The sequence below is a fragment of the Tauraco erythrolophus genome, chromosome 5 (genome assembly GCF_009769465.1).
Source record: "Tauraco erythrolophus isolate bTauEry1 chromosome 5, bTauEry1.pri, whole genome shotgun sequence".
NCBI classification, from domain to species: domain Eukaryota; kingdom Metazoa; phylum Chordata; class Aves; order Musophagiformes; family Musophagidae; genus Tauraco; species Tauraco erythrolophus.
Genome location: NC_141469.1, coordinates 3,304,252 through 3,444,654, shown reverse-complemented (window position 1 = coordinate 3,444,654; position 140,403 = coordinate 3,304,252). Strand labels below are relative to the sequence as shown.

Here is a 140,403-nt window from a genome sequence, read left to right as displayed (position 1 = left end):
AAAAACCCAGAAAATACTTAAACGAAACCAGAATTATAAGAGAGCTTGGGTTGGGGGTAGAGGTAGAGAACTTGATCTAAGTATTTTAGTCAACTGTTACCTTGGAGCAATGCCACTTTTAGAAAGCCCAGAATAGTACCAGTGAATATTTTTTATCTAGACTATCCTGGAAATAATTTTATTCACCCTAAGTGCTTTTTAGATGGTAGTTGTAGAAGACAGCAGATCTTACTAGGCAACCAAATGCTTTTATTACAAAATTAATCTGGGTTTTTACGTACTATAATCACTGGTACTGCAGGTTTGTTTACATTGACAAGCAAAAGTAGATAACTTGCAAAAAATAGATATTTCATTTTAAAAATAGAAACTCTCACTGCAGAGTTAATAAAAACATTACCTTCAAAGGACGATGCTGACAAAGTGTTTCTGAGCTGCAAAATGTGTTGAGTCACAACCCAGGCTTGAAAATACTGTTTGGAACATGACGTCAGAAGCAAAGCACAGGGTGTAACTCATACACCGAGACGTTACATCCCTACTTAGCTCACCAATGATGGGGCTAAAACCCTGTTCTGCGTGCTCTGTGTTAATGCCTGTTAAATATACCTTCAAGGCACGTGGTCCCAGTTCTTGCATTCAATCTGCTGTGATGGATTTGAGTGGCCCTCTCTGTCTCCCACAAGTTTATGTGGCAAACAGTGGTGAACAGAGAGCACGTTCGCCCTGGTGAAGACAGTGGCAGGAATCAGTTCTTGTGGGACAAAGTATGTTCTAGTTTGCCTGTGCTGAAAACAACCAGTAAGGTGACTGATGTGCAGCGGTGAGAACTATCAAGAACAGGGCGGTGAGATGACAGCCTTGGATTTCGGAAGTTGTGCAGGTTTCAGATGATCCGTAGCTGATCCAGCCTCCTTCTCCCCGCTAGCATGACTCATTTTCATCGATTTCTATGGGGCTTTTGCCCATAGAAGGAAACAAGGCAGAAGAAATGCCGTTTTCTGGTACAGGTTGCAGTGATGGCAGGCATCTTTCTTGTAAGATTGGCACTTCAGCCAAGTGTAAGTGAGTCTCAAAATAATCCATGGACTCGCCTTCTTGAACCTCTGCTAAAATCTGGTATTCCCCAAAGCAAATGATGCACTTAGAAGGCAGGTCGATTTTGTTTAAGTAACCCAGTTCTGTTTGGTCCACAAAGAGTTTTGTTTTCTTGCTCATGTTCTTTATCTCAAAACAAAGTTCTGAGCTGTTCAGTTTTCTGTAAAACTGCAATGAAAACTGAATCCGAGAAACACGAGTATCCATTAAGTTATAACGGCAGACGTTAGAATCGCGGCCAAACTTGGCCATTTCATCTGCCTTGACCTGTTCACGCTTACGGAAATTCAGGCAACGAAACACCATCTTGTCTTCTTGGCAAGGATGGTAAAAGGTCATGTGGAGACACGTTACCGTTTCTTCAGTTTCAGCTTCTTCAAAAGAGATCATGATGAAAGGAGTCCTCAGAACTACAGGAAAGAAGTAAAATGACAGCATGAAATCACAGTAGTACCAAAAAAACTGGCTTCAGCGTGGCCTCCTCCCAGCAGTCAATCTCGCATGTGTTGCGAAGGTGGCGTAGCACTTGGGAGCTCTGAGAAAAAACTCACAACTGTAAATTGCTGCCAACCAGTTCTTCACGAAGCTCTCACAGGTAGATTTTTTTGGAAGAAGCATGTCACTTAGCAGGGGCAGTAAGGTTTACTTTGTGGACTTAAAATGGAGCAATATGTAGTAGCGTCTGGGCCTGTGTGCTCTGTTCTACAGTGTAGTCCTTTGACTAGAAGGTATCAGACAAACAAGTTTTACAACTTGTACAGCCTCTTGCGTGAAACAGAATACAGTGTTGAGAAACGACTGATGTGACAGGATGGCAAATGAACGCAAAAGCTGGAATACCAGCGAGACCTAAAGGAGAAACGGTCACCAGCTCTAGGTGTTTTTCTAGGGTTTTTTTAGGGGGCCTACAGGAAAGCTGGAGAGGGACTTCTTACAAGGGCATGTAGTGATAGGACAAGGGGCAATGGCTTTAAACTGAAAGAGGGCAGATTGAGACTGCATATAAGGAAGAAATTTTTCATTCAGAGGGTGGTGAGGCACTGGAACAGGTTGCCCAGAGAAGCTGTGGCTGCCCCATCCCTGGAAGTGTTCAAGGCCAGGTTGGATGAGGCTTTGGATCCTGGTGTAGTGGAGGATTTTGCTGCCCATAGCAGGGAGTTGGAACTAGATCATCTTTGAGGTCCCTTCCGACACTAACCATTCTATGATTCTGTTGCCCATTGGAAAATCCCACCTATGTGCTGCAGAATTACTTAACCTAGGCACTAAAAAGAACAAATAACTTTGGGGTTGGTGTTTTTTTTTAATTTTCTCACATGTGGGACAGAGACGCTTCCTTGTGCACTAAATTCTGTTCCAAAGTCAGAGCGACCGCAGTGAATCCAAATAAAATCTGACACATATCTGAAGAAACAGTGATCTGGTCCTCTATACAGGCAAGGCCACTATTTTTCTGCACTGGAACTTAGTCTGAAGAAAGTAAAGGCTAGGTACTTGAAGTGGGAACCAAGAAGGAGTTCTCAGTTAAAGCAGAGAAAGATGTGACCAGCCATTAATTGGAATCATATAGCACAAATGTTTGGCGTGTTTCTCCTTCTAGATTGCAGTAAGTTCCTGACATGGCACCCATGGATCCTGAGCTTTCTCCCCAGCTCTAGTCAGCGAATGACGCTGAAAAGCAGCTTACGATTTAATCTGGTTTTGTTTTGTGGGTAGGTGAATCATCACTGTAGTTAAGTCTTCTGACTTGTGGTGGTTTTTTTAAGGCTAAATTATAGCACTGTACATAAACACCAAGGACAGTGAATGGTGGTATATCGGTGTGTCACTCACTGTGTGAAACCTCAAAATTCTTTCCTTCGTGCGCCTTGAATGCAAGAGCAGCAACAGTTGTGACACAGTAGTTCTGCAACCTCAGCTTGCTTACTGAGTAGGCTACAAGGGTGCTTCTACTAAGCTTAGATTATTAGAGAAACAAAAAATGTCAAGTAGCTCTCAGAGCTCGCTTTGAAACCAACTATGAAATACCATCTGTGCTTTTAACAGAAGCACAGAGACGCTCGGGTGGCAGGTTATTCCTTTGCCATCTGTAAGACCAGCTGTGGTGGCATCCGTATCCATCCCTCCTCTGATAAGTGTACCTCATCTTCAGGGAGCTGGAAGGGGCTCTGGGCAGGAGCATGGGCTCTCTTTCTGTGCTTAGTTTTGCCTTTCACTGTTTGGCAGTAGTTAAGAGGATGTGAGATGGTATATGAGGTCAGCTTTGGTTAAAGGGGAAAAACCAAGTCCTCTTAGTTGGCAGAGATGGTTTTTCTGTTTGGAGAGTTGGATTGCTTTCAGTACCAACTTAAAAGCATGTTCTGCTTCTGTTAGTATCTTGCTTAATTGGTTTCTGAAATGCATCAGGACTGGGCAAAATACAGTAATATGATGCAATATGTTTTGAGAAATGTGCAATCTAGATAACTACCTGTTGGATGTACAGGATCAATTCAAAATGTTGGCTTTGTGAATTTTTTTTATGAATAATGCATGAATTATTTTGTGAGTTTTTCAATGAATTTAATGAAGGTTTGAGTTTTACAAAGGGCTGCATGTATTAATGAGGAAAGGGGAAGAAGGGCCACTGGTTGCACCCACTGGACCTGGATCTCCCACAGACCCTGCTATTTTTCCTGATCTGGTGGTGTGTAGCCTCCACAGTCCACAGCTCAGTGGCACAGTCCTGCATTCAGGGTTTAGCGAGGTTGGACTAAACGTATTTTCACGTAAATACCCAAAGAGTTTCTCTTTACTAGATAGTACTGGATAGCAGAAAGAGCTGAGAGAACTCCCACCTGGAGATGGAAACTTCCTAGAGTTAAATCCAAACTTCTCCTGTGACTGTGTGGCAGCCCATTGTGCTGCTGCTGCCTGTGCTGCAGTTGGAGTCAAACATTTTGCCTCTTTTTTTTCTCTTAACATGGTCTGTTCCAGTGCGCATGGTTCCCCTGCTGTTTAGAGACAGGAGACGGACACAGCGCGTTCCGAACCAGCATCCCTAACTTGGGAACCACACGTTCAAGATCAGTAACTCAATACCTGCAATTTACGGTGCCAAGAGCTCTGTCAATTTGCTCTTGCAAGTCAAAACATGAGCGTTCAACCCGTGTCTCAAGAACAGCATCTGTTTTGTTGCTTAACTGTCACTTGAAATGATGGCGAACGCTGAGGAGCGTTTCCAAGCCCGTACCCGAGGCCCCGGCCCGTCCCCTTCACCGGCGCGGCCTTCCCCCCACCCCCCCTCACCTGTCGGCAGATCCGGCCGCCTTCCGCCCCGCGGGAAGCGGGGACTCGGCCGCCTGCCGGAGGGTCTGCGGCGGGCGGGCTGCGGCCTCCGACGGCTCCTCAGCACCCGGTGCCGCCGGGCCGGGAGGCGCCGACGATCGCGGCGCTGCCGGCAGAGACTTCCCGCCGTGAGGGGCGGCGCGCGCCGGCCGTGAGGGGAGGCGGGCGCCCGCCGTGAGGGGAGGCGCTAAGGGCGCCTTGGGAGCGATGGATTCAAGTTGTTATTGGAAAAACACCGAGTTCTCCTTGGATTATAGTGAAGGGGGGGGGGGGGAAAATACCCTCAGGTCTCTCTGGGGTTTTGTGTGGGTGTCTGAAAGTCTCGTGCTCGTGAGTAACTTACTGGAACCGGTAGTCACAGCCGTGTCGAGGGTGTGATCCGGCGTTTGCAGGCGCAGGATTCAGACAAAACCATTTCGGTTTCACCCCAGATTAACACTTGGAAGAGTAAAACACTTCAGTAAGTATCATACTACAATTACATATTGACTGATAATGTTCTGAAATCAAGTCTTCTAAAGTATCTGTTTATTTTTTGCAAAATATTGCAAACTGCTGATGGCGGTTCAGCTTCATTGCACTGGCTTGGGGAAAAAATATCTAATCTTTCCTTGGCTGCTGATCTAAGCTGAGCTCAAAACTTCACATTTTACGCTAAATCTTGAAGCAGCTCTGCCATCTGGTAGAAAAAAATGAGCAATTCTCTCATTTAGCTGCTTTGTTTTTCTTATTAGTGAGATTATTTATAAGTAAGATGACTCCCAAGCGCCGAACGAGAGGCAGACTGCAAAAGAAACGTATTTCATCACCATCTGATCCGAAATACTCGGTGTCCTCCCTTACCTGTGCTTGTACAGTGTTGTGACTGCCGAGGTGTTGTGCCTCTAGGTACTGTAGGTTTGATTGCTTTGGCACGGGCAGTGAAATAATGTGTTAGTTTGTATAAACTATTTTTTGTTTGAGGGTTCCTTTTATTTAGTCAATGAACAGGTAAATTGCTCATGGGAAGATGAGTTCCCTTGTAGTTCTTGGAGAATAGCTTTTATTTGTACATAGGCTAATATGTCTGCTGTGTATGTCCTTCTCCGCTTAGATCAGGGAAAAAAAAAAGGGTTAGACAGTGTTTTCCAAGAACTCACGTTGAAAAGCAGAGAAGGAAAGCAAATTGATCCAAGTTTCTCCCTTAGCAGAATGCCTTTGCTGTAGCAGACAGGGCTGGGCTTGTGTGCTCACACAAAAAGCACTTTGCTGCTTTCTGGAAAAGCCAGAGTTGTGCAACCCTGCTATTTATTGCATCTGTTGATGGTGTTGATTACTGTCAGCCCTTCGGTTCCGGAAACAGCCTGCTTCCTGGGCCGCAAGAGAGCTTTTCTGGTAGGATTATTTCCATACTTGTACCTATTCAGGTAAGTAAATATCCTTCCTTTTTTTCCTGAGATTAGGTAACCTCATGTGAACTATTATATGCCTTATTAGTTTATGGTTTAAATACAGCTCTGTGTGATTTGGCACAGGAGAGGACAGGAACTGGATTTACTGCTCCTCGCTTCTGTAAGTTTCTAGCTGGTTCCAAGGCTGCCAGTTTCAGGAAAACTCCAGGTTTGCCCTGTATGAGGAAAAAAACATTCAAGTGCTCTGTGCTTGTGGGTTTTTTGGGATGATCTTCCTGCTGAAATGGTTCCGTGGTTTACTAGAGTTCATTGCTCTGTTAAAATAACTTCTTTTTATTGAAATTTTTTTGGTCAAAAGCGAAACTGCAAATGAAGCTGTCAAGTTTTGCAGGGCTGAGCTGCACTGCATGGTGAACAAACTGCTGGGACATGGGCCAGGGGAGCCGATGTAAAGGTTGACCTCGTAGCTCTTGCTGCTGTCCTGTTTTGTGTTGTGGGGTTGTGATTTTCCCTGGAGTTAGCGACAGATGATCGAGGTGATGAAAACTTGAGCCTTCCCATGCTGGACTGCAAAGCTGGCGGCACACGGCGTTCTTCTGGATTACAAAGATAGTGTGGGATATGAAAATAAAGGTAGAGCAGAACCCTGCTCTCCTTTTAAATTGCCTTCCAGCTGGCTGGTTTTTGGACACCTGTATTCGTTGCCTTTCCTATCTAATCCCTAAAGAGGAGGAAGGCCCAGGATAAGTCATGTTGGTTACTTGAAATGGATGTTTCCTGCTTACGTATGCCCGGTGTGGCTTCTTTGTGTAATTAACGGTGGCACATTATAGATGCTCACTGTTTGGGCTAATTAACTATTTATAATGAGTAGGCTGAAAGGCTGAGGTGGTTTTGGCTTGGCTGTGGTGGTGTGTTGTTTTTCTAACAACTGATTTGTAAGTCTAGGGGTAACTCTAGAGCCTAAATAGGCGAATCTGGAAAATGGAAAAAGACTAGGAACTCTTGCTTTGCTTTCAGTCATGATCTGCTTGGAAAATCAGAGTCAGCGAGGGCAAATATGTTTATTTCTCTTTGTGGGAAGTTCATGGTAGGTCAGAAGAGTTATACAAAGTATATTGTAGGCTAGTGAGTGGAAGGACTGGTTTTGGATATCTGTGTTCCAGCTAATTCTTTCTGAGTTGATTCAGTGTGAAACTTTTCTTCCTGATCTTCCTCCTTATGCTTTAACAAATGATAAGAAACCTTATCAGAACATCCATGGGCGCTTTTTGAGTGCTCTGGTATGTGGTGCAGTTGGCATGGCTGTTAACCGTCTGCCTGGCCAGTCACGAATGGGGAACGCTGGGACAACATTTCTTGGACACTCGGGAATCGTCTCCTTTGTAGTTCTGTCTCTCTTACTGTGTGAAAGCCTTTCTGTGGATGTTTGAGGCAAGATATGAGACCAGCAGTAGTCTGGACCAGTCAGAAACTATTTCTGCTATTTGAATTAACATGATGAAAATATTATTCTTATCCTGTTGGATCAGCAGCATGTCCCGATTTCAGTGGTGCCAAGATTTCACCACGGTTCTGTCTTGATGTCCTAAGGCCAGGTTTTACCTTTGGTTATCGAAAGTGCAGATGTAGTGCCAGCTGTGGACAGGACGGATGCATGTGTAAAGGGTGACTGCACTTGTACATTTCTGTGGTTCTCTGGTGGTCCTTTTTTCGGTTATCGGCTTTCCCACCCACTGCTACAGCTTGTCAGTGGTGTCACGTGGGTACCAATGACCTAGTCAGACCTCTTAAGTCAAACTTAGCACGCAGAAGAGTGGGAGTGGGTATGAATGTGCTGGGGTTTGCATTTTAGGCAAATAGCTAGCGATGCTGTTTTTCTGCAGGGTTGGCCTCTCGCCACAAGAGGACATAAGCAGCATGCTTGTGTTTCGATGTCACACGTGTGAGACATGCTGTGCCGCCGCTGTAGCGAGGTTAGCAGAAAGCTTGCGAAGAGCGCAATAGGTGAGTGAGTTCCCCCTCAGCAGCACTCTCTGTATTCCCCTGATTTGTGCCGCCCCGTGGACACAACTCCCAAGGGACGTGCGCTCTGTTTGCCGGCTTTCCCCGGTGTTAATTAAACGTCTCGCTCTTGTCTTGCTGTGGCGTGGGCCTGGTTGTGCTGGGTGGCAGGGGACACGCTGCCGTTGTACCTCCCCTGTCCCTGGGTGACACAGGTGCGACCTGAAATGGTCCTTCGCTCCTTCAGGGATGTACGGAGACACAGAGGAAGAGGTTGGTGAGAGTGGATTGCTGCTTCAGAACCATAAAATCCAGGCTGGTGGATGTGTTTGCTTGTGCATAGGTGATGCTGTGATATAATAATATTTACTGTCTACACCTGTAACTTGGGGTTTGGGTTCGGGTTCAAATACTAACCCGTGCCTTCCTGCTGCACTTCCTCTCTGCTTCACGGGCCATCTCCGGATCCAAACCACCTTAGTGTTGTTGAGGGTACAAGGACAGGAGCCGGTAGGTGGCGATGTGTGACCAGGCATGGGGAGCCGCCGTTTGTTTTGGCGTTTTTGGTGCTATACGAAGGCATTTTCATGTTTTGGTTTTGTGTTTTAAATGAAAAACTTCATTTTGATACTACTGGAGCTGTTGTGGTACTTGTAAGTTAATGATGATAATGACAGTGGTACCTTCCAAGAATTCCTTTGGGAAAGGCTAACAGAGTATGCAATGACTTAAAGCTAGGTTCTGTAGTAAGTTATTGTTACTTTACAGCAACCAAATGCGTAATGTTCAAACAGAAAAGAACTAGGCTCTTCTCAAAGACACATGACTTCAAAAGATAAAGTGAGATGTTCAACTGGATCTCAGTGTGAGAGGGAGGAGAGATGCGTGGGAAGAAGGTGAGTTCGCTGAACTTTGAGATCCCAGTGCCAAGAACAGCTCCATTCCATGAAGCGGAGAGGAGGTCTTCCAAAGGAAAAAGAGAACACAGTTCCCTCTATGTTTATTTACCTCTTTGCTCCTTGTTTACTCAGGAGAATAAATTCTTCCATTTCCCATCTCATCTGACCTGAAGAAACTGATGAGGAAGCTTACTTTGATTACTGAAGAGAAATGTTTCTTACAAGATGGACTTCGTTTATGCCACTGTCCAAATTTGCATTTTCTTTCTCTTTCTACATCACGGTCTGCCCTTGGTCCGCCTTTGGAACCCCTCTGGCTTCTCCTCTTTGCTTCTTTCTTGCTCGTCTGCTGTCTCAGGTTCTCTTCCATCTCCCTGCTTCTGTACCTGTCAGTTGTTCTTCCCTCTTGCCATTCTCCAGACTGTTTTGCCTATCCCCTCTGTGCTCCCTCGACTCTGTTTTTTTTCTCTGGGGCCTTTCTCCCTCTGTCTGTTTTTTTTTTCGCTTTCATCGATCCCACTGCACTTATTTCCGCCTTCTCCCCAGTCTGCTTTTGCTGCTTAGGACTAGACAACTGGGGAATGACTTGCAGGACCAGTGACACCACGGAGTCATGGGGCAGGGAGGAAATAAACACCAGAAAGAGACTGGGAGGTGGAACGGACTGATCTGTCTGTTGGCATCGCGCAGCAAGACCCAGTAGCGGGTCCTCAGCATCTCCCTCTTACTCTGTTGGAAGGGTGGCTGCCGTCTCCTGTAAATAACTGGTGGAGAACCAGGGCTAGAAAAAGAAAGCACAGCAGGGACACTATGGGAAGAGGTGGAGGTGTTCCATGTGACTTGGAGCCCCTTCTTATTGACAGCTATGTCTTTCGAGAAAGGTTCCTGCGGCTTGGTGGGAGAGAAGCTCCTATAATACCAGCTTTCATGGGGCAAGAAGCGGAAAAAGAAGATTAAGGGAGGTTCATAGCCATAGAGCAGGTGCTTGCTTCTCACTCAAAATTAGAAGTAAAACCTCTTTAAGCCCTGATACAGCAGAAGAATTGTCAGCTTTTCCCTGTTGTCTTTTTTTGAAATTGGAACAAGGCCTGCAGTCCTAAGCGTGTTGGAGCATCACGTTTCTCAGAGGAGTGTCTTAGTGAATCTTGGTAGACTTGAAAATGAAAAAATAGTTTGTGCAACTTAGAAACATACTGGAGATGAGTAGTCTGTGTACAGCTGCTGATAGTAACCATGCTTGCAGGATTCCCCTTTGTCTTCTAATAGTAGGTAGAAAACTGTGGGGGTTTTGTTGGTGAGCTCTGCTGGAGTTTCTTTGTTCACCAATAACTGTGACTCCAGCTTTGAGTCGTTTGGTGGTCATCTCCTGTCTTTGTGTGTGGAGGAGATGAACTGGTTGAAGTTTCACACCCCTAGTTGAACCTTCTGGCTGACACATACATCTCCTACATTAGTTATTTTGTGGAACTTCTCTCAAACTAGAAAGAGAAAATACTTGCTGTAATTGCTTCCAAGAAGTCTGCAATGCCTTGGGGATTTCTTTTTTTCCACTTAAGAATACCATGTGAACTTCCTACATGTGACCTGTGATATCTTCATAATAGCTCAGTTTTTGACCTTGTCGTGTTCCTGAGCCATATGAGACCGGACTTCATCACGGCTCACTTCACAGAAGTCTGTGTTGCTGAGGGCAGCCCAGCACACGGCGCGACACCTTGGCTTGAGTTCTGTGGGAAAGAGGGCATGCCAAGAAGTGGAAACTCGGTCTTTCACATCAAATTTCACCTTGAAATGTGAAGAAGATGAGGCTTCAACTTGTGTGTTACAACGATGGAGTGAGAATTTATCAACCTTTACAATCTCACTGATCAACTGTGACTGTTAGAGATGGACAGCATTCTTTGCAAGAACTGGAACAACAGTCCAGATTCCCCACCAAGATGACAGTAGAGGTAAATATGTTCTTCCTAGGTGTAAACTCGTGTGTTCCAGTTGGTATTCCCTGCTCTTTGCTGTTTCTTTTTTCTAGAGAGCTAAACTGAGGAAGCTGCAGTTGCTCAAAGTGGCCAGATACCAGTAGTAATCAAAGGCGTCGCACTGCGTAGTTTGGCTAGGGCCAAGTATTTTAAATACTGTTTTAGCAATTAATAAGGTTCTAACAATGATAAAATCTCTTTGCTGTGAGGAAAAAAAAAAATCTTTCCTCTTGCTTTGAGGCAAATCTTTTGGCATGTAAAAACTGTGACAATTGATACTGACTCCAGTGAAACGGTTTGGCTGAAAGCAGAAGCTTGGTGACTTCAGCGTACTTGGGAACAGCCTCTGAAACACCATCTCTGTACTTCTTGACATTCACCACGTCAGGGACGATGTCATCTTGTCTCCTAGGTGTAAAGCAGCAATTCTAGATGTGTAGCATCATCAACATTTTGGTTGAGGTACTGTTTTGATGGGAAGGAGCCTAAATATTGCCTTCACCGCGACGGAGGTTTTACCGTAGAGACTGAATTGGTGCGCACTGTCTGGTTTGACACCATTTAGATGAAGACGGTTTTATGTGTACGATGCAGACTGAACAGAACCAACCTTTCCAGCTGCCTTCAAAAGCAGTGGTTGAACAAATTGATTTATTTAGGAAGAGTTAAGGATAAGCACTAAAATAAACTGTTTTCTGTTAATACGTAGCAGGACCAGCTAATATAGTGTTTCCTTTTTTTTTCCCATTTGAACTTGTAAAGTTTTTAAGGTGTTAAAAGATCCCGCGTTCTGTGCTGTGTGGCAATAAAAACCGTATTCCATTATCTCAGTTTATAGCATTAAAGGGTACCCAGCTGTGAGAGATGCAGCCTGCCTCGGAGGTACATGACCCTTTTTTTTCTTCAAAAATATTTATGATGGTGTCCCAAACTACTCTATCTGTGATGTTTGACGTTGTGGAGCTTCCTGGCACAATACAACACTACTGTCTTTCCTCGGATGTAGGCTTTAGTTGCATATTTTCTAGTGAATTAGTTTGATATGGCTCTTGCTTTCTAGCTGGCCTCCTAAAACTAAGTGACCAAAAAATAGACTTGGAATTAATGTGAGCCTTGCTGGAATAAACATGAGCTTTTCCACAGAAAGGCATCTAAGGGGGAATAGAGGCACAAAAGAGAAGGCAGGAGTGAACCACGTTTCAAAAAATCCTCTCACTTGGGCATCTTCTGTCTCAGTCTGGGTTGTCGCCCTTGGCTGTTGCCCTTTCCGATTGAGCCATTGTAACCTGCTGGATTTCAGAAGCCCTGCTGGACTGTGAGAGAGGATTTTTTGCCCAAGGAAGCAGGTGCTTGGTTCATCTTTACCTTTTATTGTTGTGATGACCCCCTCTTGGAGCAGTTGCCATCTGATGTTCAGAAACAAGGCGTTGGTGTTACTGTAGGCGTATAGGCTCCGGTTGTAAACTGGTGTTGAGAGGTGGCGAAGGGGGCCGTTTATCTCCTGCCTTTTGTGCAGCCACTTGCTTGGGACTAGGGAGGGTCTGTCCCTGACAGAAGCTCTTGGTGATGAAAACAGCAGGATTTCACAGCACAGGGAGCATCGGTTTATGGCTCTGTGTGTAGGCTCACAAGGGAACACTGTTCAATAGGCTTCAAAGTGATTCAGCCCTGGCACTGCCATGGCTGTGGCCACATGTAGTATAGCCTGTAGCTCTTTAAAGAGGATTAGCCTTAGATCAGGGACAGCATTCATTGCTGGATTTCATATAAAGTAGAATATGCTAATGAATGGAAATGTCTACAGCAAACATTGCATAATATCATCAACTTCAAAATTGAGCATTGTGCCTTGATGTCTCTGCTGGAAGTCAAACTTAGGTATTCTGTTTGTTGCTTGGAGAAAAAGTGGTTTGTAATAATCACCGCAAGCTCTGTAGTAAAATAAGATCCCGTTTACGTTTTTACAAGCAAAGCTAAAAAGATCACAACAAATACTTGAAGGTAACTTTTAAAATGCTGTTGAATGCTTTAATGATGTCATACCTCTCCCAACAGAGACAAAATTCACCACATCCTAAAACATCTTCATTTGGGTTTTCTCAAACAGGCGTAGGCTTGATGGGATCCTGCGTTCTCTCCCCATCTGCCCTTCTGTTGCTTTAAACATTAAGTTCAGGCTTAAAAGTTTTCGTGTCAGTCTCGCAGACATGGTATTTCTGACACACGTTTCTGAGCCGGTTCATTTTAAGGCACTTTATGCTTTTACACTAGTGTCAATGGGCAGTCCAGTAGGCTTGATTTGGCTCTCCTATTTCAGTTCTATGCCAGTCTTGTGGATATTTGAGGTTTAATATTGTAAGTGCTTAAAAAAGCCCTTAAACTTAAAGGGGACCTGTGATTCAGAGTGTCTGACTTGAGATGTTGTGAAGGATTTTGTTTGCAGAAGGTCACAAACATCTCAGAAATTTGAGTGTGAGCACTGGGCAATCACTGGTCGCTTCTGGTTGTGTTTGCACACGGAGGAACCCGTTCTTACTGCATCAATGCACTGTATGTAATTCATAAAACCTATAATCATCTTGATTTTTCATGTCGTGTATTTGTAAGCCTCGCAGGAAATTCGTTACCCTGACACGAAGCTGGCCGAGTGCCTGGACTCGAAACCTTTGCCCGTGGAAATGTGTAGACTTGCAGTGGGTGCTGTCCTCCTGGCCCGAGGACACAGACGTTCACGTGAGGTCCCGTCTCACCAGCCCAGCGGTCTGTATTGGTGGCCTGGGGTTTGATACACCTTTGGGTACTTGAAATGCCTCATCCCAGTCTGCTGGGGAATATAAGTCCAAAGAAAGCCTTAGGGAAGAAGATCCTCCTGACTCTGTTTCCAAAACATGCGCTTTCATTAATTAGTAGGTTTTTTCTCCACACAGCTCCTTATTTTAGGATTTTGTTGTTCTGGTGGTGGATAGGGTGTTGTGGCTTGTAGGTGTTTTTTTATTTTGCCATTTGGAAGTTTTTTTTCTGTAGATGTGGAGGGATGGTGATACATATTCATGAAAGAGAAGTCTTTCCAGCCCCTGCTCGCATTGACAAAGACTTAGCTGTTTCACACAGCAAGCTGACTGGAATTGTGTGGGGCCTGCCTGACCAGATTAGAGCAAACAGCAAGCTTATTCCTCCAGTCGTCAGGCCTCCCCTTCCTAACAATTTCCCCAATTGTCATTTTGACAAGGCTGTCATTAGGTGATGGCTTCTTTTGGCCATTTTCAGATAAAGATAATTTCCTTAACTTCCATTTTATTTGACAACAAGTAGTTTGGGAGAAAAAGGAAGTGCTTCAGTAGTTTATGGATTAGGGGTTTGTCACATCAAAGGCATCTTTGATCTAAAAATATGTGCTGTACCAAATTCATTATGTCTTTGTCTCTTTTTTTTTTTTAGAACTTTTTAATTTATTGATCTGCCCCTCCATTATTGCCTCTTTTTAACTTGCCTTGGGAGTACACGAGATAGCAATGGTGAGGGGAAAGCACCCAAACGGCCTTTCTGAGAAGTCGTGACCAGGGCAAAACAACAGGTGCTTTTGTTTGGCACGTAGTGCTGGCTCTGTCGCTGATCTGGCTTTAGCCAGAGGTTCTGCCTGCTCTGGCATGGGAGGCATGTGCGGCTGGGCTGTGTAGTGTCTGTGCTAAGAAATCCCAAACATGGTTTTAACAAACAAAGGCAGAAAAACTCTTTTCCAGTTCTGTTGGCAACTTAAGCGCCCCTCCACAAAGCACTGAGCTCAGCTTTGCAGTGAGCCGGCGCCATGGAGGTGGAGCGTGTCGCTTACCTGTCCCTGTCCACCTGAGGAGGCATGCTCCGAATCGGACTTCATGATCCCTATGGGTCCCTTCCAACTCAAGATATTCCATGATTTTGAAGGGCGGGCCTGCACCGGCAGAGTTTCTGTTGGGATACTTGTTTTGCACTGCTGCAGGGAGAGCAGGATGTGGTGGAGATTGGGATCCGGATCAAGAGCCAGGCTTTTGGGACGCGTGCCTTAGCTGTGTCAGGCACCAGCTTCGCTTTGACCCCTCCTCTGCTTTTTGGTACTGCCAAAACTTCGTTCGTAGCTATATCGGTGTAAATCCATGGCAGCAGCCGGTTACATTGGCCCTCTGCAGGCTTATCTGCGGCTGGGATTTGTTCTGGATTAATACTAATATTAATTTCTGTTTTACCTAATGACTCCGGCTTTTTCTGTAACGTTACCTCCGTGTTATACCCAGCCGGCTGACCACCTCCTTGCTGCCGGAGGCTGTTCTTGATCCCATTTCTAAACAGAAGCACTTCTGCTTCAGCTCTGGCTGGGGTAGCTGTGCAGAGGCTGGCTTTTTTGTGTGTGGTGTGGGCTTTTTTTTTCCTCCCTTTTGCCTGCTAATTGGCTGAGACCACCAGAATTTGGAGGACACAGATGTCACTGATAGTTTGCCTAGGGAGCACATTCATGCCCATCTGTTGCAGTCTAGAAGGCTGTTCATATATCCACAAGGCCTTCATTTAATTCTTGTCAGAAAGTAATGTAAATCCAGTTTACCTCAGAGGTCACAGCCAAGATTTATGCCAATGAGCCCCCTGCAATTTACACACACTGTAGTTGTATAGGATGAAAAGAAAGCCTTTCATGTTGGTGCATATTAACAAGAAAGCTTGCCTTAGGAGAGGCTTTTTGATTGAGCTTCTTCCTTATTTTAATACAGCCAATGCCAGTTGGTATATCCAGCTTTACCGAAAGAAAACATCTAATCTCTAAGCCAGAGAAGTAAACTAACTAAATAAATAAAGACCCTAGCAAATCGATTTTTTTTTTTTTTTTTTAAAACCATCTTTTCTCTTTCATGTGGCAAAGCCTTTGCTTGCTGAAAAGAAAGGTAAGTGCTCTAGGAAAACACAAGCATGTGTGCATTGAAGTAGTCAGGAAACTGAATGTGCTTTCTGTTCAAGATGATATTATCTCAATCACAGAAAACTTTGCTAAATTATCGTAAGCATGTTTTCTTTTTCTGTTTTTATTTCCCTCAAGCTGCCAAATCTGAATATAAAGTCGAGCCTGTTACTTTTAACATGTGTGATGGGAAGGACTCCAGAAGGCTGATGCTGGAGGGAGAGCAGCCGAGTGTGCTGTGCGATGTGCGTGCTCCCTGTTACCTGCTGAAGGGAAAAACACAGCCTTAGTGTTCCGTCGCTCTTCTCGGGACAATCTTTTGCAGTTTTTTCAGTCTCATTATAGAAAGCATTGGAGACAATATATTATCATATGGAGCAAAGATGAACCTGTAACTTGATGAGCTGCAGGAGGGGATGCAGGTAGAACAGATCCAGCACTGCCTCTCTGTCATGATTCCACCTTCTCCTTTTTTAGGAGAAGGCTATACCAGCTTAAAAAGCTTCCTCAAAAATTAGCATAGCTTCATTGACCGTAGCTAAGGTAGGTGTAGGCAGGCCACGGTGCACCCCGAGCTGCTGTCTGCAGTCGTGTTGGGCAGTTAATTAGTTGATTAGAACAAGGGAACTAGGTTTTGCGGAGTTGGAGGCAAAGGTTCCTGCCCCAGCACACGAAAAACGCTGTCCCTCTGCGTGGTGGTGGCTCAGCTAAAGTGTACGGGACAGTCTGTTGAACTAGACCAGAGGGAAAATCTGGGAGTGCAAGTGGTGCAGATGGCTTGAAAAAGAAACACTCTTAAGTACTTGGGTTAGAAAAATTGCTCGTGAGAGCAAGCAGAGGGCAAAGACGGATCAGGGTATGCCAACAAGGTTACATAGGGATTTCAGAGTTGGGCATCTCTGTTTCTTTGGGCCTTGTGTAGTTGGAGAGTGCTCGTTTCATTTATACTGGTTCTGCTCGGAGGGATTCTCCTCCCTTTTCCTCCTTCCTTTTCCTTAGCTTGTCTGGCCAGTGGATGATTTTTACCTTGGCAAACGCTTTCAAATGTTATAGGCATGAAAATCAGTATCATTTGCACGGTATCATAATGACCAGAGTGGTTTGGGATTAGGAGGGAGGAGAGCAAGGCATCGAAATGAAAACAGAGCTCAGATTCGAAGTTCCAGTGTAGCACTTAAAATAATTAAAATGTTTATTTGAAAGTCAAAACAGTCTTGGTCATAAATAACTATCCATTTCTCGATTGATTGTGTCGAGTCCCAGCTGAGAGCTCTGGGAATAAGGTTGATTTGCTCCCTGTTGGGATTAATCCATAAATGTAGTCTGCACGTGGAACTCATCAGGTCTTTGCTTCCTCTTCATTAGTCTCCCCGGAACTGGAGGGTAGCATGAATAAGGTGAAAATTAGGATAATATATTTTCAGAGAGAAAAGGTCTGGTGATCTCTAATTTGTGTCTCAGGACCTTAATGCTGTGGAAAATTTCCCAAATGATGTTGTCTGAGAAACCAGTGCTTGTTATGCTTGCTGTATTTGAAGTTTGAATACAGCAATTACATCTTCTTTTTCCTAAAGCCTCCAAAGCTAATTGCGGTCTTAAACTAGCTAGATTGACTCCCAGGCTCCCTTCTATCCTCAGCAGAACTTAAAATTCCTTTCTCTTGACAGATCTTTTGGTCTTCTAGCCCAAGGGCTCTGAAATGGCACAGTGCGGCCCATTTCTTATTAAAGAGATGATTTCACTGTAGCCCACCCAATTCCTCTCTCCCTCCCTCCCCCTTGTTCTGAACCCCCAGCTCCTGTTAGAGGGCAACCACGGAAACATACTTTGTCATCCTCTGAAACTTTACTAATTTGATTTTCATCATATTTGATGCAAGAAGTTATTTGAATCCAGGCTCCAACCAGAAATGGCAGGGTTTTTTTCATCATTTCTGTTTTCAAGTGTCTAACAATTACATCAACTGTTTGAAAACACTCCGTGCCCAAAGCTGGTGTGACGAAGCTTTGCTGTCACCAGAAAATACTCAAGTCCTCAGTCTGATGCAAAATTGTTTTTATTATGGGTTTGGAAAGTGGTAGCTACTGCATTTGTTAGTGCATCCTTGGAAAGCATTTTTGTCCAGGCAGTTTTGCAGCATATTAAGCTGCAACTTTCATCACTTCCAAACTGCACTCTCCTTAAAGTACTGTTGGTTAGGATTTAACAATACTTTTAGAAAGCTAGTGTGTAAGTGTGGAGAGGGTTCTGAAGGCCTCTAGAAGTTTGGGCTGGTTCTGCTGTTGGGCTTTGGTCTCAGGTCCCATGTGTGCCCCAGGTCCGTAAGCTGCGTGCCTGGTTATTTTCACGTCCCAGCTGTCATTCAACGCTACAGCTGTCACAAAACCAGTGGTACCAAGTGGCATCTGTGCAGAGGATGCTGCTGTAGTTGAAAGCTTTTCGGTGCATTTTAAACTGATTTTTATGATGCAAGTCATTGCCCCTAGTGATGGGTCTCAAAAGGCTGTCTTCCTTCGGAGTCCTAATGTACAGTTTATTGCACTTTTCTGTATGCTTCCAGCACTTTGTTGTCACTGCTGTTGTAAATCATTATTTATTGCTCTAAAAGTCCTTGCTGTTTATTCTGTTCTTGGGAAAAATGTACATGAAGAAAACTTTCTTACGTGCTAGCATGCGTATATCCCTGTTACAGATCTAACAGTTTCCCAGTGAGTTAAATCTTGACAATCCTAGGAAGCCAAGTGCTGTACTTGAACACTAATTTAAGCTTCCCTGCTAAGCCCCATCAGGTCTTTGTGAGACTGGCAGCCCGTGTGGCTCACAAAGCCACGGAGCCCTCCTGCTTGACAGTGAAGACCCAACGCCACCTTCCAGGCTGCAGCCCTCCAGCCTTTCCACGAGCTGGGTGTGAAAGACTAATTTGGAGCTCCGGACTGCGGTGTAGATGAGTTGGAACATGTCCGTAAGCTTCCTTGGATGCTTTTAATGCTGTGTTGGTTTTGGTAAAGGCAAACTTCTCAGCACTTGTGTGCTTCGGTGCGTCTTCATGGGAAATTGTGGTTAGGAGCAGGTATTTAGTGGGGCTGCGAGGCGGCAGTCGAACGCAGGCTTTCTCCGACGTGCTTCCGGAGCAGTCTCCTCGGCTCACTCGGAGTAGTGTTCGTACAGGATCTGAGATACGTGCGCTCGGCCGTTGCTAGAGAGGACTCCCTTGAAAATGAGTTTTTTGAGAAATCAATTAGACAAAGGAACGGAGTCAGGGCCAGATGGCATGGATGCTTCATCCCAACCTGGGAGGGACTCACGGGACAGCGCACACTCCTTCCCACAGGGCTGAACAATCAGATAAATCAATTAGCAGATGTTAGTGCAGTTAGCAGAGCAAGCAATGCTGGCATAGGTGTGTGACTGGGATTATAGCAGAGGGGGCTGCTTTTCTTTTCTGTGATGGATCCTCTGCCACTGGATCAGCTTTTTGAGACCTGGCAGGGCAGGAGGAAAGGACTCTGCTTTTCCCAAGAGGCTGCTTTCTGGGTATTGTCACCAGGTTCAGATGTCTGTCCTTGCCAACCTGGAGGGGCTTAAGGAGAGAGGACCTTGGTGAACTAAAATGCAGACTAGGACCTTGTGCGGTGAGGACATCCCGTCAGTGTTGTGGTCTTTTTTTAGCATCGTCTTTGTAGGTGACAGGTAGTTCAGTCCCATCTCCTGGGTGGACTTTGAACCACACCATAGCTGTGACTCCTGCCTCGTCTTCGTCCCTGTCTCCTGTTGCTTCTAATGGGAGCCCTTAAATGGGCCTTGTGCCTGGTCCATCCCTTTGCCATGTGGGAGGTGATCCCAGCACCCCGTTACCAGCACCCAGCTATGCTCACCTGGCTCTACCCCCGCGGGATGGTGCTCTGCGTGGGGTGACCCTGCTCGTTCTTACTTGGAGCTTAAAAAGATGGAGAATCCTTTCTGGGTTTGCCTTTTGTTTTCTTTATTCGTGTCCAGTACCAGGATGGGGAGAGAAGAACTAGGAGAAATCTTCAGCTATAAATTCTGCCGTTGTGGCTTTAACTTTGCCACACCTAAGCGTTGTATTCTTGGACTGTGTTGATAACCTGCATGTGCACCATTTTTCTGGAAACACCTCTAAATCCTCTTCCAGGAAAACATTTATGATACAAAAGCGACTGGAGAAATGGAACGTAGAAATATCAGCTTAGGCAGAGTTCTGAAGAGGAGGGAAAACAGCAGAAATCCCACCTTGGTGTTTTGTCAGAGGGATCGGAATTGAACCCGAGTGCAGACTTCTGCCTGGTCTTGTTTTAAGAACTCTGACATATATTGCATAGTTTATTTGATGGTTTTTCCTGGCGGGTTAATTTTTTAACAGCTTTCTGAGCACAGAGTTGATTGGCTGAGACTTTTCACCACAGCAATGAAGCCTGTGCTGTTCCTCAGAGCACTTTTTCACTATATGGGCTTTTTTTCCTGTGTACAATGGACATCCCAGACTGTGACAAACTTGACGTCACAGCACCCGAGGTTCCTCGCTGTCGGTTGAGAGGCCCAGCAAACAGCCTCCACCTCAGTTCCTCTCTAGTGTGAGCGACAAGGCAAAACGAGGCACAGCGTGTGTGACTTGGCATCACCAGGACATGGACAGCAGACCTGAGAACTGAAGCTAGCTCCTCTGCATCTCGGTCCGACACTGTGCTCTTGACACTGCCTACATGTGGAGCTGCAGTCGGTGATCCTTAGGGGTCCCTTCCAGCTCGAGATACTCCCTGATTCTGTTCGGTGATTCTAATTCTTACCAGAGGGCGGTTCGTACCCCTCAGAACGGGAAGACCGCAGTCCGCCTTCCGCAGTTGGTTGAATACTGTGCCAGGACCTTCTCGTGCTGTGCTCTGGAGTGCAGCTGGAGTAAAAGGAGGTCCTGCCGAGGTGTTCCGCAGTATGGGTTGCACAGAAAGAATGGACACCAGCAAAACACCACTGCGATCGCAAAGCCAAGCCTCAGATGCCAGGAAATGCTGAGTGTTTAACAGTGGTAGTCTTGCTTCTCCGTGGCTCCACATCTGTTGTCCATCCTGCCCTCCAGTTGCTATTACACGTCTGTGCTCCTTCCCTCAGTCTCCCTTTTACGGCTACTTTTTTATTTTTTTAGTTTTTTCTTTCTCTGACATGTCTGCAGAGTCCGTCACAGCTCTGCTGACTAGCTCCTGCCTCCAGGCTCTTTGCTGATGAATCCCATCTTTTGCCCTGCTCCACCTGCCCTTCCACGGCAGGCTTTCTGATCCTCTCTGCTTTCGCATGAGTGCATCTCTTTTGCCCTCTGCTTTTCAATCTGGCAGCCTGCTCTTACTGGGTGCCGTTGAGAACACAGGCTGTATGCCACCGGCTCCAGGATCCAACGATCCCAGAGCTGTAGCGGAAAGGAAAAAAACTGTCTGGAAATTTAGCTGCTAAAATGTAAATTGTTTCTAGTCAGCCAGAGCAAACTGTGTGCGTGCTGCTTTGCTCTCCCTTTTCTCCTTCGTGGCCTTAATGTTTCCCCAGTTTTAGAAGCAAAAAGACTTTTCATTCCGGTGGTCTCTTTGAAAGATGGTTTTTGCTCCGTTACCTTAACGGAACCGTGGTAGGCTGCTGTGTTAACGCGGCAGGAGCGGGGCTAGCGTGCGAGGGGCTGCGACAGCAGCGTGCTTCTGTGCCCCAGGGTAAAGGAGAGCGAGCCCCGTGGTCTGGTGAACTCACGCAGGGTCCTCGGCGAGTTCAGAGCACGCACGGCTCTGCCACTCAGTCCGGGCTAACAGTGTGCGACAGCCGGAGCCTCCCCGGTGCAAAGGGCTTGGGCACAGTCTGGCTAGTCACTTCTCTGCTCGGGGTTCCACAGCTCTGCTGAAGAGCCCGTCCTTTCTCCCTGACACATGGGAGATGTTCGCCTCGTACAGTGTCACTGAGACCCCGCAGTAATTTCACATACCCCTCTAATCAAGTCCTCCGAGCCTGTCATGTTTTTTCATGTATTTCCCCTATTATTTCTCTCTGCTTCAGCTTTTCAGATAATTGATGACACTTTAGTTAATCGTTTTCTCCCTTCTTTGTTCGCCAGGTACCTCAGCCTTGAAGGGATCCTTTTCATGTAGAATCCGTGTCTTCTCTTAAGTAATTGATCACTGTGCACCCGGGGACCCCCAATTCACAGCCGAGCAGAATCAGCCCTCATGAATAATCAAAACGCCGCGGCCGTGCTGCTGCAGGAGTGCAAGCAAGCTCTGGACGCTCTCCTGTCGGCCAAGGCTGACACGGGCGAGGAAGATGAGCGAGAATTCCGGCGGTGCCAAGGTGAGGTGCCCAGGAGAGGTGGTGGGACCATGGTGGCAGCCGCTGGTCCTCAGCCCTGCCCTATTTTTCTTCTCCTGGCAGATGAGTGTCAAGAGATGCCTGGATTTTGAGGCCATGAATGGGATGCGGGCTACAGGCAGGCAGGGAAAGAAGTCCACTTTGTTGCAGTGAATTGCTGTCAGTTCTAATTTTAGGCTTCAGTAAACATGAGGCTGTAAGGAACAGTTTAGTTTGGGAAGAACAATGCCCAAAAGTTTGCTGATGCACATAAATTTCAGTTATTAAAAAAAAAAAGAAAGAAGGGAAAAAAAAAAGGATGCAACTTCTGAATAAGGGCACATATTTCCTCTCTTTTCATAGGAACCAGGGGAGGGCCTTTTCTGTTTGTCAGCTTTTCTTTATATATTTAAGAGCGCATTGCCTGAATCTTTATCTTGTAAAATGTGTGTGACCTCTATAAGTGGTGTCCAAAGAAAAAAAACCAAACTTGCAATATCCATCTTGAAAGGAAAATCCATGCCAGTTAATGGCTGGAATAAATAAATGGGGGAAGGAAGCATTTGTTTTAATGCTGGTATTACATGCTGGAAACCAGCATTTATTTTGGTGTTGCTGTGGTGCTTTGAGAGTGGTTTGTGAAAAGAAAAATACTATTTCAGAATTTCAGTGGCTATCTAGTTCATGTCAATCATGAAAGGATGTCATAGATATGGTTCAGTTTTCTCTAGGTTCAGATTTGGAGGGCTACGTAACTTCATTGCCACAACTTTTTTTTATTCATGAAATAAAAGCCGCATTTGAACTGCTGAACTTGTTTTTATTACACCTTTTTGGTACAGGGTAGGGAGGTTAGGTATTCCTTTCTGCCACGCAGCAAAACAACTTCAGCAAGTACGGAAGAAGATAGTAAAGGATGAAGGTGAAATTTTTTTTTGGGGAAAAAAAGGCACTAGCAATAAACTACAACAAAATCTATTAATGTGCAGATTTCCTTTGCATGACACATCTGCAGTACTGGCCGTTTTCCAGTTCCGTGTTCATAATGTTTAGTTTTGCTTTGCATGAATGATTCGGCCATAACATTAATTTGATCTTTAAAATCCTTTGTTGGTCTCGGAGCATGGAGCCGTTGGGAATGTTTTTCTGACCATCCTTGTTCTTGCTGGGAGGTCAGCTGCCTCTTTCTGAAGCACCTAAGTCTGTCTGCAGCGGAGGGTGGCATGAGTTTATGTTCTGGATACTGGAAGATTTTCCTCTTCTTTTTTTTTGTTTTCAACAAAGGGTACTTTGTTTCCTCATCACGAATTCTTTTAAGTTTCATTGTGAGTATTTAGAATAGGGCTCTTGAACTCCTAATCAGGTAGCGCTTTTTTCCCTCTCATCCTCCTCCCTCCTTTTCTCCTATTAAATACCCCAAAGCCCAAAGTATGAGAAATAATCAGTTTAGTTCCAGATAAGGTAAATCAGTGCCCTTATAATCACTCCATTAGACATGGTCCTTCAGGTAAACCGCTTCAGGAAATGGAGGATCAGAGCCTGAAGTGATGCTCGGGCTGTTCCGAGGACCGTGTTCCCCATCAGCTGAAAGAAAAATACCCAGCAGCGAGGCGGTGACAGTGACATTCATAACTGCTGGGGCGCTCTCCCCGGGAAAGGCTCTCAGCTTCGGGGGGACCCTTCCAGCGTGGGAGCGGAGGGGGTTTCTTGGCCCCCCTCTCCTCCCGGGGCTGCCTTTGTTTGCCTCGGCTTTCGCAGACGGGGCGCAGGAGGAACTGAAAGCCAAACATGTATAAAGGGCTGGGAGAGCGGAGAGGGGGAGCGTGTCTTTCTCTCACTTTAGCTGATGGGGCAGAATAGGTGCTCGATGGGTCTAGATTACTTTTTTTATTGCTTTTTAGGCTAGAAATCATTCCAGTCCAGAAGTCCAAAGTTATGTGCCAGTTCAGCCTTCGTTAATTAATGAATTTATATTGCCTGTGGTGAGAACACCTATTTGTTACAAGAGTAAACTCTTGTTCTGGGAGTTGAATTTTAGCCGAAAGCTGCAGGGCTGTTTGCACCAGCTCCCAACTCGTTGGTGGATGTTCTTGTGATGCAACATCATTTTATTATCACTAACAGACTAATTGTCTCTATTTCCATGTGGTGACAACTAAAAGTCACAGCAAGGCTCGAAGTGGTGTCCTGTTAGGCATACACGAATGTCCAACCTCAAAGATGGCTGAAGGCTCCTAAATTGCCAAATCTTTCTGAAAATGTTACCCTGGTTTCCTTTCCTAACCAGATGGGCAGCAGTAACTGCTGAGGATGCCTCTTGAAAAAAATCCAAGTTCAATATTAGAGAATCGGGCCGTTTTCTTTGTTCTTCAGTACATCGAGTAGGAGAGGGTTTAAGGTTTAGTTAAGGATAACATGGAAAACGGGAACAAGAGGACAGCGATAATACTTCTATGCTTTAGAGAGAAAATACCAATATCCACTGGTTATTTCCATAGTTGCTGCCACTATTATTTTTTCATAATTTAGTGTTATTTAAGTAGGCATGAGTTCATGTGGGAAAGATGGAAGAAGGTGGTAGAGCAGGAGACACAAAGGCTGGCTGTGTAAGCGTCCTATTTCTCTAGATCCCTCCCCAAAATGTCAGTCCTGTGGGATCATATGGGAAAACGTGCTTGTTGTGAGTGCTTTCAGGCTCCCCTCATCTTCATTTGGAAAAAATTTTGGGAAGCTCGCTCTTCCCCCTACTACACAGGGGAATAAAAGCCCTCTGTCCACCATTTCATGTTCCTTGTGATGAGATGGTTATCCCTGCTCCCGCACTGTTTTTGCGGTGAGGAGTGTGAGAGTAGGAGCGGGACCTCCTCTCTTCTCCAGCTCTGCTGCTTGGCCACCTTGCAACGGCGTGGAGGGCTGAGCCCTCCAGATGCTGCTTCAGAAGGACAAGGAAACACGGCTGCGCGTGAAGCTGGGTGTGTAACAGGAAGCACGTCCACAGCTGCAGCAACAAGTGAGAAAACGTGGGTTGGAATAAGTGAGATATTTTTAAAGGTGACTTTTTGGAAAAAGGGCCTTAAATACCCGACTTCCTACTTTTTCCTGGGAAAAACGTCCTGGTGAATTTGAGCACTGTGATGTGAGCATGAAACAGACTTTTCATATAGTGTATTATCTACAGTCATCCGTAAAGGATTGATAAAAAACTATGTAATAATATATTTATTGCATTGCCTCGTTAAAGCAATGATGGTCTCTGAGCAGAGTTTCTTCTGGGGATTAATGTCCAGAAGGGGCTCGATCTGCAGCTGATGATCACCATTATCCCCATCTGGTCAATAATCCTTGTTAATCCACTTTTATTGGCCAGAGAGTCTGCCCGGCCGTGTGGTTTGCACAGCACACTTAGGCTCCAGCTTCACCTCTGTTTCCAGGAAAACCAAAACATGGGCTGCAGCTGAAGGGACAAATCCAAGCCTGGATCTCTAAGTGTGAGCTCCTACTAGATGTGGCATCTTTAGTCGGGTCAGGTTGGAGATCCCACTGAAGCCCATGGTTATATGGGAGGCAAAGGGCCAGCCCGGGGAGGGAGCAGGGCATGGGCCTAGGCTGAATTGCGCTCTTGCCTTGAGAGCTCTGTCACACCACTGGAGGATCAGGGGCCAGATGTGGGAGCTGGGAGTAGTTTGCCCTCATCCAAAAAAAACCGCAAAAATAAATTAGGAAAATCTGTCTTTTTGACTCTTTTGTGCTTGGCCTTGGGAAGAAAGTTGGTAGAGAAGCTGTGCTTTGGGTAGGGTTTGGAAACTCTCCAGTGACAAGTGTGAAGACTGGGATTTCCGTGTGGCTCTGTGCTGGCCGTGCTTGGGTGGAAGCATGCCTGGACCAAGGTCACCTTCTTCTCTAAACTTCTTTTTAACTTCTGTTGCAATTTGCAAGAGAAATGCAGAAGCTCAGGCCACCTCCACAGCTGGTGTGAATTACTTGGCTAAGCAGGCTGGGGAGAAGAGTAGCTCTTCATGCTCAGGCAGCCACCAGCCAGTGTGACTTCCTGCTAAAAGCCTTTTTCATGGCTGATGGCTCCCATTTACCTGGAGGGCAGAGCAGCTAAGAGTAATGGATGACAGGGCAGCTCACCTTCCCTCTTGATGAGGCCACCAGCCTCTTAGCAAGAGCTAATAGCTGGTAGCAACTGGGAGAAGGTCCGAGAGGGAGGAGAGATCTGCTTTTTGTGGGGTAGGTGCTCTGTCGTAACTGTTGAGACTGAACCTGCTGCAATGTCTTTACCTGCTCTTTGACCTTTTCAGCTTTGCTTCCTGAGGACTTGAGGACCCTTCTGGAGGAGGCAAAGGAAATGAAGTGGCCCTTTGTGCCGGAGAAGTGGCAATACAAACAAGACCTCAGCCCGGAAGACAAAACAAACCTACAAGATAAGATCAGCGCCAGGCTCCTTGATTTGCTGGTATGAACTTGAACACACCCGTTGCGTTAAACTTCTCACTGAGGTGCTAGAGGGTACACAGAGCCCTGGGTAGGTGCTATCACCTGTGGGTTCAGGGGCTTGCTTTTTTGCGCTGTGGCAGCAGCAGTGGAGGAACTGCCTTGTCAAACAGGTGAGTGAGTTGGTGTTGGGATGGGACTTTTCACAAAGGCCAAAGGGCTGAAGCAGGGATGTGACTTTGGTTTGTTTTGGTCCTCAGACGAGAGAGTGACCCAGAAGCTACATGCAGTTTCTGGTTATTCTTTTGTTAAAGTTGCTATAAAGCAACACATGTGAATCACTGTGTCCTCCTGGGGACACAGCTCACCTTCATGTCACCACTGCATCATCTTCCAAGGGAAGGCAAGTCCTGTGCTCTGCTGCTGCGACCAAGCCAAGGTTGGGAGCTGTGCCTCAGGGTTAGGCTTCTGGTCTGTTAGCTACGTAGCTCGCGGTGGATCGGTGTGCAACACCACGCGAGGCTGTTGGTTTGAGGTCTCGCTGGAACTTGACGTTTTATGTGCTGGGAAGACAAAATGGGTTCAAGTGATCAAGTTTTGAGTGCGTTCAGGCATGTGGCTGCCGCTGTGCCAGGAAAAAATTGTCTAGGTAGTCTTGACAAAGACGTTGCAGAGCGAGGGCTCCGGCTGTGCCTTGTCTGGAAGCGATCTCAGAGGTACGTAGGGGTTGTCCATGCATTGAGCACCTTGCAGAACCACCACCTCGTTCCCTGAAATGCACAGTGATGACTTTGATTGCATTTCTGCTGTTTCTACTCAATTTCATGCTCAGCCCAGACTAGTTCGGGCACTTGCTATGTCCGTTCCTCTCTTTTCACTGGGGGATTCTGTTTCTGTTTCCACTACAGTAATGTGCACCTCTTCCCTCAAGAACAGGCAGTAAACCAAAACTAAAATGCTGAATTTTTATGTAAAGTTTTTTAAAAATCCTATGAATTTGAGAAGAACACTGTGCCTTGTTTAACTCAGCGCTGCTAGGAGGCAGTGAGGATTACTTGCTTTAGCTTGCGCAATTGATCACCTGCTTTTCTTTTTTCAAGGAAATTACTTGACAGGATCCCTTTAGAGGACCAAAACTGGCCAAAATCTAGGCAGGAAAGGCGAGAATTTAAATGTGACTTTTTCTGTGAGTAAAAGATACTTGCCTGTGTTAGGAGTTGCAGGATCCAAATGGCGCTTGGGGATCCCGTCCTGTAAGGTGAGGAGTTGGAGCTTAAGGACTAGAAAGTGACAGGAAATATGGATTGCTTTTTGTTTTCCTGATTTTTCTCGAGGACGTGTCAGGTGTGACTTGTAGCAGATAGAGGACTCTTTGTTCCAATGGTAAATGTACTGTCTAGACTAATGAGTATCCCTTTGGCAGGACAGATACGAAGTAAAGATGAGGTTTGTGTGATTTTGGGGGTGGTTTGTTTGGGTTTTTTTTGCTTACTGTGGTGCACGTATGAAGCCAACACTGTCCCATTCCTCATGGGAAGGGGCAGTTCAGCCTGAATACCTGGGGTTTGGGGCAGGGAGGTCTGGCCCTGCTGAAATCCCAGCTGCAAAACTGTTGTGAACTCCAAGGTGGCCAGGAGATTTCACCTGCTTCGGAGTAAGCCCTGCTGGAGTAAGGCCAGCACATTTGGCTTGAGGGCCATGATGACTCTGAACAGCCATGAGAAGCTGAGAAAAGCCAACTGTGAGGCTGGAAGGTGTCAGCCACAGCATCCCGCGTTGTAGGGATCTTGAATTTATTCAGGGGGAGCGGGGAGTGGTTGCTTCTTGGGTTTTTATTTCCTTTTTCTCTTTGTTGTGTGTGGCCTCGGACAGAAATTTATGGCAGAGGTTGACCTCCTTTACAATCGCCGCGCAGCGCTCCAACCTCACAGCGTTTGTCTGCTTTCTCCCGGGATCAACACCTGCAGTAAACTCCCGGAGAGACCTGGCTAGATGGGAGATTAATGTGGCTGTAATAGTGGAGCAGTGTTGGCGGCGTTCTGCCCTCTCCCCAGGTAGACGGATCGTTGCTGAGATGATACCAATTATTTATTGCTGAAACATCTGTTGATAACTGCAGCTGCCCTTGTTAAACAAAGCATGTCATGGGGTCAGAGACTATAGGGACCTCAAATCTAACCGCGTGCGACTTTCAGACCATTCACCGTCACCCCCTGAAGTCCGTTGGTTACCGTTGTCTTCAGTGCTTCATCCTGAGGTTGGAGATACTTTGGAAACGTTGCGCTGCCTTTGCCCATGTGCTTTGAAGTATTATTTCATCTTAGTCGGTAATTTATATTCCAGTGCCATTGTACCACGGGAAAAAGGGAAAACCTTTTTTGTTTCCCATTTAATGGTAGATAGACTGACATTTTGACCTGTATTATTAGTATTAGTCAGGAAAAGGGATTTTTTTTTTCCGCCCTTTATCCATTCCTTCCCCTCCCCTTTTTTTTTAAATAAAATTTCAAGGCAGAGTGAAGGCTGCTTCACTTGGAATAAAAAGCTGGGGAGGAAAGTGAGGCTGAAGAGAAGTGATTGCAGTGTGATGAGGAAAAATAAAAGTCTTGAGCAACTTTTTTCTTCTTTTTTTTTTTTTTCATGAGGGACAGAAGGATAATTTAATTCTCCGGAGGAGAAAAAAAAAAATAAGTCTTTGTCGATTTATTGTTCAGAAAAACCTTTACATTTTCTTCAACTCTGTTTATTTTAATTTGCCATGCTTCAAACAAGCTCATAAACCGTAATTGATGACATTTAGAAAGTGCTTTGAGATCCAGGAGTGAAAGGCACTCGATTACCATAACACACTGGCAGAGCTGCCTACCAGGGCTCACGGTGAGGGTGTTTTACTCTGCGAGTAGGCTCAAAAGCTCCCTGAGACCAGCACAGTGAGTAAGCGGATTAGGCTTGGGCTTCAAGGGTTTGCCTTACTGTTGGGCTTGAAAAAGTGGGATACCCGTTGCCGGCGGCTGCGTGCTAGCTGGACGCATCAAGAAGGCAAAGCCACCTGCAGCCTTTTGAAGTGCTGCTCTTGTTGCCGTGGGCTGCTGGTTACCTCTGGCCAGAGCAGCAGGAAGGCATGGCAAAACCAGTTCCAGGGGAGCAGTGGTGAGCCGGGCTCGTTGTGGTGCTCTCGTGCCGCAGCCTCGGTTCAATGGGAGACATGCTGCTGCCGGCGCAGGGCTCGGGCAGGTTTTGGCAACGTGCACCAACTTTTCGTCCCTCCTCCCACCCTGTCTCCACTATATGATATTTTTGGACCTCCCTAGGGATTGTAAGGCAACAGATTTACTGTGATCCTTGAGGCAAACCAGCACTTCTGGTTTTACACAATCTTTGTGTCTTATCGAAGGGGTGGTTGTTTTTTGTTTGTTTTTTTTTTTTTTGTTTGGGGTTGATTTGATGTTTTTCTCATTTTCTCTGCTGGTGATTGACCAACCAATTCAAAGGCTACCCCGGTTCAACAAACTCGACATGAGGTTTTCCACGTTTTTCATGGCAGGCTTTGAGAGACTCCCTGTCAGCTGCTATAGGCTGGCAAACCAAGCCCATCCTGCAGCCCCCGTCTCAGCCAGAACACTCTCTTTGATGGGAATCTGTGCTGGGGTTTGAAGGGCGATAACCACTACCTGTATCCAAAGCAAAAACTGAGAAGCACTGTGATTTTTATTTTGAACAAATGGAAACAAAATCAGATTGTAACAGCATCCTTGCTGACAAGTATAAATGAAGAAATATAGGTTTTGCTCTCTAAACGCCACGTGTGGTGTCAGGTTTGGATTGGGGCTGTGGATCCAAACGGGAGGCTGCTGGGGGTTAGGTACCCTTCCTGGAGACCTTCGCTATCCCAAGTGATGGAGATAACCTTACAGTGGATGACCAGCCAATAGAGGGCAACATGCCCATGTAGATGTAGAGTTTGATCGCACAAACCTGGTTGTGGATTGCGTTGAAGGACAACTCTAGCCACACGGGTGGTTCTCTTATGAGATGAGTCATGCCAGAATAAGATTTTAATTATTTTTTTAAAGATTGGAGCTCGTTTGTCAAGTCGTTGTAACGATGTGGAGCTTTACTTAATTTTTATCGTACGTATCACTAGTTCCTGCATCCAGGCTTAGGCATTCAGCCATGGACCAGGATCTGCTGAGACAGTGTGAATACAAAAGGAAAAGCCCCCAAGAGTAGGGGTCCTGCAGGTCCCTTTGCACCCACTGCAGGGAGCTGTCTGTGCAGGCTGACCGAGTGCTCCTTGCCATGGGTGAGGGAGGGTGGATCCTGGCCCTGCTGGCACAGAATCTCATAGGAGCTAATGGCAATATTGAAATAGAGTAGAAAATAAGGCCCTGCAGCCTTTGCCTGGGCCTTGGCTAATTAGGTGATGGATTGCCATTAGGGAAACTGTTCTGAGAGACGTGCCCTAACTACCCTTTGGGGGGTGTGTGGCACTTAAGGGCTGGGAGCCTTTGAAAAAGAGCTGAAGAGGGGGCTGAGGATTTAGTTTTCTTCTCCTTCTAGCTGTTGGTGTGGTAACAGGAAAACTCAAGTCTTAAATTGTAGCCCTGGGATCTTGGTTGTTCAGGCTGACCTTTTGCTACCTGCCTTATAAGAGCTGCTCTTGGGTGATCCCAGTGAAACAGAGAGTGATGTAGGGGAGAGCTGTGGCTTTGGGCTGAATTCATCTCAAAACGGAATCCGTGGCACCCCAGCCTCCCTTACGCCACACAACCCCTAACGCTTTCTAGGTGAAAACATGTTGGAGATGAGGTGTAGGCAGGAGAGCTTCAGCTGTCCACGGTGACAGCCCTGATACTGCCAGCGTGTGTGATGCCATGAAGTGTTCAGTGGAAAAAATGCGAAGTGTGATCCTGAGTACCGGCAGGGCTGTCAGTTCACTTGGTTCATGGGGTAGGATATTTTCCTTTTCAAATGTGGTCTCATGGAGTGTTTCCTCCTTGGAAAAGACTTTACATGTTGTATTACTGAGATAGCAAAGTCGTGTTTTCCTTCCGACTTAAACTACTTCTCAGATGGGTTGATGTTGTGAGGACACAGGTTTGGTAAAGAGACTCTTGGATTTTTAGCTGGTTATAATGGTCTTGATGCCACACTCTCAGCGCAGAGAGGCTGTCACTGGCACTTAAGCTGTTTTTACGTATTAAAATATCTCCTTTAACGTACTGTTTTAATGTACCACAGGGAATGGCCACAGTAGTTGATAAATAGCCTAGAGCTTCAGCTCAGCAGCACAAATCAGGGCCACAAAATGATTGTTGCGCCTGTCCTTGGTAATAATGAAGAACAGGTACTCCTGCAGAGGACGGCAGTCCCCCAAATCCCTGCTTCCTTGTCATGAGACCCCCAGAAACTCTCCCTCGATGAGCTTCCTCGGCACTTTAAAGGGTTCTGCTTCTGTTCTCGCCCCAAAATGCTGCCGTTAAGCAGCCTGACCTATCTGCTGAGCAACCTGGTCTAGTGGAAGGAGTCCCTGCCCATGGCAGGGGGATTAGAACAAGATGATCTTTGAGGTCCCTTCCAACCCAAACCATTCCATGATCCTGTGCTGCTTTTCTCCCTCCTGAGACCCCTCAAGTTCATCATGCTGATGGTCCTCCCACTTGCCCCCACGGACAGGTGCTCTCACTTCGTCACTGCTACCCAACACTGAGAGCTACATGCCAACAGCACCTTGAACAGGATGGGTGCCTCTTGGGCTTTGTGTTGATGGGCTGTGGGAGGCCCTTGCTATCCTGCAAGGGACGGAGCTGGTCCTGCCAGCAGGACTTTATGGGCACTGCTTTGCTGCAGCTTTGCTTCCTGCAGACAACAACAGCTCTTGACTAGAGAGTGGATGCTGAGAGCAGCACATGCAATGTCCCAGTAGCAGTAAAATTAAATTGGTGGCAAGGTGAATTGCAAAAAAAAAAATAAAGGAGGACTCTTGAGAAAAGCGAGAGTTACTCTCACTCTAGTACTTCGTCAGTTGGTGAAGCAAGATGTGGTCGGTTGTAAAAACCTGACCCGTTCCGTGGTGTTTTGAGCTGCTAATAATGGACCTAATGCTGCTCCCATTGAATAAAAGCCCAACTCTCCATTGCCTTCAGGATGAATAACTTGAGCTAATTAACAGCTTCAGAAGCTCATGCTGGTAAATGGGGCTCTGGGCTGCTCTGAGCAGAGAGGAAGGTCTCCAGGAGCTTCTCACTCCTCAGCCTGCAGCTATTTACTGTGTGACCTGACTGTCCTGCGTTGCAAGCGTATCCGTTTGCACCTCGCAGACAGGCTTTCTTCTGCCCATCACGGAGGTGGTAGGAGGCTTAATTCCTTGTTATTTGTCGAGTGGGCTCTGATTGCCAGCTGAAAGGCGGAGATTGATAGAGAAGTCCTGTGTGGTGACAGCAGCTTTGGTCTCTTGGAAAGACAGGCTTTGCTAACAGCGCGTGGGGTAAAAGGGTGAAAGACTTGAGCCGAATGCATTGGTGTTGTGACTCTGTGTTTAATCTGACAGGGGACGAACGTGGGGGGAAAGAAAACGGGGCAATTTGTTAGGGTTCAGTGAAGTGCTAACTAGGAACAGCTCTTGGGAGAGGAACTGAAGCACCTGGAAGTACGTGGTCCTGACACTCCTGCCTTGTGCACCGAGTTAAAAATTCTTTGTTGACTGCTCTTGGGTTTTGTGTTTGTGGGTTTTTTTTAAGATTTTAAGCACTAAAACAACCTGAGACGAATGGATGTAAGCAAACGTAGAAATCCAGAGTGTCTGTTAAACTGTGGGGAAACAAATCGAAATGATTCCTACCCCTGCTTGCTAACCTCACCGCTTGCGGAGGTGTTTTTCCAAAGGGGACCTTTCTGAGCACACGGACTCGGGGGGTGGGTCACCTCCAGGATTGTTGCTTTATAAAGAGGGCAGAGAGAGTGGATTAAATCAATATTTCATTTATTTGGGCTTGTAATTCCTCTTCCATCAGCTGCCACATTAAGATTTTCCCCTATTTTCTTCCCCTCCTCCTCGTCCTTATTTACTATGCACCAATAATTTCCCTTTGACGCTTTCCTGCCAGTCCTAGTGCCAGATGGCCCCGGTTCTGAGCTTTCTCCCCTCTCTTGGGAGCGGCCCCCATTGTCAATGCAAAGGAGGCGTCGTGGCTTTGAACCCGAAGCTGGGACCCAAACTTCAGCCCCGGCGCGAGGAGGAGCTAACCCACTAATGCAGGAAACCATGCAAACAGCACACCCTCCCACTCATTGCCGTTAAGGGGAAAAAAAAACACCCCACCCCACACCAAACCCTCCACTAAAGGCTGTTTTGCATTTTCCCCGATGGTCCGTGTATAGAAATCCGGCGCAAATTTAATTCTCTCACCACCTGATTCCACTTCCCAGCCGCGAGGTTCCCTTTGTGTCACAAACTCAATTAGACGTGTGCCTTTCGCGGCGCGGACACAGATGCAGAAACAAAGTGGGAGCTTCTCCCCCTCTCTCGGCTTTAAAGCCATAAAGGAAGGGAGTAAATCCATTTAGGGTGCTAACTCGCTACGCGGAACGACGTGTCCGGCTGTGGCGAGCGGCGCCGGGTTCCTGATGGCCGAGTTGGGGTGGGCTGTGGCATCCTGGGAGACAAACGGGTTTGGCTCGGGCTGGGCTGGGTGACAGGGAGCCGCTGCCCTGTTTCATTCTGGACTGGCACGGGGAGGGTCTTAGGGTGCGTGCCTGGCACGCCGGTGCATTAGCTGTAGGTGCTGAGGAATTTTTCCAGCCGCACGAGCTGGCAGGGAATGAAAGGAGCGGGTATTAATATCTTGGTGTCCTGCTCGGAACAGGGGGGACAGCATTGCCAAGATTGACACGAAACCGTGTTGGTGTGTGCCACACAGCGTGCGGCCCTGCCTTTTTTTAAAAAAAAAAAAAATAGCCAAGTTTCTCTCCCTGGCTTGACTTTTCTCCATTTTGTGTCCGTTTGGGTTTGGAGAGGGACACAAGAGGTTTCGGCATTGAGCGCGGAGTTAAATTATGCAGCTGCAAGACTGCCAGGCCCTTCAGAATAGGATGCTTCGTTTAGATTTTCCACAATGCTATTGAAGTGCTTATTTTCCTCCTGAAGAGACACAAACAGATGCAAACTTCTGTAAACACTTTAGAAATGAATTCAGTGAGTTTGGCCTCTCAGCAGTGCTCAATAGCTGACAGAAAAATGTCTAATTAGTGCAAGTGGAAATAATAGGGCCACTTGGATTCCTTCCATCCTCCTCCAAGTCTACTTTTCCTAGGAACTCAAAGGCTCTTTTGTTTGGTAGGTCACCCTCTCTCAGGCTTTTGTGCTCCGATCTATTAAAGGAAGAAGGGGAGGAAGAAAAAAAATAGATTAGGCGATGCTCTGTGCTTAAATATATGGCCTGTTGATGAGCATTTCGAATGGCTGGTTCGCAGTGTCAGTTTACAGGTGCTTGGAGAAGGGGATTCCTCCATTGTTGGCCGGCACAAGCGGAGTTGTGCGTGCCCGGCTCCAGGAATCCTTTTCAAGTGCCATCCTCTTAGAAAATCCAGCTTGGGCTCAGGGAAAAAAAAAAAAAAAAAAGGAAATTTGTACAAATCCGCCTTGCTGAAGTGCAAACAAGTTGGCAAATACTTGCCACGGATGGGTGCTGCGAGCCGGCGTCCGTGGCGTATGCCGTAGTCTCTTCTCTGAACGGTTTGACGTGGGCTTTGTCTTTTTGATGCTCAAAATGAAGAAGGAGTCTCGCTGTCAGATTGTGGGGCTCTGAGCTAAAAGCCAAGAGAAGAGCAACGAGACTGGGGAGGGGTCCAAGAAGCCGGAGTGGTGTCCGAAGCAGTTGGTGGACGTTGCTGTCTCTGGCTCGGCCCACGTGCTCACACAAGGAAGGCAAGGGAAGGAGACATGCTAAGACAAAAACGGGAGACAGCTGCCAAACTTGATGTTTTAGTGTGGACTGTGACAAAGTTTTCTTGGCCATATCATATCTTCTAATGGTGCTGTGGGGCTTGATCCTCCCTGCCCTGTGTTGCCTTTACTCTGTCATGAGTAGAGTTGCTCACTGACATGAGTGAGATGAGAAACACATCCTTTTACTGAATAGGCTCCGTATGGTTTAAGGTGTATTCTGTGTTTTTCTTTCCTCTTGTGAATGACTGCACTGAAAAGCAGTACTTGACCGTTGCCACCTCCCAGGTGTTGGAGCCAGACCGGGCAGCAGGAAGCCGGACTGTCCAGAGGCAGCGTGAGGCTGCTGCGTGGCTGGTGGTCAGGTCAAGGCACCCATGAGGCTCTGTAGCTGCAGAGGTGGTTACTTCCTCACAGCTGACGGCTGTAGGTGTTCCAGCAGATGTTCCAGTGAATCAATGACTGGGTGCCATCTTCCCTGTCCTGTGTGACAAACCTGTAGAAAGGGAATCACATGGATGTCAGCATGTGGAGCACCAAACCCTACCCACCACGAGAAGGGGTTGATTTTCAGTAGAGGTCCCCAGGCCCTTGTGGACTTCGGCAACCGCGATGAGGCCGCATGCCTCCTCATGACTGTCCGCTTAACAGCATGCTCTCTTAGGAGCTCTGACTGATTCCTTGTGCTGGTGTGATGGCTCCACTGCTGTGTGAATCCAAGGGAGTTCATACCGACTTAGCAGTCATGAAAGATGACTTGCAGGGAAAAAACATCAGGCTCTTGGCCTGTTTCGTTGTTTGTGGTGTACAAAAGAGTGGATGCCTTGAGCTACGTTTAGGATGATGGCTACACTGACCATTTCCAGTCTTTCCAGACTCATGTTTCCCTTTAAAACTAATTGTTGTTACTGCCAATAATCTGTTGGACATGATTTAAATTCCTTAACAGACCACCAAAAATCCTAAACAACAATGAGAAAGACCCCTGCCCCCCCCCCCCCCCCCCCCCCCCCCGAAAATCAGCCGTGATATCTACAGCTCAAACCAAATAAACAGGTGGAACTTTCCTATCTTAAAAACGAAAATATGATCAATGGCTTTAAACTGAAAAGGGGAGATTTAGATGAGATGTAAGGAAGAAATTTTTTACAGTGAGGGTGGTGAGGCACTGGGACAGGTTGCCCAGAGAAGTTGTGGCTGCCCCATCCTGTTCAAGGCCAGGTTGGATGAGGCTTTGGGCAACCTGGTGTACTAGAAGGTGTCCCTACCCATGGCAGGGTGGTTGGAACGAGATCATCTTTGAGGTCCCTTCCAACCCAAGCCGTTCTATGATCAGGAATAGTCATAATTGTAGGTTATGATAAATCCTATCTGATCACTGCCACAAAGACTTTCTCTGTTATGCAAACACCTTAGAATGTAGAGATGATTAGGCGAGTAGAAATTGCGAGACAGCCTTTTGATTGCTAGTGAATATTTTCTTCTCGTAGTGTTCAGTACTTCACTCGCTGTAAAACTGCGTAGCAAATAACTACGGATATCCCATCTGTTCTAAACTGGTCCGTAGGCGGCACCGTTAGGCAGAGGGTTATTAAAACTGGGTCCTTTCTGTCGACGGTGCGAGGTGGGTTTCTCCAAGGCTGCCTCACAGCGCTGGTTTTCTTTTCAGGTTTATTTGAAAGCCTCCATCATGGTCAAGGACTGCGTAACGGCAGCTGCTATTGTATTCCTGATTGACCGGTTCCTGTACTGGATCGACGCCTCCAGCCAACTTCTCCGGATTGCCAAGGGTTTGCACAGGCTGCAGCCCGCCACGCCGATCGGTCCGCAGGTGCTCATCCGCCAGGCTCGCCTCTCCGCCAACACAGGTACTGCTCCCTTCTCTCGACTCCAGCCCGACTAGGAGCTGCTTGACTTGGAAGAAGACACTTTGTCCTTTGCTGGGGATGACATGCTCACGGCCCCGGTGCCATCTTTTCAAACGGACAGCCCACTCTCAGCCCCCTTGAGCCCTCCCAGCTCTTCTCACTAGCACAAAGGGGCTGGTATAAAGGGTTTCAGAGCCAAAAGCAGGAGAGAAAATTGTGAAAGGGTGTGGAAAATACTAATTGGAGCTTTTGTTCCTTAACAAATCTTCCCTGCTGGTTTCAAACAGGGATATCTGAATTGCTATACTTCTGACCAAGGGCCTTGAAAAAGTAAATTAGAACCTTGGCATTTTCTCTGCACTGTCCCAGCTGCTTTTTTATTTTTTTTTTTCAGTGGGACCACTTGACTATGCAAACAATGACACTTACAACTCCTTGAGGATAAACTGATTGGTAAAAAAAAAAAGCAATTCCATCATTCCTATAACGTAGGCAACACCTGAAGGATTTTTAATGTATCTTCCTACTGTCCTACTGGGGAGAAGAAAAAAAAGCCAGACAAACCTGCTATGAAAAACCCAACTGAGGAATCTTTTATTTGCAGAAGAGAGAGCTATAAATTCTTTACACAGCTATTTTTCTTTGTGGCTGTGGACTTTTCGTGCTCCCATGGCCATGCTGTCTGCGTCCTGGCACACTCCAGTTGATGGGCTAGAGATTCCCCTCCTGGTGAACTCCCCAGAGAGACCAAAACGGGTTTACAAAACCCCGTGTTTCCTTGGGACAGAACCTGGCAGCTCTGTTGCTGAAGGAAGCAGGCTAGACTGCTTCCTTCTGCAAAAGCAACAAGAGCAGGGAATGCCAGCCAGTGGGGTGGCCAGCAGCTCGGTGCCTGCCCCAGTCCTGTTGCCCCCTCCCCTGCTCTGAGCCTTGTTTGGAAAGTTCAGTCCCAGTGTGGACCTGCTGACGGTGCTGGGAGGAAGAGTACGTTTTGCTGGGGCTTTCACTGATGAATATTTTGGTTCACTTCACGCCACACGATAATGTTTTTATATTCATTTTCTATCTTTTGTTTTATTTTTAATCAGGTAAACTTTTAAAAGCTGAATATATCCTAAGCAACCTTATTAATGACAACGGAGCAACAGGTATTTTTATATATTTTTTTTTCCAATTTGGTAGTTGCTGTCCTGGTGGGGTTTTTTAAACTAATTTGAACGGTCACACAAGTTTCCGATAGATCTGACCTCAGTAATGATTCCTTACCATCACGTGTCTCTTTTCTTCACCATTCTTTGTCACAATGTGGAAACTGCAACTTTGCTTTCAAATTTCCGTAATTTGTCCTTGTATATCTTCACTTGAGTGGGAAAATGTTCTGGATTGACAGCCTTCCTACTGATTTCTCTGGCCAGAGAACTTGAGAACGTGGACCAATTTCAAGCAACTGACTGCCTAGACCACTAAGACAACTTCCTTCCTCCCGAAAAATCCAGTTAGAGTAATGCTGATCTTCTGAACTAAATGAATACTTTATTCTAGACCTGTAGCAGACTGCAGTGTGATTATTTGATATCTTTTGGGGTTAAGAAAAAAAGAGAGCAAGTCCTGATTCTTAGAGCACTTTATTCTATTGCTGGATAGACATGCAAAACTGTACAAAAGGGATGATTCCTTCATGCATGATGCTGTCTGTAGAAATTTTCTTTTCTTAACCTTTGTTCAACGACTCTACTGCTGGTTGTGTGGCTCGTTTCAGATCTGGAGGGATGTGTAGTATTTCTGATGGTAAGAATTTATTAATTTGAACAGACATCTGTAATTATTATTTAGTTATGGTTTTGAGACAATTTATTTTAGGGATTTATTTGTTCTCCGTTTTCTTAGCCTTCAGGTTTTATTTAGTCGATACATTCAGATGTCTCTACAACCGTGAAACTTAAAACATTCAAGAAGCCTATTCTGGGTTTTGTTGGTTTGTTTTTCATGTGAAACTGAGATTATTGTCCAAGAAGGCCTTCAGGCAAAAGAGCTTTAAACAAAATACCAGCTATGGCTATTAAAGGAGAACTGGCTATGTGATCACGCTGTTCTTTTAAGACTATGTTAATAATATTCAGCGATAATAGGTGTTTATTTGACATGGAAGATGTGTTGCTCAACAGGTAATGTCATGCTGAGAACTGCAGTGAAATGTTTGCAATACTTAAGAAAGCTTAGTGATTTTTATTTCATATTCTATTTGGAAATCTGATACAGATTTGATAACAAAAGACTCTGTGTGACTAACCATACTGCATTAACATGAAAACTTTTGTTTCAATCTTCATAAGATGGTGATACCCGAAAAGAAAACACGTTTTGTCGATGGTTAAATGTATTGTGCTCTGCTCTGTATGCTGGTGACAGCGAAGATATCTCATGTTAATCCTTGTGACTGGTTTTCAGTGGAATTTTGTACAATATTTATGTGCCATGACTCTGTTACTGCGCAGAAGAGAGGCACCTTCCACTTATTAGATTGTTTTTATGCACCAAATAGCTGTCACTCAAGCTGCGTGCCCCTAACTCACTGTCACTTTGTGGTCTATCTGCCTGTAAGCCCTGGCTCAAACCAGCTGAATTTAATGGGGAGGATCCTGGCAATTTACTGGGATTTAGGTTACCCTGAGAGGCTTAAAATGACAGCAGCATTTTTCATCCTTCACTGACTTTTCACTCTTTCTGCAGGTACCTGGCGATACGCGAAGGAAAGCGATCGGATTCTTGTTCAGTCAGTCTGCTTACAAATCAGAGGACAGATCCTCCAAAAGCTTGGTAAGGGTTTTTTGTATAAAAGTCTGCTCAAGGTTTTTCCCTGGTTTTTTTCCCTTTGCAGTCAAGCTTTAAAATGGTGCCTTTGGCCTGCGTCAGGGTTTTAGCTTGTGTAGAACACCTACCTGGTGCCCCTAACACAGCCACAGAAGATGAGTTGTACGCCCATCTCTCTGCAGCGAGGACCTAGAGCCATGTACCAAGCCAATGCATTTTAGAAATTAGCATTTTCTGATAAGATTAATAGTAAGTCTCTGCTCTTGTGAGACCCCACCTCGAATACTGCATCCAGTTCTGGTGTCCCCACCATAAGAGAGACATAGATCTGTTGGAGTGTGTTCACAGGAGGGCCACAAAGATTATCTAGGGGCTGAAGCACCTCTGCTATGAGGACAGGTTGCGGGAGCTGGGATTGTTCAGCCTTGAAAAGAGAAGACTTTGGAGGGACCTAATAGCTGCCTTCCAATACCTGAAGGGAACCTACAGGAAGGCTGGGGAGGGACATTTTACAAGAGTGTCCACTGATAGGACAAGGGGAAATGGGTTTAAGTTGAAGAAGAACAGATTTAGATTATATCTTACGAAGAAATCCTTCAGTACAAGGGTGGTAAGACTATGGAATAGATTGCCCAGAGAAGTTGTGGATGCCCCCTCCCTGGACGTGTTCAAGGCCAGGGTGGACGGAGCCTTGAGTAGTCTGATCTAGTTGAGAGGCGTCCCTGCCCATGACAGGGAGGTTGGATTAGATGATCTCTGAGGTCCCTTCCAGCCTATGCCATTGTATGATTCTAAGTCGAAAAGGCTTCTGAAGTGTCGTTCCCTTTTTCTCTGTGCTACTCTGCTGAAACTTTTCCCAAATTCGCTGTTCCCGAAGGCACGCAGTAGTTTGTCACAGGTACGTCACAGCAATTTTCTCTCTCGAGACAAAAAAATCCCTTGTTTTCAGCATGATGGGCTTCTGCATTCAGAGCTTGGTACTTGAGGCCACCCACCTTAATTTTATGCTTTTGCTGTGACCTTTCATCTTCCATGACTGTTGAGCTGAAGTCTTTTATGATCATAAAATGTGTGTTTATGCACAGGCGAAAGCTAAAGGAAACTAATAAATGCTCGATGTTGCCAAAGCAAAAAAATGCCACGGTGTGGTTTTCTACTGTTTTGCGGCTCCTGACTCAAGCAGGTGTAACACAAACTATTGAAGGACATCTGTAGCTGTGATCTGCTCAGCGACTGTGGTTCTGATTTATTTCAGGGATGTGGTATGAGGCGGCAGAGTTGATTTGGGCTTCAATTGCGGGATATTTCAAACTTCCTCAACCAGATAAAAAGGTAGTATTTCCTTTTCCCTCTGGGTATTCTTGCTAATCTAATGATAGTTCCAGAATAGCTTTTGTGGACTTGAGTAAAGTCTCTTAGCAGTAACGTTTCAATTACACACCTCAGACAGGGTTAACATGCAGGACGAATGCTCTGGCCGAGGTCTGCATTGCACATTGTTTCCGCATGCTTGCACAGGCTTACGGACACCTTTTTTCCTGCAGGGGAATCAAAGTAATAGTTTTCATTAAGCAGAATCAGCTGAAGTGAACCATCACTGAAGGCAGAATGCAGCCACAGATTTTACTTATTTATCTATTTATTAGGACTAAGGCTCAATTTTGTCCTAGTAACAAGCATGTCTATTTGCTGGAGTGTTGACAAGCTGCACTAGGCTGTCTGTTGGGAGTGTTGGATGTTTCCTGGCACTGCAGTATCTGAACACCTTGCAACAGGTCCCCTACCAGTTTTAACACCTTCGTGAGGCTTGGCTGTGCTCATCTTCCCACTGTAGATGAAGCAACAGTCACGCCATGTGTCCGTAGCTAAACAGGAATGTGAACCGAAGTCTTGCAAGTCCTAGGGTGATGCTTTAAGAAGTTTAGTAATTGTACCTCAGTGTAGGATATCCCACAAAACCAGACCTCATCCTCTCTCCTCTGCTGTACCTTAAAGCTTGGCCTCAATCTCAGAATGTTTCTCTAAAAGCAAAGATCTAGGGAATTTTGTTGAAAGGGTACGGATACTTCTTGATGTTCTTAACTATTTAGTTGGGCAGACCCTTAGGTAGCACATGTAAATCAAATCTTCCAGAGAGAGACCGTTAGCAGGTTCACAGATTTATATTTTAAATGTTCGTGTCTTATTTTTCAATTGGTTCTGCAGAACCAATTACAACTCACCAAGAAAACTCAATTAGAAACTGAAGATGACATTATCAACACCGAGAACTCTTGACTTTTGTCCAACTCTGTGCATTTGATTTTTAAATGGTGCGATAAACTAGGGAAGTGTGTTAACACACATGCTTGTTTTCTTAGGCTATGTGTGATAAGTGTTTATTACTTCTGTCGTCTCTCTAGACATCTTCAACCTGGATTTTTTAGAAAGACTGGGATCAACTGGTGGGTTCCTAAACGTAATTTTTGGCTTTCTATAGTCTATTCTGGAAAACAGCGGTAAACCAGATTGAGTCTTTTTTTCAGATATGGTTAGCCAAGGGCTTAATGCAGCTTTTGGTGACAGCATAAGACTTGACTTTCAATGTCACCAACAGCACCTTGGGAAAAGGCAGTACTAAGGAAAACGCAACGTTGTTTAAGTTGAAACCTAGAGCTAGCGGTAGTTGGGATAGCTGCCACTCATGGAAACTCAAACGTATCCACCAGGCTGCACTTTATGGAAGTGGAAATGAATAAAACCCTACCAAGGCCATGTCGGTGAATTTCTTAGCAGTGCTTCTCTTTGGATCTTATTATTTGTTTGTTTTGGGTTCTTTACTAGTGTGTTCTGCACAGAATGTACTTTATTGTGAGCAGTAAAATTCAGAATACAAGGGGAAAAACACTATCATAATTTTCCGTTTCTCTTTCAGGGAATTGCTACTTCCTTGGGTATTCTGGCAGACATCTTAGCTTCCATGAATGAAAAGGATTATGTACGCTTTAAAACCAATGCTGAGATTGACCTGGTAAGACTTGGCTTGGTATTTGTGTGTATAGATTCTTCAGATGACTATACGTTTTTGTCCCAAATTGCTCCACGCTTTGTTCTTTCTCCAGTTCCTCTCCTGTGCTGAGAGCTGAAAAACTTCCATTGCTCCAGTTGTAAGAGTTCATTAGCACCTGGGTGGGAGGGTGCCTTGCTTCAGGAGAAAGAAAACATGAAGAGTATTTACAGAGCGTGTGTGTCTGTCTGCGTAACATAGAGAATGTTTATAGGGTCAAAAAGTGACATGTGAATGCTAAACCCGAGCAAAAAGGCTCCTGCAGCAACAGACCTGGCTGTTGTTGTTTAAGCTATGATGTCATGCTCTGCCAAGACTCAAAGGTCTCGAAGAGCTCAGGAGACCTGCAACATAGAAGAAAGAAATCCCAAGCTGCCTTGCTTCAGTCTAACAGGGTTGCTTACCAGGTAGATCCATCTCTTGGAAAAGAAAGCCTTTGAGGTGAGGTTTTCTCTCTTGTTTTTTTCTGTTTTGCTAGAGCCTTCTCCGAGAGTTCAGTCATCGCTTGTTGTCAGCTGCCGAGGCCTGCAAGCTAGCGGCAGCCTACAGCCAGTACACGCCGCTGTTTGTCCTCACAGCTGTGGTAAGTATTAGTCTTCATTCTGAAGGTGGTGTTTGTGAAAGAGAAGAGCCCGGGCTGTTAAATTTGGCTCTAATCCGGCTTGCAAACATTGCGTCATACTGGGTCTTCTGTCTGTGTTGTGGGTATGACGCTGTGCGTTGCTCTGAACTCCAGTCAGAAGCTAAGCAGATGGGCAGAAAGCAGTATCTGTTCACAGACTGAGGCTTTCAAGCTCGTCTGGGAATGCTGCTTCTCCCGTAACTGCAGCTATATTTCAAAGGAAAAAGAGCAAGATCGTTTCCTCCAGGAAACACAGCAGCAGGCAGTTAGAGCTGACGTTTGCTTCAAATGGTGTAAGGCAAAGAAACGTATTTTTTCCTCCCTTTATTGATCTCTGAGAGATGTTCTGGTTTTTAACTCCTTCATTCCTCTTTCATCCCCTCCCAGAACATCCGTGGGGTGTGTTTGCTGTCCTATAGTCACTCCAAGGACTGTCCCCCAGAAAAGAGAAAGTTCTACTTGTCCGAAGCCAAAGAATCCTTTGAGATGGGCCTCCTCACCAAGAACGGTCACAGTCCCGTCACCAGCAAGCAGGAGCTCCATAGTTTTATTAAAGCAGCTTTCTGCCTTGCAACCGTGCATCGATGGCTCTATGGAGAGAGCGAGAACCTCCGTGAGGTGAGTCGGCTATGTAGAGAAGCCATGGGAAAACTGGATTCGTACAGCACTTCATTTACAGAAGAGGAAGACAAAGAAGTGCTTTCCAAAGAGATCATGTCTCTGATAGCATCCGTGAAGAAGCGCCTGCAAGTGGAAAGCTTCCCTAATTCTGATGTCAGGTCTTATGTTCCAGACAGTTATAAAGGCACAGTGGGAAAACCTATCCTGCAACGGGAAGTCGACTTTGAGAAAATCCTTGCCATGCATTCTCAGCATCATCTGTCGGTGTGTGAAGTGTTTAAAAATACTTGCAGGATTCATAAAGCCACATCAGGAGAAACCCAAGTGGGAGCTTGTGTCACGACCTTGAGAACAGAAACCAAAACTGTAGACACTGTGTGTACTGCTGAAGAAACAACGTACCAGAGGAAAGGTGCTGCCGAAATGCCGAATTCACCAAGAGCAGGAAGTAGCTCAGAGAGACTCAGTGGCCAAAGAAACAAATACATTGGTTCTGATGCGATGAAAACTTCCTTCAGTGAAGAGACTGAGCCATTAGAAATAGGAATAAATGATGGAAAGAGTGTTTTTGACAGGCAGCAAAACATGAGTCAGACCAGCGCTTCGGAGAGCTCTTGGTGCAAGCTGTCCAAATCAAGTTACTCTTCCAGCTGGGAGGATCTCAACTGTCATAGCAGTAAAGAGGCTCCCGGGGAAGGGCAAAAGCAGGAAAAGGGCTCAGCAGTGGAACGGTGTTGCACAACGAAATGCGATGAAAATGTTCACGCTGCATACATGCAGTCATTACTTCCCAGAGCTTGGCCTCCATCTCCTCAAGAGCCTCTGCCTGGTTGTTGGGGATCTCCTCAGCCTTCCTTAGAGGCAGATATACCCCTAGTTGGGAGGCTAGTAGAGAAGATGTCTCTTTGTGGGGAAGAGCTGCGGGCCGGAAGAAACCATGTAAAGAGCCTTTTAGAAAAGAAAGCAGGGGAGGTGAACAACGCGGATCCTTCTCTCTCCACCGTTTACTCTGTTCCTACCAGGCCAGAAGAGGAGGAGGAGGAAGAGAAGTCTTCCTCCTGGGCGGAGCTGGGCTGCAGGACCAAGGACAGCAGCAGGGAGGGCGCTGGAGCCCCCGTGTCCCGCCCCCAGAGCCAGTTTGTGTGGGTCCACCCAGAAGGAGAAGCTGCAGATAGCACAGAGGATCCCTCGTTTGACGCATGTCCCCCCACAAACGGGTGTGCTTGCGTACTATCGGCGAGCGTCGAGCTGAAAATGGCCAACGACTCCCCTGTGCGTGACTGGCTGAGGGAATCTGTCGTGGTGGGAAACAGATCTCTCCAAGTGCCTGAAGTTGACACCCAAGCAGAAACGGTAGATGACACTGAATTTGATTTCATCAGTATTGGAGACGGTTATCCTACGGCATCTGTTCCAGAGCAGCAGTCAGCTCCCAGGGCACCAACGGCTTTGCCTTCGGGGGGAAAGACACTCAGACCTGAGTGCTTTGACTGTGCCACTACTGAAGAAGATGAAGAAAAGTCTCAGGACATGGTGAGCTGCAAGAGGCAATCCAGTTCATCTATGAGTTCGTGGTGCAAATTGACACAAATGCCCGAGAGTTCCCCTGAATGTCCATTTCTGAACCCAAGGGGAAGTGGTTTTATCTCCATGCCTGGGAGAACAAAGGAAGAAATCCTTGATGCACGATTTCTGAGGGACGATGATTACCTGCAGCTTCTGGCGGGGGTAGAACATGATTGGCTTGTCCAGAGACTGATGCCTACTGGAATTTTCAAGTCTAAGCAACTTCGTAAAGCATACTGTAAGTTTCCACACAGCGATGGGCGCTTTCACGCAGCAACAGGTAGTCCCACAGGAAACAGTCTTGGCTCGGGCTTTTTAACACAATGTTTTAGCCATCGTTTATTAGAACTTAATTTTTTGTTGGTTTGTGAGTTTTTGTGTAAGAGATTTAGCAATGGAAGAACGCTCCCGTGAACCATTTTCTCCTATTCCTTCTTAACCATTCATACATCTGTTCCAGCTCCATGGAAACGGGCTCCATCTCCATGCCCGCTCAGTCCCTCCTGCTTCAATTCCTTCATGCAAGAGGTGACTTTGGTTGCTCGAACTCCCTGTGCCAGTTCATCAAGCCCTTTGCATCCCATTACTTGAGTCACTGGTTTTGTCACCCATTTAGATTCCACATTTCATCCCTGCAAACTGTGTATTTAAGATAATCATTTTTAAGTTAATCATAAATAACTTAATATGAAGACACTTGATCAATATACTAAGAAATCATAGAATCACAGAACTGTTAGGGTTGGAAGGGACCTCAAAGATCATCTAGTTCCAACCCCCCTGCCATGGGCAGGGAAACCCTCCACTACACCAGGTTGCCCAAAGCCTCATCCAACCTGGCCTTTGCAGAAGCTGAGAGCAACACCACTACAGGCTGTCTCACTGAGCAGTAAAACCCACTTAGGGCTCATCCCATCTTGCATGTCTCAAGCCTGTTTCACAATTTTTTGTCCTTGATGTAAACTGTCCAACTCTGCACCTAGATACCTCTTAGCCCACATTTTATAGCACCGTGCTTTGGTTTCGGAGGAGCCTGAGTATCTTCTCCTGTGGGTGCTGGATGTTTCATCCCTCAGCACAGGCTTAGAGCAGTCCTGTGGAATTGTCCATCCTACTCTTGGTGTTTTCTTTTTGCAGCTGCTCTTCTTTTAAAATACTCGAAGAAATCAGGTCTCTGGACAGGCCAAGAAACGGCTGTATTCATTGGGGACTACTTGAACGTGGCCAAGGAAGGCAAACAGAGAAGTGCATTTTGGATACACTTCCTGCACCAAGAAGAAAGCCTGGGAAGGTATTGACCAAACCAGTTTCTGACATAAAATGTTCATCCATGCTACTTGTATGTAAATATCAATGAAAACTGTATGGTAAGATTAGTCTTAAACCTATGGTTGAGCTACTCCAGTGCCTTATTAGATGGTAGCTTTTATCAAGTGTTGTCAGAAGACAGTGAAAGTTTTTATTGGACAGCTACAGGAATCAGTCCAAGTGGGAGAAGATGATTTGGTTAGTCTGTTCCAGCCTAATTTACATTTGGTTAGGTTTTGACTGATTTTCTGTAGCAAGAATGTTTTATGGCTTTCCCATATCTCTTGGGCATTTTGGCAGTCTTTCCCATCACGCCATGCAGTGCTCTGCTTTTTAATTTCTGGGAAGAAAAAGTTACTTCACTGTTGTTTTCTAACAGCTGTGTTAGTGTTTGTTTGCTCATGACATCTCTTAGGCCTGACTTCACCTTGATCTGTGCTGGGATAATCTTATGAGAGTTTAAATGTTCCTTCTTTCTGCTCTGAAAGAAGGTTTAAAATCACCTATTTGCTTCGTAAAGGCTTCTGCATCAGGAGAGCTCTGCTAATTGCAGGTTTCGGATTGTTATTAGGAGTAGCTTGTGAATTACTAGGGGTTAAGAAGAGTATTTTAGGTACCTGTGTGTCAGGTCTCCCTTCAGAGTCAGGAAAAGTTGACTCAAAACGTTCTGGTGTTAACGAATCTCCCGTCCTAGGATTCAATAGATCAGTAGTACAGCATTTTACGCCCCTTGGAGCTGTAAAAGAAAAAAAACTACAACTTTAGTCACTGCCCTTTCAAACGCGTCACCGACAGCTGACTTTGTTTCTGAGCAGCCAAGCTCCGCTTCCTAGTGATGTCTCTGTATCACCAGTAGGGCTTCCCGAGCGCAGTCTGCTGCAAATCCGGCCACGCCAAACACTTCTCTGTTGGTTTAGGTATGTTGGGAAAGAATATAAAGTAGAAAAAGGACTGCTTCATCATCTCAGTGACGTGGAACGGCAAATGACTGCCCAGTACTACGTGACGGAGTTCAACAAAAGGCTGTATGAGCAAAAGGTCCCTACCCAAATCTTCTATATCCCATCTGCAGTACTCCTGGTAAGAACTGACTTTTCCCATCAATTCCTTTGTATTTCTTAAGAGTGTCTTAAGTCAATTTTGATGTTAAAATACCCGCAGTTAAGCTGCCTCTAGATGACACGCTGTCATTCATGTGATCTTGCCTGGTAGATGCGTTTACTCGTTTCAGGACAGAAGGCAGCTACCTGCAGAGCTGCAAGTTCGTGGGTGAACTGGCAGAAAAGATGCCATGTCCCCTCAGAAATCAGAAACTCCCTTGTAAATGGAGCCCAGGAAATTCAGCATCGTGCCTTTTCTGCATGGTGCCAACACCCAGCCTGGTTGTTAGAGGCAGGAGCTGTGTCTGGGTGACCTGGCACAGAGGTTAAAGTTAACATCCAGCCCCCAGCAGGAAAGTGAAAGTTTTCTGTCTTATTCTTACGCTTAACTTTTCATTTGACTTGTGTTTCAAATATGGAGAGCTACCCTCCACAGTAGAGCGTGGAGGTGTAGGATAGCCTGCGATGTGTGTTACTGTTTCTGTTAGCTGTTCTGGCACTAGATCTGGCTCTGTGCCCCTCACTAATAAGGCCTAATGAGAGTCTGGCATCAGTACTTACAACTTTATGAATGTAGAAATGACTGGAAGAAAAACCAAAACCCTCCCATGGGTTATTGACACACTGGAGAAGGACCGGGTGCAGGTTTACCCAAATCTTTTCAGCTTTCTAGCTTATTCTTTAGACATAGTCTCCTGGAAGAAGTTTCCAGGTTGCTGGACAAACTAGATATCCCGAGAATTTGTTGCTCACAGAGTTTGCCCTGTCAGGCTGACTTTATGTTGGATCTTGTACCACTGTCTGTGCTAGTTAAATGTGAGCTCCTCATCTAAACAGCCTGTGCTTAGAATGACCACTGGGTTAACGTGAAGACTCTTTCTATCCATCTCATGATGGATAGTTTCAGGAGGAAGAAAGCAGGACTTCAGTTGGAGGAGCTTTAGTGTCTTGGTTTTCACATCTGCGCTTGCGTGACTGTCACCAACACTCTCTTTCCAGATACTGGAGGACAGAACTATAAAAGGATGCGTGAGCGTGGAGCCCTACATCCTTGGGGAGTTTGTGAAGCTGTCCAATAATACAAAGGTGGTGAAGAACGAGTACAAAGCCACGGAGTACGGTCTGGCCTACGGCCATTTCTCCTATGAGTTCTCCAACGGAACAGACGTTGTTGTTGATCTGCAAGGTTTGTATCACAGAGAACTTTTCTTGCCTGTCCTTTCACTTTGACGTTGGAAAACAGACTGTACAAAGGATGAACTGTCTCTAACTGACGGAAGGCGAGGGAGGAAGGTGCAGGTCTGTCTTTGCCTTGAGCACTGCTCTTGTTCTGCCCTGCACCGCAGTGAGGGCACGTCAGCCGCGTGCTCCCGAGTGTGCCACAGCTTCGTGCCGTGGAGTGGTCTGCAACTCATTAGACTGAAGCCAGTCTGCAAGAATGTGTCTTGTAGAACCATCTAAAGCAGAATCACTAAAAGAAGCAGTGGGTTTTGTCACGCTTCTTCCTTCATAAAGTTGGCAAGCCTAAAAAAAGGTCCCCTCTTTAGCTAATGGAGAATTGAGCTCTTTGGTTATAAGTCAAGGACAAAATCTTTCAGCCTCAACCTTTAGCACACAGGTGTCTTCAGGATATTAATTTCATTAATTATTCATTATGTACCTCGTAGGGTTCTGCTTTTGCTGACATAGGTGCCAACTGGGAGTCACTGAAGTGACATGAACAGAGCGTGGGCTGTGCCAAGCAGACAGTCCGGAGTACGATAACACAAAGGCTGTGATGCTCGATACCAAGATGTGTCCTTTCTTCCGCAGGTTGGGTGACAGGTAACGGGAAAGGCCTCATCTACCTCACAGACCCCCAGATTCATTCTCTGAATACCAAAGATGTTTCACGTTCCAACTTCGGGAAGAAAGGAATTTATTACTTCTTCAATAATCAACACGTGGAGTGCAATGAAATCTGTCGCTGCCTTTCTTTAACGAGACCCTCGGTGGAGCTGCCAATGTAGGCTTTCACAAGACAGTCACGCAAAGAAGGACCCTGTGAGCTGGATGGTGTTTTATCCTACAGGCCTTCAGGAGCGTATCGTCTTTGTGGGATCAGAGCCACGGAGATGACACTCCTGAGAGTCGGGTCAGTCATGACCTGCATGAGTTTGGCGAGTTCTGGTCTTTGCATCCAGGCTGGTAATACCGTGTTAGCATTTTGTGTACCATCTCAACCTCGTGTTGTTTTAACTGTTTGTAAGAATTAACAGGAGAAGTTAAGAAGAGTAATGAAACAGCCTCCCAAAGGCAGACCACAGGACTCTGTCAACTCCTAATCCATTCAGACCCGTTAAGGGCAATAGGCACCATCCGCTCTTGGGAAACAGAATATGAGGTGGAGTGGGACAGAAGCAGTGAGTTGTATTTCAGCCATCTGTAGAATTTGCAGAAGCTTGTATAAATGCTTCAGGGATCAGATGGTAATGTTTTGGTCACTTCCAAAACAACCAGGTTTCGTTCAGAGGTGTATGTGTATATGCACGTATGTGGCCACACAACATGGAAACGGGTGGCAATCATGGTTTGAACTGTAACAGCCAAGCTGCTCTCCAAGGAAAAAATAGTCATCTTGAACCAAAAGGTGCTTTCCATGAATAAGTTAGGGCTGCTACACTTAACAAACTCTCAGAAGAATTTCCCAAGAGAAGAACAGTTCTCACTTAAGGATGGCACATCTCTTCTGCCTCTCAGGGAATGGTGAGCACCACATGTTTGGTGACCAATTCTGTAAGTAATTCCCACCAATAATCTCACTGGACACGAGTGTAGCCGCTTGTACAAAGGAGCGGTTCAGGGGTGAGTCCAGCATCTAATAAGCACAGAGTAAGCAGCCTCAGTGCCAGTTTTGGTTCTAGCTAGGGAGGAAAAGCATTCCCTTCCCTGTCATCCAGCCTCACAGAGCTGGAAGGTGGTCAGGAAGAAGCAGTCCCCTTCTCAGCCCAGTCCCGGACAGAGGCAGACAGGAGGAGACGTGCAACTTGCTGCCAGTAGTGAGGACGATGCGTCCGATGGGTTGTGCCTCAGAGCTTCCAACCAACTGCTTTTCCAGCACATGGTACGAAATACATTTATGGAAGTAAAACAGATGTGCAGTAATATGTAAGTGATCTATTTACCCACTGCCCTCACCAGCAGCCCACACAGAGCCCCTGATCCTCCCACCCCACTCGTCCACTGATGTGGACTGACATGATGGGGGGTTTTCTTGACAGCTCTGTGCTGGGAACACACTTGACTATCACACATGCAAACAGCTGCAACTTAGTCCTTCAACGTTTTAGCAGTATTTTTGGTCGTGTTTGAGGTTGTTATCAAGCATACTCAGAGAGCCCCTGAGTTTTAAGACCAGGACTCCACTGCCCTTGGCGTGGATGCTGGCTGCGTGCTTCAGTAGTGCCTGCTTGGGTTAAAGGCAGCTGCAGCCTTTTACTTTTTACGCAACAATCTTTTAGTGACGTTTGTTTTGGTGTTGTGTTTTGATTTTTAAACTAAAGCTTGCAATTCACTCATGTGACCTCCTTCGCCACCTACAGCAATTCACATACTGATAACCACGCACTGGCCTCCAAGAGACCTGACAGATAAACTTACTCTGTCACAGTAAATTTCAGAAGCATGTGGAGGGAAGCAATTCCCCCCCAACTTTGTGAATTCTGGCTGAACAGGTGAAATCTTTTTTTTTTTTTTTTTCCCCCACACACAGGCTGGTTAGCTGAAAAGAGTTAAACCTGCTGGCGTGGTCAGATAATGTATCAATACACTGCAGAGAAAACAGCCATAAAAAAAGGGGAATGGGAGCTCCTCACAGAAAATGCTGTGCCCCTTCAATGCTGAATTCAGCCAACTGGAGTGTCTGGTTGAAATAATAATGAAAACCCCGCAAAAACTATTGGCAGTATGACCCAAATTCAGACTATGATGATGGAAGAAGCATTTTCAGAGCAAGTATGCTGACTAAGGCATTTTGTCTTAAAAAACTCAGCTGTCCATTTTACATCTGCTGTGGACAGGCTTTTAACTGGTGAATAACCTGTGTGGGCTTACAGGAAGAGGCTTGTTTCAGCCTCTGTAAGAGGATGCATTGCAGGTTTTGATTAAAAGCAGAGGGCACATCTTTGCATCTACAGATGGCAGCTGATTTTCTGTTCCACAGGAGAAAGAAAGGGATCTTAGATCCTTCCAGCACCTCTTTCCTGGTGTTACTAGCGTAGTTCAGCAGGCAGAAAAACTACTTCTGGAGAAGTTGAAGCAACAGTTACACGAATTCCCCTTAACAATGCCACATAAAACTGGAATAATGCACAGTACTGGAGCTCAAGTTTGTTTTGGCTGGAGAGGCAGTAACAAACTATGACGAGACGTAGATTTTACTCTTCCAAGACCATGCCAGCACCTCCAGAATACGCGTGTGTGCGCACGGATGTGCAGGTGCACTCCCATGTGTATTATAGGATTCTGCAACTGAAAAATGGTAGATTTTTCAGCTTTCCCACTCCATCAGTAGTTAAAAGCTGCCTTCGTTTCAAATTCTTCTCTTCTCCTCCAAAGCCCTGATATCCCACTGCCCTCGAGCTCAAAGGCTGGGGTTGTTTCTTTGGGGAGATTTTCCTGACGAGAAAGGCAACGCGGCATCAAACTTTCCTCCAAAAGATGGCTCCCCAACAGAGTTAGCTTTAACAAAACCATCCGCTTTTGTTTCTGCAGCCAGCAGAGATTTTTAGGCTTTTGTTCCCACTTTTTAGCAATGCTATTGTTTTCTAGGTGATGTTTGTGCCGAGTTGTTTGGAAAGATGCCCTATCACCACGCTGCCTGATTAGAACTAGGTGTAAAGAGGGAGAAGCAAGAGAAGAAAAAAAAAAATTAAATCTCTTTATTATGGTGCATAAACCTTCAGTGTTGGGGAGCTGGGCAGCTGCGCGGGGAGAAAAAATGCATTCAAAAATATAATGCTAGTGTGAATAATCCTTTCTCGAATGCTGCTCGCAGACTGCTTCAGCTTTGTCAGGTGAACTTGAACTGGGCCATCAGATTTGCTGCCGTTCCCATTGCACACTGTCTGTCACCCCCGGGGCATTCACCATCTTGACTGTTGTTAAAAGCGAGCAAACAATCCATCATTGAGCCCGGGAGTCACTCGCTCATAGAAAAGTGAAATCGGCATGTGATGGTACACTCGGCCCCAGTGTTTGGCAGATTAAAGTGAGACATGAAAACTCACGTGTTACTGGGAAGATTAAGCCCGTTATCTTGTTCCACAGCCAATAAAGGACGGCCTTGTCTGCAGCAGGAGGGAAACGCTGGCTTTAACCAAGCTGCGCGTCCGTGGCGTCGTGCTCCGGCAAAAGAGCGCGCCGAGCTCTGGAGAGGAAACAAAGCTAGTTAGGGAGATCTCGGGAATTAATAGGCAGCAGAGATGCTGTGTTAAAGCCCCTCGGCCGAGGCTTTCCTTTCTCTACAGAGACAATTAAAAGCCAAACAAAACCTCCCGGACAATCTCTGCGGAACAAAGTATCCTAATGCGCTGCCAGCAGCCGGCCCTGCCGCGTCTGCCGGAATAGCACGTGCGCTTTTGAGACCGCTGGAAAGCCATGCCTTTTCCAGCTTGTGCCTCTCGTGCAAAGAAAGAAAAAAGTCTTTAGGTATGCTCCAGAAAGAATCCATTTGTGGGAAATATTGATGTTTTGATTTCTTCCTAATATTTGCACTTTGCAGCTGATTGCTTTTGTTTGTAACACACGTTTCACTGTTGCAGCCTTTGCTGTTGCAGTAGTTACGGCTCCTCCCAGTTAAAAGTTACTGTCAAGTATCAGCTGGTCCAGTTCCCTGTTAAAACAGACATGGTTGTATTTAAGCCTGTAGCTTCTACTGGTCTTAGTCTTCACAGGCTTGGGTACAAGTTCAAAGGTATTGGTCGTTCCCAGTTGACTTCATCTTTGTCTTCATCCAGGGCTCAGATCCTGGAAATCCTGCATTCATGTGCTCTAGGGCCTGAAGAACTTGGACACGTATGTGGCCCGAAACCCACAGAACTTCAATTATTGGTTCATCTTTGTGGTATAAATAAATGATTATTGGGGGAAATAAATAGTTGACTAAGACTGATGATAGAGCATTTGATATTTTGGCTGGGAATTTCATCTTAGAGCTACTGCCCAAAAAAATTGCTGTTCTACTTGCTCTGATTTCAGAAGACAGTCACTTGAACCAATCTAGATTTCGGGAATACTTTTTTTTTTTCCAGAAATTCAGTGGTTTATATTAAGTAATGTGCTACCAAGGGTGCCTTTTGGGCTTTATAACACGCTCCACAGTCCAGTGCAAGAGCTCAGTATGACCATTACAAGCCGGTCACTCTGTGGTCTCTACAAAATGACTGAAACTGTGTCGTGCTGCTGCAGTGAAATATTATCAGTAATTGGAGGGACATAAAGTCTGAAGAAATGTTTCCTTCTCTCGGCTAAAGCAGCCAACTCAAGGACTTGAGTTTACACCCTGTGTAAGGCCGTGACACGCTTTCCCATCCTTCAAGGAAGATGTTTGGTTAAAGAGGGATTTTTCCCCACTTAACCTTTCTGTGGGTATCCCAGTGAAAGGCGGTGGTCTTGTTCTGTGTGTGTCAGGTACTCATGCATAAAAATTAGTAAATTGGATGTCAAGAGGGAACAATGTGATGCAACCACAGCCTGTTAACCACAAGCAGAATGATTTTCTTACTCTCTTGCTGGTACTTCATGTCACTACAAAGCATGTTGGGGAACTCCTCTTACAGAATACGTGCTGTCAAAGGGAGGCCCACGGTTATTCGGACAACATGAGGCTGAGCCAAATTTGCGAGGCAGCCCCTGCATGTGGGGCAGCACGTCCCTGCTGCTGTCAACCCAGCAGGAGCTGCCCCAAGAGCCCAGCTGCTGGATTTAGCCATCAGTCTTTTACCTGAAAGAGCTATTTGTCAGTTCGGAGGGGAAAGGCTCACGCGAACAAGCTCAGGAAGGCAGCCTGAGCTGCCACATCTCTTCTGCTTGGGTGCTGACACTGAACGCAGCAGCACCAGCCTTCTTGGTGAGCTCATTCTCACTGTATGGCTTGGTAGCAGGGGTGAGGTTGCTCTTCCAGGAGTTTTCTAGCCTGTCCTGCCCCCAAGGCTGGCAGAGCCATAGGGGATTCCTGCTGATGCAGGGGCAGCTCCCGAGGGAGGGGAAACCAGGCATGCATGGCTGTATCTCTAGGCATCGCGTGTGTTTTGGGAAAAGCATCCTATTTACAGGTGGTTGGACTGACTGTTGTTACCGCCGTTCCCTTGAAATAACCAGAACAGGGATATTTGCAGCGAAGTATTGACCAAGAACTGCTGCTGTCCCCTGTCCCCTCACCAGCACCCGGATACCTTCCCCGGCCTGGCATCGAAGCCAGCAGTCTGGGGACAGCTCCACGGCGGCAGTGTGCTGCTCTCACCCCTCTCCCGGGAATGGCATGCGCCACCCTCCTTTTTTCCCACTTGGATGAAATCCTCTCCCACGTCCCTCTTGCAGATGGGGCTGTCGGCCCCAGATAGAACTTAATCTCATTCTTTAACCAGAAAAACATCTCTGCCAAGCTGTTTTTAAGATGAAGCGTATCTCTCGGCAAAAGTTACGCAGTTACTGATAACTGGGGTGTTGCTCCATATTGCTGAACGTCTCCACTCAACACAGCATGTGCCGCAGCACCGTGGAGGGGGGCACGGGTCCCGTAGCAGCTTCCCTTCCCCATCAAGGGGGTGCCAGGCCAGCGCAGGCAGCACCCAAGGGTGCTCGGCTAGTCTGGCCCATGAAGAGCAGGGTAACCCCGGCTGGCAGCAGGTGCTTTTCCTGCAGCGGTAACAGCCAAGGGAAGCCCAAACTGCCGTGCCGGCAGCCAGGGCCGCCGTCCCCTCTGATCGGGCCATCACGTTAATAGAGGTTGATTTGCAAACGGCGTCGTGTCCCCCCCCGCCCCTTCCCCAGTACCCCCCCTTTGCCTGACTCCCGCTTTTCTGCTCAATGGCACAGATGCTGCTTTGTGCTGCCCAGGACCAAGCAGCTATTAGCAGCAAATCCAGCGAGGGAAATTAATGAAGGCGACTACTAATAAAAGACAGCTCAGGACAGCCATACCAACTTGCTCCAAGCGGTAATTAACTTTTTTTTACAACTCATGAAGGTAAATATGCCATCAGCGTTGGTCCAGTCTCTCTTCTTTTTAATAAAAGAAGGGGGAGGGGACGGCTGCATGTCACAGCACCCCCGGCACCATCCGTGTTCCCTCCCGGCTGCTGCAAAGCGCCGAGCGACTCTCCGTCGCAGGCACGCGCTCTCGTTCAGCGGGCGGAAGAAATGGTGGGTTTTTTTTCCAATCAGTTTTTAAAGGCTTTCTTTCAAATCCTAGTGTTGGAAGATCACCACCTCTGTTGAATCAGAAATCTGAAGTCGCAGAGAGGAGGAGGAGGTTGCCGGAAGTTTGCTGGACATGCACAGATGTTGCGGCATCGTAGGCTGAAGGCAGGATATGTCCTCAAGTTGAAGGTATCAGTTATTTAATCAGAGCAAAAGAGACTGTCTTAGACTTTGAGACGCAAGATTTGGCCCCGTAGGAAGAAAGCAGCCTACGCAAGGTGAAAAAAAATTACTCCTATCAGGATTTCCATTTGTGGAAGTGGAGTGCAGCACTGCCATGACTGTATAAGAGATGGGTGCTTGAGATTTTTTTTGCCTATATGGTACGAGAATCGGGCCTGCACAGGCCAAATCCATACATAATAAAGGGGAGCTCTTGTGAAGTCCAAGCCCTTATAGGATTTAGTGTGTAGGATCACCATCCCAAGGGATAAATTGTGAAACCGCCCCCCATCCCTTCACCTCTCCAGGCAGCGAGCAGTTTGGGGGGGCCAGTGAGTTACAAGGGCTTTGCCCTTCTAAAATAAAGTGACACCCCGATTTCTACTGCAAAGCTGGGAGTCTGAGCACTCCTATTGCCTAGGAGGGCTGGGAACTGGGATCTGGTTCTGGTCCTTTCCCAAATCACATTTACCAGGCTCCCGTGGCAGCCGAGCACCTCGGCGCTGGGTTTGGGACTGTGTAAGATTCGGACACGCTGCTGCCAGCGGAGCCGGGAACACCGGCATCGCCTGCCCATGTGCTGCGCTTTTGGCAAGGCCAGGCTCGCTCCCACCCCCTTGACCCTTCCTGGGCCCCCCCACCTACACCCACCAGTGCCGTGCCCCTCTCTGCCACCCCCTAACTCGAGTTGTTTCTCCTGCCACCCATGTCCTGCGGTGCCTGGAGGACACGCATCGTGCCTTGTCCTGTGAGATCATCACAGGACAAAACCAGACATCCCCTGGCCACCTGCAGCCCCCCAGGCAGGACGGCTGGCATGCCCCTCCCTGGGGGGCTTCTGGCCCCCCCGGGACCTCCCCTTACCCCATGGCCAGAGCAGCAGCTGCCACTCGTGGCTGATGCCCCCGGGGTGCCCGTCTTTCTCCCCAGTGTGTAGCCCTGCTGCCAGCTCCCCAAGCCCCCGGGTACCAAAATCTCCTGCTCTTCTCCTGCATCAGTTGGGGCTCTGTGGATGTGGGACCTGCAGGTGGTAAAAACAAATCGGGGGGCAAGTGGGGGCAATGGGACCCTCAGAGGCTGCAGAAGCACAGTGGTGGTGGGAGCTGAGCTGGTGGGTGATGGACTTTGCTCTCAAATACTTCTTAAACATCATAAAAATGAAAAGCTCATTTTTTTTTTGAGAGAGATCAGCTTCAAAGCTCTTGGTGTCTTTAACGGTATTAAATCATTTCAGGGGGAAGAGACGAGGAAATTCTCATCTGGGGAGTATGAGCCTGAAATTCCGAGGACTAGCGAATGAAACCAGTGAAAGGCTGAATCCCTGAGGAGAAAGTAGTGAAATGTAAAAAAAACCCACTCCAACCCACGGGGAAAGCCGGAGCCTGAGACGAGGCTGTGGGAAAGTGTTCCCGGCGAACCATCCCCAGCCTGAAATGCTGAGAGAGGACAGAGGCAGAGCGCTTCCAGGCCGGAGATCGTCGGCGAAACGCCTGTCCCAGGACTGAAGGTACCAACACAAAGGTCGCGTGGCATCGTGCTTTTCGTCTGCAGAGAAACATAAGCCCTTTCCTGTAGAAAAATACGGTTTACAGATAATTTCGGGGTGGGCTCTCATTACGTTTCTCGAAGTTGCATACGCATTTTCTTAGGGAAATAAGAAAAGATCTGACTTTTTAATATCCCAAATGATGGATCCTTTCAATGAAAACGTTAGGTGATTCCTATGTACCCAGTGTTAAAAAAACAGCCAGCGTGGGCTTAATTACTTAATACCCCACGCGTTTCAATCACAAAGCCATGGGAGAGCACCGCAGGATGCTCCATAGCAGGTGAACCCTCCTCTAGTTGTTTCACGAAGTAGCCCTGTGACAATAAAATCATTTAATCCATAAAACCTGCGGCACGGCGGGCCCTGAACCTCAGCCCGAACAAGGCTTTAGGAAACTGGATTTTTTTTAACTAGACCCTTCTCGCTGAGCCTAAACGCCTTCGGATTTACCTAGAAAGCTGCCTAAGTTGAATTCACGCTTCTTCCAGGTCTTCTATCTTCCTTTTGAGTCTCGTTGGGTACTCAAGGGCTCAGCAGTGAGGTGCCCGAGCCCAAAAAGCTGCCTCTCTGCCTTGGCTCGTGGGTGTTCGCCTAGGAGGGAGGGAGAAAGCTGCCCCCAAAATTCGCCGGCCAGATGAGGGCTGTGTCGGGAACGCTCGCTTTAATTACGGCGATACGTCGGGAGATTTATGTCCGACATGAAAGCGAGCGAGCACGAGCCCTTGGGGTGCGGCTGCTGTTGCACCGGCACTGGGGTTTGGCTTCTTGTCACTATTCTTATGCCAAGGAGGGCTGTAAACACCCTCGGGGGGCATAGGGCAGCCCCTCCAGCTCCGACGGCATGGAGAAGCTTTTATGCCAAAATACAATACACAGAAGGATCATAAACACAGGTTATTATGGCAAGGTGCTGCCATGGAAACCACCCCCAGGTTTTCCACTTCATCCGAAGACGCACTTCTTTTCCATCCTGCATCCCCTGGTCCGCTTCCAGGTTTGCCGTAATCGTCTCCGGAGCCGCGGGCTGATTTCCTGATGCTCTAAGGAACTGCAGCTCCACTCGGGGCCAGGACATCCCATCACCTCCAAAAATCAGTCTTCTGAGAGAAAGGAAGGAAATAAAAGAAAAAAAGGAACGAGAGAAATAAACTTTTGAATTTGGAAGGAAGAAAGAGGGAAGTAAACTCTTTTGGCCACATGCAGAAGAAAAATCAGGATGTAGGGGAATGGGTTGGGTAACAAATCCAGCCTCTCTGGCTCATCCTTTGCCAGTGCTGCCCTGCCTTCCTCTCCCCATCTTCCCTCACTCAGGCCCGTCTCCTTTGAGGGCATCTCCAGCCATGCTGCCAGCCCTGTCTGGGAACCAGGGAAGGTTTGGCTTGCGTGGCTCACACCCCAAACCCCAAAGAAAAGCCCTCTTCCAACCTCCCCTTCCATCCTCTGTGTGCTTTTTCCCACGGTGGTTCCAGTGGTCATAGCCCCAGCGGGACGGAGGATGCTCCTGCTAACGAGATCTGTACCTGGGATGGAAGGAATCTACCTCCAGGACGATGAACCTTGCAAGAAGCAGTGTCCCTCCTCGAAGGACTGTTGGAGGAAGCATCCCGGTGCTGAGCCACCCGAGACGTCCCTCCCGCTCCTCCACGGCTCACCATCGAGAGAGCAGGAGCTCATTCCATCCATCCCGGCCTTTTGGAGAGCCGAAGGCACCTACTCCAGTGCTTTTGAAAAGCGGGAAAGAAACTGAGAAGGACAATGAGACCCGACCAGAAAAGACGGAGAGGGCGAGCGAAGCGCTAGCCGCCTTTTTTGGCATTCCTGGAGTTTAATCATTAAAAGGGGTCGTTAAAAAGAGAGCGAGAGTGAAAAACCCGCTCCCGACGGCCGCCCCACACACTGCCAGTGGATTGAAAGGCTCCGGCTTGTTTTGTTCCTCCTGGCCCGTGGCAGATTTGGAGGGGGGGGGACACACAGCTTCATCGTGCTGGCCACATCAAAGCAGTGATTATGCAAATGCGGCCACTTTTTTTTTTTTTTTTTTTTTTTTAAGGAATTATTTATCACACAATAACCCCCCTGCCAGGGGGGGAAACAATAGATCAGGCTCGATAGCGCTGCTCGCCCGAGGCTGTGGGCCCGGGGGGGCGAACCCCCGCACGTTTTATTGGCCTAACCTAATTTCACTAATTCTCTTTTCACACATTTTGTTGAGGTTTTTTGTGGGTTTTTTTTTCCTCTTCCCCCCCCCTCCACCCCTTTTGGGGATGTTGCTCCAAGGGCCGGGTTTCACGCTCTCAGGATCCGGAGGGCACCGGGCAGGATTCACGCGCTGCGTGTTTTATTTAATTAATACATTCAGGCCTCTCTGCTGGTTTTTAATGATTTCCAGGTGTTTGTACCCAGAAGTCACAAAGTGCTCCCGGGTGGACAGGGGTGATGATTGAGGGGCCTCAGTGGCCTCCAGCATCCCCCGCTCCATGGTGACATCCCTGGCCGTGTGCCCTTGGTACCCGTGCTGCGCACCGGCCCCTGGGACAGCCGAGGGGTGCTCTGAGCCATCGACCCGAACTCCCGGGACTTGTCTGTCACCTGGATTTCATCCGTCCCTCAGAGAGACAGAGAAAGGAAATTCTTCATCTTTAAACCCACACGGGTTTTTTTTTCTCAGTAACTTTTATTTCCTACGGCCTTCACTGCCATATCCAGGAGCCACCGCCCTGAGGAAGCGTCGTTTATCCGTCCCTCCGTCACGCGTTCACTGCGCAGCGTCTCCTGTATGGAGAAGCAAAAGTAAACCATGAGTAAACTTCCACCAAAATTACATATATACACCCACGCTGTGCTCAGAGCTGTTTTCCTGCGCGACGTCATCAGCCGCACGAGGAACCCCAGCGCAGAAACGAAACGCCGCGGAGAGAGGCGGAGGCCGGATTGCACGCACGTTTCTGAGGCTTTTCCTGGCTGGAAAAACAGGAGACTTATCTTGCTTTGGATCCACTTCTCCCCAAGCAGCTTTCCACCCAAAGAGTGCTTCCCCCCCAACCCCACCCTGGGGCTAAGATGACATCCCTGAGAGTTTAGTCTTGTTCTTATTCTGCAAGGAAAACAAAAAAAAAGGGGGATTTTACTCTTTTAGGACGCAAAAGGCAATTTTCAGAATAAAACCACCTATCGGCCGGCCAGAGCCTGCCCCGGCTCAGGTGTCTCTGAACACACCAAGAAGAAGCTGGTGCCCACGGAGCCGGCGTTTGTCACCCCGAGGCCGGAGGAGCTTCCATCAGATCCCTGTTTCACCAGGACAGGCACCAGCCTCCCAGTCCCGCTATTCCCAGCAAACGGCGCGTAAACCAGAAAAAGCAGCAAGGCAGAAGTTACGAAAATTAGAGCTTTTTATTTATATTTTATCACGAGAACAATCCCTTTGCTCTTCGGCTGTAAATACTAGAATAAACTCTGTAAATTATACAAAAAAATACATCTTTTCCATGAAATCTGTCTTTATAATAAATAAATGTGAACACGTGTGTGGCTGATCGCTGTAATGTTCCGTGTCTGTTTAGGTTTTCACTCTGTTGATTTATTTTTAATCTCCTGAAAGAAGGGGGGAGTTCCTCGTCCCCTAAAGGTCGAAATAAATAATGCATGAGGGGGTCCTCCCTCCCCGTTTCCCTCCCCCTCCCTTTTCCTCGACATTTTTTCCTTTTGATAGAGAGTTCAGCCTAAATTTCCACGCTTGCATTCAGCCCTCACAAAGCCTACAAATTATACAATGACTTCTAACCTGGACCTCGAACAAAACAATTAACTTTTTTTTTTTTTTTTTTTTTTGCTTTCTTCCCCCCTCCCCTCCCTATAAATCATAAGGGACAGATGGCAAAAGGGGGAGCGGGGCAGGGAGAAAGGAGCGGGAGTGGGGGGACACACAGAACACAAAAGCCCCGGTGACAGATCTGGGAAACTGGACAAAGTGCAACATCGGAGAGAGGAAAAAAAAAAAAAAAAAAAAAAGAAAAAAAAAAAGAGAGAAAGTTTGGTTTGGCAGGTGACATTCCCACAGCCCGGCCCTGGGAAGCGGGCAGATGCCGCCGGGCTCCCCCCATCATACACCCCCCCACACACACTCCGGGGGCGGGGGGAGCCCCGGGACCGCCGGGCCGGGTTAGAGGCACCGGCGGGGCTGAGGCGGCGGCGGCGCGGGGAAGCGGCCCGGCGGGAGCGGCCAGTGCTCGGGGTCCGAGGCGGGGCTGGCGGGGGATAAAGTGCAGGCGTAGGGAGAGGCGGAGGGCGCGGGGCTGGCGGTGCCGCCGCTCCAGGAGGAGGGGGGCGAGGGGCTGCCCTCGCCGGTGCCGCCGCCGCCTCCCGCCGCCACCGCGTCGGCCCCGAGCCGCGCCGCCCCGGCCAGGCGCAGGGTCTCGGTGAGCGCCCAGATGTAGTTGTGCGCGAAGCGCAGCGTCTCGATCTTGGTGAGCTTGGCGTCCTCGGGGAAGGTGGGCAGCACGTCGCGGAGCGCGTCCAGCGCCGCGTTCAGGTTGTGCATCCGGTTGCGTTCCCGGTTGTTGGCTTTCAGCCGCCGGCTCCGTTTGATGCGCTGCGCCGTCTCCGCCGTCCGAGCCGGTCGCGGAGCGCCGCGGGACCGGCCCGGTCGCCGCTTCCCCTCCAGCCGCCTTAACCCTCGGGCGCCCGGTGCCTCGACGGGTCGCGCCGGCGAGGCGGCGGGCAGCTCCTCCTCCTCTTCTTCCTCCTCCTCTTCCTCGGCGCTGGACGGCAGCGAGGGCGAGGGGGCGGGCGAGACCAGCCCCAGCAGCAGCAGCTCGTCGTCGGCCGGCGGCGCCAGACCCTCCGCCTTCACCAGCATCCTGCGGGGCGGCGGGACGGGAACCGCACCGGACGGGACGGGACGGGACGCGACGATCGCGCTCCCCTCGCCTCCCGGCCGGGCCGGGGCGCCGGTTGAACGGTTCAGCGGTTTGACGGGGCGGCCGGGCGAGGGGGGCGGGGGTGGGAATGAAGAAGGGGGGAAAGCGCGGGGGGTGAGGACGGGGCGGGGGTGGGGGGGGGGTGTGGGGCGGGCACGGTGCTGGCACGCGCCCCGGGGCGGCGGCGGCAGCGGCGGAGCGGCCCGGGGCCCGGCGGCTGCGTGTCTGGCACACGACCCTCCTTAACACCCCTTATATACCCCGCGGGGAACAATCAAACCTACCCCCGGGGCCCCCGCCGCCCCGCCCGCGCCTCCCGCTTCTCTTTTCAGGGCGCCGCCGCCGACCCCCCCCCCTCCCCCCATTATCCCCCCCCGCCATTATCCCCCCCCCCCGGGGCCGGGGCCGCGCCATTGGTGCCTCGCGCTCGGCTGGAGCGTGCCGCTAATTTATTAATGAATGGGGAGTGGGGAGGGGGGTCGGGGGGGGGGGGGGGGGGTCGCGAGGCGCAGCTGGCCAATCAGGGCGCCCCGCGCGCCACGCGCGCCGGAGCCGGCTCCCTTTCAGCCGCTCATTAAGGGGCTGCGGCGGCGGCGGCGACACCCCCCCAACCCCCCCAACCCCCCCCCCAAACCCCGTCCAGTCCCGTCCCGTCCCGGGGAGCATCCCCTTGGCTCCCCCCGGCGTGTTCCCGACTTTTTTTTTTAAGTTTGCGGGGGGGTGATTCCAGGGAAATAACGTGTTCTGCGGGGCGCACCTCTGGCGTGCGGGGGAAGGCGGAGGTGGGTGCTGGAGGGGGGCACCGGGGGGGACTCGTTGGTTATGGCGTGCAATTAAGGCACGATTGGGGCGGAGGAGGAGGGGAAGCGGCGATCCCGGGCCCCCCCGCCCGGAGGCAGCGTGCCCCGGGGATGCGTCTGCTGGCCAAGGCCGGGTGGGCAAGCCTTGGCAAGCCAGCCTTGCCTTTTCCCCGCCGTTTTCAAGGAGGTTTTGCAAGGAACAGAGCAGACCCGAGGTGGGAAAAAGCCCCCTCAGCTCTGCCACCCGCGTTTTGGCGGTCAGAAAAGTGGCAGTCCCGGCGCGTGCGTTGCGGTCCTCGCTCGGTGCCGTCAAATGCAGCTCTTGGATGCAACGTAGGCTCAAGAAGACTTGTAAAAAAACCCCAAAAAACACCAACAACTTGTCAATCCACCAGGAAAACCTTCACCCCCTCTCCGCTTCTCTTCCAGACCACCCTGGGAAGGACCAGGACGCCCCGGTGAATAGCCAGGCCTGGCGACGTGCCCCCGGGGTCAGCAGGCTCGCTCCGCCTGATGGAAGGAATGACGGTGAGGACCTACAAAATGAAAACCGTAACGTGGTGTCCGTTCCCGGCTGGAAACTGTCGCCGAGCTGTTTTGGAAAGGGTCAAGCTTTGAAACGGAATTTTATTTGCAACGGGTGGAGAAAAAAACGATGACAAAATAGGGGAAAGAGGTGAAATCTCGGCAAACGTCTCACCGAGCACGCCGCAAACGCGCCCGCAGTTCAATCCCTCGCGCCTGCTGCCCGCTGAGTTGGTGGCCTCTGTCTTGCTCCCTGCCGGAGCGATCGCGGCCGGGTGTACTGGAGCGTTGGCTTTCGCGGTCCGGCTCCGCGTCCTCCCGTCCTGCCGTTCCGCAGCCGCGGGCCGTGTCTGGATATGGCCTCCTCTCGGATCAGCGACTGCCCCGCTCGTTATGATTTAGCCTGTCTATTAGAAAATCTCTGTGACTCTCGAGAGAGATCGTAATGCTCCCGTTTGGAAAATGGGAAATCCGTAGGTCCCCTTGGCGTCCCGGTAGAACAACGCAAAGGGACCTTCTTTCTTTTCCAGCACCTTAAAGCGTGGAGCAGTCACTTGTGAAGGGGCGAGCACATCCCTCTGCCCGGGCTCCGTTCACGGAGATTTTTGTCCCTGCAAAGCGATGGAGAGGTCAGGCGGAGGTGGTAGAGCCGGGGGGGGAAGGCGGCTGCCATGCTGGGAGGGCAGCAGGAGGGCACGAGTCCAGCTTTAGCCAGACCCGGGGCACGTAACCTCTCAGGGTGCCTTTTGGCAAGGCAGTGGTTTTCTCCGCGGGGTTGAGCACGAAGTGACCGAGGACGATTCGGCTACCGAGTCCTCGCGACCTTCCCAGCGTGGCAAGTCCAAGGGGCACTTGTGTGGCCCGCGGCCGGCCCGGACAGAGGCTGAGAGCCGTGGGGCCGAGATCGGCGGGGGCGAGGGAGAGCTGCCCGTGCTGCTGCCCACCGCCTGAACTGTCCTCCAAGGGTCAAACTGTTCAACTTCAGCCCCTTTGCCAGACTCAATCCTACTTTACGGGAACAAAAGCCCAAAGTAGGCGACGATCAAGAAATGGGAGCACAATGATTTAAGCTTATCACACAGCCCAGAAATAAAGAGACGCTGAGCTTGTGTGCGGGAGAGAGGGAGACCTTCAGAAAGGCTTTGTTTGCTGTAAGAAGATTGAACTCTGAGGCGACCCAATAGCCCTAAAAGTTTAGGGTCTGTGTTGCTGAGAGACCTTTGGATACAGCCCATCCACACGCCGACCTCACAAGTTGAGAGCCAGCGTTTGACGGCGTGCCGGCCCCAGGTGAACGGGGGTGTGACCTCCCCCCCGGGGAACGGGGGACACACACAAACTGGCAGGGATAGGATGGCCTGACCTGACCCCTCCCAGCTCTGCCTCCCTCACACCCGCCGGGCCCTTGTGGGTCTCTTCAGGGTTTAGGGGGGGGCCAGGGCTGCCCATATCAGGGCACCCCCTACACCCTGAATCCTGGGGTGCCCAGCCCTACAGCAGCACCCGCAAACCCCGTGAGTGCGACGATTCTGCTTTTAAAACTGGGGGTCACAATACGTCCCCTCCCAGCGGTGTACTGGGATGCTCTGGGGAGGGGAGAAATCGGGGGCTGCTGCGGACCCCCCCGTCCCCCATCCAGGACCTTGCCAAACCCCTCGTGCGTGCTGCAGCAAAAAGTGCTGCAGGGAGACGAGCCCCCCCCGACTCCCAAGCCGCACTAGCAAGTTTTGGGGTTCGTTTTGGGATCAAGGCGGGGAAGGGTCCCCCCCTCAGAGCGCTGCCTCGGCATCCTTCCGTGGCCCCCCCACCCCCGGCAGACGAGCCCCTCGTCGGGGGCCGATTGTTCGCAGCAGATTTGCATGGCAGGTGCAGGCCTGCGGAGCGATTTTGCCGTCCCGAGCCCTGCCTGGCTCCCCCCACCCGCCCCCCCAAGAGGGTTTGCCTCCCTCCCCACTTGTGAAAAAAGGCCGCCGGTGCCTTCCTTTCCCATGAAGAAGAGAAGAAGCTTGAGGATCGCGTGAACACGCTTCAGTTTTCTTATTCTTTTCTATAGACGTGGGGAAAAGAACAGCCGATTGTGTGAAAAACCCGGTGCCTGCAAAAAGGGACATTGGCCGCGCAGGCGAAGGTGCGCGAGGGAGAGCACTAATCGCTGAACCAGGAGACAAATACGATTACCAGCTCCGAGCCTTGAGTCAGAAAGTCTCATAGACTTTAAGATGTTAATCCCCGACATAATCCTTCCTTTGGCGTGTAGGAATAGTGCAGCCACAAGAGTTGTTTTGTTATTTATATTGGCGTTTAATAAAACTCAGCCAGCGGTGAATGGGCTGCCCACTCTCCAATGGTAATTAATTCCCTATTTCAGTGACCCAATTGTGCTGGGATAGAGCGGTGGGACAGTCCCACTGCCCCAACCCGCCTTTGTGCAGCTACACGGCTCTCGTGCTTCAACAGCTATGGAAACTCATTCTTTTGATGTCATTCAATGAGTTTTCCTTGGGCATCTTCTAAACTTCAAGGACCCTTTTCTTTCTCGGACGCCTGAAAAGCAGGACTAGCTTGACCACCTCTGTAGAATTTAATGATTTGGTGAAAGGGCCTTTTTTTGGGGGGTTTGTGTAAGGAAAGAGAGAAAGAAAATTTGGCAGGCTGCTATCAAACAAGGGGCTATCCAAACTCGAGCGCGCCGCACTCATTCAGCTCCTAATTTATACAGGTCTTAAAAGCCACTCTTCCTTACTCAAAATACTCCGGGGCTTCTCTCAGCCAAGGCATTTCTCGAAGGGATTTGCTGGAAAGCAGATACTTGCTTTCGCATGTGCCCCAAACTCCAGAAAGCCAAAAGGAATCGTGTTTTCAGAAGGCGTTTCCATCCACCGACGGAAAAAATAACAAGATCCTCGGCATCGGTTGCGTTGGTGTGAAAAAGCGTGAGAAGAGGCTGCAGGAGGAGTGGTGAAGAACATGTAATAACCTTGAAAAGCCGCCCTGGTACGGGCAGCCTCTTCTATGTCTTTATACACGCTTCCAAAAAAAAATTAAAAAAAAAAAATTAAAAACCATCCAAAAAAAAAAACCCCTTCGCGAGTCACAAACAATTCGGGATTCAACTAAGACAACACAGAGTGAACCATATGGCCGGGGTGGCTCGAGTTGGCTGCATTTTCCCCCAGACAAAGAAGGGATTGAGAGTTGAAGGAAAGGAGAAAAAAACCAACTTTCCGGCTGATGAAGCTGTTGTCTGGAGGCAATGATCCCAAATCTCAAGGCTTTATTCCAGGCTCCGACTGAGACGTGATATGTCATATGATTAGCATCTTTCATATTTACAAGAGTAGTAGGGGCTGCCAGTCTGCAGAGAAAGGGCAGAGAAAGAAGGGGCATATGCTGAAATGGATTTAGCATTTGAAAGAGAGAAAAGAGAGCGGATAAATACACTTAAACGAGGATTTAGTTTTACTCCCGTCGAGTTCTAATGGCTTGTTGATTGAGATTTTAGGGAGCTGCAACAGAGGTGTCAGCAGTAATTTAAAGGCGCTATTCAACCCGCCGCTGCTCCGTCTTTTTTTTTTTTTTTTTTTTTTTGGCCCCTTCTCGCCTCTCTCCGCGACCGAGCGCCCGTCGTTCTCTAGAGCCGGGACCGGTCCTCGGGCAGAAAACCGCGGGGCCCGGTGCCGGGCTCCCGGTGCCAGGCTTCTGGGGTCTCGCCCGGTGCCGCGTCCCGCCCGGTGCCCGGCTCCTGGAGCCCCGCCCGTCCGGGGCTCCCGCCCGGTGCCCCGCTCGCGGCTCCCGGGGACCCGCCCGGTGCCCGGATCCCTCCGCGGGCTCTGTCTCGCGGGCGGGCGGCGCCACCTGGCGGCGGCGGCGGCGGGGGGGGGGGGGGGGGGGGGGTGGGTGTGCTGTGTGTGACCCGCGCAGCCCTTCCCGCGCTCGGCGAGTCACCGGGGGGCGTTAGAACGGACCGTTCCCGGTGCGTGTCCCCGGGGACACCCTCGGCCGGGGCGGCTCGCTCGGAGCCGCGTGGAAACCGTCCGTGAGCGTTGCCCGGGATGGGGCGCGCGCACCGCCCCCCCCCGCTCTGGGCGCGCTGTGGCGGCGCCTGCCCTCCCCTCGGCGGGACGCCGCTGTGGTAAATCCCGCGCTGAGGGCGGCGGGGGGGCGGCGGAGCCGTGAGCTTTGTGGGGAGCGGCGAAATGGCGCCGGTTCAGGGCTGGGAGAACGGCCCGGCCGTAAACTACGTGTTGGTTTGTTTATTTTCCGAAGGTAGGCACGTGCGAATCCTTAGGAAACACCTACCGGCTCGGATCGGCCATATCCCATACGTTAGAAGAAACAATTATGACACTCCACAAGGGGATATGGACGTTGTCCCTCAGCGGGACCATGTCCCCCTCCTAGTGAGGCAGCAGGAGCCCTCCCCGAGGGCTGCCCCAGCGCCACGGCACTGACCCTCACCTCCTGACATTCCTACCTAAGATTCCTGGTCCCATCCCTTGGCTGATCCACTCTTGTGTAGCAAGAACCTCAATTAGCTTCCTAAAAATAAGCGTTCCCTCTTTCCTCCTTCTCCTCCCTCCTTACGTTGCCCTGGGCTAGCCAGTCTCAGAGCCAGCTGGCTTACTGGCAGCGGTCTGGAGTTCGGTGTTTCCCACAATTCTGATTTTTTTCCAGGGACAACTGCATCCCTGAACGCGACACGTGATTTGTTTCAAAGATGCATTAAAGGAAAACTGAAGATTACGTGGAACAACTTCAGTGGTGTCGGGATGCCTGCTCCACCGCAGGTTCTCCGGAGTGCCTCCGAGTCTTCTCCGGAAGAAGTTTAACAGCGTGGCAGCATCTAGACATTTTATGACGCCTGCACTTAGCCTACTCTCCTTCGGTAACCGCTGGTACACCTGCTGCCTACGGACAAACTTCTGCCATGATCAAGATGATGAACTTTTTTTCTTGTCGCAGAGTTTCTGACGCAACAACGCTCTATTTCCAAACCAAAATCATTCAGCTTTTTTATTGCTGCGCAACACAGGTGAGTGATCTTACCCTCAAACCTGTTAAAAAAATCTAGATACAGGTCAATCTACTGTAATTTTGTTTTGTTTGTATCCAAAGACTTCAAGACCAAGGACGAGTAATTATTCTTTGAAGAAATTAAGCAGGTTTATTTATCCTTTCAGTTGTTTTGGCCATGTTCCTTCTTAGGTGTCATCAATTTGTAAAAGATGACAGAACTGTGCTGAGATACGGTCTTATGTGTGTATCTCATCTGAAGAACAAAGAACAAAGGAACACTAATAATACAATTAGGTACTTTGTAAGCATAAAAGGATTTCAATTACCAAGCAGATAAAGTTGCTTTATTCAATTTTAGTCATACAGACAAGGGGTCAAAACACCAGTATCAGTGCACTGTGACAGAAACAAAATGTTCCCACATTCAATAAAAATACTAGATTTCCTATTGTTCTGGTAATTTTTATAGACAACGCAATCCATATTTTGTTCATAAAGGAGGCGCGCGTTTTATTTTCCCTTTTTCTTATTCTGTTCCTCTTCCTTCCATTTCTCCAAATAACGCTTAAGAATGTCATCTAGCTGCTGCTCGCACTGGCTTCCGTGTTGTAATCCATTTTCCCGTCCTAAAAGCAGCAATAAAGAGGATAATTACAGCATCCATCATGCAATTAGTGGTGAGAACATGTAGTCCCCCAAGCCTGTCAAAGGGCTATAATATTTCTACGTCGAAAACTGTTCTTCTTCAGAGTTCAACCATTAAGGAGACGCTTCCTTTGATGTCAACCAAGTAGGTAAATCAAATAATTACTCTTTTGGCACCTATTCTTGCAGTCATCTGTTGCTTTAGAGACTGAGCCCTCCCTTTGGAGTATCTGCTAAGGTAAGGCCCTACCCACTCCGAAGGGGGATGTGCCCCTCCACGAGGGACCCTCAGTGGGTACCAGGGAGTCGGATTAAGCCAGAGTTTATTGGATGTACTTAAGAGATGTGGACACTGTTCCATCGCTCGCTTCTCTAGTTAAAAGAAAATCTGCCTTCTAGCAGAGTTGCAACGGGTGCAGAGAGGCACCATAAGGTTTTTTGGTTCCTCTCTTTTTTTTAAGCAGGATTAGCTGGCAAATGTGTAAATACTCAACTGAAGTAAACCTCACAGCAAATACGTAGGAACACTCAAAATCTGATTTTCAAAAACTATTATTTCCCTCTGTGGTCCAATAAATCAAACACGTGTATTCACAAGACAGTGACCTGTAAACAAAGCAGTCAGGAATTACTTGGCAGAGTTACCTGATCTCCAATAGCATTGTTTTTCTCCTAGCAGCTCAAAATTTATCTTCCAAAAACAAGGAGTCCACAGTTACACAAAGATACTAAGCGTTTTTCTTTATTTAAGTCCTGTCTATTCAGAAATAACTGCTGTATAGAAGAATTTGTTCATAACTTGTCTCTGCCTGGCTCTACTGCGTGAAAGCAAACTGGGAAAGGACTAGAAATGCAGCAGTGGGTTTCAGCTCTCGTTACCTGCGTGCTCTTTGTGTGACTCTCAGAAGCTTTCTTCTTCTCTTCAGAAGAAGGAAAAGAAGTCTCCTTACTGGATAACAAATGCCCTTTGAATATAAAACCAGTTTGCAGGTACAACTGCAAATGCACAGCTTGCACACTTGCAAATACTTGCCTTTTCCTGCAGTATACTATATTTTATATGTAATAAATATACTGTTTAATATATAAAGCGTATTTCGCATAGTTTAATTAAAGAAGATAAGCGCATGGTTTCAAAAAACACAGGAAAAGAAAAATCCTACCTTTGCAGTGATGAATTACTCTTCCCCACAGTCTGTTCCTACTTAAACAGGCCAGATTTCCAACAATCAGCAAATGCCTCTTGGCTCTGGTGAGCGCAACGTTCATTCTCTTTTCTGAGTCTATGAACCCCATCTGCCTCGTTCTTACGCACGACAGGACAACGATCTCCTTCTCGGCGCCTTGGAAGGCGTCCACCGTGGACACCTGGACAGCTTTGATGTTGGAAGCCTCGGGGTGCGTGCCACTAAGCACCTTCTGAATCTGCAGGCAGAGGAACACGGATGGCCATGAGTTGGGCTGCTCGCCGTCAGTCACTTGCCTGGAGCAAACACACTCAGCGAGCCTGGAGTCTACTCAAGAGGCGAAGTAAGAAACTGCAGAGCGCAGTGATGCTAAAACCGCAGCTGATCGCAGGGAAACACCACGCAGTGAACCCGTGTTTGACAAAACAGACACAGTGGTGCCTTCGGGGTGGCAACCAGCGCTGTCGCTGGGTAGTCACGGCTGCCCGTGTCGTGCCTCGGGTGACTGAGGGAGGTACGACTCCAGCCGTGCCGCGCAGATGGCTCCGTTACCTGTCCTTGTCACACACCCCGCTTTGTGACAGCCCCCATGCATTTCTGAAAATTACGTGCTGTGTAATTTGATGGTTTTCTGAGCGTGCACGTGGAAGGTAAACAATTGGAAAGATTTTTTTTTTAATCATATCTTTGAATTAAAATATTTTAATGGAAAAAATACATATTTAAATTTGTTTTAATACAAAAGAGGAAGCATTCGTTTCTCACTTATGGTTTCCTCTTCCTAGCTGAAATGGAGCCTATGTTTAGAATAAACAAGTACATTTAAGAAAACTGTTTTATTGATGATGTGCTATACGAACCTTATACATCTGTGATTTATAAAGAGTAATCACACCAATTGCAGATCCTTCTACGCCACTTGCAGTAAGAGACTGGATGAGCTTGACTGTAAAATGGACTTCTGCCATGTTATAAAAGCTGTTGTCTCTTTCAGTCTGGCAATAGGGAAAAAAGATTTCCCATTTAGCTCTCACAAAAAGAAATCGAATGGAAGAAAAAAAACCTACAATATTGACTTTTTGTATAAAAAAGTTTAAAAACTTACTTGCTCTACCCCGTTAACGCTATAAAAACATAGTGTTGGAAGCCAGTCCAGTAAAGGACTTCTGTCTTTCTCAGAAACACCGTCTATCAGATTTCCTTCGTAGAACAGCTCGTTGGCTATGGCACTAATAGCAGGGTGACATCGGTACTGTGTCCGAAGAAGTATGGGTTTATGTCCCTAGAGAATTACGATACAGAAAGTGTGACTAGGAAAAGAACTATTGAATATTTTGCAATGCCAACTAGGTCAAACGAGAAATAAGTGGAAATAATTCCTGCAGTAAGCCGACTTAACCTCCGTGCATTCTGTATACTGTGTGGCTCTGTACAAACAGGATATATATAAATACCGTCGCCCCTCATTCTCCCACCTGGATTGAAAACTGCACAAAAAGATCAGAAGGCAGGATCTCACTGTTTTTCAATCCATTCTCGTTTTACATTTGTTACGCTTACTAATTTTCGTGCAGTGTGAAAATAACATTTACAGAGAAACGCGCCAGGATGCAATCTGCTTAATGAAAAAAAAACAGGCTGAAACCCTGATCCTCTGACATCTCAGCCAGGATTCTTCTAGTGGCTTCAACAGACCTGCGATTTCACCCTCCATCTTTTCCACAGATGTGGTCAGCAGTACGTACCATTAAGCAAAGCCGGTCGAAGAGCGTCTGCTCCAGTCCCTTTCCGTGAACGCTCTCAGACCCTTGAATAGTTGGCGGCAATTGCTTAGGGTCTCCGACAAGGACTAGCTTTTCACACTGAAACCTAAGTAAGAATGTTAAAAAGTTCTAAAAAGGATGTCAGACTATTCATAACGGAAGCTTGCGCTGTGTTTGTGCATCACAAAATGCTTCCCATCGGTCTCCCTCCTCCATCACCCTCTTTCCACAGCTAAAGTACCATGGTCACTCCGGGCAGGCAATAAAAGCAGGGCTCAAATTACTCTTCTTGCTTTCTAAGGTGAGACCTCACAGTTCACGCTCTGAACAAGACGTTCAAGTCTGGCCATTATTTGAGGCTGCGTCACTGCTAATGAGAAGTTAATTCCCTGCCAAAACACGAAAGGAAGGCTGTACCTGGCAATGGGAAGGAGAGAAGCAGGTTCCGTCATCTGACTGCACTCATCCAGCATCACCACAGGAAACCTGAGATTATTCAGGCACGGGAATGGGCAGGCAGCACAGGTCACTCCGACCACTTTTACCTTGGTTGTAGTGAGGAGAAAAGGGGCAGGCAAAAAGTTAAGGTCATTTAATAGTTAATCTCTGTGCAGTACATGACTGTAGCTTTGGCAGTAGAATACACCTGAATTAATTCTCAGCAGTTCTGCTGCGTGCTGTGTTGTCCTCACTGTGCCTTAAAAAATTCTATTCTAACTTCCAGTAAAAGGCACAGAGACGGATCCAAGGTCACCATTTCTTATGCTTGGGGTGTTTGTACATTGGAATCATTCATGGATTCATGTATTTTACGACTACATCTGGTCTGGTACCGAGAGAGTTCAGATTACACGATTCTCCAAAACCACCTGAGCCCCAGCGGCAAAAGCGGCAGGAAGGACCGCTCGGAATAAGCAGAAGAAACAAATTGCTCAGATCTGCTTTGCTACACTTGCTCTACAGCAAGCTGGGATTTTTTGAGTCTAGGACTGAAGAGACAAGGCAAATAACTGGAAAGAACAGAAGTTGAGAAGAATTTTCTACAGGAAGTAGTAATCTTAAAAGGTAATACTTGGATGAAAAGTTACTGAAAATATATTGGCACTTGATACTCAACTCTAGGATAGATTTGGCTCAGTCCCGATCTTTAACCTTTATGATTATATGAATTTTAGTTTCAAGGTGACAGTGCAGACTAGCTGCGCTCAGAAATTTTTCTCTCCCCACCTTGTCAACTAGGTTGGGAATATGAAATCAGCTTGCACTAAAGTTCAGAGAGAGCTTCTGTCCCACGTCACTGAACAGGAACAGCAAGGTCAACTCAGAAGTCATACGCAGGTAAGACACTAAGCTATACCTGTGGAATCAAACCTGTCCTAGTCCTTACTTTCATTTGGTTTTTCAAAACTAGGGGCTTGGCAGGTGTGAGAAGGGATTCCCAGTTTCCCTATGCGGAGCCTCGCGGATCAGACATAGCGACTCCCCGCTTTCCCATCCCATCACTCTGCCTGTACCTGTTGCAGTATAGTTTTATTGGTCCCCAGTTTATGTTGCTCGATACTCCTCCTTACGTATACTTTTTCAGCTGGAGTTAAATCTTCTTTCATGAGAGCAAGCAGCTCTTTTAACTGCTCATTTTCATTTCCGCAGCCAGCATGTAAACTTCAAAGAGATTTTATAATGTGTGTTACAATGACTGAAAATACCAGCGTTTGGTGAACACCCACTATAAAAAAATCACTGTACTTTATACATAAAAATACTTTACAACAATGTACAAATCTGACCTGGATCCAGTTGAGACAGACCAGTACAAAACCTGTTTTAAAACAGACCTTTATCCCACCGTGTCAGACTCTGCCACCCCAATCAGAGACATACACGTAGTAAACGACTTGGACAAGTACACAGCTGATTTCAGAGTGGAGTAGAACTGAGGCGTTTTCCATTCTCACACCATTTTAGACCCTTGGCATGCTCCTGACACCAAGGATTGGAAATTTAATCTTTAGTAATCTTCAACTTTACTTTGTTCTCTCAAATTGTGTTCAAAGTACTCTGCAGGTTGCTTACTTTTAAGTAGTTAAAGGACAAACCCCAGAACACTGTAGCAAAGATAACATGGGTAAATAGTTCAGAACTCATGAGCTGTTACCATTAATTCTCTGAACATTAAATTTATGATTACTTCTTCCTCGTTCTTATCCCTACAGCAGTACATACCTATTTCAAGTCTGTCTGTTTTGCTCTTCTTCCTTGTGTACACTCCCAAATCTTTAATATTTTGTTCTCCTCTACTACTTCCCATTTAAAAGCACTAGCTCTATTCAGCAAGAAGTGACATTTCTTAATCAAGATAAAACTTCTCCACCGTGCAGGGGGTGGGTAGTATGCCTGAGACAGGCACATCGCAATCACATTTTGAATTACTTCAAAATAGTCATTTTACTATCGTGAATCTTAGCTTGGCTTCAGATCCCTCAAAGACTAAGGATTCTTACCTGTGGGGAAGAATTGCTTTGGTGATTTTCCTAATACTTCCCACTCTGATAAAATGCTCAAATCCAAGATCGAGTAAACTGCAAAGAAAAAGAGATGATGCACGTTACAGAAACATAAAAAGAAATTCTGAAAACCTTAAAAGTGGTTCTAAAAAGGCTTAACAGACACATCAGAGCACCGAAGAAGAGAAACTCCTGCAATTAACCAGATGAAGTAACTGAGACCACAACTCAAGTAAATGAAAGTAAATTCCCTCATCATGATTTACCTCAAAAACGCTTCATGCCTCTAGGATTCTCCTCTCATAAATAGTCTTCCGTTTTTACTTTCCCTTCCTTTATCCTTCCAAACCATGAGTTTTATTTCATGTTAGCTTCATGCTGAAGCTTCCCAAGCCTCTTTCTGGCTCTCCCTCTCTCTCCATCCCTCCTTCCCCTGCCCTTACTGCTACTTCCTAAAGATTCCTAAGCAATGCCACGTTCGGACATGATGGATTTTAACAGCAAATTTGGTGGGAGCAGAGCCCAATATTTGTCTTACGTAACTTCGTGCAGCTGACTCTAAATTTTTTACCGTATGTGTGCTGTGCAAAGGAGCAAGGGTAAAACTAAAGCCCTTTCCAGGGAAATAATGGAATCTTTTTCAAGTGTCATACTGGAAATACCAACACAATTATCTTTCCCACGTAAAAGCATTATTGGTTTTGGAACAATAGTCTGTAAAAATCTCCGTAACCTACCCCAGCAGTATCCTGTCAACAGCAACGTTAGTGTAAGAAGCAATCAGGAGTTTCCATGGAGCTGCCCTTGGACCTTCTGTAGCTTCACTGCTTTCAAAGAGCTGTACTAGGAACAGGATCACAACAGACAGCAGATAGCTCTTTCCGGCTCCAAAAACACCTGGTATTTTGGAAGAAAAAGCCAAATTTACAAGTGAAAGTTTTCTAGAAAGTACAGTTTTGATCAATTGTTATAACTTAAGTTTATCTCACGAAATATTGTGCTGTGATTCCTGTAAAAACATTGCACGTGCTTGCTGCAGCAGCTGTAAGCATCCAGGAGAAAGCAGTTGCCTTACCCTTCACGTTTACTGCCTGCGGTAAGTTTACAAAAAAACTATAGAAGAGGAGAAGCTAAGGCATTTTTCCTAAATTTTCTGGCTGAATCCACGCATCACTTGCTAAGGAGTCTCGTCAATACACTGAAATAGTACAAATGCAAGTATCTGCCATACACATCCCTCATACCATGTCCTCAGGTACAGGAGAAGGAACTTGAGAGATTATTATTTTGGCAAGACTAATAATTATTGCTAGATGGATATGTCTGACAGCCTGGCAAAAGCTCAGGCAATTTAAGTCTAGTGGTATCTGTACTACAAGTGTCATTATTGTCATTTTTTGTCATTATTTACTTGGACAGGATCTGAAAACTTAGATTTATGGTAGCTGCTTTTCAACACTGATTTAAAAAAACAGTATCTTTGAACCGTTACTGGCCTTTTTGTGTGTGTTGAAAAGGGATAAAACAAAGATTGAAGGAAGTATAAATGAGCACGGAATAATGTGCAATAGAAAAAAAATTATATGATAATTTAGCAAAGCTGATACATGACAAAAAGTGGTTTTAATACAAAAGGAAATAAGCAGAAGATACAAAATAACTCTGATTTTGTGTATAGATCTTATAAGAAAGAGCTCTGTGCTTATGTAAGATCCTGCGAAAGGCAGAGGGCAGACTGGAGGATCAAAAGCTCTGTGCTGACAGATGTTACAATGTCAAGGTCATTATCAGAGGGGCCTCATCCAAGACATGAATTTTCAAGAAATGCATGAAGTAGGTGAGGACAGCAGCGTTGCAAACCAATTGGAAAGGATATTCCATACATGGAGGCAGTTTATCCAAGCTCACCTTTTGCACTGCATTTAAAACAAATCAACATTTAACCTAAACATAAGAACCTCCCTTTAGGTCTGCCTGGAATTGTAAAGGTAGAAGTATGGAAACAAGTTTACTCTTTTGTCCCTGAGAGAACTCAGGAGCGTTTCACTAACACTAGCGTGACATGTTCATTCACGTTTTTGCAAAGATACAACAGCAGCAAATTTCCCAATTCTTTGCCGCGTACCGCGTATGATGGTGAGAGGGAAGATCTGATGTTCCTTTGCTGGTTGGGAATTTTCGCACGAGGTCATCATCTGAGCTATCTGAACCAGGGAGGCAGCTTGATCTGGGTTCAGCGAGAACGTCTGGATCATCTTTGTCGCTAGTCTCATGGCCACTTCAGTGCTGACAGGCCCGTACATCACGGCGCGCTTCAGGCTGATGGCAGGTGGAATAAATTTTCTTCTGTCGGCTCTGTTTGGAGTGTTTTCTGAACCCAAATTCCTAAGGGAAATACAGCGGTCGAAAGTTGCGGTGTAATACTGCACGTGTGTAATTTCTGTCTCAGGGTTCTGCTAAGTCTGACACAGCTGACTTGGAAACGCCGAGGCTTCATGATTGCCAGCTGCCAGAAATATTTCATTTTTAGGTTTTGTGTCAAGTGACTCTAAAAACTGGGAAAGAAAACCAGTTCCTCTGAACCCCTGTGAGGCATATATATTAATACAGATCAGTCAGTGACTGTACTATCAGCCTAATGGTCGTAGTAACTCCCAATATTAATCTCCAGGTTGTAAAACATGGGCTGCAGGTAAGTTTTAAGGGAAAAAAAACTTAAAATGGAGTTAGAGTTACACAACCACTGTGTTTTCATTTCCACATCAACGAAAACTGCATTGTCAGGAGTTCATTCCTTGCACTCTTTTTCCGATTTCAGTTTTCCTCATCCACTTTTTACTAGGGCAAACTCAATAGTATTTTTTTTTGTTTTTTTTTCCTGACATATTGCACGTTCAGAGTAACTTACCTTTTCAGTAGAAACGGTATTAATGGTAACGTAGATGGATTGAAGTGCTCCTCCATGTTTCTTAAAGACGCAAGCTCACCGCTAGCATTACAAACCAGCAAGGCATGAACGACCGCTGGAAAGGCCACAGAGAAATAAAGTTAGGAAAAAATGAAATTACCCGAATTTCAAAGCAGCTAGATAAATTAATTACAAAATGCCAAAAAAAGTGATTAGCCTCCCGTGACAGAAACCAAGTTAACCCAGTTACTGTGTCTGATAATAGATGAGGAGAGAGCTCTAAGCCCTTCTTTCCAAGGTGGGTCATTTTGAGGTGTTTGTGATTCCAACATTAGGAACCTTCTGGGAAGGAAGCTTAGATAAAATTCCCTATTCATTTTAGAAACGCTCAAGATATTTAGAAGGCTTTGGAGTTTAGGAAGTGAATTTTTTAAGTAAACTGTCTGTATCACAAGAGCTAAGCAGATATTTTCTTTAAAAAGACAAGACCTCCCACGGGCTAGACTTGAGTTCCATCCAGCCTGTTTCCAAAGTGTACAAAATCAGATGCCTCGGAAAGAGTATGAGAACAGAATAAGTGTTCAATTGTATTTTTCTGAATTCCCTGCCAGTTTCCTAAGGCTCAGTGCTCAGGGATTACCTAAGTACCAGGTTTCTAATACGTCGAGTAACTCACCCACCTCTATTTTGCTGGTGTTTATCACTGCCAACAACTAAACATCACTTAAAGCCTCATTTGCATACACCTGAGGCTTTTAGTTTTGTAATGGTTACAGAATTACAAAATAATCTGTATTTATGATCGCAAAGAAAGTCAGGACCAAAAATTTCCTAAGAGAAAAGAAAATGCCGTGATTCGACAGCGTTACGACTGAAAAGCTTCACATTAACTCTTTTAGAGCCTGATTGCTCGAGAGGTTCAGTCCTGCAACTCACACTCAGGGAACAGACAAAACCAAACTTCCAGCTGCATTTGAAGCCCATGATTCTGACAGCGTGTATGCCCACGAAGACCTCGGGTGTCATAGTATTTTTTTTCTGTATTTTTTAGAATATTCTGAATGTAACTCAGAAGAGGAGTTTGTTTAACATAGTCTCACTGAATTGTGCTTTGCTCAAGAATGACTACATAAAGCATTATCTCTTTCTTTTACCAAAAAAACAAACCCAAAACTTTACCTTGATTCAACAGCAAAAATAAGAAACTTTTGCATTGGTTGGCAGCACATTTGTCATTTTTCTGTGACATCTATAGCAGACCCACGCTGTTTCTCTCTGCTTTTACGCCTCACTAAACTTACTGTTTCCAAAACACTGATGACAAAATATTACCAAAAAAACCTCAAACAAAAATGTTAAAACCAAAATGGATGGCTGCAACTTAGTTGGGAACAGCTTCTTAAAGAATAAAAAGGTCAGCAGTTCATTAAAAACCATCAGTGCTAGGTTTAGTAATATTTTCTTTTTAAAACACAATGATGAAAATAACTAAAACTGGATGCATTTGTTTTTTCTGGAATTTTGAAAGACGAATTTTTCAGTCATTCTAGACTGTAGCAACAAAGGCACAGCAAAGAATGTCAGGACAGCGAAACCACAGATTTAATACATGGCTTTTTATATAAATGCAAATTTTCCATAGTGAGTTATTTGCAATTTCTGTTTGTATGTTTTCAAGGATAGTAAAAACATATTTCTGTTAAGTACATTCCGACAGCCAATTTGCATTCTGTATTATATTAGTTACACCATTATTTATATTATCCTTGTTTCTTCATCACCCATTTAAAATTTCTTGCCAGCTACTTCCCAGGCTTAATTGCATTAAGTACTGCATTAAAATTACATATCCAAAGATACAAGGAAAAAAAATACTGTGAATAATCCCATATTAGACTGGAGAAGTTCTAATCTCATCCTTCTTTGCTGGCCAGTTTTTTCCCTCAATAGTTGTTTGCCACAATTGTGAAGTATTTCGTGTGGAACTCACTATTGGATCGCCAGTTTGAGGGACAGTAGCCTTTCAGCGGCAGTAATTCCACGTCGTTGTTGGAGGATGGTCCAAAGAAAGCACTACTTGCGATGAAAGTATCAAGGGGATCGAAGTTGAGAGTCTTGGAAACAACCCAGATATCATCTGTCAAAAAAACACAGACTTTGTAACATTTGAGTAAGTCAGGAGAGATGCGAAACAACTCCTGAAACACCAATTTTTACACCAAGTTCTCCTTAAGTATCATCTATTGGCAAACTGGGCTTTCCTGAAACGTCCCGATTCACAGATTTAACACACTCCAAACCACAGAAAGGACAAAGGACACGGAATTCATGTTTTTCTAAAGTAGCTGAGTATTTACAAGAAAAGATGAATTCTCGAGATACATCGTTGTCCTTCTAGAATAGTGAATTGAACACTGGAACAGGTTGCCCAGAGAGGTGGTGGCTGCTCCATCCCTGGAGACGTTCAAGGCCCAGTTGGATGAGGCCCTGAGCAACCTGATCTAGTTGGAGATATCCCTGTTCCTTGCAGGGGGGTTGGACTAGATGGCCTTTGAAGGTCCCTTCCAGCCCTAACCATTCTATGATTCTATGATCAGGGTTGCCAGGAGTTTAAAAATAGGATTCAGTTTTTCTCTTTGCAGATTAAAACTTGAAAAAGGCACGACATGACATGGACAATTCTTCTGATGCTTAAGATTTGCTTACCTTTGCTATAGAGAGAGTAATGCTCCTTCCTGCTTAGTTTGAGGTATAATTTGGATTTGGAATCGCCGTCAAATCTGGCATGTGTATTCATAAATTTCTTGAACTTACTACACTGCTGTGTTTGAATTTCAAAGGCTCTCCTGTTAAATTGTAATTTTTAGAAAAAGTAAGTAAACAATTGGCCTATTTTGGATTCACCACCAAAAATAAGAAAGCTCCACAGATCGGACCAAATGATACAGCGCAGATCTCAGTGGTTGTTCATCATCTTACATAACCAAGTTTTAAATACATCTATCTTGGCTGCAAAACACTTCTCTCATATTCAGCCCTAATTAAACTGTTTCCTCTACAGTTCAAGCAGCGCAGAATAGCCTGCGATACAACTTCTAACGTTAAAATGGAATCACTAAGAGAATAAATCAAATTCTCTTACGAAAGATTAAATGAACAGTAATCCAAATGCAACAATCATAAGGGATTTCATTAAGAAATTGATCAAGCTGCTGGTTTTGACTCTTGCTGAAAAGAGTGCCGACCTGAAATGCCATTGCTGTGAATATTATTCCTTCACTGGTCTGGCTTTTACATTCCTACACGGAATTGTAGCCTCTTTAAGCATAGTTACAGAATGTGTCTGTTAAAAGCAACTGAAATCCAGAGCTACTGGAATATTTACAAATCCTTCAATTCAGGTCACACTTGGGAAAAGCGCGTAGCGTTTCAGAATACCTCACCAAAAGCTGGCATCCCTCATAGACAGAAATCTTCTGACTTCTGAGGTATGTCCCAATACTTTTTATATCATCAAGCACTGCGCTAGGTCCGGATTTTATCTGTGTGGGGCTCGCGTCTTCCATCCACTTGAAAAACGAACACCGTTCAGCTTTCGGGGCATCACAAGCGTAGAAAAAACGACCCTAGGGAGGGGAAAAAACCAAAACCAAAAAAAAAGACCATTAGGACATTAAAACAAACAAGCAAAAAAAAAAAAAAAAAGTAAAGCAATGGACTGGTACTTGCCACTATAGAAATAATCAGATAAACACTTGTGTTTGACTGAAAAACACAAAGGTGTTCCCAAAACTCTCAGCTTCTGAAGCCAGTGTGTGTAATCATACCTTACAGAAATTCCATATAACCTAGAGATTATATATTTATAGTAGTATAATATATTGTAACATATATTCTGTAATTTATATATTACATATATAAAGCTGTTTCTGTATGGAGAGAACTATGACATCAACAACTCTGGACACTAGTGGATGCTACAAATGATCTGAAAAGCGATCCCTACCACATGTTCCTTTAACCTGCAATTGTAAATCATACAGAATTGCTCTGCATTGTTCCCACAATACAGTTGAACGCCAAACAAACACCCCAAACTGTCCGCAGACAAGGAATAAACAGCACCTGGTTTTGACCTTCTTTTTTAACCATGAGGAGCTTAGCGGGATGCATGTGATTGCAGAGCGGAACGCGGCTCTCCTGGCTCTCACTTTGCCCACCTCCTGACGCTGTCTGAAATGATACATCCACTTTCGAAAGAGCGCTGTGTAATCTTTGTGACAACTCGAAGAGTATTATGTTTAATTGCTCTTGATGAAGAACGGAAAATAAAATAATTAGCACAGTATTAAAACATTTACACAACATCAAAATGCATTTTCATTTGAAAATTGCAGTCCCGACTCGAAATCAAAATATGAGTCCCCAAGAAACCATGTGACCTGCAAAATTCACATACTACACGTGCAATTATTTTGTTCTAACTGCCTTCCTTTTATTCAAATCACATAGAAGTACATGGCACCAAATGATCCGAACACTAACTAACTGTTAAAAATCCCGCACCGCTTAGATAGGAATCTGAAGACTGGTAAACAGACACGAGCTCACGTAGTTGAACAGAAGTGTACTGGTCTTTTGGTTTGTCTTTGGAATTTTGGGTGTAGACTGGATATATTTCAGTATACATATCCAAAAGGAAATGCACACAGTGGTTGCAATAGATGATATTGATGATCTCTCTCCCTCTCATCCTGCTTTCTGAAGCTTCAGAAATACACTGTTGAAAAATGACAGGGTTTTACAGATCATGCTGTTAGACGTACCTGTCAGAGCAGCTCTAAAAACCTGCTTGTAGTGAACATGAGACTGGAACACAGTTGGTATGGAAATCTTTCTTTTAGGAAGATGAGCGTATTTTACTTTATCCACATTAGGAAAAGACAACTCAGAAATCACTACGTCCTAAAAACCAGAAAAAGAAACCATTAGCAGCTGCTGTTCTATAGCTGAGACTCCTGTGTAGAAACACTTGATCTAATCATGCTGATAACATCTTGCAGGATATCAGATAAACACCTTTACTTTGTCCAGAAAAACGTGTTTCTGTCACTTTTTCAGGTTTTGCTGGAGCAGTTACACACCTGGCTGTCTCCTGTTACGGTGTGGCAGCTCAGATGACTTAACACCTTTTGTGTCGCTTCAGCCAAAGGCGTCTGACTGAAGTGCAGAGAAAGTAACTTCCTCTCTGAAATCACATCTCGGCCACTGGTATTCGCACAGCGTTTCCCAAGGATGCTCTTGGCTGTCAGCAGGGGTGCAGAGCCCGGAGCGCTTTTATCCACAGCACTGCTCTCTCCTGTGGCACCCAGCGGCATTCCAAGGATGTTCTCAGCACAGGTGTCATCGCTCGCTTCCTCATCATCGCTGTTTTGAGTTATCGAGTCACACTGAACACTGTTTTGATATTTTAGCCACTTGCTTTGTCTATGCTGAGAAGTCACCTTAGGGAACACCAGTTGTATGGATTCCCTTTGTCTCTCTTCCGGATACTCTCCAAACACAGAGGTTTCATCATTTCTGTCCTCAGGGCCAAAAGCACTTAAAGGAAATACCGCCGACTTGTTGCATAAACGGGCTGCTGAAGAGCCGAAAGACGGCTGGACCTCCTCGCTGTCAGTTGGATAAACCGCGCCGGGAATCTCCTCAGCAACAGGAAAAGTGACAAACGGGGTTCGTGTTTGAACTGCAAGTTTCAATCTTGAGAGGCTGCATCCCTCTGGATAGCTGGATTTCTCCCGTGCTGTAAAGCAAATACATCTTACAAGCAACTTGTACCACTTACAGACGGCACATTAACTTCAGATGTACAAAAAACTAAGATAAGTAAAGAATTCCGAGTTTTTCCTTCCACATCCTGTCTTCTAATTGGCAAGCTCTTCCTGTCACGCCTGTGCAGTACCGCGCTAAATTTCCATATGACACGAGTAATTTCAATTGTAATTCTTTTAATGCTTAAATCCCTATATTCAGAACACACTTCTGTAGGCACTCTACATGTATAAAAGAAAATGTTTGGTACAAATTATTCAAACATTATCGTGTTCTGTAGGTCATTTGAGATTCTTGGTAGGTCAGTGACAGCTGCCGACTGGAAAACAAACAGCTTAACATTTGCTCCTTTTTCCAATAAGATCACTCACAAAACTAGGAAAAACGTGTGATGAACCCAAATCAGACTCTGTAGTTACCCAGACATATCTCAGTGTGCAGCACCCAGGGTAACTTCAAAAATCCTCAAAAGATTTTCTAGCAAAAATACCGTAAAGTACAATTATAAACTATAATTTCTTACTGAAACACATTTCTGAAAGTTCTGGTTTACTCGGCAAGATCCTGTGTGTCAGGGGCTCTTGGATGTCTCCGATAGTTTCCTCGCTTCCTGAAGCTGGAAAAATTGTAGAGTCTGGATCAAGTGAAGAAGTCAGTTCTGCTGATGAAATCATCTACAGATGAAGAATTAACATGTCAAGTGAAGGACCAGGAAAAAAAACTTGGTTATAGCTCTGTTCTCTCTCATCATTCTAAACAACTGAAACGTCTCTCAGAGTTGAGAGAAAACAGTTTGAAAACTAAGAAATTGCTACGGTGAACACACAGGAAACGAGGCCAACAAGATCTAGAAGGGACAGTCAATTCACACCTTGTCAGGTTGCCATGAATTCCACTGTGTCTGCCTCAAATCGGAATGTGAAAGTGAGCCTGACGTTGTCCGTGGTGGAACGTCGGAATACACATTCCGTGCCAACGCTAGGACAAACAGGCAAAGGACACGAGTCATGCAGAATAATTGTTCTGAGGCCAGTCGCTGCCATTCTGCTTTCACTTACGGGACTGATCTATTCCCAACTCTTCAGTCATGTCAGACTTCTTGGGAAAATTCTCTTCTCTGATAAAGTTGGTATCATCCTCAGGAAGATTTCTTGAGCCTGGAGACTTAATCCAAAAAGTATAAGCAAAACCTTGTTATGAATTGAACTGTTTCTCCTCTATATATATAAATATTATCTTTGTGTGAAACTTATTTCTAAATCTTATTTCTAGATATAATTCTTCCGTATCTCTAGCCCATTCTGGAAGAAAAAAATGAAATATCAGTTTTCTTCCCTTATTTTAAATACTGAAATATATACTGTATTAGAAAAAAATATTTTATTTAATGTTGCATGCCATGTTTCTTTGCATCCAGGAGGAACAGAATCACGATCCGAGAAAGATTAAACCCTCGCTTTGGAACTTTCTAGCAATTAAATATCAAATTTCAGATCCAGTTGAGGTGAATACTGCACTGCTAACACCAGGAAACAATCACTATAAAAGCCCCCTGCCACTTCTCTCTAGAGCAAGTCTCTCTGTTTAATATCACACCTTCTGACCATGTACATTTTCCAAGTGAAACTCATCAGAGGAAAAAAAAAACAAGTTACATCTTGTGAAAGCATACTCTTCTGCCAAAGGTGAGTAAAAATAATTGCCTAACTGCAAAGTTTTAACCACCGGTTAGTGTTTTGACGTGATTGTAATATTCTAAACACGACCTCTCTTCTATCCTACATTTCCTTTCTTGCACCAAGGTTACTAAGAATAATTTTGAAAAAATTGTTTTACCTGCCTGAAGTCAGAGGGGACATAATTGCTTGAAAACAAGGGTGACAAAAACCTCTCAGCTGCAAACTCCGTATTATCTGGGTACTGCTGCCATCCTGGCTGGGAGCAGGGAGCTCTCAACATTATCTCACTGGCTGCTGATCCCTTTACTTCGTGTCCTTGAAACGCCACGGGCTACGCAATATATCGAAATTATTAACTGAAAATAAGTACTGTTCTGGAACTATCTACAGTCAACACAGGTACTTTGCATACATACAACAAAAATAATCTGCTGGAAACCGCAGAAGAGAAAAAAAAAGAAAAAAAAAAGTGCTTTTCTCTTTCTTTCTCTTGCACTCCTGCCACTCAGCAGCAGTGAAGTTTTTGCACAAATCTCTGTCAACTGAAAACGGATAATCTGATGTAATATGTGCAGTCTTTTTTTTGTGTTGTGAAATTTGAGTTTAAAACTCTCAATGGAAAACTTCCCACAGACACGCGTACTAAAAAGTGATAAGACTGGCTAAACGTTTTTTAGGACTTACTGTAGTACACTGCAAATAGCAAACCATGGAACTGAAATTGAAGAAACACTATTCCTTGTACTTCAGTTCCACAGAAACTGTACCTTTGGTTGGCAGTCAGACGTCCTCGGGTCTCTCTGAGCCGTGGCTATTGGCAGAACACATGCCTCTCTTTTCAGTAATAAATTGTCCAAAGAGTTGGGCTGCATAGAAAAGTAGCAAAAGCTAATTAGTCTAACAGTTTTTATTTGGAAGCCAGAACAATCCATGTTAGGATAAGGAACTATGTTTGCTTTTCAAATGAGAGAGGAAAACGAGAAGAATTTAATCCGAAATCTTTCTTTCTCTTTGGACAGATTGAAAGAAAAAGACTTTTAATAGCGTTGGACAAAAATCCATGTGAACCATCAAGCACAAACAGATTTCCCAGTGTATTTCAGCCCAGGTGCTAAAATTCCTGGGAAACCCATGTGTTCAAAAAGAGAGTGTGAGAAAAGAAACAATAGATGGGAAAAGAAGATGGGGCAGGGAAGAAGTACCAGACATACTAATGTGATATTAAACATAACTGAATATTCCCATTTTGCATTAAGTTTCTTGTCACACATTAGGCCTCCTGAACATTTACTGGCAAGAGGGTCTGCAGGAAGACATCTTCCGTTTACTATCAGCTTCTTAGTCAATGCCTCTAAGCAATTGCCAGCTCAGCTGCTATAGTTTCATAAACCAAGAATTTTATTCCAGAAGCCTGGTGGAAAAGGAATGTATCTTGTACAGATAGATATACGTAGTCAAAAATTGCTTACCATAAGGCCAGAAGAATCAAAGTAGGAACATGAAGATGCCTGTACACTTTCCGAGTAAGGCATTTCTGTAAACTGGTTTATAGCTACAAGAGATGGAAAAGCACAGTAAGTGACAGTTGCAGTATTCTCTTCACATGGAAACATCTGAAGAGCAAACCTTACCCATGCAAATAACGGCACAGTTAGCATTTAATGAACTAAAGCAAAGACAGACACAGACTTGGAGCCCACGCTGTTGCTTTAAACACTACAAATTGCACGAGAGAACTTTCCTCCAGCATGATTTCTGACTATGAATTGTCCAGCAGGAGAGGTAAGAGCAGAGAAGTCACACAGGTACAGTCAAACAGAATTCATGTTAAAACAGAAGCTGGCCTAACCTTCATCTTTCACAAGGGGTTCAAATATCTCTTTAGAAGTCTCTGCTTTGTGTAATACGCTATTATTTTCCTCCATCTTTTGTAAGCTTTCTAATGCTGTGCTATGTTGGGTCAAAGCTCTCAGAAGAGCGATGCTGTTTACCAAATCAGGAAGATCCGAAGAATTTTCAGCCGTTGTCGTGCATTTCAGGCAATCCATTCCTGTTCTATCCCCTTTGCAGGCTTCACGAAAGGCATTTATGCTCTCTGCGTTTTCAAACTCCATTTCACCTATGGCTGTTTCCTCTGGAGATGAAGGGCCTTTTCCTAAAGGACAGATAGAACTTGTGGAAATGAGAGTATCTTCCTTTTGTGAAATGCCAAAAACCTTTTGATGGTCTTCTGCAACATATGAGAATGAGCCACAGGTAGCATCCAATTTTCGTGACAAAGGACTGTTGGGTTTCAAGTCATCACTCTTAGTACCCCACAAGTGTTCTAAACCAGCCTCTGGGGATTTCATGCCTCCGAGCTGTACAACATCTTCTTCAGTCCTTTTGTCCACTGCAGAAATTATTCTGCTGGTAGAAACACAAGAAATACTTTCAGTTTTCTCAAACATACTGGTTTTAGGGTGACATTCCTTAATGTCTGCCTCACCAGGCAAAAGATCAGAGTGCTTGCTTTTTATCCATGACACATCATTAATGGTACGTGCTGCGCAGCCATCAAGATCCTTCTTGTTGTTTGTAGCTTCAATACTTAATTGACTTTCATTAACATCTTCTACGTGGTGTCCGTCACCCAAAAGTTCCACTTCAGTTCTGGTCTGGTTTGCAGATTCTTCTGCAATTCTCCCTGGATCTCCAGCATTGTCGTCACAGAGCTGAGATGGTGCACCCTCAGCGCAGAGATTTCCATCGTCCTCTCCGTGAAACGTTAAACACTTTTCTTCGTTTGTACTGTGTGTCATTACGTCACCATTTTGTGCTGCATCTTCTCCCTGGAAACAATCTGAACTTTGTGAAAGCACATCTCCTCCAGTGAGCTTGTTCCTGTCTCTTTCACACAGATCTTGGTTGTCTATGTCATTAAAATCAAAAGCCTCCATTAGATTAAAGTTCACCTCCATCACCTGTTCATCTGGACCACAGTCTTTGCCAGGCAGACCTAATTCCTCCTTTCCAATTCCAATTCCAGTCAAGGTTACGTCCACAGAGAGCTCGGGGTCACTGGGCACTCTTTCTGAATTTGGTCTGGGCTGAAGCTCACTTTGCAACTTCACAGATGAATTCTCCTCCCTGTATCTGGAGAGATTTTTTCCAAAGGTGATTGGACTTGCTGAACACGAAACATTCCCCGAGGATGGGACAAACTGACTGTCGCTCATTCCGCTTACGGTGGATTCACATAGGAAGCAACTATTTGTGTTGCAAGGATCTTGTAAATCACGACTGAAATTATTTGCCTTTTTGTCATGTCTCTGTCCTGTGACTTCTTTATCACAAGGTTGTTCAGCTGAATTTGGAAGCATTTCAGCATTCCATTCCTTTTCATCCTTCACAGTTCCCTTCGTGAAAGGCAGGTGCTGAGTATTTTGAATGAGTCTTTTGGCAGGGTTGCCTGGAAAAGCAGGTAGGATTGTGCTTTTTTGGGTAGATGAACCATCTGTGTTCTCTGATGCCTGAAACCCAGACAGACACTCTGTGACTTCAGACCTGGTTTGCTCTCTGCACCCTTGTGAGGGTTTAGACTTCAGAAGAGCGATTATCTGTGCCGTGCTCCTGATGCTGTGCGACACTGCCCCGTGACCCGCTCTCTGACTGCTAGACTTGGCGTGCCCAGGGATTACAGGAGATACCGGCTTCCCAACGGACTGACCGGAATTTTGTTTCTCTGCCTCCTCACATCTGTCAAGAAACGGAGCTGAAAGCAGTGAGGAGAGAGTTGGGTGTTCTCTGTCACTGTCTGTACACACATCTTCGCGAAAGCCTGCGGATAGACTTGTTTCTGCATCCTTCTTGCAAATCGTAGAAAACAACGGAGAGGTCATATAAAACTTGGATGGAAGAGTACCCTGACACTCCTTGGATAACGGCAATGTTGTCGGTTTTTCTCCGTCTTCCATTGTTGATATTTTCTTTTCGACTTGGCGTGGCCCTTGGAAACCCTAGGAGAGAAATTTTAAATAAATTCTCATCAGAGATCAACGCCACATTTTGTAATCAAAATGTTGAAAATAGGGCACACTCCGTAAAATATATTGTGATCAGGTAGCACACGACAATCCCACAGGTGTATAGAAATAATCTCACGCCCTCGCCATTATCACTGCAGCCTTAGCAAGAGCAATCCTGCTAAACCAAGCGGATTTAGTCAACTCTGAAAAAAAATAGCTGCCAGTAACACGTTCTGGCTTACGGTTCCAAAAAAAACCAGGAAGACACGATCAATATATGCACTGTTCATTCAACGATGTGCCTCTGTTTCATTTCAAAACAGGAACATACTGTAAACTTCCGTTTCAAGCCGACAGACAGATGTCTTGGAGGCAGAACACCAGGTTTTACACCGTTTCTATCCGCTGCTGGAGTTTCTGCTTTCCTTGGCTGATCTTCCAAAGATTTTTCGTTTGCTTTTACCGCTTCAACTGTGATCAAATATCGTTCACCTTCTAAATGATCTCCAGCGTTCACCTAGAAAAGAGAAAGCAGCAGCGTGTACATGATAGTCCTCTATAGGGAACAGTAACACTCTTCTAAATAAATATTGTCAGAATTGTAAGGACTTATGTGTAAAAATTTCAGAAATTTCTACCCAGTATATCACAGCTGCCAGATAAATACTTAGATTAAATTGTAGATTAAATACTTAGATTAAAATATACTAGAAAGCATGAGCACTTAGCTTCAAATTACACCTATGGAATGTATCCCTGTCATCCACTGCTTTTCCCAAAAAGGAATAAAATTCCATAAAACCTCTGCATTGGTTCTGGAAAAACAATAAGACTTATGAATAAATAGAAGCTGTTTTCATCACAGCAGAGTTCGACATCCACAACAAGAAAAAGCACTACCTTTGTTACCAAACAAGAGTTCGAAATGCTTCCTGAAACACAAAGCACAAAAATAAATCAAAAAACCCTCCAAATAAAATCTACCTGAGATGTTATAAAAATACTCTCCAAACATTGTCCTTTATCATCAAACAGGACAGCCTGCAATGAAAAAACAGAATTTTAAATAACTGTTATCTCACAGATCCACTAGATTGTCCCTGACAATCCAGCAGTAGCAGATGATATTAAATCCAACGGGATTAAATCTGGGATGCTCACCTTATTTCTGCCAGTTGTAATCCTCAGAATTCCATCTTGCCACGTTTTGGATTTTTTCATTTTTTGGTGAGTGTACAATACCTGTTTTCAACGTGTAAAATGTTGAAATAATAAGAAGTAGGAAAATGTTTAAATAGTACAGCAGCTACAGCGTTTTTTAATTTATTTGTACTTAATTGCACACACTGTTAAAAATCACTTACAGTAAATTCCTGAGCAGCCATCGCTTCGGCAAAACGGTGATCCAACAGCTTATTTCACCAACACTCGCGTCTCCCTACAGCCTGAGGGACGGGGAAATGTTCGGAATCCACCAGAGTTGTGAAGGAAACGCATTGACAAAAAAAACAGATGTCAGTTCACTTTTTCTCCCCCCCTCTCAAAAGACGGGAGCTAGATGGGAGTAGCTGATGTGGGCGTTTCAAAGAGAAACCTTGGAAAGAATCTAACAGAAGGACTATTGGCAAAAAATGGCTTTTTTTACAGATGCCAACATATTTTCTAACTTTCAGGGGAATTCATTCGTTTAAACGACTGGCTGGCAGCTCTGAAAACTCGAGCGATCGTACAGCTATTCAGAATTAACGAATTATGCTCAATGCCTTGACTTGCAGAAAAAAAACAAAACACCACAGAAGCCGTTAACAGCCTAATTTTGTCCCAAGTTGAGTGAGTCTGGACTCGGTCATGCGTGCTTAGTTCCCGCTACAGATAACTGACTCTCAAAACCGGTTGCCCATGAGGTCAAACCTGTAAATATGCTTAAAGTTGGATCACGACAGCTTTTCAAGTAGCCTCTGATGATGAAACCAGGCAAAAATTGTCACGAAAGCAGCTCTTCCCCCGAGGCTGCGACTTACTGGTCTAGGTGCTGGTCTGCAGTATGTGATGATGTGACGCGCATCCGAGCGACGACCGTTCGGTCCGTTAACGGCACTGCAACGGAAACGATCGTGAACGTTAGACGGTCCTGCCGCGGATTAGTGAGAAATTATGTTTGATATTCTTTATATTAAGAAACTCTTCTCTTTATTCAAGACAGGAGAAAGGTTTATGCTGTTTGTTACGGCTGCCACCTTCTTGTCAGTCCCCGGGTGCTTCGTGAGGTGTGAAACCTTGGCGAGGGACGCCCTTACAGGGCGCAGGATGACTCCCGCGAAAAGCAGCTGGACGAGTGCTCTGGATCCCTAGGGAAGGCGCCGGGAGCAAGGAGGAGCAGGACGGCTGCCGGCACACATCCACACACGTCTGCTGAACCCACCTTCTCCACGCCGCCGAAACAGCCCCGGTAAACGCTTTTCCGCCCATCAGCCATGAACATTTCCTTCAGCGCGGCGCGTTCCGCCCGCGGCCGCCTACCCGGAGGCTTCCCAGAGCTACAGGGAGCGCGCCCCGCGGGCCGCCCTCCGACCCCGCGCGCAGCCACCCCGCCGAGGGGCCCGCCAGAGGGCCCGGCCGGAGCCCCGTACCCCGCTCAGCACCGCCGCCGCGCTCCCTCCCCGCCTTCCGAACTTCCCGCCGCGGCCCGCCCGACGTCACAGCGCCGCGACGCCGCGAGGAAATCACGTGCACCGAGCCGAGGCGCGCCCGCCGGCTGCGCTGCGCATGCGTGGGCGGCGCCGCGGGGCTTTTCTCCCTGTGAGGGGAGCGCGGCGCGGCGCGACTGACGCCGCCGGTGGCGGCGGAAAGGCGGCGGGGGCAGGGCCCGCCGCGAGAGGCGGGCGCGGGCGGCGCGGTCCGGTGTCCCCTGAGCGGCTGCGGCGGCAGGTCAGTGGTGCGCGGTGGGGGGCGGAACGGGCGCCATGGGGGTGGCGGCGCAGACAGGGGGCGCTGCCGCCCCCCCCGTTAGCCGCTGGGCGCATGCGCGGAACGGCGGCCGTTGCGCTGAGGGAGGTGCGCGCGGCGGGCGGGAGCCGTCTTGTCGGGTCAGCGTCGCGCCCCTTCGCCGTCCGCCGGGCTCGCCCGCGGCAGCCCGCCCTTCCCCGCCCCGCGCCTGGCTTCGGGGCGCCCTTCTTTCCCCGTGCCCGCTTTTCGCGCTGTGCGGCGCCTTCCTGAGGCGTTTCAGCCGCCCTTGTCCCTCAGCGTGTTGCCGCGGCTCTGCCGCCTCAGCCGGGCTGGTGACTGCGCCCTCAGGTGAAGCACTTGGAGGAAAAGGTCCCATGTTGAGAGGGGCGCGTGAGGAGCGGCTGCCTTGGGGCTCGTTTGCCTTGTTTCGTGTGTGAAACACCCACGAGCAATGGCAGCAGCAGTGCTGGAGCTGGCGGTGGTCAGTGGTGGCGAAGCTACGATGGTAGCCCGTCTCGGGAACCGGGATTTAGCCCGTTACTCCAGCGGCAAAGACTGTCGGAGCTAACAAAAAAACCCGTGTTTCGCGTTGTGTGTTTCCCATTTGTTTAAAGGATAAATAAGACGAAGTTCTCCTGTGGTTGTGAAGCGGTTTTGGGGCAGACTGTGTGCAGCTGCAGAGCGTCCACTCCCGTACCCGCCTCTCCTGCTCCGGAGTGCTTGTGGCTGCTGGTTCTCTTCGTTACCTCCGTAATAAGTTGGTTTAACTTCCTCGTCCAGCGAGAAAGGACCAGAAAATAGCAACTTATTTCTCAGGGCACACAGCTGAACTGGCTTAGCGGAGGGTGAGGTGCTGAGTAACGAGTCAGGTGAGAGAGCTGGGCTGCCCTTTTGGTGCCAGTGAACTGTGGGTTCATACAGCTCAATCCATCTCATCCTATACTGGGGCTGCAGGCCTGTGTTTCATTAAAATCTCCCTTTCCTGCTCTTGTGATGGCAGAGGAAAGGGTAAGCCCAGCTGGGCTGACCCAGTGGGGTCTGCTTGTGGCTGGAAACAGCCTTGACACCCGTCACTGTCATGTGGGAGCAAAGCCGTTTCTGTTTGTTTTGTGACATTTCTTCAATGCTTTAGATTGGGTTTAAAGCCATGTGTTGTGATTCCTTAAGATGGGGAAAAAGCAGAGTGTTGTCTGGTTTTAGGTTAAGAAAATTGTGCTGGTCCCACCGTGTATGAACTTCTGTCCTTTCTTAGCTCGTTTCCCATAGAATAGGAAACTTGTGTGTATTATTAAAGCAACAATAGCCAAGGTGCATTACAGAATGTGTAGTTTCAGGTTTGCTCAATATTGACATTTATTTTGGATTAAATGTCCAGAAGAGGAAGTGTTACCACTGACTACATGGCAACGTTTTCATAGTGTAAAAAGTATTTTGAATTATTTTTTCTCCTTCCTCTGCCCCTCCGTTTTGCTGTTTAAAATTCCCAAAGGAGGCACGCATTTGCATCAATGCTTAATATAAAAGATTAAAGGATATTTTTTATAAGTGGAGCGCTGTTTATTCCAGACCCTGGATTATAGTTGAATTTGATTATGTTTTTCTAGATCTTCCTGACAGGAGAACTTGGGTGTGTACAGGTTAGCACCAACACGTTTAATGTTTACCTTTTCAAGAGTATAGATTTGTGTAGACCCGTGTTATTTTGATTTACATTATCTTTGCTTTCTTGCATTTCACTCCCCCTGCTTAATTGTCCCTCCTTCTCCTGGTTTCGCTGATGCACATTAGAGGCACTGTGCATTTATTTCATTTCAGGAAAGCTGAGAGATGGCAGCTGTTTTGCTCAAAAAGAGTGAAGTTTTGACCCTACTTTTGCTTTATTCTGATTTTAATAGTTTATCAGAATAGTGTTTGCAGTTGTGAGGCTGGCAGTGTGAGAGTTAAGTAAAAAATACAGCCTGTCTTACACCTTGGCATTGCATCTTTCGTTGATGAGTTGATGTTTGCAAGAGTAATTCTGAATGAAGAGCTACCAACAAAAAAAGTGCTATGAGTTTTTGACTTGTGTACTTAAAAACAGTGTTTTCTTATATCCGGAGTTTTCATCTCGTGTTGCCTCAGGTAGGAGTATTCCATCACTAGGTGTAAGGTCGTATACAGATCCTAATTACAGATTCATAGCTGCCATTGGCTCTGACTCTGTATTTCCAGGCTCCTCCAAAGCAGTTAGCTCAAAGCTTTATTTGTAAAGCAAGTAGCACCAGGTGACGGGTAGCGGGGCCAGCCCAGAATGCTGCTCGCAGGTGTTTTTCTTTAAGCTTGCATGAGAACCTCTTTCCTAGGAAGGACTTCCCAAGGCTGGGTGACTCAAAAGGCAAGAAATGCTTAAATGGCTTATTAAAATCAAGCTTTACTGTGCATAAACCACACGGATTTTATGGCAGTGTGGTCATTTAATACTGTTCGGCCACAAAAAGTATCCCGTAATGATGCACCTTTATTGGTGCAGCTCACTGTAGCCCTCAGTAAAGCAGGATGTTTTTCTGATGAGTATTGATACAAATATCTGCCTGAAGGGTTTGAATGGAGCTTGAACTTGTGCTTCAGCTGGGAGCGTTCCCTGGCTTATCTTTTCGAGATAATCACTGACCTTCCGCTATCTTGAGCAGTCAGTTCACAGCAGGGACAGCAACTGGTATCCGGCCTGATTTGCACAATAATTTGGACACCATTTCCATTTTTGTCATCCTCTTGCAGAGTTGGGCTTCCTCTCTGCTGACTGCACTCACGTTTCCTTCTGTGCTGCCTTGGCAGAGAGCTGACAAGTCTTTCACATGGTGATTGCTGCATTAATTGCTTGAGTTTTTGTGTTAATTTCATTTTCCAAAAGCTGTCTGCTTTTGGCAGGATCTAAAACGAAGTGCTGTGGTGACAGGCAGTTTTCAAGGAGGACTGGCTAGCCACGGCGAAGTGAAATGTGAGCAAAAAAGATGAATTGATGGGGTTTATGTTTTTCTAGGTAAACGCATACATTAAAATCACTTCTCTCTAGTCCCTAATTTCCAGGGTGCCCAAGTCTGAGGTTCTGACAGAACTTGGTTTGCCATTAAAATCAGTGATGGTTGATGGAAGAGCTCTCCCCAAAGAAAGGACAGAAGTCTGTTTAAGCGTAGCATGTAGCAATTGCCACATGGATTTTCAACTGTGAATGTGTGAGAACTTAATCTAAAGTGGGATTAGAAGATTTTGGATTACCACTCTCTGGTAGGGCCTTGGCAATTGTCAGAGTGAGTGGTTTGTGGTTTTGACGTAATATTTTTCTTGAAAAAAACCTTCCTGTTACCAGACCTGCCGTGAATACCAATGGTGTGTTTAAGTGTGTCTTTATATTGTATTTATTTATAAGGATTGATAGATGCTTCCCATCTGGAGGTCATACCATCAATTTCGGCAGCGAGCTCTTCAGCTCATGCGTGCGTCCACGTAACCTGTTTGCAGCCACTGGATTTACGGTGTATGTCTGCTGAGCACCGTCCTTGGGCCAGCCTTTTCACAAGTCTTCTATAGAATCCAGCTTTTTTTCCCCCCTGCTTTGCCTTCTCCATAAAAGGAGCATTTCTGAAGCATATAGTGCTCTGGGGTTTTTAGGTGTTCTTTCTAATGGTTTGTAGTGGGAGATATGGGAGTGGAGAACAAATCATTTCTGTTGCTTTTTCAAGTCTAAGAAAATGTGTTTATTGGGAGGGAAATTGTCTGCTTTTTATGTTGGGTTTTTGTAGGCTCTTTTGAGCAAGTAGGTTGCTTTTCTGGTAAGAGGGAAGTTATGTATCATTAAAACACTTTGTGACCTGCACCAGTACTCTGAAGGATTCACATAAAAATATTTTTAATAGCGGTGCTGGTCTATAACTGGCGAAAGCCATGGGAACTGTGAATCCCATGGCGGCTGCTGCTGAAATAGAAAAGCTGCTGTTAGACATCTCATGGGGAGGGCAGACTGTTCACAAAGCCTCTGGATAGACCCAACAGGACAAGTTTGGACTGGAGAACCTGCAGTTGGGTACCACCTTGCTTCCAGTGAATTCCTGTGGCAAAAGGGCAGTACTGGGTGCCACGAGACACGAGTTGGAGCTTAGTCCTCACCGCACGGTTATTGTGTGACCTGATTTTCCTCATCTTCTGTATGCTTTGTCTTTTCCTATGCTACTAATAATAATTGGCACGTAGTCTCATGGGGGCATGTGAAGTTTTTAGTTTAAGAGCAAACAAGAATGTTCACTCCTTGAAATCAGAATATTTTGATTTTTCTCAAAGGTTATGTTGGACTTTGTTTGACAGAATGACAGGAATGGAGACGGAAACTGCAAGAGACAAAGCCATGGAAGAAGAAAGCACCGAACAGAAAAAGGAGAGGGAGAAAAAGAAGAGGTCGAGGGTTAAACAGGTGCTGGCAGATATAGCGAAGCAAGTGGATTTCTGGTTCGGTGATGTTAATCTCCACAAAGACAGATTTCTGCGAGAACAAATAGAGAAGTCCAGAGATGGGTGTAAGTTGATGTTCAGTATGTTTCAGTAAACAGATATGTTTCCCTTTCTTGTTCACTGTATTGGTGGTAACAGCTCAAAGTTGGTTTGAGGTGCACAGCTGCTCCTGGGGAAGACGGCAGTTTCATGCTGGAAACCAGTATTAGGACTGGCAGCTCACGAGGCAGAGCTTGGCACTAGTTTTTAGAAACTGTATTCAGTTTCTCTTTACCTTTCCTTGACTACTACCAGCCATGAGTTAGAGGCATCTGCCAGGGTATAAAGGACTGTTTGGGAGACTGGATTTTCTTTTTTTAACTTAGTATGTTTTTAAGAATAAGCAAATAAGGGGCTTTTTGCCCTTAGAGGTACTAAACTTGCCTTGTAGGGGGGATATATGCAGAAATTGAAATGTCATTTGGATTTGTGGTTAGATACACATATTTTCTGTCATGTTTTCTGCACAAGTTAGACATGAGAGAAGTTGTGTGTTGGCATGTAGGGCTGCTGTGGGTCTCTTGATTTAGGCAGTATTTGACACGGCTGATTTGACTGGAGAGTAGGAAATTGAGCTTGGTTCTGGAACTACTTGCCTGTTTCTGAGGAAATGAATTTACACATCGGTTGCAGTGACTGGTGTGCTTTTGCTTTCAAAACCAGTACATGTGTGGTAAATGCGATTGAAGGGTTGTTCACATGGACCAGAACTGGGGTGTGTCTGTAAGAAGAGGTAGTCCTTTTCCATCCAAACAAATAAATAGCAGTTTCCACAAGCGTTTACTTATTTTGTTTCCTTAAGGTGCCCATATTTATTTGAAGTTGAAGTCATTAGTCCAGTTGCATTGTTGGAGTCCTCAATGATGTTGAACTTCAGGCCGGGTTTTTAAAAAACGGGGCCCTCGGAGGAATAAAATTTACCCTGTGTTTTCTAGAAATATTAGAGCTTGGATCTCTCTATTTTTTTTTTTTTTTATTGAAACTAATACTAGGTAGTTTTCTTCCGGGATTTTTGCAGCATGACTCATGGCAACTGAAGTGTGAGCAGGAGCTCTTTTGTGTTGGGGAGACTGGGGTAAAGACTTAATTGAGTACTGGAAGAAGAGGCACGTTTTCAATGCAAATTGGTTTTGGATTGTAAAACTGCATCAGAAAGGAGGTTTTCTTCCTTTCTTTTCCAAGACAATAGTTATCACTGAGGAGGTAAAAGAAGAAAATTGCTTGGATAAAGGTTAGCACAAAAGAAAATTAAATATAGGTTTACTCGAAACTTTAATTCTGATGTTAAGAATTTTCTGTACATCCTTGGCAGCCGGGTTTCGTAGTGCACTTAAGACTTGCAGACTTTTATGAAAACACTACTGGAGTCCTAATGTCAGCTTAAAACACATAATTAATGCTTTCTAATGATAGTATATAACATATAACTAATGATTTCATCATTTGCACCTTTTTTTATGCCTAGATGTTGACATATCCCTGCTCATTTCTTTCAACAAAATGAAAAAACTGACTACTGATGGCAAATTGATAGCTCGAGCTGTTAAAAGTTCATCTGTTGTGGAGGTATTTAACATTTCACTTTTTTGTGTTTGCTGATACTGGATTAATAATGATGGTGACACTGAAGTGGGCAGTTATCTTATGGAAGACGTTTGTTGTTTCCTTTTCTTTCTAGTTGGATTTGGAAGGAACCAGGATCAGAAGACGCCAGCCGCTGGGGGAGCAGCCGACGGACGTGGATAGTCGTACGGTCTACGTGGTAAGGTTCTCCCTGTGCATACTCTTCAGCGTCCTTGCTGTTAATATTCTGGAGTGCAAAACCCACCGTGCGTTGTCTGTGACTATCGAATTGCTTAGTGTTGCTGTGTTAGAGCAACAAAACCAACGTGAAGGAATTAGAAGGTAGATTTTCTTTGGGAGCATCGGAGATTGAGTACAAGAAATGTTTACATAAAGTCTAAAAACTAACTGAATTTGATTGCCTTTGGTTTTTAGGTCCAAAAGAAAAGGACATGGTGAGGGAGGGCGATGCTTTATAGATGGACTGGCAGTGACGGGGGCAAGGAAGGGGTTTGTTTGGCACCAGCCTAGATCATTTTAAATGCAGAGCAAAGAGCAAAGAGCCGCTTCACCTGCTTGTGAAAAAAGGTGTACTTTGATTTATTACTGCTTTCACGGGGTTTTTCTAGTTAGTGCAGTTAGGGGAGCAACACTGGTACTAAGAAGTAGAATCATAGGAGGGTTCAGGTTGGAAGGGACCTCAAAGATCATCTAGTTCCAACCCCCCTGCCATGGGCGGGGAAACCCTCCACTACACCAGGTTGCTCAAAGCCTCATCCAACCTGGCCTTGAACACTGCCAGGGATGGGGCATCTACAACTTCTCTGGGCAAATAATTACCGGTTACATTAATGTAGTCAAAGCTGTAGATTAATGACTTTATTAGTTTTATCAAACAGGAGCTGGCTGAGTTTGCAGTATAATCAGGGGTGCTTTATAAAGTACAGTCTGTTTGCAAAATCAGAGGCAAGTGCCCTGGCACAAATGTCTTTCTCCTAAGGGCAGAATGTACCTAAGTGAGAGTCTTACATTAGGGGGTCTTTTTTTTTAAAAAAAAAAAAAACAACAATTTAAAAATCTCCTAATGGCACACTGTTGTTTGGCTACATAGATACTGAAATGATTGCTTGCTTGTGCTGCTGGTTAAATTCTGCATCTCAAAGTGGTGTCTCAGACGTGTTGGAGTGGAACAGCAATTATCTCACTGTTGATCCACTTCAGTGGTAGCATGGAAAGAGATCCCATGGTTGGACTGTCACTTAAAATCCAGTGTGATTCCTTAAGTAGAAGCGAAGCCCGTGTGGAATTCCCTTTGCCTCTAAAGAAAGCTTTGCATGGGTAATGTTAGTTTAGGTGTGCACCTGGAGCTGTTAGCAGCTGAAGTAGTAATTTCGTGCCGGCACCGAGCTTTCTGTGATGAAGATACTTACTAATCGTGCCCAAAATGCCAGCCTAGCCAGATCAAGAGAAGCTGGGTTACTCTGATCATGAAGTTCTTCACCAAAAGCTCAGAAAAGGTTTTTAATGGCTTTTTGAGTACAAGTGTGCCGGTCATGATATTTGCCAAGACTGCTTAAACCTTCTCAAATACTTTGCCAGTATCATTTTTGGAGAAGATACTCTAAATTGAATGACCTGCACAGTCTATACATAGCTTAAATACGTAACTACATGAGTTTGAATTTTCAGCTGTCCTCTAAGACCAAGATAGATCACTCATCTGTTTTGTAAGTTACTAAATTCATAGAGATCCTACTTGGAGAACATGTAGCAAGCCATTATCTTTTCTTACTGCTCCCAAACAGGGCGGGGTGTTTTGCTTTTTAAAGACTATTGTGTGGGGTATCTGCCCTTCAGACTGTAATTACTGTAATAAATTAAGCCACGTTAAATGATATGTAGGGATGGGGGGAGCAGAAGTAGTCCAAGAATTGTTAAAATGTGTTTCATTCTGGAGTAGGTGAAAGAAAGATTTCCATGTTGGATTAACACTAAGGTTATGGTTACGTCCTCCACTGTGAAGGATTGTCTCCATGTTTTCTGAATTTGTTCAGGAAGTCCAAGCTTCATCTCTGAACTAAGAATTGAGACATAAAGATTTGGTTTTTTATGGAGTGGTAGCTTCATTACTTTTAACAATCTCATTTAATTTAGGGGGAGTTTTCATGAAATTTCTGTGAAATCATCTTGTTGGTGCCCTTTTTTATATGCTTTAATATAAGCTACACTTTGACATATGCTTATTTTATGCTCATCTCATAATTTTTTGAAAGTTTCACGTAACTGGCTTGTCAACTTTATACCAAAACCATAATGAGTGGGTTTTCTCAGGCAGGTCAAGTTGATGCAAAAATAGTTTTCTACCTGAATGTGATAAAAAATGTTTTCCTGCAAGGAAAACCTTTTAGTTCAGTAACTTGCCATGAAAAAACGAAGTGTTACTGACTCCATTGTTGCCAAGGCATGGATTTGAGAGCAGGATTGTTAATGGTGTTCTGTTGGGTCTCATTAGGAATTGGCACGACAGGATTTCTCCTTGGTGAAGGGAGGCGGTTAGGAACTGAGACATGATGTCTGCAAGCTGCTAATATGTGTTCCTGTAGTAAGGAGTTTATAGAAATAAAAATCAGTTCAATCATCCAAGGAGCTGGCTAAAAGTTTCTGCTGCGTCTCCTCACCAAGGCTGTAAGTGCTAACCACTAAGCTTTAAAACGTCAGCGACTGGCAGGAGTTGATCAGTTTCAGTCGTGACTTTTTACTGATGTACAAGGATTTTCTGTGATAGGGGGACTACCAACAATAAAAAAAAAAAAAAAAAAAAAATCCCTATGCTCTGCAGGGGATAGTTTGAGTCAATGCAGAACTCTGTTTGTTCTAAGGTCTTAAATTTACCAAGATATTTTATGTTGCAAAGATAAAGGTGCCAGTGAGACGTTGGTATCTGTCACAGGAAGAAGATAAACATCTCAATTAAATGTATAATTAGTTACAGGCACATGAATTGAAGGATCAGTGATCTGGAACTGGATCTCTATTTTACTACCTGATTACTATGACCTCTCCACAAGAATACCTACTGAAACAAAGTTTCTCAACCTTGTCACATCAAACTTAAGATATATATTGTTGTGACAACTTTTAATTGAAGGATATAGTAAACCATCTGGTATAATTGGAATGAAGGAGTAAGAAAATGACTTTTTTTTTTTCTTTTTAGGAGCTGCTTCCCAAAAACGTCAATCACAGTTGGATTGAGCGGGTGTTTGGGAAGTGTGGTAACGTCGTTTATGTCAGTATACCCCGGTATAAAAGCACTGGTGATCCAAAGGGATTTGCTTTCGTTGAATTTGAAACTAAAGAGCAAGCAGAGAAAGCTATTGAGGTGAGTAATGGTGCCTCTAGTCTGTCACTGTTCTTCCCGATGGTCGCTTGATGATATGGATATGTACTCTTTCCTAGTTCACCTTCTCAATCTTAGAGAAATTCCTGAAATACCATCACTTCAAAATGTAACTTAGCAGGAGTTATGTTGCTGTCGTCTACCTTCAGACCTCCAATCAATTCCAATTATTAAAAAAATGTAATTCCGTTAATAACCTGGAGACTTGGAGAAGCATAGTCAGTATTGGATTGGGGTTTTTTTGAATAATTTGCTTGGCCACTCTTGGCATCTTTTATGGAAACAGAGATCGCTGTGTAACAGTACAATGGCTATTAAATTTCATCAGACAAGCGTGGTCATCCCTAATTTTCCATTTTTAAACTTGTAAATATCAGAATGGTAACTGGTGCATAAAATAACACACGAATTATGTGAAATCAGGCAAGTTTTGCCCTTAAAAAGCAAACCCCCCCACCACCAAAGCCACAAAACCCACCACACCACTGCAAGAACAGTGTATACCTCTGAAGTCTTGAGGGACTACATGGTTCTTAAAGGAATGTAGGACTGCTGGGTTTAACTTTGATGAAGGTTCTTTTAAAAAGGAAATACCATTTTGACTAATGGTTTGTTGATTTTGATTTTTTTTTTTGAAGTTTTTGAATAACCCACCAGAAGAAGCGCCACGGAAACCTGGGATTTTCCCCAAAACAGTGAAGAATAAGTCTGTTCCTGCACTGAATACGAGTAACAGCAGTGTAGTAGGTAAGTGTTATTAAGTTTTTGGGATCCAGAAACAAACTCTTTTGTGCCTCAACTTCTGAAGAAAGAGTTTTTAACTGCTTTGTTACTGCAGTCTCATCTCACTTATCTTAAAAACTTCATAAAAATAAAAATGCATGTTGCTGTTTATTTGTTGGCTAATGCAGGCTGAAGAAGGAAAGTGTAAAACTAAAATATAGTAAATTTCTGGCTTTTTGTTTTCCTGCTTGATGAAGAACTTAATTTCTTCTGTTATCAGCTACCACCATTAGTTGTTGGGCTGGTGGAGCAGCTTTCAGACTGTACAGTAAATCAACCAGCACTTAACATAAGCAAAAGACAAATTTGACACAAATTGTTTTAAAAATATTTAATATTGAAGGGAAAGATACAGACATACAAGCAAAATGATCCTTAAAACATGAGTGCTGTTGACATCAGTTTGTGATAGTCTGATGTGTTTCGGAGCAAACCTTGTGGTGATGTTCTCTCTCTGCTGAAACTTGGTGTGAGCCAACTAAGAAAAAAAAGGATTTTTGCCTTTCTTCCTCTGTTTGAGCAGAGCAGTCTGTAGTGGAATGAACTTTTTACCGCATGCTTACAATTCCACTGTACATGATTGATAATTACTCCATAAAAACCTGAAAAACCTGATTATTGCCGAGAAAAGGATCCTGAATTCACAGTTGAGCATGTTTCCAATAAATACAATCTGCTGTAACTTGCAAAGCAGCATCGCAGGATTACGGTGCAACTTTGGTCACTGAAACATTTTTCCTGGTTTCTGATGACTTAATACAGTTTCTTAGACTTCAGACATCTTCCCATCTTTTCCATAAGCGTAATCATGAGTCACATGTTACATTACTCAATATTATCACTAATTCTTTGTGACACCAGTAACTATTAGGACAAGGTAATCGAAAAAACCACCATGCTTTTTAAACCCACTAAGGTACTTTCTGCTGCTTCATAGTGCATCCTGTCTATGACAATTTTGAAGCAAGCAGACAGTATTGAAAATCTGTTTTTTTTTTTTTTTCCCCAACCAGATTGGTTAATTTAACATTCCTTAATTTAGTAGGGAAATACTTGTTCATCACTTAAGTAGTGTGATACATTCGTTGGGGTGAGTATCTCCGTTTATTCTCAGAATACAAATTGACATTCTTTTTTTTTTTTTTTTATTTTCTTGTCTTTGTTTTATGACCTGGAAGGAGGAAGGTGTCTCTTCTCAAAGGCAATTAAGGGATGACATAACAAAAGGTTTATCTTTTTAAGGAGAAGCAAAGAAGCCTAGCTCCTTTCTTTTTAATTTGAGAATAAGTACTTCAGGAATCCTGTAGTGAAACTGTTGTGACCCAGAGGTGTTTCTCACTTTGTGAGACTGAGAGTCTTATCTGTGTGGTGGTGCTTTGTTTTTTCTCTGCTTAAAATGCCCAGGAAGAACTCTGGAACAAGATGTTGCATCTCTCCTGTAGCTAGAGATGGCAGACAGGGGTTTGATTTAACATCCAGGGTTATCATGACATGTGGTATCGTGATTGTTTACTTAGGTCGGTTAATCTAGTTTTGAATCATTGGCAGTTTTAAATATTCTGTTTTTACTACAGAAGAGAAGAAAAAGAAGAAAAAAAAGAAATCCAAAATCAAGAAAGAGAGCAATGTACAGGCAGCTGCAGAGACGAAGGAGTCTAACACGAACACTACAACAGAGCACGCACCTAAATCGAAAAGACACAGGACTTCATCGGAGTGTTCGGAAATGGAGGGAACGGAGGCTCACAGGCAGTCCTCAAAGAGAGAGAAAAGAAAATGGGACAGAACAGAAAGCTCAGAAGTACCTTGGGAAAGCAGGCCGGGGAAGAGAAAAAGAACCTGCTCTGGAGATGGTGAGACATCAACTCCCAAAGTCAAGAAAACCGTTCAAAAGGATGAAGTTCGTCCTGTGAAAGAGGAAACAGCAGAAGCTCCAAAAGATTCCAACGGTAACGGTTTTTGTGTGTCTTAGGAACTGCATGATTTACATGTAGGACTGAAATCAAATGGCAGGCTTGGTAATGAGGGAGAAGTCTAGATAAGGAGAAAGCTTGAGTTAAAGAAAATGAGTTCTTTGCAGCTGAAATTATTTGTAGTGGCCTAAATTAAGTAAATTAGGAATCTCGGTATGCTAGAGGGTAACAAGCAAGGGAGCAAAGGGGGGGGTTGCCCAGAACATGACAGCAAGGAATGTACCAAATGCCATCTGTGAAACGCAAACACCCCAGTGAACTGACTTGGAGATGAAAGATTCCTGAGTAAACCTTTCAAGTGCTGGAGTAAGATTCAGACACTGAATTGCTGTCTTTGAAAAACTGAAAACTTTCCGCTGAAAACTGTCTTTGAAAAAGTGATAAAAGGTTGCTCAGCTTGGGTCAGTAGGTGAAAAATGGTTGATATGGTAGAGGCATAACTAGGTCAGTGTAGGAATATGGGATGTTCCCTGCAGTTAAATTTAAACCTGGTCATGAGTCATTGCAAGGTGATAAACTGCACGGAGAACAAGAAAGAACTTTCCTAAATGTCATCAGAAGTAAAAATAGTTCACAAAGAAGTGAATATCGATAGAACTTGGCTGAAGTAAAGTATGGGTTAAACAGTCAGCCTGAGCAAATGGCGGCAGTCTAAGAATTTAGATAAGCAAGATTAAAATACAAAAGAAAAAGCTAATGATCCCAGTTTGTTACATGAGATAAGGGGGGGGAAGCAATAGACGAGATTAAAAGCTGCATTGAAATCACATCTGGGTTGACAGGAATCCATGATTAGAGGCTGAACTCAGGTAGTTGAGAAAGTGGAGTAGAAATAGGTATTAGGCTCTGCTTTTTGTGAAAAGGTTTGAGTTGAGATTTGAATTAAAGAACCAGTGCTCATTAAGCTATTCCTGATTTTTATGGAAATATTAATGCAGGCTGTATTATATAATGCCTTTTTCTTTTGGACTTTTTCATGTAGACGTTTCTGCAGAAGATGACAAAGATAAAAAAGACACATCCCTTTCAAAATCTAAAAGGAAACACAAGAAAAAACACAAAGAAAGGCACAAAATGGGTGAAGAAGTCATTCCACTCAGAGTACTCTCCAAGTAGGTTACGAAACTAATCTGTCTGACTAGCTTACGGTACACCTGGTGGATGGGGAGATATTCATTGTTTAGTTGCTTTATTTATTTTTAATTCATTTTTTTAGTTGCTAATGGAATTTTCCTCAGCAGTACTGACTGGGTAGTGGTGTAGTGTTGGGGTGGTTCATTAAAAACCTGAGTTAAGGGCCACCACCACCACCCCACTCCCCCACCCCCCCCCCAAAAAAAAAAAGGGAAAGAGACCAAGGCGAACAATACCAGCTTGTTTCCTTTATTTTTTATTTTCCCTTTAATTTATCCACCACCTCCAGCCCTGGATTAGGGAGAGGCTGGGTGGGCTTAGCTTCCTTGTTTGTTTGTGAACATAAATTTAGTTTCTTTTTGCTTTAACTGCAAACGGCAGCGGTAGTGATGGCCTTTTGTTTTTTTTTAAGCTAGCCATCTTCATGGTTATTAAGTGTTTTCCTGGAATATTTCAAAGTCCCAAGTGTTGCATACTTTATTGAATTATTGCTTAACAGGCTTATTATAATCTTCAATTTCACAATATTTTTGCAAACTACTTAAATCTTCGTGTGCCCAACAGGCCATCACCATTGCTAAAGTGCAATTCCAATTTTTATACGACAGAGTTGCATATTAGCAACAGTATTAGCCTGTAGCTGAAAAGATTTCAATACCGGAGTTTTCCAATCAGCAATTCATATCCGGTTCTTCAATAATTGATCCATGGACCTGAAGTTGCAGAGAAATATTCATGCCTCTAACTGTCGGGCTGTTAGGAGTCACCACAACTAAAACATGGAAGCACTTACTTTTTTAGGCATCCAGCAAGTACCTCCATGTTAAAGTAGAGGGGGTCCTGGCCATCTTGTGCTACACTGTGATGCGAAATTGTGCTTTACGGTGAACAGAGGGGGCACATGGAGGGCAAATAACACCTTCTGTTTCGGTATCTTGTCTCGATATATTTCCCAGGAAGAGTTTTTTTTCAGTTGAAAAAAAAAGGATTCACCACCACTAAAACATGGAAGCACTTACTATTGAGAAACAAAGCAAGTCCATCCACATTTAAGTTGTGGGGGTCCTTAAAAAAAACCAAACACAACACCACAAAAACTCAGAACTTGAAAAATAACAAAAAAAAACCATACACGTGTATTAAAGTAAGTAGACTTGTTCGAGCTGTAAATTTTTAGAAATGTGTTTAAGAACATCAGGATCCACCGCCACTGAAACATGGAAGCACTTACTTTTTTAGGCAGCAGGTACCTCCATGTTAAAGCGAAGGGAGTCCTCGAAAACAAAAACTGCTTCCCATTTTACGAACGTACAGGCCAGTGAAAAATTTGTCTTGTTCAGTAACCGTTAACGCTGTTAGTTTTTCTTGGAAAAGCGTGCCTTCATCTGCTTCCAGCCAAAATCCTTCGGTTTTCCTTGCCCGCATCTAAAAATTTTGCGACTGAAGCGTAGACAAGAAAAAAAAGACGAATCCTGGATGGTATTTCGGAATTGCGATCAGGATTCACCTCTACTAAAACATGGAAGCACTTACTTTTTTAATTTCACAGAAAGCACCTCCATGTTAAAGTAAAAGGGGTCCATAAAAAACAAAACAAAAAAACCCCACCCCAACACGGCAGGTACCACCGATCCTTGTTTGTCCTCGTCCACCGACATGCTGAGACTACATCACATGCTGAGAAAGAGAATTTTAAGTTTTAGTTAACTGTGGCAAAGGGGAGGGAAAAAAAAAAAGTAAGTTTTAAAAAAGAGCCTAAGCATTGCAAATACTTGCCTGACGGAGTCGTCGTGGTCTCCTCTTCCTCGGAGTCAAGTTAACTCCAGGTACCTCCTCGAGCTTGTATTTATACCATCCCTTGCCGTGGAATGGTGTTGCCTTTTTATCTCCCAGAATCATTACGTGGCTCTTTTGTCATTTTAATGTCTTTGCTCTGTTGAGAAGGTATGATCCTGGGTGAGTCTGGATGCTTTTTTGAAGTATCCAGTTGTCAATGTTAACAGCTAAAACCATTACCACAAGATATCCTCCTCTTTAAAAATCCTCTCTCAGCCTGTTTGATAGCGCAGATTAGGGGAACAATGAGTCGTTCTCACAGTGCCACTGTGGGCATTGTGTTGGTGGGGAGCAAAGCTCGAGCTGTTTGCAGAAACATCTCCATGTTAAATGGATGTAAATACATAAATCGCTTCCATGTGGTGGTATTTTTTAACCAAAATGCATTTCAATAGCAAGGAATGTTCTTATCTCAGTGGGTTTTTCGTGAGTTTAACCAGTTGCTGATTTTCCAGCAATGATTTTTCTAGAAAAGAAATGACTGATTCTTAATATAGTAACACCGAAGCGAGTTCACTGAACTAGTTGAGTGAATTCAGAGTTCACCGTCTGAATTAAATCTGAAATTTAGTGCCTGCACTCTGTGTCCTACCAGTAGAAAACATTTTACCAAGCTGGTCTATGTCTTCTGAATTTGTGAAACAAATTTGAGAGTCACTTGTATTTGAATGGTAGGTTGACCTTGTTAAAACTCGCCTGCAAGATGAAAAGCAAAATAATAACACAAGTATCGACTTAATTTAACCAAAGTGCAGGGAGATCTCTAATGGCAGGAGTGGTCTGTGCTGCTCACTGAGTTCTGGTTAAGCTGTTTGTAAACTGGTTTGTCTTTTTAAGTTCTCATTGGGTTTTTTTTTTTGTCTGCAACTGACATCCTATGCCTGTATCTCTGCTTACAGGACCGAGTGGATGGATTTGAAGCAAGAATATTTGGCCCTTCAAAAAGCCAGTATGGCCTCCTTGAAGAAAAGCATGTCCCAAATCAAACCTGAGCCTGTGGGAGAGATGGAAACGGAGTCTTGTGCGCAGAAAAAGCCTCAGTCTGAAAATGACAAATGTAATCCTGTTTGTGATGTGCTTTTGTCTTGTGTTCTTCATTGTTCTAGGACACAAACATAAGTGATTTAAGACGCTGGTCCTCCATAAACACCGCAAAATGGTTTTATTTTCAATAATGCTGGTGCTTTATCTGAATGCCAAATATTGCCAATAGCAAACCTTCCTCATCTAGATACATTTGAGACTCAGGAATTCTATAAGTAAAGCCTAAACAAGTAATTTCAGCACGTTCCAGTAGCACTTCTTAAGCTTTAGGATCTTTTCGGGTAATTGTAATTATAAAAGCCTCAGAAAGGTAAATCAAGGTTGAGCTTTTCTGATTATGTAACTTGGGCCTGATTTGCTTGGGCTCAACTGTACCTGCCACAACTGACAAAATTTCTTTAAGTTAGGCATTCAAAAAATGGACTTGGAGTTGGGTTTTATCAGCTTTATGGTTAAAATTACACAAACTTAGTTCAATGTCTGCATTTTTTCAGAGGCAGAATTGCTCTTTTTTGCTCTGGATCCTCTATTCTTCACTAATTTCACAACTGCCATTTCAATGCCTGTCTGCCTGTTTTTAATTGCTCTAGAACTGAGGGTTCAACTATTAATTACAATCAACAGAATATGAATTATTCTTAGAAGGATACCTTGTAAAAACGTTTCTAAGACTGTTTTCTTTGAGCTTTTTTATTTTTCCTTTTTTTTTTTTCCTCACACTGACTTTACCTTGTGAACAGTGTCGGTCCTAGATTTAAAAAAAAAAAAAAAAATATTTATAGAAGCCATGTTTGATGCGTCTTGTTTAATTCCTTGTGTACAACACGTGCTTTCATAGCATCTTTAGTGTCAAACTCGTCAATGTAAAACTTTTTCTACCCCTCTTTTCAAATCGACCAGCCACCAGTGCAGATTCAGCCCCTCCTGCCAAGCCGAACACAATGGGGCCCCAGTTTGTGAGTGGAGTAATTGTGAAGATCATTAGCACCGAGCCCCTGCCGGGCAGGAAGCAGATCAAGGTAATGCCTTTGTAACCTCAGGGTAGCTGTTAGCCTTTCCTCTTACCGTGCCCCCCAAATGTTTGAATATGGAATACAGTTTAAACAAGCCTTACTGATTTTTTTTGTTGTTTTTTTAATTTGTTTGGCCACTAGCTGCGTACAGATTCTTCTCTAGTACCTGTTAATGGCAGATTTTACAACGGCAAATAGGATCAAGAGGGTGTTTCAAAGCAAATGTTAGCCTTTGAGTTCTTGGAGCAATGTCAAGTTTGTAAGGGAAATAAGGACAAAAATAAGTAATGCTCTAGAGGATGAGTAGTTCTTTCTAGTTGAAAACTAGATGTTGAAGGCCAGGTGGGTGCGATGTTCTGCATTGGTCCTTGTGCCAGCCATTCTGATGCAATTCGGGTCAAGAAATCTGTAACACTCTTTTGGGATTTTTACCATGCACGGGAATTGGGGAGCAGGAAAATACTCTCTGCGTGAGAAAACAAATTGTATTTTTTTCAGTAAGAAATTCACAATTACAAAAGCGCCAGTTCAGTGAGACTGACAGCAGTTGGCCTCATCCAGTCATGGAATCATGCATTTCTTTTTTTTCCCCTGTGGGAAGGGCTCGGTTTTCTTACTTGGAAAAAGCGTTTAGGATAACTTCAATTTTGTTTCATGTCACACTATGGAAGTTACACATGTTTAGTAGAATATTTTTTTTAAAGAGAATAGCAGCTTGAAGCTGAATCCTTTTGAAATGGAGATATTAAAAGTTTTCCAAAGGAAATAACAGACTCTTTCCAGATAGTGAATTTTCCATGAATATAATACAGGATATTTTCTTACACAAATTGCACTTTTGGATGAATAATAACTGGAAAGAATTTCAAGAACTTGAACTCACGTTGGAATAAAGATTCAGACCACTTAGGACAAAGAGAGAGTGGTTCAAAATGTGAGTTCTGAGATGAGTTAGCAAGCTACCTGTATGAATAACGGAGTAGTCTGTTTGGAATCACATGCTGCTTGTAAGTGTGAAATTGAGTGTGTGCATGCTAAAACTGACTGTTCCTGCTACAGCTGGAAACAAACCTACTTGGGTATTTCCAGGCATTTCCACTTAGTGTCATGGTTTAATTTTAGGTGAGTGTTTTAGGAAAAACGAAGACTTTATGGAAGTGAAGGGGGACAAAATACGATTCGGGTGGCCTTAGCTGTTGTTAATCCTCTCTTTGGCTCCCATAGTAAGTAGATAGGCAAAATATTTCACAAAGAAGGTTTGCAGGGAGCCTTAGGATTGCAAAATACAACTGTAGGTGGAAGGAGCACTAATCCTTAGGGTGCACCAGCTCTTCCTCGAGTCAGCAGTGGAAGCTGCAGACTGTACTGGACACTCACTGGGTTTCTCTGGCCATTCCAGTTGCTTTCATGAGAGGTGTAAGTCTTTGGCAAAACCTCACTTTGCCTGTGTTCCCGCACTGTCATAGGTACAGCAAACCCTGCCACGAAGCAATGCGTTCAGGTTTTTCTTTCCTTAATAAACTTCCAGTATTTACATCTCTTTCTGATTGTGTGGCAGGCTTAATTACTTCCACACACTGGAAAGATCTTTGTAGAGTGGTTTTAATATTATTTTTCTGGTTTAATTTTTTTACTTCACTACTTGCATATTTTGCTACAAAGGCTCTTCCCAGAGGTTATAACATTTGCCAACTCCAGTGAGCTCTGTGGATGGTTGTAATTTTCCATGTAAACCTGACTTAGGGGGATACCAGGATTAAGAGGGGGAAGTAGCTTTGGTTGGCTCTCAAATGGTCTCAACAGCATTGGCACTTAAGTTGTGATTTAAGGCTGGCCTTGGTAGCGGAGGGTTAAAAGCAATGTGTAATTCTTGAATGGAAGCATCTTACTCCTAGTGCCTGCTGTGAACAAAATTGACTGGGAATGTGTGGTTTTAGTTAATTTCCCAAACAGCAGGAATTACACGTGAAGTACTTGATCTGAAAGAGCATGTGTGACTCCTTTTCCTTCAGCTTCTGGGGGAAATTTTCACGCAGGGGTCACTTCATAAATATAGGAAGGGTTAGTTTTTTCATATTATTTATTTCATGCGTAGAATGAGGTTAGATATTTTTCTGTTGGACTGACATATAGCAAGGTTGTAGTACACAGATGATTTTATTTTTTAAAAAAGTCCATGCAGCTACAGTACTGAAATAAATGGATAATTACTGATGCTCTGTTAGTAAAATTATTCTTAAGCAAAAAAACCCACATCTTGATGAATTACTGGTTTAAGTTGTTCTTGGAGTGCAGGTTGAGAGATAAATAGATGTTGTAGGCTCATAAATCAGAGTTCAGTGATAACCTTCTGAAAAATATTAATTCAAAACAATTGGAGATTAAATTGATCAAATGAACAAGTTCAGTTATTATCTTCCATTTCATTACTTTTTTGGAAATGTCGATGATGTACAAATGGTCAAAAAGTCAATCTTTTGATATTGTGTTTTTTTTGAAGTCTGGTCTGTGTTCTCTCACCTGCTTTGATAGGATGCTTTGGCAGTGCTGGCTCACGTTGCTTACGTGGACATGCTGGAGGGAGACACAGAATGTCATGTCCGTTTTAACACTCCTGAGGATGCACAGATTGTCATCAAATCGCACAAAGAAATACAGATCAAAAACAACTGGAAATTCGAAGTTCTCACTGGTAAGACTTCTCTTTTTCTAATGGTAGTACAGGGGAAAACTTAACTACTGTGAGGATTGTGTCGCACGGTAGCTTAATGGATATATTTAGATATCTTGGTAGTTGGGGAATAGACTGGTTTTTACTGGGAGCCTTCTCATTTTGCTCTTGTAGTGAAATTGGTAAGACAGTAAGAATTTTTTGTCACTGTTGAGGTCAAAATAACAACTTTGCTTGCCTTGGACAACTTAATGCTGTTTTGAGCTTAGTTTCTGTTACTTTTAGTGGTAATGGACTATAGAACTTGATTGACATTTTAGGTTTATAAATATAACGCTCTGATGGTGCAAAATAATTTTTAATTAGGATTTTCTTGAAAATAGTGAACTTCCATGAGAGGTAACAGGACCAGAATCTAACAGCATGGTTATGCTTACAGTGGTTTTGGAACTCTGCTTCTAATTAGTCTTTCTTTTTTCAGGAAGTTGAATAACTTATGCTGGAGTAGTGCCTTTTTTTAACTGTATTTAAACGGAAATTTTTACTGGCATATACTTTGGAACATCATCCTGATGTGTGGTGTTTAGTTCTTTTTTTCTGAAATTACTCTGCTGTTCTAAATTTGTATCTTGTGGTAGTTTGGACTAGGCTTTCAAGTGTAGTGAAACCTCTTGATGGAAGGGAGGGGTAGAAGAAGAGAGGAGGGGGGAAGTCTCTCAAACTTGGTTGCTGTATTCATAAAACTTGGAAATTGTAGACATGCACTAAAAATCCTAAATACCCAAAAAGAAACAGGGAAAACAGTGCAGATGAGATTTTAATCGCTGTGTTTAGGTATTTTGCCACACTCCTGCACACATCCTCATATAGTGGATGGTTGTGCACTCCCATAAATGTGAGGTCAGGATCGCAGAAGGAAGAGCTATAATGGAAGCATTAACCTTCGTGATAATATCCAAGTGAATTCAAGTTTGAGACTCACTGGATGCTGCTCATGTCATTTGGAGATGGATTTGTCTCCAGAGCTGTGTTCCAGACATACAGAAATAACTTCAAATCGTGTTTTACAGCTCTTGGCTCTGTGTCTATTTGTCTCTGGTTTTGGATCCGTGTATAAAAGAGTGTAGTAGTAGGTTAGGACTAAGTACTACATTGTAGGAGCATTCCATTCATAGTCTTCAGATTTATTTTTTTTGTTTCAAACTGGTTCATTGACATGAGAATGGAAAGGCTTCTGAGGAATGCAGAAGTGACTCAGTAAGGATTTCAGCTTTTCTTGGTGGCATAAGGTGAGAGAGAATTAGAATAAGGAGAGAATCTTTAACGCTCCCTACTGCAAGGACTAAACTTGCCCGGTGATATTTCGCTTTTTAAGACTTGCCTTTGACTAAATATCTTTGGCTTTGCACCTGACAAAATAGTAATAAACATCTGTGGTCAAATTCAGATATTATTGTCATTGAGAGGCTGCTCAGCAGTCTCCCCGTCCCCAGAGTCTGCTCCTAACAATGGCTTTGATGAAACAAAATCGTCTTAGTTATTGTTAGTAATTTTTTTCTGTTTGACAGTTGTTTAAGGTTACTCAGAGGTTGACTTCATCCGTAAATCGAAGGGCCTACGAGTGCTATGGTGAAACTTAAGCTAAACCTGAGCTCTTTCTGCTAATTACATGTAGAGACTGGTGTTTGCATGTTTCCTCAGTTCTTCTTGTTACGTTTGCTAAACTCCTTGCTCAGGAAAACCGAGTTAGATTCCTTGGCAATCCAGTTTTTAAGTTTATTAAAATGCATAGGACCTTGATGCAGGTCCTGTCCAGCTCGGACAGAACAGGGACTTTGAGCTGCTTTGGACAGAGTTTTTCTGCTGTTTGTTCATCTCGGCACGTGTTGGTCACGTGTTGGTCACGTGTTGCAATGCCCTATGACTTAAGTGACTATGAAATTTAAGACCGATGGGGAAATACTTGCTGGATTTCCCAAACAGGTATTTTCACATGTTTACCTCAATTAGAAAAGATTCCTTCTCAGCACAGCTGAAAAAAAAATGCATCTTGTTGAATACTTTTATTCATGTCCTGTAATGTTCATTTGTTTTTCAAGGTGATCACGAACAACGTTACTGGCAGAAGATTTTAGTGGACAGACAAGCTAAACTCAACCAGCCTCGAGAAAAAAAGCGGGGTACTGAAAAGGTAATTTGCAAGTCAGGTTGAAAATGTTTCTGTCTAGGTCCACTTTTTTTTATATTTTGATGTTTGGTTCTGTGTTGAATCCAGTTAAATGGCTTTCTACTGACTTTGCAGCAGGGTTTTACAGCCACAAAATAGAGAATGTGTAGCTGTCCTGGTCCAGTTGCCAAATGGGAGGCTGGTCTTGATGGGGATGATCAGAGAAAGTCAAGTCCATGACTGAAGACATGAAGTTAATTTATAAGTTGGATTTTCTTAAAACCCTGTCTGGATGAGCTCATTAACAAGTCAAATAGTCTTGATTTGCTCTACTGTGATCAAGTCTAGTGCTTTAGTCTTAATTCTGTAGTGTGATCAAGTAAATTTTTTTTTTCGGAATCATACTCTTTTTTTTTTTTCCATCTCCATTTACACGATTTTTTTAGTGCACAGTTCTGTGCTGTGAGGAACACTGGAGTGTCCCTAGTGTAGTCAGGAGTCTTTGTACCAGCATGTCCTGTGTTCTGATCCAGACAAATCTGAATGCTGCTGGGAGCATCCATAGCTGAGCAGCTTCCAGACCCAAACTGCCTCTCACCTGGGGAAATTTCCTTCCAGCCTTGACCTTGGTGTGTCTGTCAGGCCACAGTGTTGAGGGAGTGTTGCAATGAACTTGCAGGCTGCAGGCTCGGCTCCTGCCCCAGAAGATCCTTCCAGGCATGAATGGTTCTTGATTAAACCAGTCTGATCCTTTACCGGACAGAGAGGAGCCAAAGAGTATTTCACAGCCGTTTTATTGCCAGGTTTACTTGGCACAGATGTGCAAATATCTGCAGGTTGCAGATAAAGTTTCTGAGTTGGCTTTAACCTGAATTTTTACGCTGTTGCTTGCAAAACTTGAAAAATCATCTGACTTGAGTTATTTGCTGGTGACTCTGGAGACTGTGTTTCCTAGACACTCGGGTGGTGCACAGAATACCAAAAATGTCCTTCTTGTTCTGTATATAATTGAACAGAAATATCACATTGACATGGAGGAACAGCAATTGTACAGGCCAAAACCTTTTCTCGTACAAGGCATATTTTTCATGGTTTATCTTGTTTGTTTAAATATTCTTTCAGAAATCCTGTAGGCAAATCAATCTGGTTCTTGTAAATAAAGGTGTGCATAAAGAATTTCCCCCAAATAACTGATGTGATTTTTCTTAAAAGCATAAATATGACAGGTTCTAACCGTTTTCCTTGAATATAAGCAGTAAGGGAATGTGTAAACTGTACAGCTTTAGAGCCTTTTACGAGTGTTACCAGATTTTTTTTCAGTTTCTTCAAATGTACTTGTACTTTTTTAAACAAAAGGTGCCAGTGGCGCCTCTGACTTGAATTTGGACTGTAGCCGCCCTGCTCTGGCGTTTCTGTCCATCAGCTTTTCAAGATTGGTATTTGTGGACCAAACGGGTGTAAATTGGCCAGTCGTGTACCTCACCTGGACTTGTTCTGCCTAACAATTGCGGCAAAAGCTGGGATGCAAACCCCTCCTCCCCCTACCCAGCACCTTGCAACACCGGGAGGTGTTAACTTCAAAGCTTAGTGAGTGCTATTTAAATGCTAACACTGTTTAGCAAAACCTCGAGAAAAGAATGCCTTGCTGTGGTTGGTAACTCTTAACCCTTTCATTACTTTTGGACAGTTGGTATTGCAGAAATATGGACCGATAATAAAAAAAGTGTTTCGCTCTTTGTTCTGTAATGCGAATTTTAATCTTCTATTGGCAAATTCTTCCAAAGTACTCACAATTAAGTAACTTGAAAAAAAAAAAAGTTCAATTCGTAGAAGCTATGTAACTGCAGTGATGACAATGGGAGTAGTTATAGTAACCATGAACATTATGATTGTTGCATGGACTGCATCACATCACAGGCAAGTACACGGTAACAGAGCAGAGAGATGCTTTTGAGTGTAACTGCAGGCACTTGGAGATCCTGTTTTGAACCCCTGGAAAAGAGGGGTAGACTTACTCGCTTTGCCTGCAATGGGTCCTGTGGCATGCCAGTGTTAGCCAACAATCCTTTTCAGGTATCACCAAGATGAAGATTAATGATCGTTTCTGGCGAAATGCCTTCCCCTCTTACCCCTGCCAAAAAAAAGTGGTAGAGATTTTACTTTCTCTGGTATAGTTGTTAAAATAAACTAAATGTCCAAGAGACACTAGATGTCTGAAGGTTCCCCAGAACTTGGGACTAACGCCTAGCTGTGCTTTCGGTTAAAAAGGTGTTCAGTGTCGAGCTTTTCCTCCAGATCTCATTCCTTGTCCCCTCTGTGCTCCCCTCTGCTGCCTCTTCCAAATCCAGGTTGTTCTGAGTCTGTGATGAAATCACCTTTAGCGATATTCCTTAGTAACACAGATGAAAAACCTTGCCAGCAGGGTTTCTTTAGGGCACTGCCAGTTTATGTAGACCTAAAGCAATTCATCAGTCTGCAGCCTTGAACTCTCAGACTGGTTCAACTGTGTTCACAAAGCCAAGGCATGGCCGCCTGCAAGCTTTCCTCTTGGGTACTTGTCTTCTGGAGGGGGTACTGGTGAGTAAACCCAGTTTACACCTTGTGCACCCCCTGACACAGAAGGAAAGGACGAAGTTTAAGAGGGTGAGAGTAGTGGTAGAAGTGACAAGTGTTTTGGGAGGAAGTGAGAATTGGGTTTTTGGGAAGGGCGGAATCATTTGCAGAGTATATGAGAAAGGAGTTTAGTGGGAATGCCTGGGCACAGCCCATGCTGTTCTCTTCTGACTGTGCCTGGGAGCTGCATCCTTGCAAGACTGAGCAGTTCCCTCACTCTGCTCCCCTGGGGAGTCTCACTCGGACCACAAATCAGCCCTTTTCCCTGCTTCTCTGAAGTGGGTAGCTGTGGAAGGGCTGGGTACCTGTTTGGAGACATGAACAATGGTGTGCTCAGAAATAGGTGCTGGTACTGGATTGATGAGCTGAAAATGGGAAGGAATCCTTGAGGCCTCGTGCAAATTCTGAGGTGCTGGTATAGAAACACTCACTGGTAGGAACTGAGCAGTTCACATCTCAGAGCTTTTCTTCCATTGTTTGTCATTCTCCATCCCATATGGTGAACAAATGAGCCAATGCACTGTGCTTCTTTTTAGACTTCAACTCTTTTAATCCATTTTTCAGATACCAGAGAGTAAAAGTAACTCTTAGTTATCTTTAGGTCCTTTTTGCTTCTGGAGAGTGGTCAGGAGCTTGCTTACGGTTAAGGAATCGCGGTAACAAAGCTCGTACCTTTGCTGTTGAGTATTTGTGTGACTTTGTTGCAGTACTGTGGTTAAACCTGTAAATGTTCTAACCCAGATGCTTTAAAAGCACGTATGTTTTTCAAGTTGTTCTCATCCAGATTTTGGTGGTATTTCAAAAAACAACGGTTTTTCTTTCCAGTCACTTTGTATGTAAGTGAGCAAGGCTGCCGTAGCAGAAAGGAGGTGGAATTGCTGCCACCAGTGAAGGGTTCTCTGGTCAAAGATGGACCCTGCCAGTACTTGTAGCATTACCAAACTGAGACAAGCAGTTTCAGCACCTAGGGCTTCAATTGGTGTGGGGAAAAAAAAAAGTAAAGTGATCCTATGTACCCTAGTAACTTAGTCAGTCTTCCGAAAATGCCACTGAAAAGAATCAAATCCCGTGTCAGGGCTTTGAGTTAGGGATTCCTGGCATCAGTGTTCCTCCAAACTGCACCGTTATTTCTTGAGATGGATTTTCAGCAGGGTTCTGATATGTAGTGTGCGGTTTTACTAGCCTGAAGGATGGCCCCAATCTGAATTTTAGTGGCTTTGTTTCTTTGCTGAGTGTCGAAAATGGCACAATATTCCTAAGGCTTTTTTTTTTTAATGGTCTGACCTTGGTTTTGTTCCATCAGTAACAGCATGAGTCCAGTAAAAGGGTAGGGTGGGTTTTTTTTGCTTACTGTATGCAACTGTGTTTTAGGATTTTTGAATTTGTAGTTTTCTTCTCTTCTATGTTAGGGGAAGAAAAGATGGAATGAAAGAGGCTGCACTGTCCAGGGATGGAAGAGATGTTTTACTGTTTTTTATGTTTCTGAGGCAATACTGAAACAAATCTTATTGGGGCTGCTTTAACTTTTTGTGGTCAGCTGTACAGGTTAGCTCAGCTGTTCCAAGATGAGTTTTTTTCTTATCAAGTTGGCTAAATCAGTGAATAATGTGTATGTAAGATAAAATCATAACACTATAACTTCCATCTGATCTTTTCTACAACATTTTTCCCTTTTGCAGTTGATTGCTAAAGCTGAAAGAATTCGACTTGAAAAGACTCAACAAGCAAACAAACATATTCGCTTCATTGAAGAGAACTAACTGATGGTGATCTTGAAAGTGAACTTAATATTTTAAAAAACCCAAACAAAACAAACAAAAAAACTAACAAGGGAAAAGGAACACCACAAACACTGCTGCTTACAGCAACTAAACCGTTTTTAAGGAGGCATCAAAACCTGGTCCGTTTGATTCATGAAGTTCTGCAGACTGCAAGTATGAAGCTTGTTCTGAATCCCATGTTGAAGTAGGCTGAATGTTTACTGCTTCTGAGCCTTGAGGTAGAGCTTTCTGGAAAAAAAAAACATGTATGGAGAGGTCTTGCTTTGGTTCACTTCTGGTTTTGTGTTTTGTTTTTTTTTTTTTTCTATGTTGAAGTTTTATACACTAGGTTATGAAATAAAATGCTTGAGAAATTTTCAGTTGTGCATCTCTAATTCTTCAGTCTGCTTGACGACACTATAAATAATACAACTGGGAAATGCTCAATACACATCTCCAGGCCTCTAAGTCCATTGGACTGTTCCAAAATACACTAGGAAATCATCTTTCATGTATTTTGAAGTGGCTAGGACTGTCAGAAATCTGTTGTTGAGAAGCCTGAAAGAAAGTTTACCTACATCAAGTGCACGCTAAACTGAATTTAGACTTTTTTTTTTAGAAGACTCTTCGGGGGAAGCAATCAGAAAGCCTTTCTTTGTTCCATCTGGTAACTCTAGCTGCAGAAGTAATTCTCACTTCCAGATAAGTGGAGTTGTGTAGTTCACAAGTTAAGATGGTGATGTTAATGTGCTTGAAGGTATTTCATTGTAGACTGACAATATTTAAAAAGAAAACAAAGCAAGGAAAACCCACAAAACCCCCACATAAAATTGGAATGATAGAAAAGGTTGAACTTGAGGTATGACTACATCTACTCTTAAAGGTCTCTCCATTAGTGTAAAGATAAATTCACATGTTTGAGAGATTGTTTTAGTCAATTTTATTGCAGGACAAATAAAATAAATGGGTCTACATAAAGCGTGAAACTTGCTGATAAAATAGAAGGATGAGCAAGTTATTTTGAAGCTAGAAGTACATTCCTAAAATACTGGCAGAGTCTTGAAGGAAACTGTGGCAATGGCCCTCCAGGTGTTTTCGTGGGTAGAGATTTTGCTGGTAAGATAGGTTAACGTTTTTAAATTCTGTGCTATCAAATCACTGGAACACTGTAGGTATGCTAATAATTCATATTATACTAAAAGAGAGCTTGATGACCTGCTAAGTAAAGAATCTGTGTGATTTAGGCTGAGTTCTTCTAAGTAGTGCTGGTGTAATACGGTGGCTTTGCAGTCAGGGAGAACAGGAGGCAAAGGAGGGAGGGGAAAAATAAATTCTTCAAGAGATTATAGCAACGCATAATAACTGTAGTTAAAATATCCAAAATAAAAATAATGTAGAGAAGCAGCAGGGTAAGAGGGGAGGAATGTTTATGGAGCACCCTTTGTGTGCTGGTAGTTGTGATGTCGCCTAACGCAGCAGCAACGGGCACTATTTCTTTGTACAGTCTCTAGGCTCAGGTCCCACCACCGTGACTGTCCATCCTTCACTCCCAGAAGATTCCAATTAGCATCTGAGCCACGGCCAGATCATCCACCAGCATCCCCCTCCTCGGGCGGTGAGCAAGTGAATGGAGAAGGAATCCCACAAATCAATGGAGAGGCTATAGCAGGATCAAACTCAAGATAGCAGATACAGCGAGGGGGTGGGGGGAAAGTGCAAGATAAGAGACAAAGTGGGGGAGGGTGGAGGGGGAAGAGCTTGCTAATGGTTCTTGGAAATTGCGTAAGGACAATCCCTCCGGGGGGACTGCAGGGGAAAGGTGGGGGCAAGGCCAGGAACTAACCTGTGTGCCAGGCCCTTGTGTGTGACTTGAGCAGGATTCGGATGTTCAGTCCAATTGCAGGATTTCTTAATTATAATATAACCTTCCATTTCTCTGTTAGACTAGGTAAGATATTTGGTGACACAATAGAGACAACTGAGATACCTAACTAGGAAAAGAACTGATCAATGAATGTCCTCCAGGCTTTCTGCCTGAAAGGAATTTCCCTTCCCCTCCCCATTTCTGTAGTGTAAAGGGGAAAAAAAACCCAGCAGCCTACTTTGGGTAAGCAGTTTTGGATTTTTCTGCTGAAATTAATTTAAGTCAAACATTCATCCATGTTATAAATAATTCACATCATAAATGATTCAGACATTTATGTTTTGTGGAGAGTAGAGCAGAACTGCAAAAGCAAAAATTTGGGAGTTTTGCTCTTGCATTAATAATTTCTGACTTGAACACATAGCAAGAGAAGTCACCCTTCTGTTCCTTCCCGTGTTTATTTAGGTTAAATATTTACAATTAAACATCACTTTTCTTTTTCTCCTTTTTCAAACTAGTGCAGAAATCTGCTTCAGCAGGGAAGGGTGGTGGTGAGATGTTTCCTGAAGAAGTTAGTGGAATTCTTGCCACTGATTTCAGGTGTGGAGGGTATGGTCTGTATGCTTTTACAAAAGAAGCTGGAATTCTTCAGTATGCCAGAATGGTTTATGTATTTTTTTTTTTGTCTTTAAGCACACATGGCAGTTAATATCTGCTGCTGTTATCCTTCCCTATCAACATATGCTAAGAAGAGGAGTCCATCTGTTGAGTTTTATCATCAGAGTTGTAACCCTGAAGGTACTTGGTATTTGACCCGACCAGTGGAGGGTGCCTTGAGCCAAGTCTGGCACATTTACCTGCAGCGGTTTGGTTTATTCCTTACAGTTAAATAATTTCCTGCTCTACTGTTTTTCTCGGGGTTCACGCACTTCTAGAAACTTCCCACAGTGTCTTCCCTGCTCCACCCCCTGAAATACCCCAAATTTTATCTAAAAATTCAGGATGGTACTGTAAAATTACAGGAATTGATGACCTTGGACTGCTCGCTTGGTTTTGCTGATGGTTTTTCCATCTCCCTTGACTGTCGAGTGTTGTGAAAGAACATCATTACACATAAATCTGCCTGGAGCCAAAACCGCCATCGATTCTGCTCAGGACCCAGCATAGGGCTGAGTCTGCAATTATTTTTAGCGCTCGTATTTTTATCTCTCTTCCGCTGGATGCAGACTCTGCATGACAGCAGCAGGACTGCAACACGAGGCCTTGGGTGCCAGCAGAACGTGGGTAATTTGGGTCTTCAATTAAAAAGAGAGATCTATGTTTTAAAAAAAAAAAACAAAAACAACAGTAACATTTGATGATTGTAGATCTTGTTGTCCATGATCTTGTCCCCTCAAAGGCTTCTTTGATTTCTCCTCTGAGGCAACGTTTCCCAGTTATGAGACTGGCTTGGTGAGTGCTCTTGTTTTTCAGCAAGGACTGTTGGGGTTTTGGTTGGGCTTTGTACAGATAAAGAGCTTGGAAGCAAAAGGTACACAAGGAAGGGGAGGAGGAGGATGGGAATGGAGATGTGCAGCCGTTGGTGTGATGGCAACAAAGAGTTGTTTGTAAGGAACGAGTGGAGGACCTCAGTGGTGCAGGACGGAGCAGCAGGGCTTCCCTGCTGTCAGCTGCAGAGCTGCCACACACCTCTAAGGGACACTGGTGCCACCTGCACCTTCAGCTGTGCCTTCTCCCTTTTTGTGACCGTCCGCCTCCCACAAGCTGTGTTTGTGCACTAAAAGTGCTGGGAGGAAGAACGTGGTTTTAGTAGAACACCTGTGCTCAAAAGCAGCAGCCTGATACTCCAGGATTACTGGAGCGGTGGGTTTTCAGGAGGCAGCGGTCTGCCGTCAGTGCAGTATCCCACTCATGGCATGATGCTCAAACACTGTTGCCGATTCTACTTGTTCCTGCAGCCTAGAAAAGGTTTTTTACCTTTCATTTTGCACCTCGTGTTCATTTGTACTTTTCTTGTGTGGCTGTCTTCAATCTTACTGCCACCTGGAACAAGCAAAAAGTCTGGAAAAAAAAAAATAATCTTGTAGTGAACTTGCTCTGAATTACAGTTCCCACGGGAGACATGAGGTACCATGAGATGCCCAAGGGCTCTTGTCTGGACCATGTGTGTCTGCAGTGAGAGAACTTCCTAAATCTTTATCTGCTGCCTCTGTTGACATGCCATACTTCCAAAGACTCTGCCCTTCTCTTTGTTACAATTCTTTCACTTTTGTACCGTCTGACCAAATCTGATTTAACGTTGCCTGTTCTGCCTGTTTTATCTTACAGCACAGCTAGTACTGGCATTCTGTACGTTTTTTTTTCCCTAAGATGCACTGTGTATCCTAGTTTAAATCAGACTTTCAGGCAGTCCTTGAAAGCGAGCGGGTAAGTGAATTATCCTTTTCTAGAGAGGCTCTAAATCAAATTAGAAAATTACTGTCTGATAGATGACAGAGGCACTTTGTGCCCGCCCAGGTCCCCTAGAACATAGGTCAGCGACGTCAGTGCTTACGTACGGTACCGTAGTGCCTGATGATCTCAGATGGGATTAAATCATGGGAATAATGCTGTAAAAAATAATTAGATAAGGGGTTCTTGGGTGACTTTGAAATGTGCCTGAGTGAGGAAGTAACGTGGTTATCTTACCTACAAGTGATTAAGTTTCTGGGATGGGACTGAGGAAGTTTCTCTCTACCAACAGTGAAATATTCTTCCTGGCATTAAATATAGAATCATAGAACGGTTTGAGTTGGAAGGGGCCTCAAAGATCATCTAGTTCCAACCCCCCTGCCATGGTTTCTTCTTGTCAGTTGTGGCTCTGTAACAGAGGAATATGGCTTGTTGACCTGGGGTGTTGTGGGGGTGAGCCTGCTGTATTCCTGCCGATGGTATTAAAGCATTATATTCCCAATGTGTTTCCTTTTCTTGTGTCGGGCTAGAAATTTGGTCCTGGAAGTACCGAAGAGCATTTATTTTAAATGGGAGTGCACAGCTGTCGTGATTTGGTTTTTTACCTTTACTTTTTAAATCTGCCAGTAGCTGTTTTGTCACTGTGCTAGAGAAATGGCTGGGAGAAGAACGTCCTTGACGAATTTTACAAAGAAAAAGATGTATTTATAGCTGGTTTTCCTTGCGTTGTGAAAGTGGGATTATCAGTCTGTCTCTTTGGCAGCGACACTGGCTTAGGAGTTTGTCCCATCTTGACCGGTGGCCACCGTGCCTGCCCCTGGAGTGTGCCCAGTGTGGGTACTTCGGGCAGGCGTTAACCAAAAATGCTGCAAACGAGTTCCTCGAGTTCCTCGCTGTGTAGTGTAGGATTTGGGATTTGGGCTTTGCAGAAGGTTGCTGTGTCTTAAATCGTTGATGTTGGCATAACTGGTTGAACGTGTAATCAAACCGACCGTACAGATCTTCTAATTGCATCTTCATCCTCCAAGGGTCACTGTCTAACTGAGCTGCAAGTGACAGAGAGCTGCAAAGCTGGCGGCTCTTGGACTTGACTTCAAAGCGAGCGGTGGCTGTTCAGCGGTAGGCTAATCCTTGGAACTCCGGAGCCGCCAGCACGGAGAGGCCGGGCAGTTCTCTGGGGAACGTAGCAACGCGCAGATTTTTGTTAGTTTACGGGCAGAGCTGGGCCAGCTCTGCTATTCGTGCCTCCGTTTGCTGGAACCGGTGTTGGCAGCGTACTTGGCGTGCAGAGCTGTCACGCCAAAGCCAGGAGAGAGGAAGGCAGGAGAAGATGAGGGAGCTTTGCTTCCCGTTGCCAAGGCGACTCGTTTTGAGCTCATCTCTGCTGCGGTTTCATTGCCTTACAGCATTTTGAGTGGAACAAAACAAACACCCGAGGGTGAAAAGAAGTTTTCAAATGTCTTGACAGTGTTCAGTCCTAGCAATTTGTGCAAAAGGAAAGGGCCTGGAATGAAGCGAGGAGCGTGATGAATCTGGGAAAAGCCTTCCAGAGTGGTGTGGTTTTATTGAAGTCATCTAAGCTACCCCATTTGTCTTTCCCCTTTCGCAGTGCTGGGGCGGAGCAGGGGACAGGGGTTGCAGCTCCATCAGATATAGAGGGTTTTTATTCTACTCTTTTTTCCAGACTTTTAAATACAGCCATTCCCAGTGAAGATCCACTAGCTGACAAGTCACCAAGTCTCTTGCTGTATCTACTCCTTGCTCTGCTGGCCTGCGATGGGGCAGGGGGGTTCCTGCTTTGGGGGGCCTCCCTGGGACCCCACGGAGGCTGTGGCCAGCAGAGGGCAAAGCTGCCACACGCTCTCCTGTGCTGCAGGCATGATGCAAAGCTGAGGGTGGTTTCGGATCCAGTGTGTTTCGCTACGCGTTACACTCTGGCTGATCACGTAGATGAAGCTATATATGCAATTTTTTGTGGAAAAAAAGTCACTTAGGTTCCCAGGGAGCCAGCAAGGTGGCCAGGTGCTGGGATGCAGAGTGCCCAGGCACCACTCATGAGCCCTGGCTCTCATCTGCTGCCTGTGATGGAGCAGAAAGATGCTTTTCTGTTACATTCAGGAGACATTTTCATCGAACTGGGCAAATAATGCCTCTCCGAGGGTAGCTAAAACTGCTTGCATCTAGGTTGATTATCTGCCCTGCCCCAGATAGCAGAGCTATCCAGAGAGAAATTTGGGTGGTTTGGTGCTGAATTACTCTTCATGGTCAGTAACAGACCAGATAAATGCAGAAGTTTGATCAGCACAGATCTCCGCTAACCAGTGGTGGAAGCATACATGGTCATACGTGGGATGCAGATGGAATGGATTGTTCCTTGTCACCAAAAGCAAAAGAGCATAATTAATATGAAAGTAAGGAAGCTCCTCGACTCCTTGTCTCCGAGGAGAGAATGTGTTCCAGTTCTCCCACACTCTGAATAAGGTACGACACAGACATGGTCAAATACCTTTTGCCTTGGTGCTTTATGCCATTGTCTTGTTAGGTTGGTTTTTTTTTTCCTCCACCATGGCTGGTGTTTTGTTTTGCTTTCCTTTCCCTTGCCTGCTACACACTGAAATGTGATTTTGTTCTTCCAAGTGACTTTTTGCTACCTAGTGTTTGTGGAGTATTTCCTTGGTGAGTATTTTGGGTATACAGCCGCTCCCTAGGATCTTGCCCGTCATATCTGGTGCCTCAGTAGATAACTTCTTGCAAAGCTTAGCTTAGAAGACCTCTTCCACGTGCACAAATGCAACATGTACTCGACCTGTGGGCTCAGTTGAGTCAGTTCAGTACAGCTCCAAAAGCAAAGTTAGGTCCCTGTGAAGCAAAAGGCAGAAGCCAGTTCTGTCTGCCTCCGTTTATGTTATTGTTATTCTCCATGTTGTAGCTGAAAGCTTTTTTTGTTTTAATTTTATCCTGACATTTAACATTCAAAACTGAATTTCGAATCCACTGAAACTCCTTGATGCACACTGAAACATTCGCTGCAAAGCTTATTATTTATGCCACCGCCATTCATCCTGAAATAATTTTTCCCCATCTTCTCCCAGCAGTAGCTCTGAGGTGTTTTCTGGTCTGTGTTGGATTCACCTCTTGTCTCTGATGTGAAAAGGTAGATTAAACTCTGTGCCTAGAGCGATGGAGAGAGTATCTAACAACTGCATCTCCTGGGTTTTCCACTTCACAGCCGTTTGTTTTGCTCTTAGAAGAGCCAGGTGACTGAGATGAGCGGATTTACTCCGTGCTTTGTGCTTTTTGCCAAGGGCTGGTTTTCGAGATGGTGGCGAGGCAGCTCCCATCTGTGCCCTCATCCCGCTCCCTGCCCTGCCCATGGCCACCCAGCGGGGCACCCGACACCAGCCTTTACACCAGAACTGCTCTTATGTCAAAAATCACACCTGTGGAAAAAACACAGTGAGTCTCTTGAAACCTTGAAGCAAGAGGGAAATAATTTCCCTTTTCCTATTGATTCACATAGTCATCTTTTTCCGTTCCTGTCCTTTTTTCAATGCTTATTCCTTCTCTCTTTGTCACTGTTTCTTAGAGCACCTCTCCTATGAAGACAGGCTGAGAGAGTTGGAGCTGTTCAGCCTGGAGAAGAGAAGGCTCCGGGGTGATCTTATTGCAGCCTTCCAGGACCTAAAGGGGCCTACAGGAAAGCTGGAGAGGGACTTTTTCCAAGGGTGTGTAGTGATAGGACAAGGGGCAATGGCTTTAAACTGAAAGAGGGCAGATTTAGATTAGATATAAGGAAGAAATTTTTCACTCTGAGGGTGGTGAGGCACTGGAACAGGTTGCCCAGAGAAGTTGTAGATGCCCCATCCCTGGAAGTGTTCAAGGCCAGGTTGGATGGGGCTTTGAGCAACCTGGTGTAGTGGAGGGTGTCCCTGCCCATGGCAGGGGGGTTGGAACAAGATGATCTTTGAGGTCCCTTCCAACCCAAACCATTCTATGATTAAGGGTGAACCTCTTTTCCTCTAACGCTGTCATCACCTTACCCCAAGCGTGTCTGAAACTTTACTGCTCTCTGCTGGGTGTGTTACCATACTCTGATGGAAAAAAACAGAATAACACAATTTCAATCAGGGGCAAAATATTTAAAGTTATTTGGGTGTTGAAACATGCAGCTGTGCAGCCTAATTGGGTTTAGACTATTTATAAAAATCTGCAGCCATCTCTCTCTCTCTCTGTGCACCTATATATAGATACAGCTGCAGTGGCAGAACGGGTCATCTGCAGCTTCCAGCTGGGACACACGCAGAGTCGTTTTGCAGTTTTTAAGCACGAGTTTGGCACCGTCCCCTGTTTCGGATGCCCTGATTACGACTCCTGTGCTGTATTTTGTATCCCATGTGTTGCCAAAGTACTTTACCACGGCTGGGGACGTGTTGTGTGCGGCTGGGTCGGGCTCTTTCCTTCAGGGAAACCTGACAGTGTGGCCTATGTTTTTTAACTCCGACTTTCTTCCTTTGTTGGTCAGATACTCCACGATTATTTTGCCTGCAACAGTGTACGCTCACCTCTTAGATGTGCGAAACCAACGATTTTCAGGAATGTTCAAATACACTGAGGCAACTGGCAGCTGGTAGGCATTGAACGGCACACGCAGGAGAGAGAGCCCTTCCTTAGGGAGCTTCCTGAGGAGCTCGTATCAGAAAGGAATGGCAGGAGCTTTCACAACGGGGAGGTATGGCTGCGTTGGCTAATGCTGAGCGTGGTCACATTGTGTTTGGAGATGATAACTTGGCCTTTGGATGCGAGGTGGGAACTTGCGGGAAATGGAGGTATTCCTGCTTGAAAGTTGGTGGTAGGCGAGGCTGAGAGAAGGGGGGGTGTTTTCTGCGACGTTAGTCTGGCATCCTGCACTGGAAAAAGACAGTTTGGCGCCCAGGAAAACGTTACTTCTCTCCACTAGCGCGGTGTGAAGGCTCCTGGGTGGCAGATGACGTGTCCTGCTGCGTGGGCGGACGTTCATCAAGCTGTCTTGCACTGGTGGTTCTGTTGTCGGCCATCGCCACCTTTCCAAATCGCAACAGCTGTCTCATCCGCTGCTTTGCCTCTTTGGAAAAGGCACGGACAGGCTTGGGAAGAGGCGCACTGCCGCCACGCTGCCTGTGGCTGAGTGGAGTTGGGAGTCAAACAAGCCATGTGGAAAACTGAACTGAGAAGCAGGGAGTTTGTGATGAGAAGTCAGAGTACCTGGCTTGAAACATTTTCTAAAAAAAATGGCTTTTGCTGTCTCAGTGCAAGAGGGAGGGAAGGAAACGCTGGTGCTTCCGTGGTGTATGGGTGGAGACCCAGCGCTGCAGGCAGCAGTGTGTATGGGTTGAACTTGGCAGTGGCAGGAGCAGGAAGGGTGGGATCGGAGCTGTCGGGATGGTTGCGGACTGGAGGATGGCAGCTGTTCTGGGGACACTACCAGGAGGTCCCGACCCAAGTTCAAAGGGTTAATTTTAAAAACAGTTTTTTCCCCTGTGTCTTAGCACTGTCTAATTGTAACCACGATGGGAATTGGAAGTGACAACGTACCGCAGGGGAGCAGTTCTCATGGGGTTTGCGTCGCGCCTAAAGCTGGACGTAGCAGAAGCCTCCCAAGAGAGGCTGGTGTGCCAGACCCTTGGATGACTCGGCCGACACCAGTGACGGTTTGGCCGAGCATCTCAGCTTCCAAGGTGAGAGAAGCTTTCATGTTTTTTGGCATTGACCTCTCTGAGCATACGAGATGTTTTCTGAGCCAGATGCGATGGAGTGGGGTGAGGTGGTGGGACAGGCTCTGCTTTCCCCTGGCAGAGGCAGTGCAGTCCCTTCCTCCCTCACCACGACCTCCTTGGAGAAGTGTAAGGAAGTCATGACTCCCAGGGGAGCGCTGGGACAGGTTTTCCTGGCCTTGGCAGCATCCCAGCACCAAGCGAAGGAGAGCCTGCAGGTGAGGGCAAAGACTTGAAGCAGCTCTGTGACACCACACAGTTGTAGAGGACAACACATGGTGATGCAAACAATAAGAATTACACATATAGAATAGTAATAGCACCAAAAACGGCCAATAGCTAATGCTCAGCAAACGTATTCCTTGTGGGACTGTACCAGCCTGTTGTTTCTGATGTTCTTCTAGATCTACCTTGTGAAAGAGCTGTCAACATCCTTAAGGAGAGAGAGGTAACCTCGGATTTGTGGCTGTGAGGTCCTGAGTGCTGGGAGGTGCTGCTGGCCCCTCGCACCGGGCAGGACAGACCCTTCTGCAGGTGGTTGCATGCGTGGCTGCCAGTTGTGGAGAAGCTGAATAATGTTCTTGGCCTCAGCAAGCTGACTCGGATACGCTGCAGTATCTCTTGGAAATGCCCCATATCTGCTGTGGAAAAGGCAAGGAGTTACTTTGTCAGGAAGTCAAGAGGTTGTTTTTCAATGACACGGCTCTGCTGTAGATGCTCGCCCGATAGCCTGCAGGGATCTCTCGGGCTGAATGGAAATGTCAGGTGCATTGCTATGGCCAAACACAAACAGGTATTTCCTAAGTAATATGGCTATTAAATAATTCCGGGTGAGGGAATAGCAAACTAAGAAGTACATAAGATAAAAGTCTAGCGGGATCAAATACTCGTTTCGGTTAAAATTTGAGTTTTTTGGTCTGATTTTAAATGCAGTGATTTCATGCAGCACAGAAATCTCCTTTGCTTTTTTGAAGCTTAGCACAGAAAGGTGATAGAGGCACAGAAATACAGGTGCAGCTTTTCAAGTCTATCTTCTGCGTAATATCAAAATCAGACCGAGGATCTTGATGTTGGGACAGGACAAGACGAAAGACTGAAGCTGTGTCCTTCCGTATCAAAACACAAAGCCCAGCGCTACGTGACACTCATCTATGCATTGCCGTGGGCGGCTGGAGGCCCGTTGGGTCCATCTGATGAGGTTCTGCCACCGTCCCATCTGTTTTGTGTTCATCTGTCACTGAGACTGGGAGCCACCGGAGAGGAAAAAGAACTGGCAATGGGGGAAAACCTGCAAGGTCTGTGAATACTGCATCATCTCCCACTTATGAGTAAATACAATCGTCATTCTTCAAAATTTCTAGGCCAAAAGCTACAGGTACACCGTGTTTTAGCTGTTTCCTAACAAAAGGAAACAAGGCATGTCGGAGTCTGTGTGTCAGCTCCCTGCCAGTACAGTCTGAATCCTCCTGTATGCTCCGCTGGGATGGCTAGACAAAAAAGGGACGGTACGGACTCCGTTAGCTGGAATGAGCTGGTATCGCTCCATGTGATGGGCTTAAAACAAACTAGATCAAGATTTGGCTCGCAGCAGATGTTAAAAAGAAAAAAAAAAGTAAGAGCAGCCATACATCCAGTGGGACTGAGGGGTCCTTTAGCTCGGCACCCCATCTCCAGCAGCAGCAGCAGTTGGTAGCCAGGGAAGAGGAAAAAAAAAAAGAATAAACAGACACTCAAACACCCTGAAACAGCTCCAGAGCCTCTAGAGTGCAAAGTACTCCTTGTAACTCCTACTTTATTATCCCTTGTAGTGGGCTCTTTTTCAGTCCTTGGTGGTGCCTACTGAGGAGTAAATGTTCTTTCTCTATTTCCCACGGGCTGCCCTATTTTACATCATCACCTTGGAGATGGAAAACACAATTATTCTGTGCAAAATCAGTGTCTGCTTCTCGTTTCCTTTATCGGAGGCGAAGAAGAGAAACCCTGACCCTGCCAAAAATCCCTGGGCAGGTCACGGTTCGGTTGGGTGCGTCGTGAGGGGGAGGGAAGAGAAGTACTTGGGGCGTGCGTGGCGGGTCGTGGCACAGCTCTTGGGGTTTCCATGGTGCTCCTGCTTTGTCCGCAGACCCGTCTGCCGGCAGCGTTCTGCTCCAAAACGCCGCGTGAGATGGTGCGTCGCGTCATGTAGCGAAGCCGTAGCTCGGCATCAGCCGAGCAGGAAAAGCAGGGATTGATGTTTTTTTAACTGGAGGGAGCGATGTAGATGATGTTACCTGAGAATCCAGCTCAGCCTTTGGCCAGTTGTGTTTGGAGAATGAAAATAAGAGGAGGGCTCTTACCCGAAGGGGTTGTTGCTGGTGATGTAGCGTTGCTGTTAAAAAAAAAAAAAACAAACCAACAAACCAAAAGCAGCAGAGGGCATGAGGAGGAGGAGCAGCCATGCTGCCTGCTGCAGCACTCTGCAAATTTCATCTTCATCTGACACGGGTGTGAAAATAGATGATCCGTATATTGATCACAGCATCGCTCCCCTCGCAGAGGGACTGGCAAGGATGGGGTCAAGCCCATTTATCCGTTATCCAGCTGTTAATTCTCTGCTGTACTAGAGCACTGACCCCTGAACTGCTTCAGCAGGCGACAGGGGGGATCTCATGGTCCTCCTGTCAGGTACAAAGTCAAAAAGGCTGAATAACCTGGCCCCTGTGTGGTTTGTTTTTGTTTTTTTCCCCAGGAATAATATCTGTCAAAAAAATCCTGAGCTTTGAGGGTAGAAGCTGTTCAGAGGATAACAGCAGAGTACTTGTGGCCCAACACAAGAAATATTTCAGCAAGAAAACTGGTTTTATGCATCTTACAGGCTGTTCATCCCGAAAGAGCTGGAGTGTGAAATCACTGCCGGAGTGAAAAAGGGCAGATAAAAGGGCAAAGCGGGGCTAACGGGGGATTTTAACTCGCAGGCACCGCAGAGGGTACATACGTTAAATGGTGGCAATAAGGCTGGAGGTCTGTTCGCAGGCTGCGTGCAGGAATACAATTTAATCCAGGACCTGCAGAGATGAGTAAGAAATGGCACAATGTTGGAGTTGGTATCAAAGCGTAGAGAAAATGTAAGTGAGGATACAAGGGCAGCTTAGGAATAGAGATGTCCTAGTCACGAAAACGCAATACTTGGAGCAGAAAAGAGGTTTTCTTTATGAAGGTGAAGCTTGTAGTGTGCGTTGGGATGGAACAGGCTGCTCCCCAAAGCTGGACATGAAAATTAATGGTTTGTAAGTCTTGGCAGAGGTTTTCAAAGGTGCCTGGAAAATTATAAGGCCCAATTAAATAGGAATCGATCATCCGTGTCCCTTAGGCGGTCCTGGAAATCACCACTGCTCTGCACCGCATCTAATTTTTAGTCGGATTTTTCCCCTCAGCTTCACTTCGTGCTCCTCTTCCAGCACCTTCTCCAGCTCCCGCTGGCACAGAGCTCTGGCTGAAGCCAAAGCTGAGTATGAGGGTGTTGGAACATGGCATGGGAGCAGCCGTGGTGGAGACAGGAGAGGGTGGTCTGTCTCCACTCAGAACTGAATCTGTGGTGGCCGTTACACAGCAGCCTCCTGCTGCTTTTCCACCGGACACCTCCTTCTGGTTTTTGGTCCATTTTTATACCTCTGACGTGGAAACGGAGGAGGGCATGTGGCACAGAAGATGAGACTGTAGAGAGGCAAGTCCCCAGCACACGTGATCTTCTGCAGCAGCAAGGTCCCTGAAGAGCTTTCATTGACGCGGATGTATGTTGTCCTTTTGTGCTCTCCTCAGTTATCCCAAGCCGAGCAGCGCCGGATCACTACCTGCATCAAGATCAGTCCTCCTCTTCGTCGCTGGGAAACTGTGCCCAAAGCACTGTCGCCATAGCAAAGACAGCAGAGGAATGGGGAAAATTGGATCGTTATTTATAATCCTGTGTTGTTTCACCCTGTACGTTGGGGCCTCACGCCGGTGACCAGCAGGACGCAGGCTGGTTTCCTCCTCCCCTCCTTGCTGCCAGGAGGTGCTAACTGAGAAACAAAATGAGGACAGGGTGCCTTGGGGCTCTTCTGGGCTGTTCCCGTGCCCATGGTTGAAAATCTCTGGATTATTTGGGGTTGGGAGAGAGACTTTTCCACAAATGGGCTGTATCAGTAAAACACCATAGGGAGCTTCCCTGCACTAGGTGAAGTTCCTAGGACCCGCTGGGAATTTTACTGTGTCCTTGCTTATCTCCAGGAATGGGCTGTACCCGAAGGCAGAGGTGAGCGAAGTCCTCCCCCTGGCAAAGGCCTGGGAGATGGGAGATAGGAAAGGAGGAAAAAAGCCTCATTATTTTGGAGGTAAGTGGTAAAATAGACTTGCAAGAGAACAGGAGGGAAAAGGAGCCCTGAAAGTTTACTGCGTCGTTGGCACCGTCTAAGACAGGAACAGGGTCACAAGCTTTCCTTGGAGCCACCTTCCAACAGCACCTGGAAACACCACAGACTTCAAACTTCCAGCGCACTGCCGCCCTCTCGCCTCTGTCTTGGTTTTCCACCAATTCCCTCCGCTCCACCCTTCTCATTGACTACGTATCCAATTCCCACCACCTACTACCAGTTCTTATTGCTTCGCTTCCAGGTCCAGCCAGTCTATCCATGGCCCTGGAGTTCCAGAGCTCAGCTGCTGGGAACGAGCTGGTAGTTCCCAGGAACGGACCCGTTTGACGTGCACGAGGTGTTGCGGTGCCGGGATCCGAGGAGGAGCCGTGCCTTTGCGTGACGGAGGTGACACGAGCTGGCCTTGCTTCTGGCAGTCCTAGGAGACGGGGAGCGGTAATGGAAGAAATCCAGGTAAGCAGGATGAGTGCAACTGTTTGTAAAAACGTCCTACGCACCTGTGACGTTCCACAAAGGAGAAATCACAGCTTTCCCCACCAAACAGCCCGTCTCCTGTTCAGTAAACGCCATGCCACGTGTTGCAAAAAACTCCGGCGTGAACCGTTTCCAGTCTGCTCCGAAACACAAAGACTCTTTCAGCCTTTGTCAGGCGCCGGGTGATGTTTAAGTGAGGGTTACGAGCCGGGTAAAAATCGGGAATGAGTGAAATACATGTAATACGTATGCTGATGAGGGAGAAACACGCACGGAGCGAGTGGCAGCTCTCCAAGCAGGCTGGAAGAGAGAAATGAATTTGTTGGTGATTCTGACAAGAAGGGGCCACATTCCGTGTTGTCGCCTGGGCAGCACCTTGGCACCTGGCAAGATGTGATAGTAACCTGAAACAAGTTTCCTTTAGAAGGGAGGTTTTATTCTCCCGCCCCTCGCCCTGGGCTGGCAGCGGCGTGTGCTCCTGCAGCAGGGCCGGGATGTCCCTCCGGACAGCTGGCAAACAGCCCTCTCCAAAAAAACATCAGCCTGCACTGGATGTGGCTCACCAGCCAGCTGCCGAAGTGTCAGCAAGGAAGGGATGTAGGGACACGAAGCTGGAGGTGGGGCTAAAGGTATTGGCTAAATCCCGGCGCAAATAAGACTAAGTGGTTTTCAGATGAATTAGCTGGTAGGAGTAAATTTAGCATCCCCCTAATGCAGTGGAAACGACGGCGATTTTTGCGTCCGTGCTTTAAAAGATCCATTTTAGCTGATAGCGGTGGAAACCGGGAGGGCTGGTGGGACGATTGCACAAACTGGGGCAGGGCGGGACCCCGTGTTTTGTACAGGAAGACTTTTGTTTGTAGGGTTTCCTACACCTTCTGTTAAAGAACAAAACTATTTTTGGAAAGAAACTCGAGCGAAGCAGCGAATCGCTCCTCTGCTGAGTAAGGGGATCGCTTCACCTCGCTAGCAGGCGGGTCACCGTGTGACTGGGCAGGTATTTTGGGGAGGCTTTCTGGCACGGTGCCGTGTTTAAACACAAGTGAGCGAAGGTTTCCTTGGCCAGGCAGGTGAGGGTGTTGCAATCCGGAGAGAAGTGAGTATTGTGAACCGTCGGAACCGCTTCCCGAAGGACGTAATGGGTTCATTTTAACTCGACGATTGCAAATCGTCTGTCTTAAGACATTTATGTTGTAGCTCTACCAGCTGTTTGGGGTTTGCTATAGGAGTCGCCGAGGGAAACTGTATTCCCAGAAATTCCTGTCTCAGGTGGGAGATCAGGCTCTCTGATTATAGGGTCCCTCGCAGCGGGGAAGAATTCTTCCCCCTTCGTGTTCCACCCGGAAAAAGGCCAGAAGGGCACTGCGCGATGTCAAACCCTGCGTGCATTCCTGCGGAGGACGAGGACAATCGCACCCGAATGTCTCCGCATCGTTTTTGTCAACCATCAACCGCCCGTTTTGCTCCTGTAGGTGGGAACTTCAGCGGCTGAACGGGAAGGTGGAACAAGATGTCGTGATTTCCAGCGGAGCCCCGGTGCCTTCAGCCGCGCTGCGGCCACCCACTCGCGGCTGGGCTGGGGGGGGGGGTGTGTGGGCGGTACGGGGGGCACGGGAGGGTGGCGGCGGGGCGTGGGAAGAGGATAGACGTGGAATAAATGGATGGATGAGGGGGTGGGTGCGGCTGGGGGTGTACCGGGGGGGTATGTGCGAGGACGAGGCGGGTCCTTCCCCCCCCCCCCGGCGCCGCCCGCTCGCCGGCAGCGGCGGAGCTGTCCGTGAGCTCACCGGCAGCCCGGCCTCCGCCTGCGCGCCCCTCCGCCGCCAGCGCGCACCGCGCCGCGCACCCACCCGCGCAGGGGGCCGGGCGTGCGGCCGCGCTGCAGCAGTGCCCGGCCAGCGGCACCGCCGCCCCCCCGCCCGAGAAGGTCACACCCCCCGCTCGCCCCCCGCGGCGGGCCGGGCCGTGGGGCCCCGGCATGGTGGCGGCCGCGGGGCGCCGGCTGCCGCGGGGCTGAAGAGAGGCGGGAGCCGGCGGGAAGGAGCCGCGGGGCGAGAAGATGGCTTCCCCCGCGCCCCCCGCGCCGGGAGGCGGGCCCTCCCCCCCCGCCGGCCCGCCGCGCCTTCGCCAGGTGGGTGCGCGCCGCGGCGGCGACACGCGTGTCCGCGCCCCCGTCCCGCCCTACCCCCCGTTTCCCGCGGGCGGCAGGTGCGGCGGGGGGGGCTCGGTGGCCGGGAGCCAGCGGGGCTGCTGCCGGGGGATCCCCGCTGCGGGGGGCACCGCGCCCGCCGGGCTTCACCCCCCCACACCACACCCCCCCCCGCGGAAATCCTGGGTCTGGAGCGGCTCCAAAGTCACGGGCAGTGATGGGTGGGTGGGTGGGTGCTTTTCTAGTCTCTGCGCTCCGTGCCCTGAAACACCCGCTCGTAAAGTAACCAAAAAACTACCCGTGCCCACCCCAGAACGACTGCGGGCAGCGCACCTGTGCAGGTGTGCCCGTGCGGCCACCCGCACCTGGCAAGGCGCGGGCACACCCCCACGCGTGCGTGTCATTTCCCGTGTTTGCCAGCGATGGTGCCGCACCGCGATAACGGTTTCGTGGTGCATTACTGCTGTAGGCATGAATAAAATCTTAATTAACGTAATGCAGCAATTTTTCCGGCGGCTCTTCCCGCGCGCAACGCTTTTTCCGCTGGCGTCTGTCTCCTTGCAAGAAGAGAGCTCTGGTTTTGCGGCGGCTGCTGCATTAATTTACATTTGGAACGGTGAAGTTGGTGGCAGGAGTTGGTTGATGTCTTATTTGGCTGAGGTGGCGTGGCCGAGGAGCAGGAATGGCCGAGGAGCGGCACGGCCGAGCTGCTGGGGGTCCTGGGGGGTTTGTGCCGTGAGCGCTTTGCGTCTCTTGAAAAGGGGAGAGAGACGGAAACGGAGGGACGCGGCGCTGGTGTGTCCCGTTTGCCCTTTCCTGCTAAGGCTGCACCGTGACTGTGGTGAGATTATTAAAGAAAAAGCTGTTGCAAAGAAGGGTTCCCGACGAGCGCTCAGATTGGCATAGGATGTATGTACTCAATATAAATCCTGTTCTGTTCCTTTTTTTTTTATTTATCCCTGTTTTCACTGAGAAGCTGGCGGTACCCTCGCCAAGGAAATCTCGGGGGTCTGCCTCTGGGTCAGGCACCCGAACGTTTGGAGGAGTTATCCGAACTTGTCAACCCCCTTACGCGCTGCAAGTAACTGAAGTGAAGCCACTTTGGGTTTTGTAACTTAAGCAAAAAGGCCCTTGCGTGGGTTTACTTCTGACCTCGGCTGGAAATGCCGCAGGAACAGCCACTCCCCTCACCCCCCGTGTATTTTGGCCCTTCCAGATAGGCAGAATCCTTCCGAGCAGCGCCCCGGGCCCTCGGGGACAGCTCTCTTCCCGCCATCGTCCTGCTTATTTCAAACTTCGGTTTGCTCCTCGGCAGCACGGGAAACACGAGGTCACCAGTTATTTATTTCGCACAGCGAGTGCTTGTCCCCGTTAGTAGCCTTTAGTAACAAGTGGTTGCCGGTAGCCGCCGATGGAGAGGATGGGATGAGGGTCCTGCAAGACCTAGGAGCTGCTTTCAGCTCGGTGATTCCAAACGCAGGGGATGATTTGCTCAATTAATAAAGTAATAGGGCAGCCAGGGGCAAAGCAGAGCAGCCCCTGCCCAGACTGGAATATGTCCAGCAAACCCAGTCCACTGCGTTCTGTGGAGCGTTCCGAATCGACTTCTCGCGGAGTTACTCGTACCTGAGAACGTAACGACAGCGTAACATCCCGAATTACAGTGTGGAAATTGCTCATGGGGAAAAACTGGCTACTGTGGTTGTTTTACTGCCTTCCTATGCGTTTTGTCCGCTCTGTGTTTAGAATTATTTTTGATGGTGTTTAGAAAGGAATCGCTCGTCAGACACATTTCGGAACGATGGCTGTGGTCGAATCTAGTGTTTAATTTGAAGTTTTGCTGCCGTTCAATAAGGTAGTGTCCATCCAGCGTGTTGGGTGACCTTCACAGCGATTTAAAAGCACGGGAATAAATGCAAAAAGCTGCTCAGCACCAAGGGAAAGAACGCAACAATGAAAGCCGAGATCGGCAGCACACCGAATTCCCGCTCCCTTGGGGTCTGTCGAGGGTCCTCAGGGTTAGTCCTGTCTTGCAGCTTGATAGCGAAAGTCACTGACGAAGCTGTTGGAACTGAAGTTCTATTTGTGGAGTTTTTCGCTGTGTCTTTTAGTTTATTTAAGAGCTCTTAGAACCTGTCCTTCACGTTAAATACGTATCCGGCGCCGCTGGCAGAACCGAGGCTGTTGTTTGCGCCTCTTAGCTGTGAATCTGTCGTAGCAAGAACCATGTTTTAGCTTAAATGCTAAAGTTGTGCTTAAAGTACACCTTGCTGAGTCAAGTACTGCTGTCAGATCGCAGTGAAATTTGTAATGTGAAGCTTCAGAAGGCACCAAACAAAAAGCCAAGCTGTTGTAAATTACACCATCGGGGACCTTAGTGGTTGAAATAAGATGGACGTTGTTTCTCTCCTTAGCAGCCACATGAGTTATTGCTGCTTTTTTTCCTTCTACTTGTCAGGGCTGTACTTCTCGTGTCAGAAGAAAACTTAAACGCTTACCCTCACGTTAAAAAATACAACCATATTAATAAAATTGGCAAACCGAATACTAATTGTTTTGCGTCAGAACCCTTGATCTGTAGAAGAAATAAAGTAGTGAAAATAATATCAATGGGAAAGACTCTTGGGACACAGGTTCTCTCTACTCTGCTCCCATGAGACCCCACCTGGAGTACTGCCTTCAGCTCTGGGGCCCCAACACCAGAAGGACATGGAGCTGGTGGAGTGGGTCCAGAGGAGGCCCTAAAGATGATGGGAGGTCTGGAGCATCTCTGCTATGGAGACAGGCAGAGAGAGTTGAGAGTCTTCAGCCCAGAGGACAGAGGGCTCCAGGGAGACCTGTAGCAGCCTTCCAGTACTAAAGGGGCTACAAGAAAGCTGGAGAGGGACGTTTTACAAGGGTGTGTAGAGATAGGACAAGGGGCAATGGCTTTAAACTGAAAGAGGGGAGATTTCAATGAGATATAAGGAAGAGCTTATCTGCTCTCAGGCTGCTGAGGCACTGGCACAGGTTGCCCAAAGAAGCTGTGGCTTCCCAATCCCTGGAAGTGTTGAAGGCCAGGTTGAATGAGGCTTTGAGCAACCTGGTGTAGTGGAGGGTGTCCCTACCCATGGCAGGGGGCTTGGAACGAGATGATCTTTAAGGTCCCTTCCAACCCAAACCGTTCCATGATTCTGGGGTGTTGAACTCGTGGCTTGAAGTGAGAACCAGAACTGGAGAGAGAGGGTCCACCATGGTGTTCAGTAGAGTGCTGGTGTGGACATGGGAAGATGCAGATAAAAGCTGCTGTCATTCTGTTTCTCCAGAGATGTTTCCATGGCAAAATTGTCCGGTATTGAGAAGCCATGAGAGCAAGACGTTCGTTTGAATACTTAGGAGTGTGGAATATGAGACATTCAGATTTTATCCGATACCTCGTTACTGGGAGAGCCAAATTCACCACGAGCAGTTGAGGCACATGGAAGTAAAAAGTGTGTCTGGCCTTGTGTACTGTGCCGAACGTGACTCTGGGATGCAACAGGGATTCATCTCTCTGCTCAAATTACAGTTTTTCAGCCCGTCAGATTGCATAAACTCTAACAGATGTGGTCTACTCGGCATGAGGTCCCTACCTAGGGCTTGACAAAAATCTGTTGCCAGGAACACTTCCATTGGCGTGTAGGCTTGCAGGAACTA

General features: G+C 45.8%; 5 protein-coding genes across 11 annotated transcripts; 2 read left to right on the top strand and 3 right to left on the bottom strand.

Moving 5' to 3' along the window:
• Positions 1–920: 920 nt before the first annotated feature.
• On the bottom strand, positions 921–1,488 carry TIFA (TRAF interacting protein with forkhead associated domain). The gene has a single exon (XM_009991858.2). It carries the CDS (start codon positions 1,486–1,488, stop codon positions 925–927), a length of 564 nt encoding a protein of 187 aa, XP_009990160.1. The 3' UTR covers positions 921–924.
• A 20,317-nt stretch (positions 1,489–21,805) lies between these two features.
• On the top strand, positions 21,806–50,342 carry ALPK1 (alpha kinase 1). 2 transcript variants are annotated; one of them, XM_086611787.1, is made up of 14 exons: positions 21,806–21,955; positions 26,257–26,411; positions 37,003–37,201; positions 38,290–38,349; positions 39,932–40,018; positions 41,268–41,344; positions 42,927–43,022; positions 43,537–43,641; positions 44,068–45,404; positions 45,516–46,105; positions 47,005–47,158; positions 48,093–48,255; positions 49,275–49,461; positions 50,088–50,342. In XM_086611787.1, exons 1-14 carry the CDS (start codon positions 21,835–21,837, stop codon positions 50,282–50,284), a joined length of 3,528 nt encoding a protein of 1,175 aa, XP_086467913.1. In that variant the 5' UTR covers positions 21,806–21,834; the 3' UTR covers positions 50,285–50,342. The 2 variants fall into 2 exon arrangements, with proteins under 2 accessions (XP_086467913.1, XP_086467912.1); XM_086611786.1 differs by having other exon boundaries at positions 44,068–46,105.
• Positions 50,343–62,605: 12,263 nt separating this feature from the next.
• On the bottom strand, positions 62,606–63,301 carry NEUROG2 (neurogenin 2). Of its 2 annotated transcripts, XM_086612275.1 has the most exons (2): positions 62,816–63,301; positions 62,606–62,782 (listed from the first exon to the last, which is right to left on the bottom strand). In XM_086612275.1, the coding sequence occupies exons 1-2, from the start codon at positions 63,299–63,301 to the stop codon at positions 62,606–62,608; spliced, it is 663 nt and encodes a 220-aa protein (XP_086468401.1). The 2 variants fall into 2 exon arrangements, with proteins under 2 accessions (XP_086468401.1, XP_086468400.1); XM_086612274.1 differs by having other exon boundaries at positions 62,606–63,301.
• Positions 63,302–70,213: 6,912 nt separating this feature from the next.
• On the bottom strand, positions 70,214–91,613 carry ZGRF1 (zinc finger GRF-type containing 1). 2 transcript variants are annotated; one of them, XM_086611707.1, is made up of 28 exons: positions 91,593–91,613; positions 91,390–91,470; positions 91,213–91,269; positions 90,560–90,745; positions 88,071–90,219; positions 87,691–87,773; positions 86,989–87,087; positions 86,379–86,552; positions 85,601–85,706; positions 85,414–85,520; positions 85,066–85,216; positions 83,855–84,513; positions 83,537–83,675; positions 82,836–83,020; positions 82,149–82,336; positions 81,417–81,556; positions 80,701–80,847; positions 78,711–78,825; positions 77,928–78,187; positions 76,540–76,699; positions 75,800–75,877; positions 74,813–74,960; positions 73,716–73,843; positions 73,281–73,404; positions 72,641–72,817; positions 72,396–72,530; positions 71,512–71,773; positions 70,214–70,329 (listed from the first exon to the last, which is right to left on the bottom strand). In XM_086611707.1, exons 1-28 carry the CDS (start codon positions 91,611–91,613, stop codon positions 70,214–70,216), a joined length of 6,375 nt encoding a protein of 2,124 aa, XP_086467833.1. The 2 variants fall into 2 exon arrangements, with proteins under 2 accessions (XP_086467833.1, XP_086467834.1); XM_086611708.1 differs by lacking the exon at positions 86,379–86,552.
• A 5,900-nt stretch (positions 91,614–97,513) lies between these two features.
• On the top strand, positions 97,514–119,692 carry LARP7 (La ribonucleoprotein 7, transcriptional regulator). Of its 4 annotated transcripts, XM_086611605.1 has the most exons (13): positions 97,514–97,721; positions 99,161–99,261; positions 99,374–99,457; positions 102,476–102,640; positions 103,297–103,405; positions 105,016–105,390; positions 105,891–105,974; positions 106,397–106,526; positions 109,284–109,441; positions 110,329–110,447; positions 112,974–113,133; positions 115,212–115,303; positions 119,572–119,692. In XM_086611605.1, the coding sequence occupies exons 1-13, from the start codon at positions 97,514–97,516 to the stop codon at positions 119,650–119,652; spliced, it is 1,866 nt and encodes a 621-aa protein (XP_086467731.1). In that variant the 3' UTR covers positions 119,653–119,692. The 4 variants fall into 4 exon arrangements, with proteins under 4 accessions (XP_086467731.1, XP_009976775.2, XP_086467732.1 ...); XM_009978473.2 differs by lacking the exon at positions 105,891–105,974; XM_086611606.1 differs by lacking the exon at positions 105,891–105,974 and having other exon boundaries at positions 105,016–105,396.
• Positions 119,693–140,403: the final 20,711 nt, after the last annotated feature.

Excerpts from the sequence above, each read along its gene's own strand:
- TIFA (XM_009991858.2), bottom strand. The coding sequence starts at position 1,488 with ATGATCTCTTTTGAAGAAGCTGAAACTGAAGAAACGGTAACGTGTCTC.
- ALPK1 (XM_086611786.1), top strand. The coding sequence starts at position 21,835 with ATGAATAATCAAAACGCCGCGGCCGTGCTGCTGCAGGAGTGCAAGCAA. Across the intron at positions 26,412-37,002 it reads CCAGGCTCCTTGATTTGCTG|GTTTATTTGAAAGCCTCCAT; the intron begins GTATGAACTTGA and ends TTTTCTTTTCAG. Across the intron at positions 40,019-41,267 it reads ACAGATCCTCCAAAAGCTTG|GGATGTGGTATGAGGCGGCA; the intron begins GTAAGGGTTTTT and ends GATTTATTTCAG.
- NEUROG2 (XM_086612274.1), bottom strand. The coding sequence starts at position 63,301 with ATGCTGGTGAAGGCGGAGGGTCTGGCGCCGCCGGCCGACGACGAGCTG.
- ZGRF1 (XM_086611707.1), bottom strand. The coding sequence starts at position 91,613 with ATGGCTGCTCAGGAATTTACT. Across the intron at positions 83,676-83,854 it reads CCGTAACAGGAGACAGCCAG|GACGTAGTGATTTCTGAGTT; the intron begins GTGTGTAACTGC and ends TCTGGTTTTTAG. Across the intron at positions 82,337-82,835 it reads AAAAAGAAGGTCAAAACCAG|GGTCGTTTTTTCTACGCTTG; the intron begins GTGCTGTTTATT and ends TCCCCTCCCTAG.
- LARP7 (XM_086611605.1), top strand. The coding sequence starts at position 97,514 with ATGACAGGAATGGAGACGGAAACTGCAAGAGACAAAGCCATGGAAGAA. Across the intron at positions 109,442-110,328 it reads TCAGTCTGAAAATGACAAAT|CCACCAGTGCAGATTCAGCC; the intron begins GTAATCCTGTTT and ends CAAATCGACCAG. Across the intron at positions 115,304-119,571 it reads AAAAGCGGGGTACTGAAAAG|TTGATTGCTAAAGCTGAAAG; the intron begins GTAATTTGCAAG and ends TCCCTTTTGCAG.